The sequence below is a fragment of the Daktulosphaira vitifoliae genome, unplaced genomic scaffold (assembly GCF_025091365.1).
Source record: "Daktulosphaira vitifoliae isolate Bord-2020 unplaced genomic scaffold, ASM2509136v1 Scaffold_3, whole genome shotgun sequence".
In the NCBI taxonomy this organism is placed as follows: domain Eukaryota; kingdom Metazoa; phylum Arthropoda; class Insecta; order Hemiptera; family Phylloxeridae; genus Daktulosphaira; species Daktulosphaira vitifoliae.
Genome location: NW_026099574.1, coordinates 20,580,164 through 20,724,342, shown reverse-complemented (window position 1 = coordinate 20,724,342; position 144,179 = coordinate 20,580,164). Strand labels below are relative to the sequence as shown.

General features: G+C 25.2%; 9 protein-coding genes and 1 long non-coding RNA gene across 14 annotated transcripts in view; 5 read left to right on the top strand and 5 right to left on the bottom strand.

The window, feature by feature from the left end:
- LOC126902268 (ATP-dependent DNA helicase PIF1) overlaps window positions 1-6,584 on the top strand; it is a 7,022-nt gene extending 438 nt beyond the window's left edge. Inside the window, exons 1-7 of the mRNA XM_050679357.1 lie at window positions 1-262; window positions 337-595; window positions 3,612-3,880; window positions 5,315-5,553; window positions 5,642-5,964; window positions 6,034-6,179; window positions 6,244-6,584. The exon at window positions 1-262 is cut by the window's left edge and continues 438 nt beyond it. Of these exons, the coding sequence (XP_050535314.1) occupies window positions 1-262; window positions 337-595; window positions 3,612-3,880; window positions 5,315-5,553; window positions 5,642-5,964; window positions 6,034-6,179; window positions 6,244-6,468 (1,723 nt within the window). The 3' untranslated portion in view covers window positions 6,469-6,584. The remainder of the gene's footprint in view (window positions 263-336; window positions 596-3,611; window positions 3,881-5,314; window positions 5,554-5,641; window positions 5,965-6,033; window positions 6,180-6,243) is intronic.
- On the bottom strand, window positions 2,415-3,224 carry LOC126902271 (39S ribosomal protein L43, mitochondrial). Its single transcript, XM_050679361.1, has one exon. It carries the CDS (start codon window positions 3,100-3,102, stop codon window positions 2,530-2,532), a length of 573 nt encoding a protein of 190 aa, XP_050535318.1. The 5' UTR covers window positions 3,103-3,224; the 3' UTR covers window positions 2,415-2,529.
- LOC126902273 (uncharacterized) lies at window positions 3,772-9,344 on the bottom strand. The gene is made up of 3 exons (XR_007703182.1): window positions 9,285-9,344; window positions 8,793-9,070; window positions 3,772-3,902 (listed from the first exon to the last, which is right to left on the bottom strand). It is a non-coding gene; the product is annotated as an uncharacterized LOC126902273 (long non-coding RNA).
- Window positions 9,345-16,359: 7,015 nt separating this feature from the next.
- Window positions 16,360-18,636, top strand: LOC126902269 (uncharacterized). Its single transcript, XM_050679358.1, has 2 exons — window positions 16,360-17,966; window positions 18,030-18,636. The coding sequence occupies exons 1-2, from the start codon at window positions 16,938-16,940 to the stop codon at window positions 18,306-18,308; spliced, it is 1,308 nt and encodes a 435-aa protein (XP_050535315.1). The 5' UTR covers window positions 16,360-16,937; the 3' UTR covers window positions 18,309-18,636.
- Window positions 18,637-23,066: 4,430 nt separating this feature from the next.
- On the top strand, window positions 23,067-40,460 carry LOC126900463 (acyl-CoA Delta(11) desaturase-like). 2 transcript variants are annotated; one of them, XM_050676181.1, is made up of 6 exons: window positions 23,067-23,307; window positions 38,545-38,833; window positions 39,098-39,228; window positions 39,336-39,541; window positions 39,748-39,933; window positions 39,998-40,460. In XM_050676181.1, the coding sequence occupies exons 2-6, from the start codon at window positions 38,608-38,610 to the stop codon at window positions 40,269-40,271; spliced, it is 1,023 nt and encodes a 340-aa protein (XP_050532138.1). In that variant the 5' UTR covers window positions 23,067-23,307; window positions 38,545-38,607; the 3' UTR covers window positions 40,272-40,460. The 2 variants fall into 2 exon arrangements, with proteins under 2 accessions (XP_050532138.1, XP_050532139.1); XM_050676182.1 differs by lacking the exon at window positions 23,067-23,307 and adding an exon at window positions 37,914-38,061.
- An 18,496-nt stretch (window positions 40,461-58,956) lies between these two features.
- LOC126900905 (acyl-CoA Delta-9 desaturase-like) lies at window positions 58,957-65,242 on the top strand. Of its 3 annotated transcripts, none has more exons than XM_050676936.1 (7): window positions 58,957-59,136; window positions 60,439-60,712; window positions 61,007-61,137; window positions 61,336-61,541; window positions 61,603-61,788; window positions 61,849-62,149; window positions 64,443-65,242. In XM_050676936.1, the coding sequence occupies exons 2-6, from the start codon at window positions 60,463-60,465 to the stop codon at window positions 62,126-62,128; spliced, it is 1,053 nt and encodes a 350-aa protein (XP_050532893.1). In that variant the 5' UTR covers window positions 58,957-59,136; window positions 60,439-60,462; the 3' UTR covers window positions 62,129-62,149; window positions 64,443-65,242. The 3 variants fall into 3 exon arrangements, with proteins under 3 accessions (XP_050532893.1, XP_050532894.1, XP_050532895.1); XM_050676937.1 differs by lacking the exon at window positions 58,957-59,136 and adding an exon at window positions 59,674-59,797; XM_050676938.1 differs by lacking the exon at window positions 58,957-59,136 and adding an exon at window positions 59,841-60,378.
- A 2,831-nt stretch (window positions 65,243-68,073) lies between these two features.
- LOC126900442 (acyl-CoA Delta-9 desaturase-like) lies at window positions 68,074-75,895 on the bottom strand. The gene is made up of 5 exons (XM_050676154.1): window positions 75,730-75,895; window positions 71,162-71,439; window positions 69,643-69,979; window positions 68,814-68,999; window positions 68,074-68,616 (listed from the first exon to the last, which is right to left on the bottom strand). Exons 2-5 carry the CDS (start codon window positions 71,415-71,417, stop codon window positions 68,289-68,291), a joined length of 1,107 nt encoding a protein of 368 aa, XP_050532111.1. The 5' UTR covers window positions 71,418-71,439; window positions 75,730-75,895; the 3' UTR covers window positions 68,074-68,288.
- Window positions 75,896-77,447: 1,552 nt separating this feature from the next.
- Window positions 77,448-84,206, bottom strand: LOC126900443 (acyl-CoA Delta-9 desaturase-like). Of its 2 annotated transcripts, none has more exons than XM_050676155.1 (5): window positions 84,056-84,206; window positions 82,979-83,255; window positions 82,033-82,369; window positions 79,651-79,836; window positions 77,448-78,014 (listed from the first exon to the last, which is right to left on the bottom strand). In XM_050676155.1, exons 2-5 carry the CDS (start codon window positions 83,232-83,234, stop codon window positions 77,696-77,698), a joined length of 1,098 nt encoding a protein of 365 aa, XP_050532112.1. In that variant the 5' UTR covers window positions 83,235-83,255; window positions 84,056-84,206; the 3' UTR covers window positions 77,448-77,695. The 2 variants fall into 2 exon arrangements, with proteins under 2 accessions (XP_050532112.1, XP_050532113.1); XM_050676156.1 differs by lacking the exon at window positions 79,651-79,836 and adding an exon at window positions 78,708-78,893.
- A 21,445-nt stretch (window positions 84,207-105,651) lies between these two features.
- Window positions 105,652-142,630, top strand: LOC126900668 (neuropeptide SIFamide receptor-like). Its single transcript, XM_050676555.1, has 3 exons — window positions 105,652-106,294; window positions 129,370-129,469; window positions 138,223-142,630. Exons 1-3 carry the CDS (start codon window positions 105,841-105,843, stop codon window positions 138,971-138,973), a joined length of 1,305 nt encoding a protein of 434 aa, XP_050532512.1. The 5' UTR covers window positions 105,652-105,840; the 3' UTR covers window positions 138,974-142,630.
- LOC126900669 (splicing factor 3A subunit 2) lies at window positions 130,943-133,645 on the bottom strand. Its single transcript, XM_050676556.1, has 2 exons — window positions 133,540-133,645; window positions 130,943-131,510 (listed from the first exon to the last, which is right to left on the bottom strand). The coding sequence occupies exons 1-2, from the start codon at window positions 133,552-133,554 to the stop codon at window positions 131,238-131,240; spliced, it is 288 nt and encodes a 95-aa protein (XP_050532513.1). The 5' UTR covers window positions 133,555-133,645; the 3' UTR covers window positions 130,943-131,237.
- Window positions 142,631-144,179: the final 1,549 nt, after the last annotated feature.

Genomic DNA, 144,179 nt, shown 5'->3' with positions numbered 1-144,179 from the left:
GTCAACTTCGGCAAAGTTAGCATTAACACGCAACGACTTTAGAGATATATATTTAGATGTATCAGCTGACAAAAATGTTGGACAGCGATTTCTACTTAAAGATATTTCTGTCCATAAACGATTTTTATGTGATGGTAAAGCATCAATACATTTTAAGAATGAAAAAGTCATGATGATGCTGTCTAATGCTCCAGTAACACAATTAACAGAATTTCTCAAATTGTTATTTGTCAAAGTTACTGGACGCAAAGATTCACCTCAGGTACTTAATTTGTTTGCATTGAAGTTTATTTACCTACCAGCAATAATTTTTTAAATACATTTATTACTTTTAAGATTAAAACTAGAGAGAGGTTGCTAGCAGTAAAAAGAAGTGTTACTCAAGAAATTAGTCCAATTAATGCTAAAGATGTTAGCCGTATATCTGTTTCTGATAAAACAGAAAATATAAGCACAAATAAAAGAAAACTAGATGATGATCTCAAAAAAGAAGTTATTAAAAAGAATTATTTGATGTCTCACAAAGATAAATTATCAAAAGAACAACTAGATGTAGTCAATGCAGTTAATTCTAAACACAACATATTTTTTACAGGTAAAATATTTATTTATCTTCTATACCTTTCCTTTAATGTATTATTAAAATTACTATAATAATATTAGTATTACTAAAGATTCTTGATATATCGTAAATACTAAATCAAAGATCTCATTGCTAATACTAGTTGTCTAATTGGTGAACATGTAAAAAACAGTGGTGGTAGATTGGCTCCTAATGTAGAAAGTAACAGGAAACCACTGTACTCAACTCTTATCCAGAATACAACAGTTTAAAAATCAAAATTGGTTGATGTTAACTAAATTAACAGTTATTTAATAATTGTGTAATATTAAATAAAAGATTCTACATGTTATAAAAAACAATTATTTCTAATAATGAATTGGCTTTTATAGAAATTTAAGGATAATTTTAAGAATACTTTAATAGTTATCAAAGTAACTTTTTCATTTATTTAGTAAATAGAAGACTATCATTAGTTAGGGCATAGATTAGTGATGAGCAATTTCTAAAAGTGTATTGATTTTTTAAATAGATTTATATCAAATAAAAAATATTGAACTATACATTAAATCAACAAAAAATATAGATTTTTCAAAAAATCAATTTTCTTTATGAAGAGACTTATTTTTAATAGACTAGAAAGTTTAAATTGTTTACAAATAATAGTAGATTTAGGAGACATCAACATTTTTACATTATATAATTTGTGGAGTACGACTGATAAAAATGATAATAGAAGTATTTAACTCCATTGTGTTATTATAAAAAATATTTATGAACAAATAAATATTGATTTAGCAATAAAATTAAAATGACTATTAATATATTGAAGTGAAAAAATCTATGTTATTATAAATCGATATATATCACCTATCACTGGTGTATGTATGCTTTATTCATGCAAAAGGTTTTGAATGTCTAATGCCTACTATTATTTTGTTATATGATTTGATTATTTATAAAAAAATTTTGTATTGGAAGTGTTTAAATCTTCCAAACTCCTTTAATCATCATTATTACTATCATCTCCTTAGCCTTTATCTTTTCTATTTAGAGTCCGCACTACCTTATTATTTGACAGGTTTTTCATATTGACTATCAACCTGACGGAACCTTATTATGACTGAGTTGGCCATATCTGCTTTTCTGTTTATCAATAAGCTATTATTGAAATAAAAAGTTATCATTATTATGTAGTGTAAAATTCTCCAGAGTTTATTTAACAACTTAATTTTTTACTGATGGTAAAAAAATTATAAAAATATTTATTATAGAAATTTTTAAAAAAAAAGTACTAAAAACATACCTATTAAGTAGCTTCATTGGTCTATATTAGCTAATTTTTATATTTTATGAAATGAGAAATTCTAGTGATTTATAATGAATTATATTTAATATTTATACAAATTAAAAAAAAAAAATTTATAAGTTTTCATGCATTATTTGTTAAAAAATGGTTTACAATTTTAAAAAAATACATATATATTTTAATTAGTAACTAAAGGAGTAATTCTTTAAATTAACATGGGATTATTTTTTTTTTTAGCTTTGCATAAATAATTCAGAAATATGAAAAAAAAATGTTACTAAAATCAGCTCAATTGTATATTTTCCTTAAGTTCTAGGCTCAGCCCAGAACAACAATTTACATAAATATATAAAGCCCATTGATAAGTTAACAAACTTTGTCCAATTATACCCATGATAATGGACTTCAATTGAAGTTCTGTATAGTCTAATGGGAATATATAGAGTTTTAGTGTACACTAAAATTTTGTTAAAATAAATTGATAAAGAAAACACTAGTTCTTTAGTAATTACTAAAACTATAGTGTCAATAGAATCAATGAAGTCTAAGCATAAATTAATCTATATTAAAAATAAAAATATTAGTATTTTAGATAAATTTCTACACACATTTATTTTAAAAAACTAATATATAACAATTGGTTTTACATCATTGTAACTTAACCTTGAACTACTATTTGTTTTATATTTTCTTCTTCAGTTTCATTTTTTAGATTTTGCTTTTTAATCATGTTTAATAACTCATCTGTAGCTGATTGTTCTTCATTTGATGGGCATGATAATTCTTTTGATGGAAAATCTGTAACATTTAAAACAGGATCTCTATTTGTAAATGGATTCCAAACACCTTGTATGGATGGGCAATCTGTATGCCACATCTTAAGATGTCTTTGTAATGGTATGCCTGACCGAGTAGTGTACAAGTTAAGCCATTTTAAAGTTTGTTCTGCTGTAAAATTGTGACAACTAACCACTTCTCTTTCACCATTTAGATATTCAGCAACAAATGATGGAGATTTATGTCTTCGTGGTTTTAAATATACTGCTGTTCCGGAGTGATCTTCAGCAAATCTTAATAGATTTGATTCAATAAAGTCACGTACTCCTCGACTAGAACCACTACTTTTACAAAATCTTAATGTAACTCTTTTTAGTTGACAAATGTAACGTCCTATACCATTTTGAAGTGGTACTCTAGGATAGCCTTTGGGCGTAAATCGATTGCTAGCCATTTAATGATTTTGTACTAAATGTAAATTTGTTTAATTAAAAAAAAAAATTCATAAATGACGAATTAGTAATTCCATTAGACCGGTTTGTGTGTTTTTCTATTAACTTAAGTATCGACTTATTATCAACAAATTATTTTCATAATGCAGTGTGACCAATTAATCATTCTTTAATTTCAATTTATTGCTCTTTCTTAAATTATTTTTTTTAAATTGTATCTTCAACAACGGTTTTTAGTCTAGTTTTGTGACTTATAACATTTAATTATTATTTAATATAAACATATGTTTATACGAAGAAAAAAATATAGACCTACCAAATAGTTTAATACAGAATCAAAATGGTGCCCATCAAGTTTTCACCATTATAACTTAAAATATACATTTTTAATTTATGCACTTTTTCAATTTAAGTGTAATAGTATTAGTTCCTATTAATATAAATAATATTTAGACAAATTATTAAGTAGTACATTAAAATATTTGTACAAATTTATAATATTTTTTTTTAGGTAGTGCAGGAACTGGTAAATCTTTTTTATTGCGTTATATTGTAAGTACTTTACCACCAGACGTGACAATGGTTACAGCAAGTACAGGTGCTTCCGCTTGTCTCATTGGTGGTGTAACATTACATTCATTTGCTGGAATTGGTACTGGTGAATGCACAATTGAAAAAGGAATTCAAATGGCTTCTAAGTCACCATATGTTCAAACTTGGCGCAAATGTAAAACATTGATTATTGACGAAATTTCCATGGTAGATGGTGAATATTTTGAAGTATGAATAATGTTATTTTTATCTATATATATAATTATTTTACTTGATAATGAGTCTACAGTTATATAAATATTTAGCCTACTTTACAATATCAATATTTTAGCTTCGATGCGAAGCTGAGAAGGTATTGGTTTTAATATGATGTGTTTTTTTTTTATCTGTTACCACTATATCTCAGCTTTCACCAAACCGATTTCTTTCAACGATACGTCAAAAGATCACAAATCGTATCTAGTCGAAGACAATTGAAAAAATTACCCTCGTTCCCCATAAATGGGGGAAACCTCCAAAATAATTACAAATTTTAAAATCCCTAATTTTCAATTTTTTTTACTTAAAACTGCCATAACTTTCTTAAAAATGAACAAATCAATATCATTTTTTTTTTTTAGATGCTTGATCTCTTTACCTATCATTTGGTAAATTTTTTTTATAAATCTGACCCTTTACCTGCCCACAGGAGAGGATTCAAAATGACAACTTTTTCACAAAAAATTAATTTTTCAACATAACTTTTGAAATTGTCCCGGAAAGTCTGACACTTTTATATATATCTTAAATTAAAGCAAATATAATATACTTTATCATGGAAAAAAAAAATTTCGGAATTTATTTTATCTTCATGGTGAAAATGGCTACCAAATGCTATTTTTGTGTCAAAATTCTCGATTTTATTTTTTACATTTTTAACTTTATAATGCTATAACTTTTTGAAAAATGTATGGATCAACACAATTTTTTTATAAGAATTAATATTTATATCCCTTTTTCATTCGACATACTTTATCTTAATCAGGATATAAATAAGGAAATAGCAGATTATGTAGCTTTTGGAATAATCCACCAATTTTTTAAAATTAAACACTATCCAAAGATTTGGATTGAAGCATTTTTTATGATAGTGATTTTAATCACTGTCAGATATCATTATATTTGATCCAAATATGCCACGTCACCACTGTGACGCGACATCCATGCTGGGTTTTTTTTTATATTAATTCTAAACTAGTTTTTAATTTACAATTTATCAGTTATTGACTTTATTTATATATAAAATTTATCACAACACAGTTTAATCAATCTTTATGTATATAGTTCAAAGTTAATAAAACTTTATAAAAAAAAGTTCAAATATGATGACTTACTTTATTTGTAATTGACTGTTATTTAGTTTACTCTACTAGTCTACTGAGTTCACATTAAATTAATAAAAAATGTAATAATAATAATGATACATAAATCTATTAACTTATACATTTATAACAAAAAAAAAAAATAAAATGAATATTAGTAATTAGACAATATGTGACAGGTTTCAACTGGCACCCATTGAGACTGTGTTATGTATTCTCCATGGCCATAGCACATTGGTCAGCTATTTCCCTCCATGTGTATTACATTAATGATTAGAAATTATTAATTCAATTTTTAAAGAAACTAGATAAAGTTGCTAAAGCTGTCCGAGGATGTGATAACCAACCTTTTGGAGGTATAAAGCTTGTCTTATGTGGTGATTTTTTACAACTACCACCTGTTAAACAAACAAAATATAGGTTCTGTTTTCAAACAATCACTTGGGTAAATTGTAGATTTCAATGTTTCAATTTAAAAACAGTTCATAGACAGACTGATGATAGTTTTATACAAATTTTAAATGATTTACGAATAGGAAAGTAAGAATTAATTAATTGGTTAAATTATTACTTTAATATACTTTGTTAAAATAATGAACCCCTAAATATATCTTATTAATTCATTTAGAATATCACCAGATACTGCTTCAATATTAAAATCTACTGCAACCAATTCTTTAGAACAAAATGGTATTGTACCTACAAGACTGTGTTGTCGAACACTTGATGCTCAAATGATAAATAAAAAAAAATTAACAGATCTTCCTGGAGTAGAATCCAAGTTTGAATCTTTTGACAGTGGATCTTCTAAGATATTGGACGATTTAACACCAGTAGAAAAAACTATTATTCTTAAACCAGGTGCTCAAGTAATGTTATTAAAAAATATTAGTGTAAACAGTGGTTTAGTAAACGGTGCTCGAGGGATTGTTAAACAATTTGACAAAAATGGTTTGTGAAAGAATTTGTTTCTTTTAAAATTAAAAATTATATTATTTAATAGTTTTATTACATTTTTAGGATCACCAATCGTGCAATTCAAGAATGGTTTTAAGGTTGCCATTAAATCTGAAAAATGGATTATTAAAACTCCCACTGGACAATTTTTATCTAGACAGCAATTACCATTGAAGTTAGCTTGGGCATTTTCCATTCACAAATCACAGGTTTTATCATAATTATTTATGATATTAGTAATTTTAATGATGTTATAATAAGTATAATTTTTAGGGATTGACTTTGGACTGTGTTGAAATATCTTTGGGTCGAGTGTTTGAAGCTGGTCAAGCTTATGTTGCATTATCTAGAGCTAAAAGTTTAAAATCATTAAAAATCATAGATTTTGACACCAAGTATGTTTGGGCTAATCCAGATGTGTTAACTTTTTATGAAAAATTGGATAAGATAATAAATTATTCAACTGTTTATGCTTTAGGGAAAAAAATTGATACTTAAAATTTTTTTTTAGATTTATGCAGTAGATTTTTATAAATTGTACATTTTGTTAAAAATATTTTATATAGTGATTCAAATGAAAAAATAAAGGATTTATTTTAGATAATTTTTATTAACTGTTGTTGCTGCATGAATATATTCATTTAATTACACCAAATATTAAGAAATAAAGTTATTTAGCTTGTTCGTTTTTTGTGGAAGTAACTATGGAAACTATAACTTTAACTCTAGCAAGGTTAAGGTTGTGTTGCATACATTGATTATAGTAAACTACTAAGGTTACAGTTAGAAAATAAATAGAAATAATTTCAATTTATTATTTAAAATTGTTGCTTTGGTGAGAGTTAGAAGGTTTAAATTACTAAATAAGCGTTTAAAAATAAGAGAATCTATTAATATTTTGAAATGCTTAAATACTAGTATTCTTATTACTTTTAAATACTTTAAGAAAACTATTCTTGATTTTATTGAGTAGTACTTGTGTTTGGAATGCAAAATACTTTTCAATTTTGCATACATTAGTGTTTTTGTACTTTTTCAAAATTATTAAGAACAAGAAAATTAATACAAAAAAATGTCCCAAATTATTCTATTATTCAATTAATTTCATTTAAATTTCTGTATTATATAAATGTGTTTTATTTTTAAGATAACTGACAAATTCTAAATTTTGACTATTTGTGTAGAATGGATGAGACTTATTTATAAACATGTACTATAGACTTATCATTTACATTTCTTATTTACTATTAAAGTGTTGAATATATTATTACAAAAATTAAGCAAAAAAAATCACAGTGGGACGTAGCTTAGTTGAGTCAAGTAAAATGATATCTGATAGTGATTGAAATCTCTATCATAAAATATGCTTCGATGCAAATCTGTAGATGGTGTTTAATTTTAAAAAATTGATGGACTATTCCAAAAGCTATATGATCTCCTACTTCCTTATTTATATCCTGATTACTAGTTTTATGATTTATAAGTGTAATATATGAATAAATATATTTATAATATATAAATATTTAAAGGGAAATGGTTTTATTTAAGAAAAAAAGTATGTTGAATGAAAGAGTTATATAAATAGTATTTATCATAAAAAAAATTGTATTGATCCATTCATTTTTTAAAAAGTTATAGCATTATAAAGTTAAAAATGTAAAATATAAAATTGAGAATTTTAACACAAAAATAGAATACGGGTGCCATTTTTACCATAGAGACAAAGTAAAGTCTGAATTTTTTTTTTCCATAATTAAGTATTTTACATATGCTTTACTTAAAGGTATGTATAAAAGTGTCAGTATTTCTGGAACACTTTCAAATTTAAGTTAAAAAAGTTGTCATTTAGAATCCCCCCTGTGGGCAGGTAAAGGGTCAGATTTATAAAAAAAAAAAATATACCAAATGATAGGTAGAGATCAAGCATCTAAAAAAAAAAAAATGATATTGATTTGTTCATTTTTAAGAAAGTTATGGCAGTTTCAAGTAAAAAAAATTGAAAATTAGGGATTTTAAAATTTGTAATTATTTTGGAGGTTTCCCCCATTTACAGGGAACGAGGGTAATTTTTTCAATTGTCTTCGACTAGATACGATTTGTGATCTATTGACGTATCGTTGAAAGAAATCGGTTTGGTGAAAGCTGAGAAAAAGTGGTAACAGACAAAAAAAAAACAGTAAAATTAATACCTTCTCAGGTTCGTATCGAATCTAAAAATGTACAACTTTAATTTCAACTTTTTTTGAAAAATGATTAACAAAATCAACCTTTTATGGGGGTTAAACTTGTAGTATCTGTATACATTTTTACACGAATTATTTCGTTTATCTCTAAAGCTAGAACCAATCTTAATACTCTGATGCCACCTTCGGAATCAGTAATTAAATTCTATAAAGTCTACTATCAGTCAGTATTGTGCAAAAAATTGTACATTGTAATTATTGTTACTTCAATACATTATGGGGGATAAAAAAAAACTTTATTTAAAAATAAATTTCATGGAACTATTTAAATTTTAAAAGAACCAAATTTAAAAAGAACCATACTAAGCTTCTGATTTATGCCAGCTTTTTTAAAAATAGTTCAAATATATGATTATTAAAAATATTTGGAATACATTTACAATACACGACTGATAAAACGATAAATATTTAGATACTCAATCTACTTTATCCGAATTGGATATGTAATATTCATAGGCGAAAAAGAGGAGAGGGTTCCTTGGCTATTTAGTACCATCAAAACCATTGAAAAATTACATTACAAGCGAAATTATACTTTAAATCTTCAAATTTTTTTTAACACGCTTATATTAGTTTCACCTGTATGTATGTATGTATCAGTGTTGGGAAAGTTCCTTTTTAAATGGAATTCGTTCCGTTCCCCGTTCATTTTCTAAAATATGAACTCGTTCCAGATCCTAATTCTTTATATTAAGAAGGAACTTGTTCCAGATCCAGTTCTTCCAAAATAAGAACTCGTTCCACTCTTCGTTCCTTTTATAAGTTATTTAAAAAATTGTGGCAATGAGATCATGATAACGGTCATCAATGATTTTCATCAGCAGTCGAATACAAAACAAATTTGTAGTATTCCTTATCTAAAAGTATTCGAAAATTATATTTATAACCAGGTAGTAAATGCTAACGACTTGTGTCAACGCGACCAATGTCTATTGTCTACATATAAGTTAGAAATAATAAATCAGAAAACCCAAAACCTTTAACATAAATTAGTTAACAAGAAACGACGATAATATTCGGTGCATTATTTAATATATGTACACATATATTAAATATTTACTGTATACCTACATGTGATAATAACTCTATCTATAATCAATTGATTCATTTAAACAGCCTACGATCTCGGCTGGATATATAGGGGACTTCCATTGTCAAAAGTCAACTAAAAATACCATAATATTTTAATGTCTAGATACGAAGAAAACTACACTAAAACATGTTTATAAAAAATTTTAGGAACTGTAATTTCCGTTCACGTTCCTTAAAAAATGGAATTTGTTCATTTTCCTCGTTCCTTTATTTTAAAAGGAAGCAGTTCCTAGCATCGTTCTTTCAAAAAGAACTCGTTCCAGGAATCCGTTCCTTTTGGAACTAGTTCCTTCTCAACACTGGTATGTATGTATGTATGCATCTCTCCAAACGCCACGCGTTATCGCGTATCCCGTCGTCTATGGCCTTGAGACTAGACTGTCGTAACGCATTCACCCCTCCCCACGCCTCACTCACCACACGACGGCACACTATTCCTATAAAAATTTATTTTTAAAATAAAAATTTGTTGCATGCTTNAGTTATCGTACCCGTACACGCATGCTTGTCATCAATATTATATAAATATAAACAAATTTTTATTTTGACTGACCAATACCATCCGCGTGTCATACAGCTTACGTATATATTCCTACCGCCGTTTATACCTCAGGTATAATGTTAGTCTGACCCGCCCGCCCGCAAAACACAGTTATACCTAGTGCATGATACGTTTACGTACTTATGTCGCATTATTTTTATATATATATATGAAGAGTGAATGTGTCAAACGTTCTATGTGCCAAAAAAATATTTGTTCAGAAAACAAAAAACATCACAAATTAAATTTTCTTATAATTTTGTATAAAAATATGTTATGCTATTTTTAAACTATATTAATAGCCTCGTAAATTTCTATTATTTTATTTTGTCATTTCATATTAGTATAAATTAAACATTTGCTAATGAGAGTTCCAAGTGCCAAGTATTATAATATTAAAGTTCCGAGTTCCAAATAATGTGATAATATTATCGTTCCAAGTACCAATATTTTATTATAGATAACAGAAAATCATTCTTTATTTTATTAAGACTTCATATATATTTTTTAAAATATGTAAAAAAATCAATACTTTTTTTGAGTATCACAAATTGAAAAATAAATCTACAAACTTAAATAAAAAATACTCTTAATCTAACATGACATTGTCAGTAAATCTCAAAACGTAAAATAAAATTTTTTCTTCATATAAAAATGTAACAAGAATAGAAAACAGTAGCTTTCTTGAGTATCACAAATTGAAAAATAAATTAACAAACCTAATAATAATTAAAAAAAAACTCTAGTTTAAACATAATTAGAACATAGCAACATCATAATAAATAGCAAAAAAAATTAATTCATGACGTTATATTTTTATAGAAGTTTCTGTGTTTATCAGGTAAAAAAGGAATCATGGCCAACAAATCTTTTTTCTTCTCTGACGACAATGTGGGTTTCGGTATAGGTATAAATGTCTGATTTTTAAGTTGGTCTATAGTAGCATTTCTTTTAAAAACGTTAAAATCTTTCCAAAGTTCTTCATCTGAAAATGTTTTTTTATTATAGATTTTTTTGGGAGTTAGAGATGAAACTTTAATCATCGAATATATAGAAATTGGAAACTTGGTTGTGTTAAGAAAATTGTTAGCAATGTCTTTAAATGAGAAAAAGTTGTTTTCATCCATCGGAATAACTCGAAATGGATTTGTCAACTTCGCTGCTCTAACCATTTCTTGTAAATCAGAAGGAGTGAAATTTTGAAAAACTCTACGTCTCTTTTCGATAATAGCAAAATCACGATCACAATCCAAGAGAGAGTGGCCACTTATCAAAAATTTTTGTATAATCTCATCAAATATCCCCATATTTATTAAATATAACATCAAAACTACTAACGTTTTATTTTTATTTTGGCCAGCACAGTTGTCTGACCATATAATTAGTTTTTTGCGATTTATCGTATTTTCGTTTTTGTTAATAACTTGAAAAAGACAAGAAGCGATTTCTGAGCTTCCACGAGAAGCAATACTTTCATCCCACATATACATAAAGGCTGTATTGCTGTCACCGAGATGTATTCCAAAGTTATAACAACTAAGTTGACGCTTTCCTGAATTGTATTATTGCTTTTCCTGGTCGCATACGATTTTCCACTAATTCTTTTTTTAGTCTGATCATTTCTTCTTTTTTTACCACTTCGTAAAATATGTATACTTTCAGTATCCATAATAACACAATTAAGCAAATAAAAAAAAAACTTAACGAATACAATAACACCAGTATTAGTTATTTTGAAATATAACGGACTATATCATAATATTGTTATCATCAAACTATTATATTCGCCCAAGGCACTTAGAACGTACAGGTAACAATGGTCATGTCTCACAAAACAAATACAATCTATGAACCCAATTTTGTACAAGTAAAAAATTTAATTGACACTTGAAACACATACAAGATTGTGACCTTTGGCACATAGAACATAAATCAGAAATAAAACAATTTTTCACTTTTTTGGCACATAGAACGTTTGACACATTCACTCTTCATTTATTCTAATTACTATTAAAATTAATATATTAACACGATTTATTCTAATTAAGAGATATAAAGTATTCATTCCGATTACGAGGATAAATAATTATTATTTATTAACTACTATTGTAAAATGCAATGTAATATTGCTATCAATAATTTTTTATTCATTATTTGTTTATATATATTGGAATTAAATTAAAGCGCGATAGAAATGAGAATCAAATTCAAATTGTATGTACATTATGGAAAAAGTAGTTGGTTATTACTAATTAATAATTTTATGAGATAATGGGCCTCAAACCCTGATTTTTACCTATAAGATGGTTGAGCTAATTTTTAGTTAAAACTTTTAATGATTCAATAGTTTGATTCCTTTTTTCTTCTGTTAAAACTTTAGATTCTCAATACATACCCACAATAGTTATTCAAAAAGTAATTTATTTGGTTATTTGATGTTTATAAAATATTTTTCTATTAAATTGTTTAATATTTTTACTAATTATATTTAAATTTGTTAATTATTATTGAAATAAAGATTAAATTTAAAATCTAAAAAAATTATTTTTTTATTATTAACATCAACACATAGATTTATTTATGTGTTAAATTAGGTATATAAATACAATGTAGGTATTATCAATGTGTTAATGTTTAGTGCATGCAGTGAGAAAAATAGGTCTCTTCTCTCGTATATTTCAAAATTTTCTTGTATGCAATTACAGGTCTATTCTTGAATGAATATTGTTCTAAAAACTGACATATTATGTATAATCTAGTCTCATTTATTTAAAATTTTACTCATTGTGTCAACGCTGTTTCCTGTGATTACAATAAATCTTGTGCACAAAATCGAAAATTGTGAAACACTTTATTTAATTTATGAAGGTATTTTATTTCATTTTAAAATGAATAAATCAAGTGTTATTTGGGATTTTTTTCAACTTGAAGCAGTTAATATTCATGTAAAGTGTGGACTTTGTCGTATAAAATTAAAAAATAATCATTCTTCGACTTCAAATTTAATTAGACATATTAAATCTAAGCATCCATTAGTAAATTTATTAAATAGACTGATGTAATAAAAGAGACGATTGATGACCCAAATATTACTCCATCAATTTCTACTTCTGTAAGTTAAATCTATATATCACAATTCGCATGATTCAGAATTTTACTATTAAAATATATATTAACACGCTTTACTATCATTAAGAGATATAGAGTGTATTCATTCAGATTATAAAGGATGATTCCCATATCGTCATTTTTCGTCGCTACCTCCATGTTCCGGGAGTGGGTAATTTACGCGCCAGCTGCTTTCCTTGGATGTGGTAGCCGTTTCTCAGACTCCCTCCCCGGAATCGAACCCTGATTTCCCGTTACCCGTTACAACCATGATATTGATAGTGACTACTATCATAACCTGAAACTAAAAAGTAAAAAATAAATATAGTTTAAAAAAACACGCTTTTAAAGCACATCGAACTAAAAAGTTAAAAATAATTTTTAAAATAAGCTTAAAACAATAATGAACAAAAAATACTAGTATTATTGTGATAAAAGCGTGGGTACTTTGTGTCATATTTTTCGTATATTAAGGGCCCGACGCTTTTATCACAATAATACTAGTATTTTTCGTTCATTATTGTTTTAAGCTTATTTTAAAAATTATTTTTAACTTTTTAGTTCGATGTGCTTTAAAAGCGTGTTTTTTTANAAGCTTATTTTAAAAATTATTTTTAACTTTTTAGTTCGATGTGCTTTCAAAGTGTGTTTTTTTAGTTTTTTTAAACTATATTTATTGTTCCACTAACATGTGTAAAATGGGTTCCGGAGATTGCCACGAACTGATGATGCCCCGACATTCATTTACTCCGACACTGTAAAAAAATCCTCCGAATAATACATTTACTCCGACAACAATTACTACGAATACCTGGTTACAAAAATTTGGATGTTACTACGACGACGAATACTCCGAATAGGACTATTAATTGATTGCTCCGAATATCGATTATTCGCGAAATCGATTAAAAAAATATCAAATTTCGGAGTAGATGAATATCGTAGCAATATATTATCTGATGGAAAAATATAACCCTTATCACTAATTAATATAATAAAATAGCGTTATAATTGATTACTGTCTATTAACGAATAATTATTACAATAAAGATCCCCGAAATGTATCCGACTTTTGATAAAATAGGTACATAAAGGTAACATAACTGGTGTGAGCCCTTACATTTTTTTTTGGAGGGGAAAGAAGAGCGATTCCAATTTTCAGACGTAAAATATTTTTTACCTCTCCTTATTAGTGCTTATTATAACATTGTAAGCACATTAATATTATAACATTCAATTAGATTAGTTAAAAAATATAGAGGTACGTTTTTATGATGATAGTATCGTTATTAAACAGATGCGTTTATAAAGATATTCGGTATCCCATTCTATAAAACTGTCATTAAAATTAGTTTCATATGAAATCAAACAAAAATATGATTTAATATCATTTCATTGTTCAAAGGTGGGTAACGAAATTAATTCAGTCCAGTTTGGATTTGACCGCAATCTGGAGAGACTTGAGGGGGCTTTGTCTCCTAAAATTCTGCCATAGACTATACCGAAAATGAATTAATTTGTATTTCTTGTTGTATAGAAATATTTTTTTAGATTAGGTAAAAAATTATGTAATTAGAGTTCCCAAATATTTTGTTGCAATACTCCTACGCTCTAGTCAAATTAAGTAAACACAAGGCAGTTATAAGTTAACAGTGGACAATAGTTTATGATTTATCATAAACTTACAAAAATCTTCTGCTAAGTAAATTGGTTTTAAACTTAACTAACTCGATTAAAAATATGCAGTCAATTCATTAAATAATGGTTCAGTTTTTTTTCATTTGCATTATGATTATTTGAAGTTTTGTCAAATATACGTATAGAGTTAAATATTTTAATTTATAATCATGATTGATAATCACACAATTATTCATTTTTTCTTATTAAATGGAAATCAAATATAATAATGTAATATTGAAACTGTACAACTTTTTTATAGGACATATATATATATATAATTACATTTTTACAAAACATAATACATTACATTACGTGATTTTATTTTGAAAATTAATTTTTATTTTTTTTGGAATATGCTTTCATATTCTAAAAAGTACATATAAAATTAATTCAAATTTTTAAAAAAACTTCATTTTGTATTTATAAAACAATACATTTGTATTTGCAGGATACGCGTTAAGCTAACGAGATGAAAACATTGGCAAAATAATCATCTTTTCGCAGTGTCGGCCTGGCTCAGAAGGCCCTCATTAAATTTAAGATTTTTTTTCTCACTGGACCACTGAGAAAATTGTCCAACAAATTTAATTATTATTAAAAAAAGGAAAGGCTATTCAGATATTTTTTTCAAGGAAATATTAAACTGATTTCAATAAATGTATATTAGATTTTAAACAAAAAGAACTTTAAATAAATAATTTTTTACTCCTTAATATTTTTAACTTTTTTTTGAGCACCACTGGAGATTATAATGGTTTTACTTATAATTTAACATTGATTATAAAACTCATGTCACAAAATTAAATTTTTTTAACGATGAGTTAATATATTTTTAATTTTAGATGACACACAGAATTTTTAAATAAGAAAAAATTAATTCTACTTATATATAACCAAAACTTACTAATTCTTAGCATAACTCATATTAGACTTGTAGCAAAACTTACACAGTTTAATACTATTTTAATTTTTTTTAATATAAGTTAAAAATAATTTTAGTAATTAATTTTCAATTAAAATTGCTGAAAGAAAAATTAATCATACTCTTCTGAGTCTATAAAAACCTATTGGAAGAAACTTCCAGAAAGTAATAAGACTAAAAAAAATGCGTTCAACAATTACTGCATTGAAGTTGGATATACTGTGTTATTTTATACTTAGATATCCTAATGCAGCACAGGAAAAAATCCAGACATCCCCAAGAATGATTTTATATTGTACAAACAATTTTATGTGTTATATTAGTTATTATTTTTTAATATTACACACTTAGGAATTAATCACTAATAAAATTGCACAAGACAATTTTTACAGCACATATTTGTTATAGAAAAATTAGTTTTCAAATGGATCTCTTAGATGTTAAAAAATAAGTTACTGTTAGATAAAATTTTGTGGATCGACTGAAAAAACAGTTAACTAACAGTTTTTTGATTTGATGAAAATATTTTGTAATTATTGGATAATTAAAAAATAAAATTCTCAAAGATAAATATATATTCTAACAATAGAGAAAACTTTTTCAAAAATGTACATTTGTATTAAACACTATTAATTTTATGTTACTTAATAAATGACTATTATCATTCGAGTATTAATAACATATATCAAATGTGAGAAATTGTACCAGAAAATAATAAGCAAAATGTATATTATTGTATAATAACTATAGTAGCAAATAAATGCTAATTGAATAGAACATTTTAATTTAAATTTTACAATATTATTAATAATAATATAATTAATTTAATAATGTAGTGTTTCTGTAGCCACGTGACCCTGACGTTGCAACATATACGATCAATGCGCCCTATTACTAACAATGCAATCGAAATATAATATAACTTTCGATGCATAATCAAACTATCGATAATGTCGGAGTTTTTACTATCTCATTTTTTAAATTTAATGTCGGAGTAAAATCCGTCATAATTTTGGTAACCTATGAATCAGATGGTCGGAGTACCAGATGTTCGTAACAATTACTACTTTGTCAAATGTCGAAGTATGTAAATGTCGGAGCATCATCAGTTCGTGGCAAAGGTGCTCTCCCGTGTAAAATCACAGTAGTGTTATCATATCTTGTGAATCCGAATCTGCTGTGATATTCTATATAATAGTGCTCTATAACGGCTTATCAATTTAAGTAGACTATTTAATTTATTATCTGTTAACCATTTGTGTATCATAGTATGAATCAAAATATTAATTTAGTAGTACTTTATTAAATAAAAACAAATACTATTTTTTTTACATAAAAATGTTTTAATGATTCTATTCAAGTTATTTTAAGTTCTCTAGTTATGTACACATTAAGGAAATCAGTGACATCTGTTGTAAAACATCTTTACAGTAGACGATCATTTTTATCTAATGCTTACAAATGTGAAGAGGTATGGCAGGAACGTTTGAATTGTTCTATTCTAAAAAAAGTTGAACCTGAAGCTTTGTATTACAAGTTATCAAGCCTATTAGAAAACGATGTTAAACAAATAAATGCTATAGATCTAGATATTTTTGCTAATGCATTAAATGACTCAACATATTTAGATGAATTAGATGATCTTACTCATAAATTTCGTTTATCAGCTCAATCAGGCACTTTACTACAATCTACACATCATGCTGTCATTCGGTTATTTTTAAAATTTAATAAAAATGAATTAATTAGAATCCTTAAAGATAAATTAAATTATGGCATCTTTCCTGATGACTATTTGAACAATTTATTAATGGATTCTTTTTTAAAAGAAAATGATTTTCGGAATGCAGCAAAAATTGCATCTAATCAAATGTTACAAGAAGAATTTAATAATGATATTATGAAGAGCATGTCACTCTATTCTTGTTTAAAATATATCACTAATCCTACTGAATGGGAAGAAGTTAAAGTTACAAAAAATGAAGAAATACAAAATTCTGACGATGAAGAAGAAACTAGAATACGTGTTGATTTTATAAGGAATCCTTATTTTGATGATCATTTTGATTTAAATGAAGCTGACCATTTAATAGGAAAAACTCTGTTAGCACTTAGCAAAAATAATAATTCTGTCATGAAAAATAGTATTAAAACTATTGGATTAGCATATTACAATAAATGGAATACATTAAGTGATTTCCTGAAAAAAATTGAGGGCCCTGTTTATTCTGAAACTGTAGAACTAGGGCTAGCTTCTATTGACAAACGCAAACCACAAAATGCTGAAGAATTGAGTAATTTATTAAAAAAATTAAGACTAAACAATAGAAGTATCATTGATGAAGCTGAAAATGCTGTGAAAGAGTCTGTGAAACAAAACGAAGAAAAGGAAATTCAACTTCAAAAAAAAGTAATTATTAAAATTTTACATTAGTATGTTTATTTATTTACATATTGTTACATTTTATTTAAGATTTATAAAGATTGGGAAGTTTTTAGACCTGAAGAATTAAATAGGCAACTAGAGCATATAAATAAAATAAAACGTTTACAAAAAGTTCAAAGCATTAAAGAAGAGCTTAGAAATAAAGAACAGGTTTTATTCTTTTTTGATAAAGAATCTAAGTATGATCTTATAAAAGAGGAAAAAATGAAGAGAATGAAAAATAATGTTACCAAAACAAAGAATCTGAGAGAAGACTTAACTTATATACCTCCAGAAATCCGCCAACCAGGATTTAAAAGAGAATAGTTGAATATAAATGTAATTGTGAATATTCTGTAAAAATATAATTACAATAAAAAAAATTGAATTTGAATAAATTAGTTAAAATTTTTAATTAATAAAACATTTTCGCTTGATAGTAAAGCTTTCCCATGTAAAAAAAATTAATAGTTAAAACTTTAATATCTTTTAATTCAGAAAAAACATACAGTGTAAGTTTATGTAATACGTTTTTAATTTTTTGTACATATGAGGTGTTATTGTGTCAAGTAGTAGTTTAGGATAAGGGTAACCGACCCAAAGTAATTGGGATAAAGGCAATAAACAAGAAGAAAGAAATCTTATTCAAATAAAATATTAATATTTTTAGAAAATTGTTTGAAGTTCAGTAGTACATATGTTTACTAAATATTAAATACTGAAAATATATATTTTTTTATAATTTATATTTAAAATAAAAATGTAAACTACAAATAGATTAAAAGATAAGATAATAAAAATTTAGTTTTGCGTCAAGCCTTAAATGAATGTCATAATATTTTTTATCTTAAAAACGCTCACAATATATAAGGAAATTAAAAAATATATAAGTTAATAACAATTGATTCCTGATTTTTAAATTAAAAACAAATTAGTTTTAGAGGTTTTATTTTGATATTTTATAAAAATGTATTTGAAAAATATATAAATCACTATTTTTTGGAATTGTGTACTTTTAAAAAATAAACTTGTCAAGAAAAATGTTGCATAGTAAAAAAATTTATTTTACAATTATTATTCTGATATTAGTAAAAGTTTATCAGAGATCATAGTATGACTTGTTATCTGAAAAAAGATTGATAGCAAAGTCTACCTTTTATAATACTATTTTAGCTTTTTCAATTAAAAATAAAAAGTACTTCAATAAACTTACAATTATTTAGTTAACAATTCAATTGTACAGTGAATTTGTAAACAAATTCTCATTGAGCATCAAAAATATTTTTTTCAAAATAAATTGCTAGTTATAGTATAAGTCTTTTTTAGATAAATGTGTCGTCCAGTTAATAAGAAACGGGTAAAAATACAACCAATTGAACTAGCGATTTTCAACTTATGATAAAAATTGACACCACTAGTCATGCATGGACAGCTCATAACTAGTAATTGAAATGGTACATAAAATAGTCAAATTGTGTAGGTGGTACTAGGATATAAAAAGGATTAGAACCGTTGAATAAGACAACATAAGAGTTACATGAAATCTTGTTATATGGTTTAACAGTTTAAAAAATACACTGCAATTGTATATTTAATATATTTTTATTAATTCACTTTTATTTAAATACAACTGTTATAAAAGCCATAGTCGTAATATTAACAAATTTTTTAGATGTGATTTCTGGGCTACATTATAATATAAAATAATCATTATACAAGGTTTACATTATACATTGTAAAAGTACAAGATTGTTAGAAAGCAACTGACCATTCATGTAATTTTTTTTTTTCATTTTAATTATTGAAAATGTTACAGATTGTTTACATTCTTTAAATGTATACCAAATTAAAGATCTTATAACACACTTAATGATAAAAAAATTGTTCCAACGACCTTCTTTATGAAAAAAAAACAAAAAAAAACACAATTTTATAAAAAAAATCTTTATTTTTAATTTTAGAGTGCTCCGGTACATCTGTCTTTCTCGTAATAACTTCAACCACACATTTTTTTCTTGGATGTTTCATCTTCAACAAATTTGTGTACTTATTTTTGCTTAATGTGTGATAAGATAGAGATTAATACCAATTGAAAAAAGTGAAAATTTTTTTGGTTATCGATAATAACATGTATTTATCTAATGATAGTTAATATAGTTGCTTGTGGAGCGAAATTCAACCTCCCGTAGAATGTCATCAAAATATTATCATTTATTAATAAAAAATATGTTGTATTTAATTTTTTTGAAATGTTTATTGCGTATAAATATAATATTACTATTATCACTAATATTTTACGTTAATTATTAGATTATTGTTTTTTATAAAAAAAAAAAACTATTCAAAAAAAATAAAATAACTGATTTTTTGAATTCCACAAATTGTATTTTTTAGTTATGTTTTATTACATTGTTTTTATATATGCTTGTTTATGACCATTTTATTGCTTTTTTAAATTTTGTTTTACTGAAAACAGGAACTTCTCAATACCTGTTTCAAGTCTATACAAGTCATATTTGTACATAAGGTCTAAACCTTATTTTAGGCTAACCTAAAATTTAAAATAATTATATGAATTTTTATGCAAAAAAATAAAGTAAGATGGGGAATAAATTTGGCCTTCCAATTTTTTTCATAAAATAACGTATACGAAAATAATTTTTTTTAATGCTAGCCTCTCGATATTTCTTAAAATAATAATTGAATAGTCATTTGTTAAAAAAGCTTGTGTCTTCATTTCTCAATTTTTCAAAAGAGACAAAAAAATGTATTTTTTTTATAATTTATTTATGTGCATATTAAATTTTACATTAAATTACATATTTAAATCACAAAATTAATAATATAACATAAAACTTGTTTGGTAAAAATGTGTCAGAGATACGTTTTAATAAAAGACTTTTCAGTTATGTTAAAAAAATTATTTTGGTATTTTTTATTTTTATATATTCCTCTATTTATTAATTATTAATTAAATTTTTAATAATTTCTTTCACGTAAATTTGAGGCTCTTATAATAAATAAATAAAAAAAGGAATTAATAACTGATAAATCGAGAAATAAATGAAAAAAATGAAAAAAATTACTAAAATAATTTTCTTAACATAATTATTATTTTAAGAAAAAAAAAATCATCTTGTATATTACTTATATTATTCATAAAATGTATGTATACTCGAAATAGGAACACAAAAATGCCACATATATATAATGTATAACACTTATATGGTATTTTTTGTGCTACTTTTTTAAATTTTAAATTAAAATCACTATCATAAAAACATTTCGATGCAAATCTGTAGATAGTGTTTAATTAAAAAAAAAAATTTGACAAAAAAGTAGGTCAAGTAAGAGCTGAGAAAATAATGATAGCTACAAAAAAAAAACCACATATTAAAATAATATTAATATGAATTTCTTCTCACGAGAGTAGACTACAATAATGGGATCCTTGATATTTATTGAAGTTATTGAATCTAAATGAGTTAAACATTTTTTTCTAACTCAAAAAGAATTAAAAAAAAATTTAGTGCCACAGGCGTGAAAGACCCAAGTGTTACCGTCTCAGAAACCGTACGTCGCATTCGCCACTAAATAAAAATGGAAATTTAGCTAGTTTAAATTTTAAAATTATTTTTCTCGACTTCAAAGAAACAAACAAATTTAAATATGTTTAACTTTTTATACTATGTCAATTATTTTGATATAATATTTATGAAAATCAGTGTAATCCCTTTATAATAAAATAAAATACAAAACCAAGAATTTAACACAAAAATAGCATATTTTATGCTAAATTGATATAATTTTTATATTTTACATTGTTATTTCCAAAGTAATTTTTATTCGTGATGACCATTATTATTTTAGTCATAACTTTAATTTGACCATGTTTTAGGGTATATAGAATTAATTTTAAATACTAAGAAAAATTATAAAACTTTAAGAAAATTATAATTTTAAACTTAACTTAATTTCCAGAGGGGGATGTGTCCCTTTATCAAATGAGCTCTCCTAAGCTCAGGCACTGCCAGAACTTCTCTTAAATAAAACGTATGGTATAGACCCACATACATTTTTTTTAAATTAGATTATGGGTATTAATATTTATTACATAGAGACAGTATCATAATTGCTAATATCATGCACGTGTTTAAAGGAGGGTTTTGACCAACTTAATTTACATCAATCGATAAAATGGAATTTTTAAATGAAATAGTTCGCTATTTCTCTATGCAGTACCTAATACCGGTGTAAGGTATAACGACGACGTTATGTTAGGTATATTTTTATTTTGAACAAGTATTAATTTTACTTTTTAGCATCTTGGAAATTGGCATTTTTGGCGAGGTTACTCTATCATCACAGTATCAATTCATCAGCACATTAAATTAATTTAACGAGCAAAATATAAAGCGTATGGTAAAACACAAATACAAGATTATGAACTACAAACAGAAAATATTTTTTATGAAATATACAAAAGTCATTTTAACAAAATATAAAACGTCTAAGTTTAAATGACTAATTAAACCAAGACTTCATTTAACATGTTTTACTTTTTGCCCAGTTGTTTTTGGTTATGGATTGTAGGTGAGTTCAATTTTACTATTTTATAATTTTATTATACATATAACACTAGTATATAATAAATAATTAGCAAATTCTACAATTTTGGTTTAGCTTCTTAGGCCTTCATAAATTCAAATTTTCAATCATTCTATTAAAAAATTTTAATCAAGATGGTCGAACTTTTTATCAATGAGCTACAAATTATTATTTGCAGCCATCTTCAAATAACTTTTTAAATCTTGTGATGCAGCAACGATATGTGATTTTTATCTATATGAACATTACACATCGTGTATATATTCTGTAAATTAAACCATTCGGTTTGTGGTTCATGGTAAAAACCGCTACACGTTGATGATAGGTGGACGATCGTCGGTATCCAGAGGCAACGTCGTTTAAGTATGGTACTGTTGTCTACTTGTGTGCAGAAAAAATAATTTGTCAGCCAATCGGGAGACGAATAGCGATGTGGTGCCAACTGCTAGCGGTACGTTGCGTGCGCTTGTGCTGCTGCAGTTGCCGGTTACACATTTAACACATATTGTATTAGAGCTCTGAACGAAGTATTGTCTCCGTTGAGTGTTGGTCGTTTATAAAGTGATAACTGCTAACGATTCTTTCTAGTCAGCGGTCGTTAGTCGGTGCACGTCGTGTTGTCTCGGTTCTGTATTATATTCATTGTGAACAATTCGATTTTAAGTTTTTCTTGTGTGGCGTTAATCGCCGAAAGGATTTACACGTTCTACTTTTTGAAGTGAGTATAAAACGAAATTTCAGTATTTAGCCAAACTTAATTAATAGCATAGTTAAACACGTTTATAGATTTTAAATTAATTTTAGGTTAAAATTTTATAATTTATTTTTAGGTTAAAATGTCATTAATTATGGTTAGGTTCGATTCTCTAAGAAAAACCGCTTTCGCTACAAGTCTTGTCCCTCCCAACCGAACGTCTTTTTAAAAATCAATAGTGACACCGCCCTCCCTACTGATCTGTTATATACAGCAAACGTTAGGTATATAGCCACGCGTCAAATATCAAAAATGAAAAAATTAATCATGCCTTCCCCTCTATCCTTTTGTTATTTAATTTAATTAAAAGTTCTGTTTTATACCTAGATTTCCATATTAATGACGATAAGTTATATTGGTATTATATTGTAGTACTTTTTGATCTCAATTTCCATTGATCATTTTTATTTTTACATTAATTCTTAATTTTGAATTGCGTCGTCTTACAGACTTTAATTTATTTGTCCTTACACTCTAAGGTATAGACCTCACGGTGGTACAGAAATTTTAGTACCATTGACCTCGCCGTTATTTTCTGTTGGACATATTCATTCGAGCAAAAACGAACTAGTAAAAAGTATCAACTGCAAATTCCGAGTTTTTTCGATGTCGTATTTCCCTTTTTTTTTCTATTAGATTCAATTTTCCGTAGTTCTTGTTGAAAAAATGGTGTTATCATTTAATTAATGAAGTAACCGATTAAAAACTCGTTTATTCTGGAAATCTCCTTTTGGATATTTTATGTAGAATATGCACACGACCATTTGTGTCTTTTAACTTTCGTTGTAACTGATATTAATTAGCAACAATAAACTTAAATAGTTTTTAAAAAAAGTAATTTACCTTAATCGGACTTTTTAATTAATAACTTTTAGGAACCTTTAATTCGAATAAGTGTGTCTAAAATTGAATAATATTTAAAATTATGTGGATCTTAATACTTTAATCAATTTGCAGAGCAACAAAATTATTTACATAAAGTTTTTAAAGCGTGTAGTTGTTGAGGGGCAGTTTGCAGTTGACAGATTAATTTTTTAAGATATAATTAAGATTTGACTATAAAATTTTTTAGCAGGTTTTAGATGACTAAATTCTTTTTAATGACAAAAATAGCTTATTTATCACATGTTTAAAATGCGATATTCAACGCTTTTCAATATTTATTATTATATTGTAACAAGAAAATCATCTTTATAAATATTTCTTTTAAAAAATGGTATTAAATTATATTTATTTCATATCTAAAACGTTATCTTCAGGTATATTATACTGTATAATGACCTTCGACTTTTGATAAGGTTATTAAAATAATCCTGTCGTTCTTATAATATCAAATGATAACAATGCAAATACTAACTTAGTTTTAAATTATCCGACGAACTCTCATATATACTCATTTCGTTAGTGTTTTATATGATTGATTTAGTTGATCGTTATTTTATAATTGATCCATACATTAATTCATATGTTTATTATTTATTTATTTATTATTATTTGATTGCTACTAAGCTAATATTATTAAAAGAAAAAAACTATACGTTATGAATATTTTATAATATATTAGAATAAATTTCAGTATTTTTAATAAGACTGTCCATTACTTACTATTAGTTGAATGTAATAAGTAGAATTTTTGCTCAATTAGGCCAATTTTAATACATTTTATCTGGAATAAAATGTATCTATAAATCTATAAATTACATACATTTTTTTATTATACTATTTGATGTTTTAAAAATATTTAAAAGACATATATTTAAAATTTTTATCATAAATAAGATTTATTTTAAACCGGCTAATGAATATTTATTATCAAAACTTTTTTATTTGGTTAAACATTTCTATCACCCTATAAAAATATAAAATTTGTTTAATTAAGCTGATGTTTTTTGTAATTTAAGAAGCAATAGTAAAACTAAATTATTAAAAAGTATGTCAATTCCCCTATTTGAATATTGTTCAAGTTTTTCTGTATTTTAATCATCTCAATTTTTTTTTTGCAATATTGAAAGTAAGTATTATAACTAAGATTTATCGAGGTCACGATATAGCTATTACTTTGTAAGATTGTCCATAGGTCGTTGACATTTTTCTTTTATACTCTTATTAATTTTTTACCATTTGTTCTTCGTCAGAGTCAACTATTTTTCTTTAATCTTTTTAGGTTAATTAACTTAATTTACGCTAATCAAATTTTTTATTAGTTTAATTTTTTTAGTGGTGTACAACAATTAATTATGAATGTATATTAAATTATATATGTAATTTAATTAATTTCAAATCGTTAGTTATAAATGTATCCGAAGCCTTAAAAGGTATACTAAGAAAAGAATATTTTGCTGAGTGGCCATATAAATTCCCTGATCGGATTTATACTCGAGAGATAGCTGGTTAATAAGATAGTTAATATATATCATATATATATATGATATATATGATATATATGATATATATATATATATGCAAAATTGCTCTATATAATTAGACTGTTATTTAAACTAAACTGTTAATATATAATTAAACTGTTTAAATTTAAGAATTAGTTAATAGAGTAATTATTTTAATGCTAACCACTCAATTTTTTTTAAAATAATAAATATTTTTGATTTTTTTTAGTGTTATATAATTCTTGATTTATCAGTTAAATTATCAGTTAGATTAATTTTTTGATTCATCCCGTTTAACTTATAATAAGGGTGTTAATTTTTTATTTTTTATTTTTTATAATGGTAACATACATATTTGACTAGCTTATAAAATAGAAAATGATCTGATTAAGAAAATGACTGGACGATAACAACTTTTGGACTAGTATTTCGAAAGTTATTAACATTTTTATGTCTAGATAAAAGATAGGTTCGGCCGAAATATGTTTAATGATAAATATTATTATACTTTCGCATCACAACCAGTCTATATTTTAAAATGGTTATAACAATGTAAAAAATAGATAATATTTGTTTTCAACCTGTTACTTTTTTCATTAGATCATTTTTTATTTTATAATCCAATTAAATATGTCTGTTGCCATTTAAAAAAATTAAGTTGACACCCTTATGAAGTATAAAGGATGAATTAAAAAGTTATAAATAACTGGTAAATCGAAAAATATATGAAACTAAAAAGTACCAATAAATTGTTTTATCATAATTAATATTTTAAGAGAAATCGAGTGAATAGAGTTAAAATAATCACATTGTATGTATTATTTATAATGTAAATATTCATCATTATACGGTTTTTAGAAGTACAAAAATGTAAATAATCATATAATAGATAAATTTTCTATATATTCAAAATTCAACTCGTGTCACAATAATTTTAATTATCGATATCTCTAAAATTGCTTTCTATGTAATAGTTAAATACGAGCGGATTTACGTGTGTCAGGGTGTCGGCCCTCCCAAACACCGATATTTTTTATTATTTAATATGTAAGGCAAGACTCTGATACGTATTCCAATTAAATTTTATTCATTAGGTTTCCCCACAAGAAAAATGTTAAAAATCCGCCGCTAAGGTTAAATATTAATTATTTTCATACTTAATAATCATGTATTGTATTTGTGTATATAAAAATGAATCGTATAATCAAAAAATTATAATTATCAATAAGTTGTGATAAAATTCTGATAACCTAAAATCATTTGATGCTTACTGAATAATATATAGTGTGAAACAGATCTCTTATAATTTTTTACCGATAATCATTTTGATGAAACATTTTATAAATAATTTTTGCATTATTAAACTACATCAATAACAGATATTTTATTATTCATTTTTAATATAAAATTATTTTTATTTTTTCAAAATTCTTTTGATTAATTTAATAAGCTATTAATTAATAGCTGATTTTAGAGTATTGCTTATGCAAAATTTTAATGGGATAACAAAAATTTTTTGGTGAGCAATTATTTAGTTGCATTTTAATACATTGAGTGGTTAAGAAAGGCAAGTGGATACAGCTCGTTATGGTGTATATGTAAAATGCATATTTGCGTGCTGCATATACACTTAATGTAATAAAATGTTTGTAACTCAATAACTTTTTAACATAAAATCAGTGGCGTCAATTCAGTTTATATTTAGAGGGTGCGATTTTTTAGTTTTTCACTTTGTTCTAATATTGGACTATTTTACGATTATATTAGTTTTTAAACAAAACAAAATGTCATCAAAAAATTTGTTCAACTCTTATGTTTCATGTAAAAGGAAATTTAAATGAAACTAATGAAGATTATTTAATATATTTATATTCAAAAAAACTAATATTAAGCTAATAATTCATAGTTATATAGTAAAAAAAAAATTGTTATTAATAATCACAAATCTTATGTATAACATATAATTGTAATTAATTATAAAAAAATAATAATATACATAAGTAAACACTAAAAATATAGTTAATAAAACATTATAATTAAAGAGTATTTACGATTTTTTATTTTAAGGAACACATTCACAGCTTTTATGAAATAAATATTATTTGTCATATGTTTTTACATTGTTTAATTCACCTAAATTTTTTAGTTATCAAAAAAATTATTGTTTATAATTTAAAATTTATAATTTATTTAATAGCTTACATTTATTTATTATTATTAGTTAATTTATCAATATTATTTTTTATTTTTGTCTTTAAGCAAGGCAGTGCTTCTTCGTTTATTATTTATCAATATTTTGTATTTTTTTACTATAGTTAAACTAATTTATTACCATGTAATCCTTGTTTTAAAAATTTTATTAATTTAATAGCTTAAATTCATCAAATTTTAATTCAATGATTAAATACTTCCATTAATATGGAAATACATTAGTGTTAAAATCATAGACTGATTAGATGACAAGACTTGATATGATATGGATTATTCTAAAATAACAGGTACAACTTTTCTTTGTGATCATTTCGTGTCCAGGTTTTTTCATAATTTAGAATCTAAATTTTAGATAGTAAACATGGAGCATAAACCATTCTATTAAAAATATGTCTGTTTAAAAACATATTTTGTGTGCTATAATTGGTAACACAATATAAAAAAATGTTGGTAATTCATAAAAGATAAGGATTTTATCAACAAAATATAAAAACATTTATGACGTGCTACTGAGTACACCGCCCAAATATTTTTGGCTTGTTGCTTTATTTTCGTGTGTCACTAAAATAATCAGGGGGTGCGATTGCTCATTCTAAAATCTCTTATACATATTTCCTGATTTTATAGTAAATTTTTTGTGGTAATTGATTTAAATATTTTTTATATTTTAAATATATTTTGAAATTTAATTAATATTAGTCATAAATTATCAAAATTTTTATGTCATTTTTTTTATTTTTAGTAATAAATTATTATAATTTTCAGCGAAATGTTAATTGTATCAAAAGTTATAAGAGTAGTCAATTATATCTGTTCCACTCTGTATAATAAAGTTAAATATCTTAAATCTATTTAACAAAAACTTCTTTGTGTGGTTTGATAAGTTAAATAAATCATTAATCTGTTACATAATATTCATAAAGTATATTATTAGATATTCTTCTATAAACTTAAATTAAGCGTAGGTTTTCTTTTTAGAAGGTCACGTTTTGCTATTTTGTTAGAAATTGTGCACGTTGCAACATTTTTTTTACAGTTAAATGCAATATCTGTGTTAAATAAATTTTATTACAGTGATTTGAATATTTTAAATAGTCTACGGACTTGATTCAATGTTCTAAGTTCGACCATACATTAGATAACGAACATTAACATATATATATATATATATATGTTAATATATATATAATTTATTTAGTATCGTAGATAAAACTCGACGTTTATATGAAATCATTTAAGCTTTTATGATTAATTATTGTAATATGTATTTACATAAAATAATAGATGAGATCATCTATTTTGAATTTTTAGTTAAAATCTCACTATTAATTTTTTTAATGCACCTAAATAATTGCGAATGAGAATTTATTCACAATGGTTGTAAATCCTCAACAAATGTTGTTAGGATATTTTTGTTGAACATGTAATACTATTTTTATGTGGAACCATTTGAGAGTATTAATAGTGCAATTATATTCTAAGTTACACGTGTAACTATATTTTAAGTTAAATGAGTTATTTAATATGACTAATATTAAATGTTAAAACTAATATTTTGGCTATTTTTTTTCGTGTTAAATTTGAAAACTTGTTATTAGTTAACAGAAATTAAAATATTTTATAAATCATTAGCATAAAAATTATTCATTTCGGAATTATATATTTAACAGTTACGTAATGTTTTTGTTATTCTATAATAGAACTCAATTTTTTAAATAGAAATATTAATTCTATGTGTACAGCTCATTGAATATTCAACTATTTTAAGCTGCCTTCAATTTCTACTTTTTTTTACTCGCATTTATAAAATTTTCAAGAATATTTTCAATAAATATTTTACTTTCTAATTAATAAAAAGTTAGATTTAAAATAAAATATTAGTTTTGTATTTATTAACTACGCGATAGGTAGCTGAGAAGGTATTGGATTTACTATGTTTTGTTTTTTCTTGTGACTGTCCATAAAATAATCCGCTCCTACTAAACTAATCTTGATTAACATTATGTTTAAAAATTACAAATCGTAAAAGGACAATGGTCCAAAAAATTAAAATTGAAACAACTTTTTGAATACTAAATATATTATTACAAAATTTATATTAACAATATTTTTAACACTAACTTTAATGACGATATACTTTTCTTCAAAGGTAAAACATTAAACTAAGTACTGAGGGGGTATAATTATATTATATATATATATCATCAATTTTTTTGTCTAATTTTTTATAATCAAAAAAACATGGGACTTTTAATCTATGTCAAACTAAAGTTAATACAACGTACTTTAATATATAAAAAAAAAACTCTAAAAACTCAAGTTAACGACAAATATCCATATATGAAGGGTACAGGGAAAAAACCGACTAAGTCACTTTTTTTTTAAACAGAGTTAATGCAACTTTTATTTTTAAAACGCAATTACAATTAAACAATCAACTGAAATTAAGTACTGCAGTGACTTAAATGTCGATCAAAAATACGCCAAAACAGGGCAAAACATATTTTTTGCTTATAATTTGTTGAGGCACTGTAAATGATAAAATTGCGAACAAAACCCCATTTGTTCCGGGAAAAAACGAACTAAGTCATCTAAAACAGACAAGAACCAACTAAGTCATCTAAAACTAACAATAACTAAGTATGGCATTTTCATAACAGTTATCTTAGTTTGTAATTTATAGTATTATCATTGTTGTTAATATAATAATGAAATATTATTACCTTGTATAGTAAACAAAATTATTATTATTCTTTGAGCATATATAGATATAAAAAAAAAATTAACAAATGATGCATGGATCACTATTCATGTGCCATGTTACGGTAAAATTTCTGAGCATTTGAGCTACAAAATTTCATAAGACTCATGAGATCAGCGTATTTGGCTTTCTTGATCAATATGGGCGCTGAAAGAGAAAGTCCGGATTGTAATTTGGGTATTTTAATATCATGAAGTTGGTTTTTTATTACAAAAATAGCTAGAGGTACAGCTTNAGAGAAACTTCCATAAAAATTATCAATTTTAAAGAGTTTTAAATAGTAACGGAAAATTTATATTATTCAAAATTAAATCAAATGAAATTTTTTTCAGTTACTTTATTATAGTACATGAAATTTTTTTTGTCTTTTAATCATAAGATTAAAAGATATAAAATGTACTAACAATATTTTTTCTATGAAAATTGGCTGTTAAAGTAAAAAAGTACAAAATTTCTTTTAAATTTCGCTAAATTTTTCTATAATATTTTTATAGTTAACATGTTTCAATGAAATTTTTATCAATAATACTAGAAACAATTATTTTTAATTTAGTATACATTTTATAAAAATTTAATCAAAACCCGAAGTACAGAAAATGTTTGAACGCAACAACATACACACAAACTAATTAAATTTTTTATTCAAGTTTTGATAATATTCTATGGCGTCTGCGTAATGTTAACCAAATTAAATATATACAAAATTAATAAATAATTAAAATGAGAAAAACGTCTATTAAAAATTAAAATTTGTAAAATCCCTGTTCAAATTTTTACTTTTTTATTATGTTAGTAAAAGTGTTTCTTTTTTGTATCGTTGTGCTTTATTTGAAAGATCTATTTTTTGAGATAACAGAAGGAAATTATTTTTCCATTTTGTAATTTTAAGTATGACTTCATATTCAAAAATGAAAACTTTCTCATAAATCACAAGACCTTTTGAAAATAGATAAAGAACGTATTCTATGTAATTAATATTCAAGTGAATTTATTATTAACCTACTCAATTGACATCCCATAAACGCGTACTTATGTAGTTAGTATATAATGAATTATATTTTACATTTAAGATAACACTTAAAATAATATTGACTTGTGGTTTTTTTTTATATATAACATTTTAAGTCAATTAACGTGGCATTTATTTTTTTTTAAGTTTATTTTGAATCTTTAAAAATTATGTGTATAGTGCACTGTTAAATAAATATATTATAAACATATTTTTCAATATTCTACCTAGAATAGTTTTAATTAAAAATTTGTAATATGTAAATTCTAAACATAATTTTTTATTTGCATATTTCTGTAATAATTACTAGAAATCGCATAATTTTATATTATTGTATAAAAGTTTCTTTTTTAGCTTTATTGAAAATATTTTATTAAATTTTTGGTTAAGCTATAAAATTAAAAAAATATATATATTTTGAATTTTTACGTGTATCATTTGATAAAATAAATAAAAAAGCTTACATCTATCATATTTTTTTGTATAAAAAACTCTTTTTGGCAGCATCATAACTTTGAGTTTAGATTATGTTCATTTTTATAATTAAAATATAGAAAACGAAGTAATTTATTTTAATGTTAGGTAATTGTTTTAAGATATTTTTTTTTTTTTAAAGCACAGTGTATTTTTTCATAATTTTGATATTTTACATGCTATTTATTTGCATATTTTACAATATTTTTTTGCATAATAATCCGGACCTTAATTATGAGAAATTTTCTACTTTGTTAGTTAGTGATATAAATAATAGATACTTGAAATACTTTTTTTTTTTTTAAATGACCTTAAATTTTTTTTTTTAATCAGTTTGCTGCGATTTATTTAAAAAACATTAATTATATTAATATGTCCTTTCAATATCTTGGTTATTTTAGTTAAGTTGGTAAAATGAACATGATACTTACAACAGGATACATCTTATTCATGTTATTAAGATAATATAAAAATGAAATGTTCAGTTCTATAATTGAAATTTACTAGCAGAGCTGGTGCTAGTAGACATGGTGGGGTCAAATGTAAAAACATTTATGCGGAGCCTTTTTAACACGCTTATATTAGTTTCACCTGTATGTATGTATGTATGTATGTATGTATGTGTGTGTGTGTGTATGTATGTATGTACAGGGTGTTCAGTAAGTCAGGAAACGGGTTTCTATTGTTCTCATTGTTACAAACAATGAGAACAATAGAAACCCGTTTCCTGACTTATTGAACACTCTGTATATTTATACTGATTACTATAAAAAATATATATCAACACGCTTTACTATCATTAAGAGATATAGAGTGTATTCATTCAGATTATAAAGGATGATTCCCATATCGTCATTTTTCGTCGCTACCTCCATGTTCCGGGAGTGGGTAATTTACGCGCCAGCTGCTTTCCTTGGATGTGGTAGCCGTTTCTCAGACTCCCTCCCCGGAATCGAACCCTGATTTCCCGTTACCCGTTACAACCATGATATTGATAGTGACTACTATCATAACCTGAAACTAAAAAGTAAAAAATAAATATTGTTTAAAAAAACACGCTTTTAAAGCACATCGAACTAAAAAGTTAAAAATAATTTTTAAAATAATTATGAATAAAAAATACTAGTATTATTGTGATAAAAGCGTGGGTGCTTTGTGCCATATTTTTCGTATATTGAGCGCCTGACGCTTTTATCACAATAATACTAGTATTTTTTGTTCATAATTATTTTAAAAATTATTTTTAACTTTTTAGTTCGATGTGCTTTAAAAGCATGTTTTTTTAGTTCTTTTAAACTAGATTTATTAATCTATGCTTATGAGGTCAATTGAAGCACGAAACCCTAGGCAAGCGTCTTTGCCCTTTCATAGGTCCTGTTTACAAATAATTTTTTTTAATGAAAAATAAGTTTATGCATTTATATTTCTTTTTATATGTTAATTTATTTTTTTATTCATACAGTAATTAGTGATATTCATTTTGGAATATTTTAAACTATCGAATAGTATTCGATAGTTTTAAAAAACTATTCGAATTGTTTTTATACAACCGAATAGTGTGTTTTTAGCATAAACTATCGAATAGTTTTTAAAAATATTTGAATGGGCTAGCGAATGGTTTCAAAAAATATTCGATTAGTTCTATCTAAAATTTGTATAAAGTACACTTAATTATAATAAGAAGATAATTAACGAATACTTAAAATAAATTATTATACAATTAATAACGGTAAATAGATCTCCATACCCGCTAATTTTGTTTTTTATCATATGAAAGGTATTTGTGTAAAATTTGGTTTTAAAAACTTTCCCCGTTCAGGTACGAATCAGGGTTGAAAATTCTCTCAAAAAGGTAATTTTTCAGTTTTTGATTATTATTTAAAACTACCACCCCTAGCGTAACAATGTATAGAATATAAATTATAGATTTTAATATTTTCTTCTAAAATGGTATTCACAAAAATTTTCTAAAATTATTTTTACTTGCTCTAAAAAATAAAATAAAAAAATAATTTTCAAAATAATCATTTTACAACAAAATGTTTCGTAAAGAAAAATGTGTCAAGTTAAATTTTTTAAAACGTTGGTCTTATGTAAAATTATAATTTTGCTGTTTTAATAACACTAACGACTAAATAGGATTGTTTAAAACTGTTTATTGAGGGTACTACGATTATAAATAGGATACAATTAATAATAAAAAAAATTAGTGATGGTCATTTTCAAATATTTTAAACTATCGATTAACTATTCGAATTGTGTTTATACCACCGAATATTTTATTTTTATCATAAACTATCAAATATTTTAAAAACTATTCGAATATATGTGTAACTATCGAATATTTTTACTATTCGAATAGTTTTTGAATGACTATCGAATAGTTCGATGGTTTTTATTCGATATTTCCCATCACTAGTAATTAGTACTACTTATGTTGAACATAATTAAAATATTTAAAATAATGTTTGAATGTTGTGTTAAATTTTGTATTATTATTTATTAAATACATTATTAATTTACTAATTGAAATAATTTTTAATATTTTTCAACCTTGATAAAGAATGATATACAAAATTCTTTTCTTTAAGTGATAACTAATGATAATTCTTAATTTATGAAGCTCAATAAAAAGAAACGACCAGATTTCATGAAATTTTATATGTTAGTTATGATGAAGTCCCTTTGGATTGTTTAACGGATACGTGTGTTCTCCCTTTAATAAAAAAGAACTTCAGCATTATATATAAAAATAAAAATAACGAATGTATAAATAAAATATATGGATACTTTGGTTTAATTAATTACTTCAATGAGCAATAGTGTAGTTTTATTAGTTACATCGTATTAACACAAATAATAAAAATTATATAATAATCGGTTATAAAAATATGATTTTAAACTAATCTTTTGGAATCTTGTTATATCATTGTACGCCATTATAATATTTTGTTAAACATGATTTACGATGAACAACGAAATTTGTACCGTATGATTAGCTATGAAATAATAGTTAATTGAATTGACGAATTTATAGTGAATCTCATTGTGTGTATGATATTTTATAATTAGATAGTTGTTTTATGAGCTGGAAAGCAAATGTGTTAGCGTTTCTGGTCACCTTTAAGAATCTAAAATTATGTCGTCTATCCGACACTACTATAAGTGTAACGATTGTATTTTTAGTCTCTGGACTATAGTCAACATCATAGACTAATACAAATATATCTCGGACTATGAACTATTGTAGTGTTGTTGTTTTATGGTATGCGGCAATTACAACCTGTCCCAGTCAGGGTTGTTAAAAAACATGTTGTTTTAAAAAAAAATCCGTTTAAAACATTAATAAACAATTTTAAACGTCCCACAAAACCAATGTAAATTTTGACATTTTTGGTGTTTTAAACAAGCAGAGTTTAAAACGTAACAACCCTGGTCCCAGTTGATAAAGTAACCCATCATATATGTTATGATGAAAAGTTTATTTTAAAGTGTTCTACAATGAGAAAATTTTAGCGCCTTTGTATACAGTGATTCTTTTAAAATTTATCTAAAACTCTAAAGGTCACCTTTCAAAAAAAAAATCCTCGAAATATAATTGTCGATCCATTGATTATATTTTGCATAAATGCTTTTATGTTAAACGTGTATTCATAGATTATATTAAGTTGTATTAGATAAGAATTACCAACAATTAATAATTAAAAAAAAAATTATTATTAGATGTAGTTTATAAATTAATTTTAACAAGATCACATTCATAATAATTATTATAAATTGACCTAGTACTTCAACAGGTTACAATATGTTTTAAATTGCTCAATATATTTCATCATGATTATTATCATACTTGTGTTTTTACTTTTACTTATGATAATTATTTTCACTATATTATTTTATCGAAAAATAAGAATGCTATCACAATGTGAAAAATAGTCGAAATAGTTTTTTATTACATTAATTTTTTAGGTTCGATGCGAAGCTGAGAAGGTATTAGTTTTACTATGATGTGTGTGTTTTTATTTTTATTTTTTTTGTGTGTCTGTTACCACTTTTTCTCAGCTTTCATCAAACCGATTTCTTTCAACAATACGTCAAAAGATCACAAATCGTATCTAGTCGAAGACATTACCCTCAAAATTTGAAAAAAATTTTCTCTTAAATAGGTTACAAACTATGCCACGATAGATAATCTAGTTATCTTTCCCCGTAAATGGAGGAAACCTCCAAAAAAAATACCAAATTTAAAAATCGCTTATTTTTTCAATTTTTTTTACTTAAAATTGCCATAACTTTTTCAAAAATGAACAAATCAATATCATTTTTTTTTTTAGATGCTTGATCTCTTTACCTATCATTTGGTGAATTTTTTTTATAAATCTGACCCTTTACCTGCCCACAGGAGAGGATTCAAAATGACAACTTTTTCACAAAAAATTAATTTTTCAACATAACTTTTGAAATTGTCCCGGAAAGTCTGACACTTTTATATATATCTTAAATTAAAGCTAATGTAATATAGTTTATTATAGAAAAAAAAATTTTCGGATTTTATTTTGTCTTCACGTCGAAAATGGCTACCAAATGCTATTTTTGTGTGAAAATTCTTGATTTTATTTTTTAGATTTTTTAACTTTATAATGTTATAACTTATTGAAAAGTTTATGGATCAACACAATTTTTTATGAGAAATAATATTTATATCCCTTTTTTATTCGACATACTTTATCTTAATCAGGATATTAATAAGGAAATAGCAGATCGTGTAGCTTTTGGAATAATCCACTAATTTTTTAAAAGTAAACACTATCTAAAGATTTGCATCGAAGCGTTTTTTATGATTGTGATTTTAATCACTGACAGATATCATTATACTTGATCCAACTATGCCACGTCACCACTGTGCCGCGACCCCTCTGTGCTTGATTTTTAGTTTTTATTAAGTTTTGTATTATTTTACAATAATAAATATTTTTAATTAATATTAAATTGACTATATTTTGACATGTCAAATGATCAAATTCGAAAAAAAATATTATTAATCAAACCTTTTTTTCAAATTTAGGCTAGATTAGATAATCATTTTCCAATCTGTTTAATTCATTGCAAAAATCGAAGCTAAAAGTTAATTTATAATATTAAACTCATTTAAATTACTAGTTGCTTCAAATAGTAGTAATTACTTTTTAACCTAAGTTAAGTTAGCTAATATATTAGCTAACTTAATAGCTAAAATTTCTATAGATTTTTAATTTTTTTTTTTTACCAGTTTATGATTAGTTTAAATCTATTTGGACAGTTTTTTCGGATCAAATTTTAACCAGACAATTGACTAGTCAATTGACATCATGTCAATCTAGTTTGAAATTGTTAATAAATTATAAAGTAATTTCTGATAAACTGAAAATCAAAATTTTTGCGTATAAAAAGTTACATTATATCGATCCTCCTTTTCAAATGTATGATACGCGTGGTAATGTTTGCTATTTAGTAAAGTAGACGAACTTTATTTCTCCAATTATTATTAATAATGATGCTCACGTTTATTTGCAATTGATTTTTTTATACATTCTTTCACACACAACATACGAGTAATGATCCGATAAGCGTTAATATAAAGAGGGGAATCGTTGATTAATAAACCTGTAGCAAAGATATACCATACCTTGTTTAAAAATGGTTCCGATAAATCCACATAGCAAGTATAAAAAAATTAAATCTCTATGTTTATAGTATCTAAATTCATATCAGTACTAGTTGTATGTTACTTTAGTTACTTGAATGTATTGATTAAGTCAATTTACGTGTAAAAATCGTGTTTCAATAAACTGTTCAAAATTTAATTTTTAAGTTGTTATTTTACATTTAATTTGCTGGTATGTGTTTTTATAAGTATTTAATGTTTTCTTGAAAACAACGTTTTTGTTTAAGAATTTATTAACTTTTCAATTATTATACGTCAAAATTTTTGTGTTTAATACTTAGAATATGACGTTTTTTTTTGAATTTCAAGTTCAGTAATATTGTCATTAAAACGAAACTAAATTAAGTGTCTTAAATTTCAGCAATTGTATTTCTATTGATTTTATTGCTCTATGAGTGAAATTTAAAACGTGGAAAATATGTCATACACTAATCTGTTTATTGATTTTTTTGTTCAAATATTTTTTTTTTTAATAATTTGTTTTTGCCAATATCAATCATATTGAGCTAGAAATTTAAATTATTTACTTAAGTTATTACTTGTAGTATAACCAATGTGTAATATACTATAGTATATCATTGTTCTGTAAAATATCAAACAACAATTTTGTTATAATGTTGTATCTATTGCTAAAACGTTTTGGTTTTATTCACAGGTATTGTGTGAATCATTGTATGTAGTAGAAGGTATATCGACATAGTTGATAAACTTCAACCAGATGGGAGTTCAAGCAAGAAGTAAGACCGATACAGCGGCCAGGCTGCCTGTTGAAAATGACATAAAGGAAGTTGACCTATATGATGAGCCCCTTAAACCTCAGGGCACAGCTCAAAAAAGGGAAATTATATGGCCAACAACTATATATTTTATTGTGTTTCACACATTAGCTGCTATAGCTGTGATTTTCTTCTTGAAAAATGTCAAATTCTTGACTATTATTTGGTGTAAGCTATAAATTAAATTAAAAAACATGAAGAACCGTTCTTATATTATATATTTATAATGAATTTTAAAATAAATAAATACATTTTTTTATATAAAATGTTTTGATTCTCAAGTTACACAGAATCATGAACTTAAAGTTTTTAAAATCTTAAAGCTCATTTCATTTTTATTTGATTGTTCTAAGTATATATTATTGGGCGGCTAGAATTTTTAGTAATTTCTTTAGAGAAAGAAAACAAATTTCATTAGTTTCCATTTTACAGCTCTCCTAGTTGGATTCATTGGACAATTTGGTGTAACAGCTGGAGTACATAGATACTATACACACAAATCTTATAAAGCCAAAATACCTCTTCAAATAATACTTTTGGCTTGTTACTCAGTTGCTGGACAGGTAAGAATATAAGATATTTTTAATACTATTAACATATTATTAATTTAAACTTAGTACTATGTCTCTAAAATTTAAATATTTTGATAATTTTTTTAAAAATTTTATAGTACAGAGTTGTAGATTGGGTTCATGATCATAGATTACATCATAAGTTTAGCGATACTGATGGTGATCCACACAATGCTAGTCGAGGTCTATTTTTTTCCCATATTGGATGGTTAATGCAAAGGGGACATCCTGAAGTTGAACGCCGTAGCAAGACTATTGATATGTCCGACATTGATAATGATCCTTTAGTACAATTTCATACAAAGTATGATGTTATTTATTTAAACACATTTTTTGGTGCACTGTCTTAAGAACTTCATTATTTTTATATTATGAAATATAGAATTTTGAAATCTGAATTTAATGATCTCAATAGTAAGAAATTGCAATTTTTGTACCTTGCATCAAAAAAAAAAAAAAAATTAATAGTTTTAAATACTAGAAATTTATTAATAATTTTTATTATTTTAGGTTTTATTGGTTCTTCAAGATAACCATGTGTTTTATAATCCCAATTATTGTACCAGTATACTTGTGGAATGAAAATTGGATCGAGTCAATATTTGTTGCTGGAGCTTTAAGATTTGTTATTTTTACCAATATGACTTTCTCTATTAATAGTATTGCTCATTTTTTCGGAACCAAACCTTACGACAAGTAAATTTTTATTTTTTTGTGTATATAATATATGTTTTATGACTATATATATATATATTTATAGACGTATCAAGTCTGCACAAAATATGGCTTTGTCTTTTTTGACCACTGGTGAAGGTTGGCATAACTATCATCATGCATTCCCATGGGATTACAGAGCTGAAGAATATGGGGGTAACATGACTAATGCTACAACAATAGTTTTGGATTGGTTTGCTAAAATTGGATGGGCATATGATCGTAAGACCCCATCATCAGATCTCATTAGAAGAGTAGCTACCACTCATGGAGATGGCAGTTGGCAAGAAGTGCCAGTTACAGAAGCTAAATGCAATTAGATTACTATCATTACTAATGCATTTTTTTCTAATTAAAAAGACTTTAAAAACTTATAAATGCCTTCATAGAATGTTATTTATTATCAATTGATAATTACAAAGACTATAGATTCATTTTTTTACATCTATTAATGATGCGATTTGCTATTAGTATCTAATATGTCGGTAGTTTTGAGTTAATTTTTAATTGGTATTAAAATTTAACTTCTTTTCAATCCTTGAATAATAATGTGGTTGGGAAATTAGCTCTGTATTAATAAATATTTTATTATATACTTTCATAGTAAACACATTTTTACCATTGTAAATTGCTGATAACTTTTGAGGTATTAATGTAATGTATGATTAAATGTGAATATATTATGTTAGTCGTGCTCAAATATAAATGTTTTATTTTTTTAGTTTTTAAAAAACATCACTTATTTTCTTACCTTGTGCATTTTTGTGCTAAAAATTTTAATTTTGTGAATTATTTAATTTTTTTAAATAATATAATTATCAAGTTTTGTTATGTGAAGTTTATACATTGATCAAAGTATTTAGTTTATAGTCTTAACTAGTTAAAATTTATGGAATTTATAGTGATTAAAGTTGACTGAAGAAAGTATTGTACAGTGAAGGATTTAGTAGAATTAGGTGTAGAGTTGTTGTTACATGAAGAGTGAATGTGTCAAACGTTCTATGTGCCAAAAATATATTTGTTCAGAAAACACAAAAAACGATGGTAACATGGGCATGTCTCACATAATGAACACCATCTATGAATGCAATTTTGTACAAGTAAAAAATTTAATTGACATTTGATTGTGGCCTTTGGTACATAGAACATAAATCAGAAATAAAACAATTTTTCACTTTTTTGGTACATAGAACGTTTGACACATTCACTCTTCACATATTATGGAGTCATATAAAAAAATCTGTTGTGGGGTTATTATTATTAATTTTTTTGTTAAAAAAGTGTTAAGTGTGTGCAATAAGGTATCCTATACTAACAATTAACTAAATGAAACCTTAGGTCAATCATAAAAAAATAGCAAGAAGTGACAAGTTATAGAGTCTTTAAAATTATAGTAAGTAAGACAGAATATTCAGAAAGAATTTTAATAACTATGGTAAGTATTCTGAAATATAAAACTAATAATTAATTTTAAATGTTATTGAGCTCATTAATATAAAAAAGTTATTAATCATACAAATTAGAGAATTTATATTTTGAGTCTTGGTTATTTTTTATACATAGGTAAATTTAACAAGGTACTGTTCTAAAATAGATTAAATTAAGGTGAAGAAATAACAACAATTCAAATTTTCCATTGTACAATATTAAGAAGATAATTGGATATTAAAGTTAATTTTTAAACTAATGTTAAAATTGATATTAGAAACTTAAAAACATAAAAACGTTAACTAAATTTTTTTTAATTAGTAACAATATTCTAATTTAAAAAATATTAATGTATAAATTAATATGTTAGATAAAAGAAATAATTTTGATTTGTAATTGCTGTCTACTAACTCGAACTAAGGCACTAGGTTGTACATTCTACTGATTTGAAAACATCAAAATTTCATTTAATGTTAGCTTCAGTAGGAAGTTGAGCATTTATTAGATTGTGTTATTTAAATTGTCTACCATTATTAAACTTAGTTTTTTTCTACCTACTTAACCTCTTAAAATTATTAATTATAATTTTTTTTAATATTTGCAAGCGTCTACCGAACATTTAACGCACAGATAACAGATATATATTAAATATGCAATTAACATCCAACTCGATGGAAAAAGTTAATCGTTGACAATTTACGATAATTAAATATAAAAGAGTAGTAGTGCACTAACTCCCCTAGAGGAGTTACGTTCCTTAGCTTTCAACTTTTATTATCATACAAATTGTTTAAAATTAAATTTAAAATTAAAATTTTTGGCCGACCCCAAATAGTTGGTATTAAGGCGAGGAAAAAGAAGATACAAAATGTTTAAAAGTACTTATATAACACATTTAAATATTTATTTAAAACCTTAGGAAATTTTTTCTAGTCTTGGCTAGTCATGGTTGTGTATTAATAAATAAATATTTACTATAATAAAAATAATTTTATTGGTATAAGAAAATTTTCGTAATAATATGATACCAAATTTATTATGCTAATTCAGTCTCCACCAAAACAAAATTGATTTCTGTATCATAATTAGGTATATTTTATTTCCCATAAAATTACAGAATATACGTTCTTCAATTTTAAAATTGTATTCTTGCCTAAATTATTTTAATTATATTATAAGCTCAAAGTACTACTTAAAGTAACTTTTTGATGTAATTTACACACTTATATATGCAGATATCCAATCATTACTTATTTGAATTATACTTATGAATTGTTTTATTGATTTAAGACAGCATTTATAATATTGTTATTGGCGATAAATCACCTTAAACTGTCATTCGTATTAATATCCATTAGGATATTCAAAGTAGTAAATTGTTAAGTTAAAAAAATTTATTGTGATTATAATTTTGCTTTAAATTTTGTTATTAAAGTTGAGTAATTATTACAATTATTACTTTATAATGCTTGCTAATTTATAAATGAATTAGGAGGAATTATTATTGATTTAATTGTAATTTTATACATTTAATGCGGTATTAATATAATGTAATATATTATTATAAACCATTTTTCATATATTTATATGAAAAAATTGCTTTAAAAATTTAATCCTTTAAAAATAATTTATATTACAAAAACTGTAACATAGTATAAATTTTAGTTTGCAATTACAAAATGATAGTAAAAAAATGTGTTGGTTTTCCCTTTACAATAGAGTCAATCCATGCCAAATTTAAATGACACTGTTCAAGTTAATCCCTTTAAGTAATATTAACAAATAAAGTTATAGTGTGATTTCCATAGAGCTCACCAGTTTTCTATCGCAATGGAAAAGTATAATGGCCTCAGCTATGAGTTTAGACATTACACGACAATTACCTTCCAATTATTTAGCATTTGTTTTAATTGTTCAATAAAACTATAACAGTTGAAACGTTAACAACTGCTAAATATTACTTTCAAAAAGCATAATTATTGAAGAAAACTGTATATTTAAGTTATTCCTTTATTTACAAATTTTGATCAAAATAAACCACCTTCGTTAAAATTCAACCTTCACATTTAAGAAAATACTATTGTTCAAATTTGAACGTATTTGCTTATAACCAGAAGATCAACGTTCTTTAAATTAAGTATATTATTCGTTATTTGTATTTATAAATCAATTATAAGTAAGCCCTATAAATTGAACATTGACCTCATAATGGTCGTAAACGTTGGAAAATCATTTAAATGACACTGTTCAAGTTAATCCCTTTAAGTAATATTAACAAATAAAGTTATAGTTTTAAATAAATTTCTAGTTTAAAACTGAAAAAAACGCTATTTATATTAAACTACTAAATATTGCTTAGACTAATAAATTTCAAGTAATGAAATTTATTTAACATTATTATCATTCTGTCATTTTGTCTATATTTCATATGTGTATAATTTAACAATTTATTTTATTAATAAAAATAAACCTTTTAATAATCGATAATAACGAGTTTAACATGTTTAATGTATAATAAATTGAAAACTTTAATTATTTATTTTTGATACAAGTAAATCGATCGCTTTTTATTTACGGATTTAGAGGGTTTAATGATTTTAAGGTCAATAATTGTTTTGAGAATTACACGTGTTTTGAGAAATTAAAAAATAAATATGCAAACTAGCAACTGGCATTATAATTCCATTATATTTTCCTCTGATTTATTCATCATTATAATTGAATTTTATAAAATTTGAATTTGGGGTATTTTAGATACAATTTTTATAACTAAAGATGTTGAAATTGTTATACTATCGACAGAGATTTAGTTATAAATTTATTTATAAGGAATAGTTTCAGTATATAACCCCTTTGGAATTATTCGTATGAAGGTTTTGAATCCTCACACGCTCTTACTTACTCCGATAACGATCAAAACATTCAGAGTTTCAAACATTTAAAAAAAAAAAAAACTTTAAAAATGATAGGATTTAATTATTATTATTATTATTATTATTATTATTATTATTATTATCATCATTATTATTATTATTATTATTATCATTATCATCATTATCATTATTATATTATTATTATTACTATTATTAGAATTATCATTATCTTTATCATTATCATTATTATTATTATTATTATTATTATTACTATTATTAAAATTATCATTATCTTTATCATTATCATTATCATTATCATTATTATTATTATAACTATTATCAGCTTTATCATTATTATACTTACTATTATATAAATATCATATTTTTTTTTTTTCTATGATCTTCCCATTTTTATGGCTATTTTAATGTAAAAAAAGTTAAAAATAGCTAGATCGTTAAAAAACACACAGATTATTCAATTTCAACTCAATCGAAGTAATTTGATTATATAAAATTTTATAAAACGGTTTGTTATATAAAATATAAAATTAGTGATTACATGGAAAATAATAATGTTTCTGTTTAAGAAAAGTAACAAAATGTATCAAAATTAAAAAGATAAAATACCCACCTCAGAAGTACAACAAAACACCTAATATGGGATTTAAATTGTATAAAAGTATTCCCGGGAATAGGGAAAATCACAGATTTTTATCAATTAATAACAATAACATAAGAAGTCTTAAGATATCATTAACTGACATTTATAAAGACACAATATTCTAACTTCTAGAAAAACCATGATTATTTATTAAAATATTTTACAAAATTATCATAATAATTTTATTTATTTATTTTTTATTTTCCAACTAAAATAATGAATTGAATATTTATAACCGTGTCTAATAATTATATTGAATTATAATATATTACATTTACAAAAAATGTGGTTTGAAAACAACAAAAAACTATCATTAAATTATTTGATTTTTACTGATTTTCTAATGCTAAATTTTACATGTTACACATTTTTCTAAAACTTCAAATTTTTATGGTGTATAAAACAGATATATATCTACAAAATTAAAAATTTTTTTGGAAATTAGGTCCCCCATCACAGATATTGCACTTAGAATACACGTATTTTTATAAAATTTCTAACTTTGTCGTAAATCCTGTCGTAACTCAAAAATATAAAAAAATATTAAATGAAAAAGAGGTCAGAATAATAATAGTTGTTGGAATTAAAAAAAATGTGAGTGAGAGTTACTTTTGATTCAGGGTGTATTTCGAGGGTCATAAAATAACAATGTAAATTTTCTTATGGATTTAAAAAGTCTTACCTGGTAAATTCTCTGGTTCTTATAATATCCTTAATTATGATATTGGTGAAAATGATAAATAAAATACACAAGTTCAGATTTTTAGTTCACAAATTGACACATAAAATTTCGACAATGACGATCACGACGTTCGCACAACTTAATATGGAGCACGATAAAAACAGCGTAATGCGGACCACAAAAAGAACAGCCCAATACGGAGCACGAAATGAACAGCCAGGAGCAAGGGTTTGTTCTGGCTTTTTATAATACTTTTTTACCCCCAAAAATCGTCACTGTCGAATTTTTAGTTTAATTGTTTATTGATAAATAAGCATAAAACACAGAGATCAATACAGTTGAATAGAACATGAATTATTTTGACATTTACATATGTAACATTAACATGTTTTTTTATAAGTAAGACGAAAATTAATACAATGCATTTAACTATTAATAGTAAAATAACAAAGATGACAAAAATAATATATAGATTTTCTTTTGGTGAGTGAGGATTTTAAAAGTAATTATTAAATGATTTATGACCGAACCGCATACACTACAATGTAGCCAAACAGTGTGAATTTTTTGACTATTTCTCTTAAATGTTTATCTAAGTTTTGTTCGAAAAAGATCATGTCTTTGTAAGAATATAATGTATAATGAAACAAGTTAAAATGTACCATTTCTATGGATAGAAGTGGTGACTATTTGAAATGAAAAAAGAATATTATAATAAATACTAAAAAAATAGCATTGTTGAGTACATGAACAGGGTATTTTAGTGTTGTCCCGTATAAATAATAGTGACGATTATATTACGACATCCGCCCTGATTTTTTTAAATGCTGTGTCCTCACAACTGAAATACAATAGCGGATTAGAAAGGTGAGATGAAAGTTAATGTTATATGGTAAAAATTGTTATAAGGAACATGTCTAAATATTATAAATGTATTTCTGTTTGAAATGATATGTCAGAGAGCATAGTATGTACTCGTTATGATCGAAGGAAAAAAATAAATGAATATTATGCTTAAATATAAATAGNGGAAAAAAATAAATGAATATTATGCTTAAATATAAATAGTAGTAAATATTGAATAAGTAAAAATTTAAATCATGAGTAAAATGATAATAATAATGTGTGAATATAGTATAATATAATAGTGATTCTTTGATAATAATAATGTGATTATGATATTATATAATAGTAAGTATAATAATGAAAATGCTGATAATAATAATAATAATAATGATTATCATTATCATTATCATTAATATTATTATTATCATTATTACTATTATTAGAATTATCATTATCTTTATCATTATCATTATCATTATTATTATTATAACTATTAACAGCATTATCATTATCATTATTATTATTATTATTATTACTATTATCAGCATTATCATTTTCATTATTATTATTATTACTATTATCAGCATTATCATTATCATTATTATTATTATTACCATTATCAGCAATATCATTATTATACTTATTATTATATAATATCATAATCACATTATTATTATCAAAGAATCACTATTATATTATACTATGATAATGATAATGAATATATAAGAGATATAGTTAATAATTAATTAATAATGAGTAATTTGGATAAATATCCATTTTTAATTATTGTTATAAAAATGACAAATATGAGTAAATATTTTATATTAGTGAATAATAATGCATAGTATATTAATAAATGATACAAAATACATATAATAAATAGTGTTATAATCTAATATTCAATATGATATTTATTTGTTCAGTGATTATTATGATAAAGTATGTGTGTAAGTACAAAAATTATTGTAGTGTTTTGAGTTGTGTGATTTGATAGTAGTTTATAATGTTATTAGTAGTGTCGTATTTTTACAACACGTTATTAATTCTTATCTTTTTAGTTTCGATGCGAAGCTGAGAAGGTAATAATTTTACCATGATGTGTTTTTTGTTTTTTTTAATGTCTTTTGCCACTTTTTCTCAGCTCTCACTGGACCGATTTCTTTCAACAATACGTCAAAAGATCACAAATCGTATTTAGTTGAAGACATTACCCTTTTTTTTTTTTCCCATACATCCGGCATAATGTGGACCACCCTGGAACTACCGCGAGGTATTGCTTCAGGGCAGCCCACGCCGTCTATAATTCACACCACCACGTTGTGAATCAGCCCGAAATTAATCAAGAGCTGATTCACAACGTGGTGTGGCCTCCCGCGTTAGACGGATCCCAAAAGGTGGGATCCGTTGTCCGGGTTGTACCCCGTGGAGTTGGGGTCAGGACATGATCTTTTTCGAACAAAACTTAGATAAACATTTAAGAGAAATAGTCAAAAAATTCACACTGTTTGGCTACATTGTAGTGTATGCGGTTCGGTCATAAATCATTTAATAATTACTTTTAAAATCCTCACTCACCAAAAGAAAATCTATATATTATTTTTGTCATCTTTGTTATTTTACTATTAATAGTTAAATGCATTGTATTAATTTTCGTCTTACTTATAAAAAAACATGTTAATGTTACATATGTAAATGTCAAAATAATTCATGTTCTATTCAACTGTATTGATCTCTGTGTTTTATGCTTATTTATCAATAAACAATTATACTAAAAATTCGACAGTGACGATTTTTGGGGGTAAAAAAGTATTATAAAAAGCCAGAACAAACCCTTGCTCCTGGCTGTTCATTTCGTGCTCCGTATTGGGCTGTTCTTTTTGTGGTCCGCATTACGCTGTTTTTATCGTGCTCCATATTAAGTTGTGCGAACGTCGTGATCGTCATTGTCGAAATTTTATGTGTCAATTTGTGAACTAAAAATCTGAACTTGTGTATTTTATTTATCATTTTCACCAATATCATAATTAAGGATATTATAAGAACCAGAGAATTTACCAGGTAAGACTTTTTAAATCCATAAGAAAATTTACATTGTTATTTTATGACCCTCGAAATACACCCTGAATCAAAAGTAACTCTCACTCACATTTTTTTTAATTCCAACAACTATTATTATTCTGACCTCTTTTTCATTTAATATTTTTTTATATTTTTGAGTTACGACAGGATTTACGACAAAGTTAGAAATTTTATAAAAATACGTGTATTCTAAGTGCAATATCTGTGATGGGGGACCTAATTTCCAAAAAAATTTTTAATTTTGTAGATATATATCTGTTTTATACACCATAAAAATTTGAAGTTTTAGAAAAATGTGTAACATGTAAAATTTAGCATTAGAAAATCAGTAAAAATCAAATAATTTAATGATAGTTTTTTGTTGTTTTCAAACCACATTTTTTGTAAATGTAATATATTATAATTCAATATAATTATTAGACACGGTTATAAATATTCAATTCATTATTTTAGTTGGAAAATAAAAAATAAATAAATAAAATTATTATGATAATTTTGTAAAATATTTTAATAAATAATCATGGTTTTTCTAGAAGTTAGAATATTGTGTCTTTATAAATGTCAGTTAATGATATCTTAAGACTTCTTATGTTATTGTTATTAATTGATAAAAATCTGTGATTTTCCCTATTCCCGGGAATACTTTTATACAATTTAAATCCCATATTAGGTGTTTTGTTGTACTTCTGAGGTGGGTATTTTATCTTTTTAATTTTGATACATTTTGTTACTTTTCTTAAACAGAAACATTATTATTTTCCATGTAATCACTAATTTTATATTTTATATAACAAACCGTTTTATAAAATTTTATATAATCAAATTACTTCGATTGAGTTGAAATTGAATAATCTGTGTGTTTTTTAACGATCTAGCTATTTTTAACTTTTTTTACATTAAAATAGCCATAAAAATGGGAAGATCATAGAAAAAAAAAAAATATGATATTTATATAATAGTAAGTATAATAATGATAAAGCTGATAATAGTTATAATAATAATAATGATAATGATAATGATAATGATAAAGATAATGATAATTTTAATAATAGTAATAATAATAATAATAATAATAATGATAATGATAAAGATAATGATAATTCTAATAATAGTAATAATAATAATATAATAATGATAATGATGATAATGATAATAATAATAATAATAATAATGATGATAATAATAATAATAATAATAATAATAATAATAATAATAATTAAATCCTATCATTTTTAAAGTTTTTTTTTTTTTTAAATGTTTGAAACTCTGAATGTTTTGATCGTTATCGGAGTAAGTAAGAGCGTGTGAGGATTCAAAACCTTCATACGAATAATTCCAAAGGGGTTATATACTGAAACTATTCCTTATAAATAAATTTATAACTAAATCTCTGTCGATAGTATAACAATTTCAACATCTTTAGTTATAAAAATTGTATCTAAAATACCCCAAATTCAAATTTTATAAAATTCAATTATAATGATGAATAAATCAGAGGAAAATATAATGGAATTATAATGCCAGTTGCTAGTTTGCATATTTATTTTTTAATTTCTCAAAACACGTGTAATTCTCAAAACAATTATTGACCTTAAAATCATTAAACCCTCTAAATCCGTAAATAAAAAGCGATCGATTTACTTGTATCAAAAATAAATAATTAAAGTTTTCAATTTATTATACATTAAACATGTTAAACTCGTTATTATCGATTATTAAAAGGTTTATTTTTATTAATAAAATAAATTGTTAAATTATACACATATGAAATATAGACAAAATGACAGAATGATAATAATGTTAAATAAATTTCATTACTTGAAATTTATTAGTCTAAGCAATATTTAGTAGTTTAATATAAATAGCGTTTTTTTCAGTTTTAAACTAGAAATTTATTTAAAACTATAACTTTATTTGTTAATATTACTTAAAGGGATTAACTTGAACAGTGTCATTTAAATGATTTTCCAACGTTTACGACCATTATGAGGTCAATGTTCAATTTATAGGGCTTACTTATAATTGATTTATAAATACAAATAACGAATAATATACTTAATTTAAAGAACGTTGATCTTCTGGTTATAAGCAAATACGTTCAAATTTGAACAATAGTATTTTCTTAAATGTGAAGGTTGAATTTTAACGAAGGTGGTTTATTTTGATCAAAATTTGTAAATAAAGGAATAACTTAAATATACAGTTTTCTTCAATAATTATGCTTTTTGAAAGTAATATTTAGCAGTTGTTAACGTTTCAACTGTTATAGTTTTATTGAACAATTAAAACAAATGCTAAATAATTGGAAGGTAATTGTCGTGTAATGTCTAAACTCATAGCTGAGGCCATTATACTTTTCCATTGCGATAGAAAACTGGTGAGCTCTATGGAAATCACACTTTCAAAAATAATATCTTTTGTTCGCCAATTTCATTGCTATAAAACTATTGTAAGCATCACGTGCAGTGTAACATCATGGATTTTTACTACTTATTTACATATTAAAAATGTAAATAGTTCCAAATAAAAGTAGATGTGCACTCACGCACGAAAATGCGTATATACATGAAATGAACTCTCACTATATAATTGGTTAGCCTTGAAGAGCTTTTTGTTGCCTCTGGTCTATCAAATATTGANGAAGAGCTTTTTGTTGCCTCTGGTCTATCAAATATTGACAGACACGGTGACCAATAAAACGACGAGTGTGGCAATATTATTGTTTGTTCTCATACCTATTGTGTATTACATAAATACCGTTACAGAGTTTTTGTTCATTCAAGATCTTAGACCTGGACATTTGTGTTACCTGTTTGAGCCCGTTATTGGGTTAACGTATCATGGTGAATTCATAGTATTGCCTATAGATGACATTATTGTTGTTAATTATTCAATCAACACTATTTGGATGTATGGAAATCATCATCAAATTAATAACATCACAAGATAAACAAATCTAAATTAAATTGTTTAACATTTGATTGTGTATTTATATTAGACAATTATATGGCATAGTAGCAATTGTTAAGTAACAACTATCTATTAACAATCGATAGAATTTAATTAATTAGTAATTTAATAATAGACCTGTTCAAATTTTAGTTTACTTCTCTCATAGATCTTTATCAAGGAACTACCGTATTCATTTTTAGCACTATCCTTTATAACTTATAGGGGTGTCAGTGTTTTAACTTAAATATTTAATTATGATATAATTAAGAAAATGACGGGTTCATAACAACTTTTAAACAAATACTTCAAATGTTATTGACATTATTATACTTAGACACGAGGAGCAGTGCGACCGAGAAATTTTTAATGATATAAAATAGTTTTACCTGGACCTCTCCTCTAGTTTATATTTTAATATCGTCATAACTTTTGAAATACTGGTCCAAAAGTTGTAATTGACCCGTCATTTACTTAATTAGACAGTATTCTATTTTATAAACTGATTAGATAATATTTAACATGCATACTATGTATTTAAAAAAGTAAAGTGGATACCGCTATAAGATATAAGGGACTGTGCTTAAAAATGTATAATTTAATAATTAAAATTATATATGTAATTAAAAAAAAAACAAATTATTTTTTCAATATTGTATTTTTTTTTTGCAAGTAACTGACTAGTTTATTAACGTCGTACTCCCCGTTGATAGCACATTTTATTTCTAAAATGAAATGACAAAAGGTCTAAAATATAGACTTTTGTATACTTTAGCTTCGATGCGAAGCTAAGAAGGCATTAGTGTTACTATGATGTTTTTTTTTTTTTTTGTGTCTGTTACCACTTTTTCTTAGCTCTCATCAAACCGATTTCTTTCAACGATACATCAAAAGATCACAAATCGTATCTAGTCGAAGACATTACCCCCAAAAATTTAAAAAATTTCCCTCGTTCTCCGTAAAAGGTGGAAACCTCCAATAAAATTACAAATTTAAAATGCGCTAATTATCGACATTTTTTTATCTGCCATAACTTTTTCAAAAATGAACAAATCAATATCATTTTTTTTATAGAGGCTTGATGTCTTTATCTATTATTTGGTATATTTTTATTTATAAATTTGACTTTTTACCTGCCCACAGGGAGGGATTCAAAATGACAACTTTTTCACAAAAAATTAACTTTTGAAAGTGTTTTGGAAACTCTGACACTTTTATATATATATTAAATTAAAGCTAATGTAATGCACTTTATTATGGAAAAAAAAAATTTCGGACTTTATTTTGTCTTCACGGCGAAAATGGCTATTGAATGCTATTTTTGTGTGAAAATTCTCGATTTTATTTTTTACATTTTTTTAACTTTATAATGCTATAACTTATTGAAAAGAGTATAGATCAACACATTTTTTTCATGAGAAATAATATTTCTATCCCTTTTTCATTCAACATACTTTATCTTAATCAGGATATAAATAAGAAAATAGCAGATTATGTAGCTTTTGGAATAATCCACTAATTTTTTAAAAGTAAACACTATCTAAAGATTTGCATCGAAGCGTTTTTTATGATTGTGATTTTAATCATTGACAGATATCATTATACTTGATCCAACTATGCCACGTCACCACTGTGACGCGACCCCCCTTTGCTCTATTAAGAAATGTAGGCTATGCTAATGTTAGAGTATAAAATTTAATTTAAAGTTTAATTCGATATTATACATAATATAAATTAAAATTTTTAATTATCAAACATTAGTTAGTAAAATGTACATTTTTAATAAAAACCTATTAATTTTTGACTTAAAATTAACACTAAAATAAAAATAAATTTTATTGTTAAAATTATCAAAATTTTTTGATTAGATTTTGATGATAAATTCTTTACTTATTTTTGAAATGAAAAGCTTAAAAATGGGATTGTTGTTGGGTAATTAAAATATTGTACTATGAGTGTGATAACCTAACTTTTAATAGGTGGTTAAGCTTATTTTATCATTTAAAAATGATAAATTCAGTTTCTTAATTTTTTGGTATGGGTTAAATTCTTTAATATTGACGGAGTACTCGCGTAAGTGTCTTCTTAGCAATGTTAACAAACATTGAGATTTAAGGCATCAGTGTCCTAATTTTATGGTTCAACACATGTGATATTATTACAATATAGACTATTGCACAGACAATTTATTGTACACTGCAATAGTGCAAAATTATTTTTTATATTATTATTTACACAATGATTAAAATGATAAAACATGTACAGTTTTATAATTCATTGGTAATAAATAAATATTTTTATTAAACTGAACATTTGAATAATATTTTCAAAATATTAATTTTGTAATTATTGTAATAAAAATTTAATATAGAAATTGATATTTTAATAAAAACTGCATTAAGAGGCATAAAGCTACTCGCATTTATTCTATGACATCTATGTATACTTAAAATAACATGCTTAAGGCTCATAATGTAATTATAATTTACGTCAATGGTTACTTCCAATAAACAATAATAGTTAATTTACATTGGTGAATTCTGAAAAAGTGTACAGAGTTAATATTTCTTAAAATTTCTAAATTTATTAAGGTGTATGGAAAGTGATGAAAATGAGAAAAGGGTGTCATGGTTGCTGAGCTTATCTTAATTAAAAAACAGAGCTTAGTCCTTTATAAATATCAAGCTAACTAGTAAATTTATTAAAATATTAGTGCGTTATACAAATATATAATTTTTGTATAAATTTTCTTCGGAATTTTTAAATTATTCATATTTTTAAAATGTCTAAATCACTAAAAAATACTAAGTCAATCCTTGTTTATTTTTTAAAAAATATCACTAAGTTTTAATAAAATATACGTATATTATAGGGGAAGCCCGGGCAAGTAAACATCTTGAGCAAAATGATAATATCTCAAAATCTAAATGTCATATATAAAATCTGATAAGATAACCTGAAAGTACAGTGTGATTACTACGCTGGATTACCATTTGGTTAACGGTCGCGTGAGAAAATAATAGACAAGAGTCATTTTTCGAAAATTTAACTTTTTATTGTTAAAACACTAATGATTTTTTTTATTAAAATAAAACTTCTGTGGTGCTTCTTTCTAAAACTAGTTTTATACAAAAAAATTGAAATTAATGTTATGATTTTAAATTTTTAAAATAAAGTTTTTATTTTACCTCGAAATAAATTATTTATTTATTTAGTAAGATTATAAGATTTATAATTATTATAAATCTTATAATCTTACTAAAAATATATTTCAAATGTTGCTTTATTTTAAAAATCATCAATTTTTATCAGATTCTGTGAGCAATATACAGTTTATCTCAGGTCTAACTTACAACTCTTATATACGTTTTTATTTTTTTGATATAGTTATCATTTTGTTGAAATTTTTTTTTTTATAATTATGTTTTCTTAAACTTCGTATTAAGTACATTTTTTATTTTTATTCTCTTATAGAAACTTTATTTATTATATGTTTTTATTTCAAATCTTGATTATTAATTAAAAGGTTCATGATAAATTAATTATACTGTATTATGTTTAAAATCAAATAGGTTAGTGGGTCTAGAATGATATTTTTACTATTAAAAAACGTTAAACTATCTTGTATTACTATATTCTTGATAGTACAATATTTGAAGTTTATACAAAATGAAAATGTCAAATTACTCATTTTAAAAAATTTGGTATTACATTAGTAACATAACATTAATAATTTAAGAGATTTTTTTGGTGTCCCTATAGATAAAATAGAAAAGAGCTAAATCGGGCATTTAAATATATAATTTTAATGTTGTAATAAATTTTACGTAGGACTAATATAAATAAACATAGGGTTCAGGTTTAAAGAATATTTAAAACTAAATTAATTTTGTGTTAATTGGCAATGCATGACATACTAATAGGTGATAACATCAATTAGTGATAGCGTTACTAGGTGTTAATATCAATTAGTGATAAAGTAACTAGATGATAAGGTATTTAAACTAAGGGTATTTAAAGGTAAGTTTTTCAGTCTGGGGTCACTATGTGTTTAGCATTGATTATTGTTTATTATTCCCGAAATACGTATCTGCGATACTTTTTAGTAATTTTTTTGGATTTTGAGTCAAATATTTTATTTTAATTAATATATTTTAAATTTTAAATAATAATTTGTAGGGTTATATACAAATTAAGCTCATATTGATGTTCTTATTCAGTATTTACTTTAAAAACTTTGTATTTGGCTTCAAGTAAAAAGATTTTAACGCAAAATTATCAATTTCTTGAAAGAAAAGCATTCATAAAATCATTAAGTTAAAAATTATTTTTCTTGCGATCAGCATTTTAGAATTTCTTTTTAATTAGTATTTAGAAACTCGAAAAAATGTAGAAATTAATAATTTTTGAAGTCATAGAAATGCTCAAAAATTTAAGAAGCCGTATTATCTAATAACAATTAAGAAACCAAGAAATTAGAATATAAAAATATATGTTCTTGGACTTTGAATTTCATAATAATTTGAAGCCATATAAGCTATAAAATAATGATAATATTAAATATGAGTAACTTTGATTAATCTGAGGTTTATAATTTCATCTTTATTTTCTAAACACCAAATCATAAGTTGCCATGAGTAAATATAATGGGATTGATTTTAAATTTTGCCACCTTTTTTATTTGTAACTAGTTATAAAAAAAATAATGGTAAATTATTGAATAAATTTAAAATGTATAAATAACTGACATCCTAATACACTTAATCATTTCATATTATTATTTTATTTTATGAAAAATCTCATTGTTATTAATTTGTTGAGGAAATAAATTTTTATTAATTATAATGAATAATTATGTAAAAAACATCAACATAAATATTTAACGAAGTTGCGAACTTATGAAAATATTTTCCTGGAACTTTCATTATAACATATATTAACAGTATATTATTGGCTTCTTTTGATTACATATATTACTTAATTAATTTATCAGTTATGAAGTATTTTTTTGTTTATAAATTATAGTTATAACATTGTCAACTTAAATTTTTCAAATGGGAACATATATAATTAACTAGCATATTTATTATATAATGATCTAATTAAGATTTGGAAATCAGAACCTCTTCATATAAAAGTAACATTAATTTTAATTATTAAGGCTCAAAAAACCTTTTCAAGTCCAATAATTAACTTGAAAGTGGTAGGTGATAATGAAAAAACAAGAATATCTATTTACAGTTATTACAAAGATCATATTTGTGGCTGATCGGTATCGTAATTATAAATATTATTATCATTATCGTAATTGAGATTGATGTTTATCATTGTTAAGGTAATTAAATGATAAGCAAAAAATGTTGCGCAAAAAAAAATTTTGCACAAAAAGTTATCTTTGAAAATTTTGGAAATAAATAAAATAATATATACCGAATATGTGACGAAATCGGGATAAATATATAAATAATAGAACTAATTTCGTCTTTATGATTGGTTTAATGAAGTCCAAATTAACCTAATTGACTAGCCTGTTGTTTCAAATACAGCCATCCTAAGAATAGTGTGATAATAATAATAAAGTATGTAAACTATCTCTGTAACAAAATATCTAGAACTAAGTTAAATACAAAAATAAATAATTTTTCAAATATTTATTAATATGAACATAATTTAATGGAAATACGACGGATTAACGTAACACAGACACGAACATATTATATAGAGTGTTAAAAATAAGGGAACAGGTCAATTTTACAAACAATGAGAACAATAGAAACTCATTTTCTTATTTTCTAAAAACCCTATATAACAAAAATCAAATCAAGAATATAATATTATTTTACGAGACTAACTTAAAACACACACAATAAAATCACATTAAACACTATAATGGATATTTTAAACATTTTAGAAATTCAGATAGAACAAGTGCAGGAGTAATCCTATTTTAGCAAAAACTTTATAAAGTTAAAGGACTATATTTACAAAAGCGCCTAGAATATGTTAAAAAAAACCCTGTTATCTTTATTAGTTAACAATGAAATTCAGTTATGTATTTAAAAATATAAATGGTGAAGGTTTCGTGTGTATCATTAGAAATGTACATAAACTTTTTATATGTCTCCACGAAGCTGGGGCTATTACACAGCTGAAATCAATGCTATCAAAAAATAGTATTCTATGCAAAAAAACTGTCCACAAAATACTTATAAACCATTCTAAAATTACTACAATCAATTCTGAATATCATAGTCAAATCACGAACAATGATTGAATTTATATAAGTTCTATCTCACACCGGTATTATTGGTAATAAAATGATAGACAAACTAGCCAATGGAGCGATCTCCCCTTAGACTATACTCATCAACACACTCCTGTATAAAAAAAATTATATTGCCATCATTTAAGATTGACAGCCTAAATGGAACAGTTCATCGCTTTTCGGTAAGTAAAAGAAAATTAAAGAAACTGTGAAAGCTAATGATACAAATCATACACGGAAAATTGATTTATTTAATTGACTTATTATTAAATTGTAAGTTATATTAAGATAAAAAAGTTGTATATATCATATGTAAAAAATTCTTATTAACTTTTAAGTATAAATATATTGTATAATGCAGGCTGATAACCTTACTTGTCGAAGATTTTATTTTTTAACAAAAAAAATTAACATGACGATTATGTCTCCCTCAGTACTTGATTATTGATAAGATTTTTCAATAGACATATGTTGAAAGTAAAGTTATTCTTAAATATTGCCACTGAAATTTTTATTTTAATCCAAGCATTATTTAATTAGTGATAGCAGTTTATCATGTCCATCAAAAATTACGCCGGAAATAATTTTTTTCATCATAAAAATAAAAACATTCCCTTTTTAAAATTTTTCAAATATAATACCTTCTTTTTCATATATCAACAGACCATGAGGACCTGTCTCACTGGCCACTGTAAGACAGACCTAGTCTCATAATTGAGATCAATATGAAACATTCTTACTCACATTGCATTTAATTAATGTATTTTAGCATTGGTTGTTAAAATGGAATACAATCACTTGAAGCCTTTTTCTCAAAATGATTCCACAAACCAGATTGATTAGTGAAAAAAAGAAGTTTTATCTTAATGCAAAATTTAAAAGTAGTCACAATAAAATATTTTTACTTCAGATTCTCTAAAAGCTGGTCTTGGTTATAAATCAAAGATGTATGTATTTCTAAACATTACAAAAATGGTCTAAATTAACAATGGTTTGTAATAATGAATACATTTTTTAAAAATAAAACTCGAAAATATTAATAAAAAATGTACATATGTGTGAATCGATGAAACAATAAAAATATATCACATACGCATTTTAATATTTGAAGTAAAATTGTGATGTTTACATAAATAAAAACTAGACATAAAGTGTTTGTCCAACAAATGATCGTACACCATTTCTTCGTCAAACAATAAGTGTTGAAGTGGGGCCTCGAGCTATCTGAAACCCGAATGACTAAAAAATTATAAAGGAAAAGCTAAATATACACGTCACGGAAGACGTTAAGAAAGCAACTATGCTGTTCGAATCCATCAGTATTCCCTGTTTCATAGTGCAACACGGTTCTTGAGACCGAACAATTCAATTTTTTATGCTTACTTCATTAATCATATAACAGGTAAGTGAACGTCGTTCTTCAGCTGCAGCACTGCGCGTTTTATTTTTTAGTGGCGTGATTTATTACGAAAAACTTCTTGAACCTCTATCAATGGGTGTGTAAATTAAAAGATAAATTTTAGTAATCAGAAGCTAAATTAAGCCATAGAGGCAAGAAACTCGTTATAAATTATCATTGATGTGTATCATTTAAACATTATAAAACTTAAATAAATTAATGCGAAAAGTGTAACATTTTCTAAATTAATTTATACAATCATTACTTAGTGATTATTTTATAGGGTATAAATTAAATATTAAAAAGACTTTTTAATATTTTTATGTTATATCTATTTGTAGAAACATTTGAATAATTTTTGCTGAACTCACTATTATTAAATATAAACAAAATACATGAGGAAATCAATTGTAGCGGTTAGGAATGGTATTTTTTTTATAACACAGCGATATAATTTTGTATAGTGTGCATATTTTAAAACATTTTTTAGTAACGTTCAATAACATTTTTCAACGTAGGGCTTGAAAAAAAATCGATAGTTAAACATTTAAAGTAGGTGAAGTTTGAATATACAGCGTTGAGTATCAGTTGAAGAAATATATCGATAATTATTATTTAGTAACAAATCATTTGTATGAAATTTTGTTTGAACATTTTCTTCTTAGTAAGGACATTGTTGTATCATTTTAATTCTTAAAGACTCTATTCATTAAAATATTTTACTTTTAAACTGTTGCATCGCGTAAGAAGTTTAAATATTGCCAGTTTATGTAAAATGTTTGACAAACAACTGCATCGATTGCGCAAGGAAATGAAATTTCTCCATAACAAATAATTTTTCTTATTTCTTTTTCACTTAAAATTTTTAATGCGTTTACGAGATTTTCCGATGGTTAATTTCTTTCTTTCCGCTGGAAAACTTAATTCGATTAGATTTGGTATAATTTGAATTGCTTTCTGTTTTTATTTTCGATTGTTACACTTAAATTATAAACACAAAAATTGCCTACTCAAAATGTTAACTCCACGTGTTAAAGGTGTTATTCAATATGGCCAAGTGTAGATGTTATGTTATAACGTTTTTTCTTTTTTTATTTTCACTAATGCGCTGTCACACATTCAATAACAGTACTATAAAATTGTAGTTTCGAAACTGATTCTCGACGTTTTTCTAGACTATTGTCGTTATGTTCTAGTAACACAGTTAAAATACAATGACGTGAACAGCACAACAGCGGTCTATTTGTATCTGCAGCCTCCGTGTTACTTCTCAATAGTGAAATAATTTAATGTACTTCTGTATAGGTATAAAGAATACATTATTACATCATGGTGCTCATGCGCTCAGAAACGACTACTGTCACCGAAGTAAACTTGCCTTTGTCAAAAAATGCGAAAAAATTTGACGGAATCGTCGAAGAGAGTAATTTGGAAGTTGAACAACCTTCAAAGTCACCATTAAATAGCAAACAAGAAATCATATGGCATAACGTAGTTCTTATTACTCTAGTTCATGTATTGTCAGTAGTTGGAATGTACCACATAAGACATACAATCAAATATCCTACGATATTATGGGGTGAGTACAAAAAAAAACTTATCTTAAATATTTTCTTTAACATTCATTTGATCCAGTGTTCCGTGTCATAAAACACACGCATATTTATGAAATTGTCATTGGCCTTAAATTTAATGCACGTTTATTACACAAGTGTGTAACATTGGCTTTCGCTATGCGTTCCATTATTGACCCTCTAAATCGTTGCATACCCTACTACTTATTACGTAAAAAACCTAATACGAAAATGGTACAGTTTTTGTGCTCATTTTCACAAAAAAAAAAAATCTAATTTTCTAATCATTATTTTCTCAGGGTTCATCGTCGGAGGTATCGGAGGATTCGGCGTAACTGGCGGAGCTCACAGATATTACACTCATAGATCGTATAAAGCAAAATTACCTCTACAAATAATACTCTTAGCGTGTTACGCGGTTTCTGGGCAGGTATGCTAATGAAAATGTTGTAATATTTATTGAACGCATTTATACATTATGATTAAAACTGAAATTTTGATTTGTAATAACTGCGGCAATTCAAATTATCACAAATAGATTATTGGTTTAGTCGGTGCCTAAAAAATATGAGTTAAAAAAATTTCTAGTTCACAATGTGTGTTTAGATTTTGTTTTTATTTTTCACAGAACTCTATACCCGATTGGGTTCGAGACCATCGTGTTCACCATAAGTTTAGCGAAACCGATGCTGACCCACATAATGCTAACAGGGGTTTCTTTTTTTCCCATGTCGGCTGGCTAATGCAACGCAAACACCCAGAAGTCTATCGTCGAGGCAAAGTAGTCGATATGTCTGACATAAACAACGACCCCCTTGTACAATTCCACACAAAGTAAGAACAAATAGCTAATAATGGTCATCAAGATTGACCTAGAAAAGTGCAATTTATTTAGGTATTTTATACTGTTGAAATTGTTGCTCTGTTTCTACTTGCCTGCCGCATTACCTGTTTACGCGTGGAATGAAAATTGGATGGATGCATTTGTTGCCATTGGCTTGGTCAGATACGTATTTAATTTGAACTTCACGTGGTCAGTGAACAGTGTAGCTCATATTTGGGGAAATAAACCTTATGACAAGTACGAAGAAAGATTTAACATTTTTTATGATTATCTATCAAATCATTTTGTTTATTACAGACGTATACAACCGGTTCAAAATTTAGCGGTATCTTTGGTCGCTATGGGTGAGGGATGGCATAACTATCACCACGTGTTTCCATGGGATTACCGAGCTGCCGAAATAGGAGGATATGTATTCAACTTGACGACCATGTTTCTAGACTTTTTTGCTTGGATTGGTTGGGTGTATGATCGTAAGGCACCGTCTGCACAGCTAGTTCAACAAGTTGCTTTAAATCATGGCGATGGAAGTTGGAAAGAAGTATCGGAAAAAAATGTTTGTGATAAGACTTTATGAAAAAAAATTAATGAAGAACCCGTAAGTAAATTTTTTTTTATTATTTATTTTTATTCATAGTTATTGTCGTGTTTTTGCACTAGGAAACTATTACGACAATACAATAGAAATTAACGAAAACAAACTATAATATAAACAAATAAATCTTAAGCTCAGAAAGTTTTGAGTTGGATTTTAATTAGATATATTTTACCTATATCTAGTCAATCGAGTGCTGGTTATCAGTAGGATATTTTTTATTATACCAAAATGTTTTTGACTCGTTTCCGGTTACCGGTTGTTTCTAATAAAAGTTCACATGTATAGGAATAACTTGATAAATTTCAGGTAGCCTAAATAATATATTAAGTTCCTTGCATTTTAAACTTAAAAATCTCATAGGACATAATTTTTTTTAGAAAACTAATATAATGACAAAATTTTAAAGTGTGTTATGTATTAACATTACCCTAAAATCTAGAAGTATTTAGTAACTGAACTTGAATAAAAGCATAAATGTAACGCTCTATGACAAAATAAAAAAAATTTTATATCTATATGACAGAATTAGATTTAAATTCTTCGAGTCAACGTGTAAATAACCCAAGTGACGCAACTTTAAAGAAACCAAGTACAATTAGTAATTATAAAAGAGTTATGTAAATATTACCAGTTGATTTATTGCTAAAATATAACTTTGCAAAATATATTTAAAGTAATGTGTTTATGATACACGTTAATAAATTTTAAAATGTATTCAATCATAGCTAAAGAACATTTCTTTTTTAATTACTATTTATTTATTTATTTTTATTAAATATGTTACACCAATTTTATTTTATTTGAACATATATTTACATTTAAATTTTTTTTTGCTATAATAGATTAGATTTAAATTATTGTATATAAAATAATAAGAATATCGTCAAGTTAAAATATTTTTAAAACATTTTTCCGACAAAACTTATTTAGTTATTGAAATTTCAATAATACGAAAGCTTCATTTATTTTTTCAATCATAACAAATAAAGAAGTCATTTTTATTTTTTATTACCCTAAACATTTTTAGTAAACAACCAAAAAGAATGACTAAGTGATAAATAAAAAACTAAACTAAATGTGATTCTACTGTTTTGTAAATTATAACAAAGACGCTTTTATTACTGGCCATCTTTAAATTCAAAGACATTAAAAGCTTTGATTAAACTTTATATACAAATGCCATAAATGTAATAACGCATACATATATAAATGTTACGTAAAAAGATTGAATGTCGAAATTATAAAGATATAATTGAGCTGAATCGGTTGAATTTCAGACAAAATTTAAAGCATATATTAGAAATATATTAAAAAAATATTAAGTATAACATTTAAAATTCTAAAAAATACAGCTTTTTAAAAATTACGATAGATAATAAATAAATACAGTGTTGAAATTTTTATTTTTATCATTAACGAATTAATATTTTAAAAAGATAATATACAATTATTTTTTTTAATATCAATGTATTATTTGTATTCAAACAAGATTTTAAAATAGAGAAACCATTTTAAATATCATTGTACTATGACAGATACATTGAATAGGAGAATAATAAAAAATTATATTATATGCTTGATCAAATAAAAAAATAAGAAACATTTGGTAAATAAATCTTTTAAATTATCCTTTAATGTCAACAGTAACAGTAATTAAAATAAAATTTGAAATCCTTTATTCTACTGGTATCTAAATTTACACTTGATAACTAGTAACCCATTGTAATTTGTATAAAACTTCCATCTATAGGCAATATCATGCTTTTGTTTTGAAACATTTAAAATATTCAGGAAACAATATGTAACTAAATTGACCTAGTTAACGAGTAAGCTTCTAATTTGTCTTAAATTAAATATAAGCAATCAAATAATGGGAATTATATGCAATTATATCAAGAAATGTGCTGTTAAAACAGTTATTGGACATCAAATATATCAATATTTGATTTATGTTTTAACTATTACAATTCACTGCAATTTCTAACCTAAATAATATAAACATTATTAAAATTAAAGTTTTATTTGAAATTTAAAATTTTAAATCCAACTTAACTTTTGTTTAAACATTCGTATTACTTAATTTTTGTTAAAATTATTTAAATATTAAGGGTGAAGATTGTATTATTTACTGTTAATATATATATTAAGAATTGATCTCTCGTGACTAATATTTTTTTAGATTAGATTAGTATTTTAAATATATTTTTAGTCAAGGTTATCTATAAATAAAAATAAATTTTTCAGTATATTCATACTAAACAATTATAACAAATTTTTAAATTTTATATTTCAGGATGATTACCTACTTTATGTTCTTTATATTTAATCAAGTTATCTCAAGAAACAAACTCTTCAAGGAATTGATTTTTGATCAAACGAAAGAACAATGTCTCTTGATTTTTTTTTTATCATTTACACTATTTAGTTAGTAATCAATTTTTTGTTATAATGTAAAAAGTATTCATTTGTGTATATTTTTCAATCTAGAATTTGATCAAAATGTGACAAGTTTATAGTATATTAAATATACATTTAAATATTTTTTATATTTTGAAATTTTAGCCCTAAAAAAATTAGGGAGTACAAATTTAAATAAATGATGGTTAATTTTTATTTATTTTGTATTAAAAATTAATTTACAAACAATATGAAATACTTGTCACATTATCTTCATAGTTACAATTTAGGACTTTTCAGTTATGAAATTTCAAGCATAATTAGATTTTAGATATTGTAATTTGTCGGCAATTGCAAATTAATTTTTGTTTACAAATTTTCTATTTTAATTTGTATATGTGGAATCTGTTTGTATTGATATATGTATTTATCTGCACAAATTACAAAAGGCAGAGGAGTCATTTGTGTTATTTTGTGTAATAAGTGTCTTAACTATTTATTTTGGGTTAATAATAAGTAAATGTTTGTATCCTATTACAAAATATCATTATATTGTCAATTGAATTACTTAAGTTAAATTTTCATTGTAAATTTTGCAAATTGTATTATTTTATTAGAATTTTTACGTATGTTAACCACGTTCACTTAAGATTCAACTAAATAGTTAGAATAAAAATGTAATGTAATTATATTCAATTATAATTTTCTATATTTATTTATACATTTATGTATATTGAAATTGCAACACAATTAAAATTAAATTTATTAGCTTCGATGCGAAGCTGAGAAGGTATTGGTTTTACTAAGATGTGTTTATTTTTTTTTTTTTTTTTTTTGTGTCTGTTACCACTTTTTCTCAGCTCTCACCGAACGGATTTCTTTCAACGATACGTCAAAAGATCACAAATCGTATCTAGTCGAAGACATTACCCTTAAAAATTGAAAAAAATTCCCTCGTTCCCCGTAAAAGGGGGAAACCTCCAAAAAAATTACAAATTTAAAAATCGCTAATTTTCGAAATTTTTTCAATTTTTTTTACTTAAAAGTGCCATAACTTTTTCAAAAATAAACATATCAATATAATTCTTTTTTATATAGATGCATAATATCATTACCTTTCATTTGGTATATTTTTTTCATAAATTTAACCCTTAACCTGCCCACAAGGGGGGATTTAAAATGACAACTTTTTCACAAAAAATTAATTTTTTTAACTTAAATTTTGAAAATGTTCCGGAAGGTCTGACACTTTTATATATATCTTAAATTAAAGCTAATGTAATATGCTTTATTATGAAAAAAAAAAATTTCGGACTTTATCTTATCTTCATGGTGAAAATGGCTACCGAATGCTATTTTTGTGTGAAAATTTTCGATTTTGTATTTTCCATTTTTAACTTTATTATGCTATAACTTTTTGAAAAATGTATGAATCATTACAATTTTTTTATGAGAAGTAGTATTTATATAGATCTTTCATTCGACATACTGTTTTTTTAAATCGGACCATTTCCCTAAATACAGGGGGGATTCAAAACATAAAAATGCATATAGAAAGTAGAACTTTTTCAACTTAACTTTTGAAAGTGTTCCGGAAGGTCTGACACTTTTATATATATCTTAAATTAAAGCTAATGTAATATACTTTATTATGGTAAAAAAAAATTTCGGACTTTATCTTATCTTCATGGTGAAAATGGCTACCGAATGCTATTTTTGTGTGAAAATTTTCGATTTTGTATTTTCCATTTTTAACTTTATTATGCTATAACATTTTGAAAAGAGTATAGATCAACACATTTTTTTTATGAGAAGTAGTATTTATATAGATCTTTCATTCGACATACTGTTTTTTTAAATCGGACCATTTCCCTAAATACAGGGGGGATTCAAAACATAAAAATGCATATAGAAAGTAGAACTTTTTCAACGTAACTTTTGAAAGTGTTCCGGAAGGTCTGACACTTTTATATATATCTTAAATTAAAGCTAATGTAATATACTTTATAATGGTAAAAAAAAATTTCGGACTTTATTTTATCTTCATGGTGAAAACAGACATTAAACTTAATAAAAAAAATACGATTTTTGTAAAAAAATTCTTTTTTATATTTTTAACTTTATAATGCTATAACTTCTCGAAAGATGTATGGATCAATATAATTCTTTTTTTTGTAGATGCATGATGTCTTTACCTATCATTTGGTATATTTTTTTTATAAATCTGACTTTTTACCTGCCTACAGGGGGGGATTCAAAATGACAACTTTTTCACAAAAAATTGACTTTTTCAACTTAAATTTTGAAAGTGTTCCGGAAAGTCTGACACTTTTATATATATCTTAAATTAAAGCTAATGTAATCTACTTTATTATGAAAAAAAAAAATTTCGGACTTTATTTTGTCTTCACGGTGAAAATGGCTACCAAATGCTATTATTGTGTGAAAATTCTCAATTTTATTTTTTACATTTTTAACTTTATAATGCTATAACTTATTGAAAAGTGTATTGATCAATATAATTTTTTTATGGGAAATACTATTTTTTAATAATCCCTTTTTCATTCGACATACTTTATCTTAATCAGGATATTAATAAGGAACTAGCAGTTTATGAATCTTTTGGAATAATCCACCAATTTTTTAAAATAAAACAGTATCTAAAGATTTGCATCGAAGCGTTTATTATGATAGTGATTTTAATCACTGTCAGATATCATTATACTTGATCCATCTATACCACGTCACCACTGTGCCGCGACCCCCCTGTGCTGGGTTTTTTTTAACTTGTAACTAATTACATCATTATTAGCTAAATGAAAAATAAATTGTATTGCACTTCAGCTTTGTTGACTTAACTATTTATTTTCAATAATGTAATTTATTTATGTGATTCAAATACATCACACTAGTGAAGGGCACATTTCCATCTTTATTACTATTAGTTGCCATGTAAGAGATAACTTTTCTAGTTAAAGTTTCAAATATTATTCTTAATTTATCCATTAAAAGAACTTTAGCTACATGACTAATGTACACGTTATAACATAAATCTATTTGATTTTACATGAACTTAAAATTTTTCCCAAAAAGAAATTTATATATAAATATTATATTTATAATTCAGTTGGTTTTCTAGGACCCATTCAATCCAACCAGCATTTTCAGAAAATTTTTTTTGATTTCTCATTATTAAGTAAAGTTTTAATTTGAATTAATTTCAGTATTATATTCAATAATATAATTTCCATGAACATTTTTTTAAATGAACCTTTAAGATTTCATTTGTAACTTAGAAATCATAAAAAAAATAGTTTTTTTTTTATTAGCAAACAATAATTCAGTATTTAAATCCGAGTTGATAGCTAAATCTTATAGGTTTATAAAATTAACTTTAATATGATTTAGACTGAAGTAATTTGGCAATATACATATATTACTACTTTAATTATCTAAAATAATTTAATATCTAGTATACTTTGAAGAAAACTGTATAAATAGTTAGTTATACAAATAAATAACGAAAGTTCATTAAATATAACCATTTATTTTTACAAATACTTAAAGTTAAAAGTTATATAAATAAAAAAATTTATAATCAGTCCTCAATATAATTAAACATTTTAATAATGATAGTTAAAAATTCATAAAAATATTGGATGTTAAAATTTTATGAGATTAATAGGTGTCTCATAAAATTTGTTTATATCTATAATCTTTTCTTCAAATATAAGTACATTGATTACTTTACTTTACTTATTTCAGCTATTTTTTTGTCAGATTCAGTCATATCTGTATCTCCCCAACCCCATACTTCAACACTTTTTTCTTTATTTGAGCTCTCACCAGTTCTTTGTGAACGTTTATTCACTAATGACGCATTTGCTGTCTTCAAGTTGTAAGCCAATCCAAGCCAAGCACAGATGTCAATAAATCCTGTACTGAAGTTAAGTCTGTAGTTTCCCAATTCAGCAGCTTTGTAGTCCCATGGAAAGGTATGATGATAGTTATGCCATCCTTCTCCAAAAGCCAAAAATGCTACAGTTTTATTCTCCGTTGGCGATATATTCCTAAAAAAATATAACTAAGTATATTATTAAATGAATAGTTTATAATAACAGGATAAATATTAACAAAATGTTTAATTGATTCACGTTAAAAAAATGTTATTGAATAACAAAAACAAAAAAAAGATTTATTTTAATAAATTTACTATATTTAAACAAAATAAAAGAATAATTTAAAAAAGACCATATAATAAACTGACTTATCATATGGTTTAGTTCCCCAAATATGTGCAGCGCTATTGACGAGCCATGTAACATGTAACGATAACATATAACGTGCCAAACCGACATATAAGAAAGCGTACCAAAATCGTTCATTCCATAACAAATATGGCACCAAGGAAGGTAATATAAATGCCACAATTGGCACTAGCAATAAGTAGTATCTGAAAAATAATTAATAAAAAATGTATCATACTTTAATTTTTAAATAATACAATTTTTACAAATATCATTAAGCATATAAAGTTTGTTTTATTATGTGTTAGAGATGTAAGTTTTAAGTATAATTATTAATTTTAATTTGGCGAAGGTTAGTTTGGAACAATGATAAAAAATCGGTAATGTTTTCAAAGTAGTTACTCAGTTTAGTGTTCTACTTTAAATTTTCATTATTTTTTGAATTTTATTAATGTAAATTTTACTATTATTAAAAGAAAAGAAATAGAATTTACACAGAATTTATTGATAAAAACTTATGATAAACTGTTTTGTTTTTGAGATTGAAACAAAACGCAAATATTCCTTAATCGATCAATTTCAGTAAATCCTTTAAAAATGTGGGAATTTTTATGTATATTTTATGCAAATTTAACACAAAAAATCAATGATAAAATTTACGCTCTGAGCTGTCGCACTCGTTAATATTACGTGATGCCATTACTATATATGTTACATATTTTTTTTTACATACGAATTTTCGAGATTATTTTTTCATCATTCAACTGCTTGTGAAAATAACTTGAATAATAAAAATACTATTTAAATACACAACTGTGTAATTGATAATTAAGATAGAAATGTTCTTACTTTTTTTGCCACATCACGACAGGATCGCTTTCTAAATCTTGCATATCAACCGTTTTTCCTTTGTTAAATACGTCTCTATGCTTTCGAACCAAAAGCCATCCCATGTGCGAAAAAAAGAAACCTCTGACTGAATTATGTGGGTCAGCATCTGTGTCCGTAAACTTATGATGTACTCGATGATCACGTACCCATTCATAGATGTGATTTTGGAATGCAAGAGTCTGAAAAGTTGCTAAAAGTATACGCAAAGGCAAACGGGCGTTAAAACATCGGTGTGACCAAAGTCTATGTGCTCCCACAGTTATACCCAACGCACTACACGAAACAACTAAATAACCTAAATAAATAATTATAAAATACTATTAAGTAAAAAATGTCAATATAATGTATACTATATTGAATTTACTATACTAAAATGGTTTTGTTCTCAAAATAAAACATACAAGATAAAAAAAAAAATTTGTTTGTTGTAGGTTAACGTTATAATTAGGGCTACATTTAAATGTATTTATATATTTTCTTTGATGAATCTCAAGTTTGTTTAACTTTTTTGTAGGAATATATAGTAGCGTAGAAATATTTTATTATTTTAGAGGCATTAACTCTTTTAAAAATCTCCCAAAATTAGTAACAACTCATTAATAAGTTATCAGACTAATTAATAAAAATTTGTAGTTGCTCATTGTATAATCAGAATAATTTAGTAAAATCTATAAATGCATTTAAATCTGGGCCCTATTTATAACGAATATAATATTAATATAAACAGAGAGTATAGTGTATTCGGTATACAAATTCAAATTGCTATAAATTTCGAAAAGGATGAAGTAAAGAATATTAATTTAACCGAATCGAAAAATATATAAATTTAGATTTGTATTTAATAATTAGTAATATTAGTTCTTTTTGGTTTAGAAAAGTACTTCATTAGTGACAATGATTATTATAACTTTTACTATTCATTTAAATTATAAAGCATAGCAATTTGCTTAACTAGATATTTGTTTAAATTAAAATTAATAAGTTAACAAAAATGGATAATTGTGTTCATTGCTTATATGCTTCGTTTTGTTTAAGGATCATTTGATTTCTCTAATTGTTAAATATATTTTAGTTTTTATTAAATTTAAGCAGAGCAAAATCAAATATGATTTAAAAATAATAAAAAATATATACAGTGTCCCGCCGAAATATACTAATTATAATATTAGTTTAAAACACACTGTATATATATTAAAAATTTTATTTATTTTATTTTGCTATTATTGTTAATTAATTGGATCAATTTTTGATCTTACAATTATTTTTTTATTTATTAAATTTATTTATAGCTATGTTTTAAAAATTTGATATGACAGAAAGCTTAGTTGAAATTTAGTTAAAATATTTTGATTTCACCAGATATATTTAAATAAGAATCAAAGCAGATTTAAGAACCTTTGTTTAGTTTTATATGTATTTTGATAAATATTTTAAATATTAATTAAGATATTTTTTTATTGTAAGTATAATAACTTACCAAATACAATTGTTTTTGCGTATAAATAACCGGCAATAGCTAAATAAAGTCCATAAACTGCTCCTATATGCAAAATAATAAATGCAATCACATTTCGCCATACGATTTGCCATTTGTAATTATTTTTATTAGTCTTAAGAGGAGTTGTCGGTGGATGATGTTGGATGACTTTTTGGGTAGACCCGACAATTTTGTTATCATCATAATCAACATTAACACCAGACCATATTTGAGTAAAAGTCGATGACGCGGCCATCTAATTTTCTTTACTGGATTATCTGAAAAAAAAAAACTAACGTAAACAAGTTAAAAATAAATAATTGAATTATTATTTCAACTTTTTTTTTGCTAGGTAAAAATTATAATTCAATACTCATTACGATAAATATTAAAATGATATTACGGATAAAAGTTAAAAATATGTTATATGGTTAGTTAAAAGACAAAAATTTTTCTAATAATCATGTTTTCAATAAAATTAAAAAAAGAATCATTTTTTATAAAATACTATAATAGTAATATAACCCATCATACTTATGATGTTTATTATTACTTTTGTTTTTACAATATTTAATTAAAATGATCAAAATAATGAAATGTTAAAACTTCTTTATTTCAGTTATGATGTAATGCATTTAGCGGAAAAAATTAATATTAATTTTAATTTATATGAATAACATATTGCTAACGTAACTTAATAATGCTCCTATAAATGTGCATTTTGTACATATTAATTTAATTTTTGTTGAAAATTCAATTATTAAAACTTTTTACTTCTATCAAATAACTTTGAAGCAATTTTTCCTGTTAGGTTTGTATAAGATAAAGTATCTGTATAATTAAAAATTTAAAAGCTCCTTTTTTTTCATGTAAATATGGTAGTTTAATAATTTACAACATTACTTTATAATAGTAAAATATAAGATGGAATTATATCACTTGACCACATGTGTCAGACGATTTCATAAGCATGTAAAAAGCCTTTAACGGTCATAACTAATTGCTCTAATTAAACTAATTTTAAAATGTTAGTTAAGAAATGATCGACATAATATCATTCATATTATCGAACAGTATTATTGATTGAGTAACTAACGTTCAAATTACATTATATTGATTGTGAAGTTATTTAAGTATTGTAAAAACTTTTTTAACATTTTTTTGCAAATTTAATAATAATAATTTTTTTTTATTTTACACTCTAAAACAACAAACTTAGTACGTTTTTATACTATTTAAAATATATATATATATATTTAAAAATATATATACCTTTATTTTAATATTTTTGTTAAAATCAAAAAGTTCTATTTAATACTCAGTTATTAAGTTTATACATTATAGTTCTGTTTATTAGATTTTGATTTAATTATTCTAAGCTTATTTTAGGTTTGAAAATTTATTTGTTAAACTCGATACGTTTTGAATTTACAAAATGGAGCTCGTTCTATCATTACCTATTAATTAATCTTTAATTAGGTATTATATCTCTAAACAAACGAATACACGAAAGTGAATGTTTAGCATGAAATTCAAAGTTAAATATTTGATACATCTACTAGAGACTCATTAAAATTATACTTTAGTTTGGTGTACACATATTTATGTGTAAATTAAATGCAAATGGTAGTACTAACTAGTAGGTCACAATACGAATCGATAAACGAAAAAACAGAATATTTCAAAATATTTCACACATACTTATTGTTAATGAGTTTAAATTATGTGTTACATAAATAAATAAGTAATGCTTAAAATCCTCACGATTTAATAATTTAATTATGTTTTGAATATTTTTTGCCACATTCTCGTGATTGATCGCTAAATGAACATTTAACTTTGTTTTCACTTTTACTTAATTATTTTACGATACAGACATGCTCAATATTAGCAATGTTTTTGTCTATAACAATAGTAATTGCTTGAAAATTCTGCGTCAGAATTTCGTTAAACACTTTTATTTCCATACATGTGTCCCATCATTTGTTGTTTCACATAAATTTAAAATGACACCATTATTACAAGACAATACGAAAAAGGTCTGATTTAAACTGTGTGATGAATAGATTTTTATTTAATTTTGTTTAAAATTATATTCAAATTGATATGCCTATAGTTTAGAACTTTTTTTTATTAAAATAATATAATTATTTATTAAATTTATTATAATACAAAACAAAAAACCAACACAGTGTGGTCACAGGTCAGAGGGTATGCGGCAATGTTGAGACGTATAAGTGATATCTTACAGTGATTAACATCACTATTAAATGCTTATATTTAAATCTTTTTAATTAAATAATTTTTATGTATTTAATTTTAAAACTTATATGATATAAAATTTCATTTGAATTATTAAATTTTGGTTAATTAGTTTATTTAATTGAAAATAACGTTATTTTATTGCTTTGACAGTGGTTTGACCTAGCAAAATATACTTTGTGATATTTATTTTAATAATGAAGTACATTTCAAATGCTCTAAAATAATATAGATTAGAAGGTGTCAAACTACCGGTCATTTTCAAAAATCAAGTTAAAAAAAAATTGACGTACGTGAGTGATGTCTTTCAAACCTATACTGTACTTAGGTTTTTCAACAGATTTTTAGAAGAAGTATGCCAAAAGAAAACTAATTGTCTCTAAGAGACTAATTGAAATCTCATTTAAAATAGTATTAAAAAAAAATTTACATAAGTTTTATAATGCTAAAAAATTTTATGAACATGCATTTTTTTTTTTGGTAGCGTGATTTTGAGATACTTTTTTCAATATATAAAAATAATATGGATTTTCAAATTTAGCTTAAAAGATAAATAATTGTGTGAATGAACTGTTTTTAAGTGGATATTCATGCATAGTATATTGGTTTAATATTCTAAAATCTAAGTAAAAAATTGATAATAAAATAAATCTTAAAGAAAAGCACATTTAGTTAAGCTAACAAGATTTACGCCAATGATTTAAGTTCATTATTAGTCTTAAAAAACTTAAAAAGACTATTTAAAAAATGTTTATACAGAGTGCTTAACTTTTAGTATAATGTTTATAATTTTTGAACCAATTATCATTTTGTGGTAAGAGTCAATAATTAGAGTAAATTTGTTTCAGAATGTTTTAAAATGTTTATCCTATTTATAAATCGAGGTACTGATTAATATTATTGTAAGGACTATAAAAAATTGAATAAGACAAAACCATAATAAAGTTTTTTAATATATTTGGGAATTTAAAAAATATTTAAATCAAAGAAATACTTAATATGACGATAAAAATTGAAATTGATTATAAGAAATGTATAAATTGTAGCGAATCAATGTTTTAGATAAATTATAATAATGTAAAGAGCTATAATTTTGGAAAGGTAAAAATTGTTGAAAAATGTTACAAGATAAATTGTAAAATATGAAATTGCAAGTTTAAACCCATCTGAAATATTTAGTTTAGAATCAATTTTTTACTTGTTTTGGTTAAGTCGTACATTAGTTGTTATTTTTCTATATTCCAATCGAACGGAATCGAACTACTACAAGTTACTTATAACATTAGTAAATAATATAAATCACGAGTGAAATTTTTACATTTTTACTTGAAGATGAAACTAGTAAACGATACCTTCCAATGGATTTATGAGCTGTGATGGATAACAATAATTAACACTATTATTTAAATACTGAACAAGAAATAAATATAATTTCAACGACCACTGTTAGATTTTTGAAAAAATTATGTCAAGAGAAACTAAGATATTTTGTTTGATCAAAGACTAATAAATGACTGGTAGGGTCAGTTTTATTTTTTATGTATTTGAAGGGAATTGCAGGTAAAAGTGATATATTATCAATTAGTGGGGTAAATACTTACTGTGAAATTATTATCATTGGTTTATTAAATCTTTAATGGTTTGAAATTTTTGTGATTTAATAGTTAATAATAGATATTGAGTACTTACATATTTATGCGAAGTAATTAATATGTATGTAATAGGTATTAATATTGGGGCCGTGACGCTTGTAAACATAACGGGATTAGCATGGGTTTTATAAAACGATTGAAAGCCGTTTATATAAACATAAGCAATCAATATGATTTAGTTTTCCCAATGTGGTTTATTAGACACTAATATTCGTGAAAATTGTGCAATGTATGCGCAAAAATGAGTAATGATATACGTCCTGGTATATTTTTTATAGGTTATAAATGTTGTCTGTAAGTGCACGTTTACTTTATTCACAATAGTTAGGAATATGAAAATGACGAAAGAGAGAAAATGTGTATGTAATTGAAAAAGAGACAGTAATTACGATTCGGTCATTGTCTGATTTTTATAAGCTAGCAAAAATAATACATCTATAGAAGTACGATAGTTAATTGTTTGAATTTAGAAGTAATTACAATTAACCCAAAAAAAGTTGCTGAAAGTAATATTTTAATAATGGGGGAAGCACTTCATAATGGAGAAATTCCTTAGTTATCAGAATAAACTACATTAAATCGTAATGTATTGAGTTAAAAACAACTAAGAAGTATTTAATTAATTACATGCATTTGAAAGACTTTTATACTTACATAAATCGCAGAGGAATTATAGTCAATACTCTGCATTAACGACAGTGGAATTAATATAAAGGACACTCTGTTGTTGTGCTATAACAGAAATTGAGAGTACAAATAATAGCAAAGGAAAACGTTTGTGTTAATATACTCCTCCTTAAAACTGCAATTCATGTAATATGCGAAATAATACAATATATATGTTCCATCCTACCTTACAGTGCAATTGTTTTTCTTGTTAAATTTGACCTGCTTGATTAAATTATGACGTCTTAATGAGTAATTTCTAAACGAGTCTAAATTAAGATATTATTTTGAAAAGAAATACGTAAAATTATATTCACTACTTCTCCAAACGAAAAAAAAATTTTTTTCATCATGTAATTATTTTTATTGTATGAGTTTTTTTCTCTATTACACTCAAATTATACTAAACATTTTATTATGAAATAGAAATGTGTTTACGTAAAGTTCAAAAAATTCTTAGTCGATATTCTAAAATATCTCGAGTCATTTGTAATTAATTTAGCTAATACATTTTCTAGCTGCCAAGTATTTATTAAGTGTTTGCTTTTTTTTGCTCATTTAAAAATGTTTAATAAAAAAATGTATAGAGGCGATTTGTATGAAAAAATAATTGACTTCTTTAATTTTAATTAAAATCTTGTACTTAAATATATATATACCTAACCTAATACCTTCTAAATATCACATTGTGAAAATCAATAATAGACTATAGTATTAAGCTACAATATCAATACCGTTTCTTAGTAACAAGAAGGACCGTTAGACAGATTTGCAGATTAAAGTTCAATTAAAAAGAAAATATAGTTATATGAATTTGATAAAGTCAATAAATATATTTGTAAATTTTTTTTTAATTTATCAGTCAAATCAGGAACATGCAAATTAATAAATAATAAAAAACATTAAGAACAAAAAATGAACTATTAAACAATTTGAGGACCCGTATTAAGTTCAAAACAACAAATATAAAGTATACCTCAACTACCATCATATCCTATTATTACTTTTTTAGTTATCTATTTGTTTGCAATAATTACTTTACCTTCTAGTTTGGTAATATTTTAATCAACGCATTATTGGGCACATTTTCTTTTATTAATTTATTCCTAATCTTATAGATTTAATATAAAACATTTTCAGTGGTGATCAAGACTTTATTTTTATTATTCTTTTAATCCTTTACGTCGGTTTGCTCGTAATGGGTTTAGTTTATATCGCCAATAAATGTATAATATGCATATATCATTAGCATTTATATTTGTAAAAAGAACTATTATACTTAAGAATTATCATTTATTTATTAATGTTATTAATTTTTAACAATCTTTTGGACTTGAAAAACTTATAAGTTAAAAATTATAACAAAAAGATGAGTGATTATCTTAGTAAAATAACCTGAGGCAATATCAAGGTTATTAAATGAAATCCTATCATCTAATAACTTTGGAGGCAAGATGTTCGCATGGGGTAAGATGAACTATTATATAAATAGATTATTTAGATCTTAAGATATGGTCAAACTGTTTCGTGTATATGAATTTACTATCCATTTAGTAAATTGATAAATTTATTATTTTCTATTCTACCTTAAATATAATTATTTTTACTTTCATGAATTATCATGCAGTTTTAAGCTAAACAAATTATAAAGTATTCAAGTTAATATCATATGTTAACATGTATTTTTTCATGAAAAAGTTAAATAAATTTTTTAAATTACTAAGTAGATCTAATACAAAACACATTCTTATACTAATAAATCACAGTTCATAAATAATGTAAATATACTAACAAGGAAAAAAATAAGACAACTTAAAAATATACATTAGTAATATAATAATAAAAATAAAAATATTCTTAGAAAATGAAACACATGATTTTTGTATAAAGTAAGAATGTTATGTTGGCTGTGTTTAATTAAATTACTAATATTTTTCAACTTTTAGCCATTTTGTTAACTTATTTGTGCAATTTGTTTATCAGATTCAGTCATATCTGTATCTCCCCAACCCCATACTTCAACTCTTTTTTCTTTATTTGAGCTCTCACCAGTTCTTTGTAAACGTTTATTCACTAATGACGCATTTGCTGTCTTCAAGTTGTAAGCCAATCCAAGCCAAGCACAGATGTCAATAAATGCTGTACTAAAGTTAAGTCGGTAGTTTCCCAATTCAGCAGCTTTGTAGTCCCATGGAAAAGTATGATGATAGTTATGCCATCCTTCTCCAAAAGCCAAAAATGCTACAGTTTTATTATCCGTTGGCGATATATTTCTAAGAAAATATAACTAAAAATATTACTAAATGAATAGTTTATAATTACAGGATAAATATTAATAAAAAGTTTAATAAATTTGAGTTTAAAAATGAATACTAAAAGAGATTTATTTTAATAAATTTACTATATTTAAACAAAATAAAAAAATAATTTAAAAAAGACCATATAATAAACTGACTTATCATATGGTTTAGTTCCCCAAATATGTGCAGTGCCATACAATTATTTTTTAAAAATTTTTCGTCGTTTAACAGTGTAACATAACACTTTTTTGTTTAACATTAATTGGGTTCGAAACGTAATTAACTATCATGGACAGTTTTTAATATAGGCAAATGACAACTTTTTTTACATAGATTAATTTTAAATATAACGTTTGAAAACAATTTTAATAAGGACAGCTTTATGTTAAAAGTTGTATTATGTTTAATAATAATTTATGGTAATATATATCATGTATTTTAGGTGTTTTGTTTTTCGTATTTGATCACGTTTTATCAAAAATATTTAATAAATATTTTAATTATTAATACATTTCATCGTTTTCTTGTCCTGTTTATGAGTTAATATTAAAATATTATCTAAAATTAAAATAATTTGCTTCTACTGAAATCGTTTAAATAATTTAATATTATAAACAAATTAAGTTCAAAATATTTTATTGTACGTTGATAACAAATTATACATACTTGTCGTATGGTCTGACTCCCCAAATGTGTGCAGCGCTATTTACAAGCCAAGTAGAGTGTAACGCAAACATATAACGCGACAAACCAACAAATAAAAGGGAGTACCAAAATTGCTCATTCCATAACAAATATGGCACCAAGGAAGGTAATATAAATGCCACAATTGGCACTAGCAATAAGTAGTATCTGAAAAATAATTAATAAAAAATGTATCATACTTTAATTTTTAAATAATACAATTATTATATTTCTAAGAAAATATAACTAAAAATATTACTAAATGAATAGTTTATAATTACAGGATAAATATTAATAAAAAGTTTAATAAATTTGAGTTTAAAAATGAATACTAAAAGAGATTTATTTTAATAAATTTACTATATTTAAACAAAATAAAAAAATAATTTAAAAAAGACCATATAATAAACTGACTTATCATATGGTTTAGTTCCCCAAATATGTGCAGTGCCATACAATTATTTTTTAAAAATTTTTCGTCGTTTAACAGTGTAACATAACACTTTTTTGTTTAACATTAATTGGGTTCGAAACGTAATTAACTATCATGGACAGTTTTTAATATAGGCAAATGACAACTTTTTTTACATAGATTAATTTTAAATATAACGTTTGAAAACAATTTTAATAAGGACAGCTTTATGTTAAAAGTTGTATTATGTTTAATAATAATTTATGGTAATATATATCATGTATTTTAGGTGTTTTGTTTTTCGTATTTGATCACGTTTTATCAAAAATATTTAATAAATATTTTAATTATTAATACATTTCATCGTTTTCTTGTCCTGTTTATGAGTTAATATTAAAATATTATCTAAAATTAAAATAATTTGCTTCTACTGAAATCGTTTAAATAATTTAATATTATAAACAAATTAAGTTCAAAATATTTTATTGTACGTTGATAACAAATTATACATACTTGTCGTATGGTCTGACTCCCCAAATGTGTGCAGCGCTATTTACAAGCCAAGTAGAGTGTAACGCAAACATATAACGCGACAAACCAACAAATAAAAGGGAGTACCAAAATTGCTCATTCCATAACAAATATGGCACCAAGGAAGGTAATATAAATGCCACAATTGGCACTAGCAATAAGTAGTATCTGAAAAATAATTAATAAAAAATGTATCATACTTTAATTTTTAAATAATACAATTTTTACAAATATCATTAAGCATATAAAGTTTGTTTTATTATGACTAGTGTTAGAGATGTAAGTTTTAAGTATAATTATTAATTTTAATTTGGCGAAGGTTGGTTTGGAACAATGATAAAAAATCGGTAATATTTTCAAAGTAGTTACTCAGTTTAATGTTCTACTTTAAATTTTCATTATTTTTTGAATGTTATAAATGTAAATTTTACTAAGTAAGTAAGGGATTAAAGAAGCTAAAAATGATATAATTGGTACCAACCATATGTAGTACCTGAAAAGTAATTAAGAAATATAATAATTAAGATTTAATTAAAAAAAATAAACAATTTCTGTTATATAATAGTAGGGTTTTAAAATTATATAGAACATATATTTCATAAAAATTTTACGAAATACTATTATTTATCAAGAAATATTTTTTTTAATATGTTTATATTAACTAATGAACGTATAGAGTTTGAGTATATGGAAAGGTATGTATAAAAATTCTTGTAACTCAATAAGTATTTATCCTAAAGTTGTTATAAATCCATCAAAGTTTTTACAATAAAAGGGCTAAAAAATGATTATTTTTAAATTTCAAAGAAAAATAAATAAATTTTTTCTTATTAGAGGTCAAATAATAAAAAATAAGTTTTTAACGTAGTTTAAAAACTGTAAAAAATATTTTTAAAAGAACCCATCAGAGTTGGGAAAAGTGAATGTTATCTGATAGTGATCAACATCACTATAATAAAAAAACCCTTCAATGTAAATCTGTTAATTTTTTGTTAAGTATATTGCATTTTAATCTATTATTTATGAAATTATTTATTTAGCCCTCTTTTTGCATAATAATTTTTTAATTTAAAGGTAAGCACGCACATTTAGGTACATTTCAAACTACAGCTGACAACAAAAAATGACAGCTTTCAATAGTATAGTTATCAGGTTTATTAATATTCCGATAAATAACTATGGGTTGTAAAAGAAATAGTTATATGTAAAGGGTATGATGAAAATGTAAGTTCAAAATGAGTCCGTACACAAATATGGAATAAAAAAAGGAGGTCCGCTAGTACGCTTTCTAGTGAGGGGGAGTAAAAAGTAATTTGGTTGTCCATATTATATTATTTGGGCATTTTGATCAGGTTAACTAGACTTTGTAAGAATTTTGGTATTACTTTAGTAACTTATAAGACTTATAATTTCAAAGATTTATTAGATAACTCTACAGATAAAGTAGAAAAAAAGGGGAATTCATTAATAAAATACAATGTGATAGTTGTGATAAATATTACGTAGTCCAAACAAAAAGAAACATTGGGGTTATGTTTAAATAATATTTAAGAAACATTAAAATAAAGAATTTAACAAATTTTCTGTGAGTCAATATTTATTAACATAATAACTCCATTGAAACTATAAAACTATTTAGAAACATTAATATTTACAAAAAACTTTATATATGGAGACATTAAAATTAGTAAGTATTTAGTGCTGATAATGGTAACATTCTTCCAAATCAAAGAAATCTAGAAATCTTAGAAGAGAAACGTCCAAAAATTACAATTGTTTTAAAACCGTCGATATTGATATTTTTAGTTTTCACTTTTTATTGAAGTATCTTTCTGAAAACTAAACCGGATTATTATGACACTTTTTTGGCTAATATTATAGGCATTTAATTGTTGATTTGTTTTTTTATAAAAATTCAAATACTAATCAGAGAACTTAACGTTTTTTTTTTACCCGAAAACCTAATTTGTAAGAGTTTGAAACACATACAATTTTCAGTAAAAATAAATTAAAGTGTTTGGCATAACAACGGAATATTTACATTATTCAAAACTAAATCAAATCGAATTTTTTTTAGTTATGCTATAAGATTAAACAAATTAAGATTTCTAGAAATTTTTCTTTTATGTGCATTAGGCGACAAAAATCAATATATGTAAACTTTTTATTATAATTTTTCAATTTTTATTTCTTTATTTTCTTTATCAACAATCGTATCAAAGTGTCCGTATGCTTTTGATGTTTTTTTACTTATTAAATTTAATGGCTAAAATTTCATGGGTTTGAGATGTAAAAGCATAAAATTAATTTTAGAATTATATACGCTATAAAAAGACCTAGTAATGATAATTATTTTGTTTTTACTTTTTTTGCCACATCACTACAGGATCATCTTCCAAGTCTCGCATATCGATTGTTTTGCCTTTGCCATAAACGTCTTTGTGCTTTCGAACCAAAAGCCATCCTATATGAGAAAAAAAGAACCCACGGGCTGAGTTATATGGGTCAGCATCTGTGTCGGTAAACTTATGATGTACTCGATGATCGCGTACCCATTCATAGATGTGATTTTGGAATGCAAGAGTCTGAAAAGTTGCTAAAAGTATACGCAAAGGCAAACGGGCGTTAAAACATCGGTGTGACCAAAGTCTATGTGCACCTACAGTTATTCCCATTCCACTAAACATTAATACTAGGTAAGCTAGAAACAAAAATTTATTAACATGAGATACAAATAAATTTGTAGCTATTTTAAATACTGTGAAAACATAATAATATTCGTATATAACGAGTGAAGAATTTCGAAATCTGCAAAAGTACATTAATTTTTGTACCTATTGTAGATATATTTGAAAAAAATCGAAGAAATCGATATCATTACACATCTATAAATTGGTTAAGCATAAATCACTTGCGCAACTTAATCTTAATAGGCCATAGGTCAAGCAGGACCCTTTTAAATTGAACTTGCTTTTTAATATTTTTTATTATACAAAAATTCTAAATAATATTGTAATTATTCTTCAAAAAAATAAAAATAGTACTTATACAAAATCATAAGAGATGAACCTAAATTTTAGGGGTCTATAATTATCATTTTTCCAACATTCTTGCTAGTTGGTTGGGTTATTTGCGCCACTACTATAAATATGTATATTAACTTAAATATAAAACTTCATAAATAATATAATATATAAATTCCCAGGTTTTTTTTAGTTTATTATTATATTATATATTATACATTTATTTTATTTTAAGGATATATAATAATACTAAGTTATTATTTATTAGTTTAATAATATTTATTAACCATATATAATTGTTTTTCCATAAAGATGACCGGTAAAGACCAAATAAAATCCATAAACTGCTCCTATATGCAAAATGATAGATGCAATCACATTTTGCCACACAATAATCAACTTGTTATTGTTTTTACTAGGCTTCAAAGAGGTCATCGTGAGGTGATGTTGATCGACTTTTTGGGCAGATTCGACACGATTATTTGTATCATAATAAACATGAACACTAGACCATATCCAAGTAAAAATTGAAAACGTAGTCATCGAATTTTTTCGACGTAAAATCTAAAAAGAAGTGATATATCATTTTTTTTACTTTTGACATATAAGTCGAAAATCAGTTGTTTTTAAAAATGTTTTTGTATTTACGATGTTAATATTTGAAGTGATCTTTAAGTATAAAGTTGATGATTATTTATGTATTTTTATGACTATTTATTTAATAAATAAAATATCTTTTATGACATCAAAATTAATTCAATAAAAAAATATTTATCCTTTTATTTTTGTCATAAAGTAAAAATAAAAAAAAATGATAAAAAATATAATTGATAAAATAATAAAAATATTTTAAAAACTATTAAGAATAATTCACGATTATAATAGATTAATAAACGATTAACAAATGCAAAAAAGTAACTAAAAACTATTTACCACAAGAAAATAATTTAATATCAAAGATCATGCGACTCAGAAAATATTTTTACTATTCGAATGGTATCAATACTACTCAATAATTTATGTACTACAGACATAAATGTTTTTCTCTTTTCTAGTTTATCCATCGTACATGATTTGGCTGGGTTAAATAAAAATGCACGTGTATTCTTATTTATTGTTATTACTTACAAGAGGTTTTTTTTAAATATAATATAATTAAATTAAATTTATCATGATTAATTTCTATTTCTTCATGTAAAATATTTATTATATATACTTTATAAGACTATATTGCATTTTTCAGCATAAAATTTTAATTTTATAATAATAATTAGAGAATTTATAAGAGAGGTATTTTCATAACTAAAAACAATAAAATATTAATCAGTTATAAGCTAGTAAAATAAACAGACTAAGTAACTCACCCTGATTATTAACACGCTTATATTAGTTTCATCTGTATGTATGTTTTTAAGTAAGTTTGTAAGTATGTTTGTTTGTAACTCTCCACGCGCAACTTGTTATTATTTTTGCGTATCCCGTCGTCTATAGCTTTGAGACTAGACTGTCGTAACGCATTCATCCCACCCACTCACCATTTGAAAACAATACTTTCCTGTATAATTTTATTTTTGGTTTTCGTATCCGTGAAGCGTGCGCATCATCAATATTATATATTTAAATAAATTTTGATTGTTTATTATTAGATATAAACATTTAAAGATTCGATTTTTTTTGAGTTCATTTACATGTATAATATATAAGGGATTACAAATACAGGTAGCTAATTGGTTTTTTAGGACGATATTCGCAGGTATACAGGGTGATTTTTTTATCATAACCCACTCAATTACTTGCAGAATAATAATAATTTAAACATTTTTTTTTTTTATTATCTTTAGTTACACATTATTCTTGAATTTTTAACTATGTAATACTTTTTAAGTTCATCCCTTATGCCTTGGAGGGGGGTCAACTTTGTTTTTTTAAATGGTAACACATATTTTTAATTTAATAAAATGTTTGAGTTTTTAATTTAATAGTAAATGGCATTTGAATTTTTAATATAACTTTATTAGCTTATTAGATATAAACATTTAAAGTTTCAAAATTTTGAGTTAATATACATGTATAATACACATGGGATTGTAAATACAGGTAGCTAATTGGATTTTTATGACATTGCTGTCTCAGTCACGGATTGTTTATTATCAATTATGATTATCAATAGATATACTTTCTGTATTGTCTGTTAGTGTATCTATAAACTAATAACAATGTGCCTTACTACAATTGATAATAACAATGATGTGTACCTGCTAATATCGATGTTATAAAAAACCAATTAGCTACCTATATTTGTAATCCCTTCTGTATTATACCTGTATATTAATTCAAAAATTTGAAACTTTAAATGATTATATCTAATAAGCTAATAAAGTTATATTAAAAATTCAAATGCCATTTACTATTAAATTAAAAACTCAAACATTTTATTAAATTAAAAATATGTATTACCATTTAAAAAAACAAAGTTGACCCCCCTCCAAGGCATAAGGGATGAACTTAAAAAGTATTACATAGTTAAAAAATCGAGAATAATGTGTAACTAAAGATAATAATAAAAAAAAATGTTTAAATTATTATTATTCTGCAAGTAATTGAGTGGGTTATGATAAAAAAATCATTCTGTATAGTTTTTATTATCAACGGTAATAAGACACATTGTTGTGAGTTTATAAACACACTAACTGGCAATACAGAAATTATATCTATTGATATTGATAATTGGCAATAAACACTCCGTGACTGTAATCATCAAAAACTAAAAACTGAAAAACACGATTTAAAAACGGGCGTTCATCGTTTCCGCCAAACCGATAGTTTATATCTGTCTATAAATAGAAGCTTGAGAACCACTGGTTAAAATATATGCCAAAATAACCCAATAATAATTACCTACTTTTCATTTAATCGAAATTTTTACTATTTTTTTATTGTTATTACATAGCAGTGCATTGATAATTGTGAATCATTTCATTCACATTTTAATAACACAATTTTTTAAGGCGCATCCTTCTATTAATAATTTTTTTAAAATTTGAATGAAAAATATTTAGTCTTATAATTTATTAAAATATATAGTTTTGATAATGCAGTCTCAAAAAGCGTACGGAATAAAATTGAAATCCGTTTCAGAAAAACAAAAGAGACAAGTGATAAATTTAATAACAATGAAATTAGCCAATTCGAATTTGTGAAATTAGTTTTCAACAACTATCGAAAATAGTATAGATCATAGATCTACTTTTTATTATATTATTACAGGTATCAGATATTTTTTAAGCTTATTGTCAATGTTTGAATTTTATTTTAATGTTTTGATGACTTTTTATTTTCTTATAAACTATATTTTTATTATTCATTACAATTAAATATATACATACTTAAGATAATTATCTATTAGAATTTATTTACCTTAGGTAAAATGTCATATTTTCTTTATAAAGTTATGCCTGTGTGATAAAATAAATAATTATTCAAAACGACGTGACCATATTTAGAGGTGGCTAAGGGGGTCAAAAATTCTTGGGAGCAAATATCATTTGATAGTGATAGGACAAAAAATTACTCTATTTTGCTCATTAATATTAATACCTCACGCAAAAATCTTAAATACAGGCCTGAACGTAACATTCAATAAAAGCCAAACAATTTGGTACTAGCAACTATCTAACTTGCCCGTATGCTAAAACCGATACTGGTATGTCGTGGTGACCCATGGATAAAACTAAATGGTTCTCAAATTTTTTAGTAGATAGATAGACAGGTAGAAGATTAGTTTGGCGGAAAAGTAAAAGCGACCTTATTCAGGTTTGCCGGAAACGATACTTGGTGGAAACGATACGGTCAATTTTGGCAGAAACGATAATCTCCCTTAAAAACAAAAGCGTAGGTGCTTTATGCTATATTTTTCGTATATTGACGATTTTTTTCACAATAATACTAGTATTTTTCGTTCATTATTGTTCTAAGCTAATTTTAAAAATTATTTTTAACTTTTTAGTTCGATATGCTTTAAAAGCGTGTTTTTCAATTTTTTTTAACTATATTTATTTTGCTAACTTTGATAAATTGAAAACATATGACATACAATTTGTAAAGGGTTTAACGAATTAAAAAAGTGATAAAAATTGTTTATACCTACTACAACTTTTAGCTTCGAGGCGTAGCTGAGAAGGTATTGGTTTTACTATGATGTGTTTTTAAAATTTTTTTTTTATTTTTGTGTCTGTTACCACTTTTTCTCAGCTCTCATCAAACCGATTTCTTTCAACGATACGTCAAAAGATCACAAATCGTATCTAATCGAAGACATTACCCTAAAAACTTAAAAAAATTTCCCTCGTTTCCCCTAAATGGGGGAAATCTCCAAAAAAATTTAAAAATTTAAAAATCGCTAATTTTCTATATTTTTAATTATTTTTCCTTAAAACTTCCATAACTTTTTCAAAAATGACCAAATCAATATAATTTTTTTTATAGATGCTTGACATCTATAAAGTTTAAAGCCTGACACTTTTATATATATCTTAAATTAAAACTAATGTAATGTACTTTATTATGGAAAATAAAAATTTCAGACTTTATTTTGTCTTCACGGCGAAAATAGCTACCGAATGCTATTTTTGTGTGATAATTCTCGATTTTATTTTTTACATTTTTTTAACTTTATAATACTATAACTTATTGAAAAGTGTATGGATAAACACAATTTTTTTATGAGAAATAATATTTATATCCAATTTTCATTTAGCATACTTTATTTTAATTAGGATATAAATAAGGAATTAGCAAATCATGTAGCTATTGGAATAATCCACCAACTTTTTAAAATTAAACACTATTTAAAGATTTGCATCAAAACGTCTTTTATGATAGTGATTTTAATCACTGTCAAATATCATTATACTTGATCCAACTATCCCACGCCACCACTGTGTCAAGACCTCTTGTGCTGGTTTTTTTTTTCACTGAAATTACACGTGTTGATATTATAATTTTAAAAATTATGATAATTTTTAATATTTGTTTATTTATGAAGGTAATTCAATTTTAAAAAGGAGATCATGAGGTAGGTGAAATGAGGAGGTCAGTGACAATAGGCGAGGACGTAATTGGAGAGGTGGAGAGTTTTAAGTATTTAGGGTCAGTTGTGCAAAAGAGTGGTGGTATTGACGAGGATGTAAGACACAGAATTAAGTGCGGGTAGTCGAAGTGGAGAGAAGCGTCTTATGCGATAAAAGAATTCCAATGAGGCTACAAGGTTAATTCTACAAGACTGTAGTGAGGCCAGCTGTGGTGTATGGTTCAGAGTGCTGGACGGTTGATAAAAAAGTAGAGCAAAGAATGAGTGTAGCAGAGATGAGAATGGTTAGATGGATGTGTGGAGTGACTAGAAAATATAGAATACGAGCATATAAGAGGGAGTATAGGTGTAGCGTCAATCGTGGATAAGATAAGAGAAAATAGACTTGGATGGTTTGGTCATGTTATGAGGAGAGAAGAATCGGAAGCTGTAAGAACAGTTATAGAAATGAATGTTGAAGGAAGAAGAGGTAGAGGAAGACCAAAAAAGAGATGCTATTGAATGCGATTTGAGGACAGCTGATGTGAGCGTAGATGATGTGGGAGATCATGTCAAGTGGAAGTTTAGGATAAGGGTGGCCGACCCCAAGTAGTTGGGATTAAGGCGAGGAAGAGGAAGAAAATGAAGGTAATTCAACCTTACAGTAAGATAACGAATTTTAAATTTGTGTGTATAGTTAGTAGTATTTGCTATTTCATAACAGCAATTGATGAAAAAATTAAAATTTTATGTCCTTACATATGATATATTTAAAGACATTTTTTCATTTAAGTGAATTTTCATTAGATGCGAAACTATATCATCGTTGTATGTAACGGGGTATCATTGTTCAAGGCGTTTCACCTAAAAATATAGCCATTTTTATCATTAAATTTGCAAATACAATGTTTAGTTATTTTTTATTATTAATAGTAATCATCGCTATACATAAATTAAATAATTATCATCTAAGTTATTCACAACGACATAAACACAAATTGTTGTAAATAAACAATTTTTTAGTTTCTAGATTTTTTTATTCAAGCATTAATAAAAGAAAAGAGATGAGTGAAAAATTGTTTACTACGAAAGTGGATTTATAGAATCGGAATCAAACCCAACTATATGGCCTCACTCCAATTAGCTGAAATTATTTTCGTATCAAAATCAAAAAAAAATGTTTAAGCCAAAGTACTCGATAATTTTAAAATATTTGTATTTAGTGCGAGTTATATTTACGTAAAGTTTGGTTTAGATGTGATGACAATTCATTTTCGCAATAAAAGCAATTAAATTGTATATTGGGTGTCAATATTGATACTAAATAAACGAGTGGAATATTTTCAACTTTTGAGAGTAATGTCTTTAATTATATACAATATGTAATCTTTTGACACAAATCGGTCTAATAGGAGCTGATAACTTGTGATAACAGATATAATTAAAATAAAACCTATTACAGTAAAAATAATACCTTCTCAGTTTTGTGTCGAAGTTAAAATTATACTTAAGTTCATTGTTTAAGAATTAATAAAATTAGTAAAATATAATAAATATAATATTAATATTTTCTAATAGAAAGTTTTAAATTAAATAGTTATTAATTTTTAAAATAATTGAGTACGTATTGTATACTAAAATAATATAATACATAATAATAGTATTATATTACAATTATTATATTATATTAATAACATTATGTTAATACTAATTATCAACAGACTAGTTAGGAATTTGAATGTGGAATGGTCTAAACACCAAAATATACTATGAGTAAATTTTTTAGTGATTTCTACTTAAAATGTAGGTTTAACAGGATCAATAGACTAACTCGGTCCTTGTACTCTCTAAATATACTAATGCATATTATATATATATATGTATACAATGTGATCCGTTTATCATAATCCACTCAATCAAAAATAATTAATATTTTTTTGCCATACTTCTTTTTTAATTTATCAAACTACTATTTTCTAAATTATGGAATCTATAGTCTTCATGTTAAATATAATTCTAATTTTTGAAGTTGTCCTTTTCTTGTATTTGCATCTGATTGCGTCAGCATATAAAATTAGTATTTAAATTAAAATATTGAATTTTTTGAATTTGAAAAAATGTTAAAATAAATTGTATTTAATGGCCTTGACATTGTCTATTGTTTTCTAATGGGTTCATGTATTATAACACATTATATTTGATAGTTAACGGAAATCGTATTGTACTATTGTTCTACATTATTTTTAGAACATTAAAAATTGCTAATGTCATTCATTATAAAGAATTCATTACAACTTTTACAGTAATTTTAAGTGCATAATACTCTTTTAATGGTAAAGTAAATTCAGCACCTGAAGTTTACTGTCATTTTAAAATAAGCAAAAAATAAAAATTATTTTATTATAAATATTTAATAATAATTAATGAGTTATAACGAGAAAAAGTTAGCAACTATAAGATTTAAAAATTCTTTTAAACAAAGTATTTGTCAAAAATATATTTGAAATTGATAATACTACTCTTTCATATTTTATAAGAAATTGGTAATTAGCTCATGTATTAATAATATATAAATATTAGGGTATTTAAAAAAAAGTCAATCTTCGAAATTTGAATGAATACCATTTTAACTTTATTTTTTACATTAAAATAGGCATTTGGTGAAGATTTTTAAACAAATATATAATGGTCGCTTAGCGTGTTTTTAGTATATTGACCAAATATACCCAAAAAAAAAACAAAAAACTGCATTTGTTATTCAATATTTGGTCAAACATTATGATTAATATATCAAAATAGTTTGATTTTTACTGAAAAATATAAATTTTTAGTTTTAAAATTTTAAGTCAAAAATTAATAGCGTCAATTTAATTGACGTCATTATATGGTATATTTCTTGCAGGTCTCAAGTAAGCTTAGAATTAAAAACGAAATTTTTATTTATCCAGTCTGGCTGATATTTATGTATATTAAAACTAGAAAAAAATTATTTACTTATCTTAAAAACTTCAATCTAATTTTAATAATAAAGTGTTAGCTAATATATATGATATTCTGGAAAATATTTATAATTGACAGTTGATCATAAAATACTTTTCAATTATTTTTATTTTATCATTTATACTAAATATAATAAATAACATAAGAATACAATTTTATGTTATGATAAAATTATACATCAGTTGAAATTTAATAAAAAATTATGAAAAATCCGAAAACCTATGTGAAGTAACAGGTTTACTTGCTTTTAATAGTAAAATTTTGAATGTTTTAGTTTTATTTAGATAATTTTTTTATCATAATTTAATTTCTCGCAGTCATTATAATACTAGTAAGAAAATATAAATTACATATACTTTTATTAAAATTAATTTTTGATATGAATATAATTATATTATAATATAATTATTTTAAAACTAATATGACGATGAGATGTGGTTTTTGTGTTATATAATTATATTATAATATAATTATTTTAAAACTAATATGACGATGAGATGTGGTTTTTGTGTTATATAATTATATTATAATATAATTATTTTAAAACTAATATGACGATGAGATGTGGTTTTTGTGTTATATAATTATATTATAATATAATTATTTTAAAACTAATATGACGATGAGATGTGGTTTTTGTGTTATATAATTATATTATAATATAATTATTTTAAAACTAATATGACGATGAGATGTGGTTTTTGTGTTATATAATTATATTATAATATAATTATTTTAAAACTAATATGACGATGAGATGTGGTTTTTGTGTTATATAATTATATTTATATGAAAAATTAACTTTATTAAAACTACATGCAATTTATTTTCTCTTACCTAGTATTATAATGACCGCGAGAAATTAAATCATGATAAAAAAATTATCTAAATAAAACTAAAAATATTTAAAAGTTTACTATTAAAATTCAGTAAACCTGTTACTTTACTTAGGTTTTCTGAATAGAGACAGTTTTTTGTTTCTTGGGGTATTTTTGGTCAAAATACTAAAAACACGCTGAGCAACCAATAAAATTTTTTTTAAAAATCTCAAATTTTCACAAAATGCCTATTTTAATATATAAAATAAAGTTAAAATGGTTTTCATTAAAATTTCGAAGATCGACTTTTTAAATATACATCAATGTTATAACAAATAATATAAATTATTATTATAAAGCTCATTCAAGTATAAAAATATTGTCTAGTTACGCATAAAGGTTATCAGATGTCGTTGTAATATTTTTAAGTTTATATTTATAATTTATTTGTATTAAGCAATGTATCAATTATTATATTGTTTTAATTAGGGGTTTAATTTATCATCTATACTTCTTTGAATCAAAAATTTCAATTGTATACTAATGAGCTTTAAAGGAAAGTAATAATATTTACATCATAAAAATTATATTTTATTTATAATTAATATTTAGTGTTTTTTTATTAAAAAAAATAAATTAACTACACAAATGTACACTTATAAATTGTTTACCCACAACAGTGATATTTGAGTGTCTGAGTTTATCAGCATTCTGTTGAATATATTAAAATTAGTAGTTTTCTAGGAAATTTCCAGTTGTGGTCATATCTGTAGTCTTGTATATTTTTATTTAAAATACGATAGGCAACAGAAGTATTTATTAACGACAGCTTATTTTAGGGATGATATTGTTATGTTTTTGACATAACATTTTATTACCAGTTATATACTTTCACAAACGCATCATTTATTTCATTTTAATTATTTGTTTAGACTGTATAAATAATGAATGCATGTTAAACTAATAGTAACATGTTTTCTTTAAATGCCCTCAAATGAAGTAGAATTAGATTTAAGCACATCAGTTTATTCCACCATTGAAAAACTAATACCAAGTTTGAAATTAATTTCTTATAAAATATATAAATTGATATATCGAACAAAAAATTAACTAAAATCAAAATTTGACATACTGATCCTCCTTTGTAAATTAAAAAAATAAAATTTGGATTCAGCGGCCTTGAAAACTTATCCTCGGAACTTTTTTATTTTTAAGATTAAATTTTAGTCACCATTAATTTTGTCTAGGTTACTTTGATCTTGGAACTCAGTAAGATATACTCAAAAGTGTATTATTTTACTAATATTACTGACAATTTTGCATAAGCGAAGAACTAAAATATATATTGGACTTCTTTGCATAATAACCGATTTTGTATACATATTCATGTCATAATAGTTAGATTACTGTGCCTATGATATTTATACATAAAATAGACATATATATATATATATATATATTAATATTGCTAATAACACAACTTAAAAAACGGATATTCTTTATTTTTTATTTTTAACAACTTGTTTTGAAGTCCCTGCAAGTAGGCGATGTACTTATATGAAAACACTGAAGAATAACATTGGTATTGTTCAAATAATAATATTGTTTAAATGACATAATCTAAGTTTAAAAAGTTAATAACAATGAGGATCTAGTGTAAGTGAGGTCAATGCATTTTTTTAGATTAGTATTGTTTAACATCTGAAAGTGATTAAAATCATTGTTGTAAAAACGCTTTGATGTGTATATGTACAGTTTAATTAAAAAAAAATCATTATATTTATCAAAAATTATAGAATTTATTACTTAAATATTCATAAAGGACGAGTCGTCGAAACTTTTTTCTTCTATCAATCGTTAAGTATACAAAAGAAATTTAATTTAATTTAAACTGATGTTACGTTGTTATTCAAAATACATAAAAATCAGCCATTTTTATTGAATAATGCATGATTTTGTCCGATAACTCTTTTTCTCGAATTTCTCTTATTAAAAATTCTTAGGATAGTTATTTTTATTTTGAATGCCAATTTCATATAATCAAGAGATTATTTATAAATATTTTATGCATTTTTAAATTTTCAATTCGATGTGGTCAGACATTTCGGAACATTTCCAAAAATTGAGTTGAAAATATTGTTTTGTATGCATTGATGATGAAATTCAAACCCTCCCTGATTTTTAATTCGATCTTCATAAAAATTATATCAATAATTGTTGTTTGTAAAATAACCGATAAAAATTTCATTTGGACCAGTGTTTAAAAAAAAGTTATAGCAGTTTTAAAATGCAGAAATAGAATGTTAACCATTTTTTTTTTTACAAGTATCGTAATTTTAAAATATTTTAGTAAATTTCTACAATTGATGAGGTATTTTTGGAACCAAGTTTAACTAAAATAAAATTGGGTTCTATTGAGACATAGATTAACAATATCGTCCAATGAGAGTTGAGAACTGTCACGGACAGCCGCAAAAAAATAAGCACATTATGGTAATAATAATACCTTCTTAGATACTCATCGAAGCTACAAATATGATTTTAACGTAGTCTAAGAACACATAAAATATTTATAAAAATCCAATGTGAATTCTATCAAAAGTTATTAATTAAACACTCTGTATATTATAACAAAAACAGATATTATAAAAGGTATTTCATAAATACGATTTTTATTTTGTTGACGAAAAAGGTCATTTTAAGAAATATTTATGCCGTTTTATTGAACCAACGAGCTAACGCCCTCTTTCGATAATAAATATTGTTAACAACGTTAAATTGTTTTGCTCTAACAAAAAATACAAAATATTTATTTCATTTATGTTTATTAATAATAATTAATTTACCTATATCTTTTCGACTTTTGGCAAAACACAAACATTAATATTTTCAAATTAAATGTTCGTCTTAATTTGAGTTCTAAGTATGTATAGACATGAATTTGTATTAGCAGTCGATTAAATATTTCTTTAATAAATCATTTCATCATTGTACTCAATTTTAAATAATAAAAACATAATCATTTTATAACAAGTCTCAGAGTGTTTGAATTTAATAGACTACATGGACTCGTATTGAAGAGAAAACGAGAGTTTTTAATGTTTTTATACCCTGAGAGTTACTTGTTTGCTATACTGTCATTCTTAGAAACAGAATTCTGCTTTTACATAATTAATATGTTGCCTTTGAATTGACATATTTAACTGATCCATTAAATGTGGACATTTATTGTACTGTCATTTTAGATAAATACGTGAAGCCACATCGATTCCTAAAATATAAATCAATCAATGATCACAACCTTCTATAGTTTTACAAAAATGTTTCATTTAAACATGTGTTTGTACAACACACAGATTTTTAAAATGTGCTGTTTTCTTTCTACGAGTACAGTGAGCAATCGGACATGGATGTCGGGGAGCACACGTGGCGCGATGGATCGAAGTGGATGGCGGTTGATCGTGCGAGGGGATGGCGTTCAGCTGGAATTTACGACGACCAGACACTCGGAGTTGTATAGTATAACGTGAGCGTACGTGTGTAGTAGGTCAGGCCGGGTGCCGAATACCTGGCAGACCGCGCACCTGAAAACAGCCGTGCCACCCCCGCAACACCAGTAAACACGCCGCCGCCGTTACGGTTACGTTGCACCCGCGGCCGCACCGAGGTCAGCGAGTGTGTAGTATAGTATGCGTCGACGGCATAGTAAGCGAATCGATCGGCTGCCGTCGGAACGTGGGAGAGCTCACCATGGCCGCCGTAGGCCTGCTTTCGATCGGTGTACCTGGACGCAGACTGGGTCACCCGGTCATCGTTGCAAGCAGTGCGCCTTCTCCATGATAATAATTGTTTTCTTCCGGTTTATCACTATTTTTTATCCATCGCTTTTCATTTCTTATTCAAACCGTTATCGACATTCGCACAACAACGTTATTGTTATTACAACACAATTCTGTGTGGTACATCGTTTTAATTACTTTCAAAATGAAACTAGGCAACACGTCGTTTCAGACCTATTAACACTGTCATTAGGTTTTATTTTATGATATCTGCTTCCGTGGTTTTTACACTAACTCGTATTCACTAGTTATGCCTCTATTCAGGTGGTTACAACTGTTTAGGTCGTTAATATTCATTTACATTCCCCACAACTGCTACGGAGAGTACGTCACCTTTTTTGTTGTTGTTTATATTTTCCATAATAATAATACTTTTTATTAATAATATCTAAACATTTCAATGAGAACACTTTCAAATAAAAAGGTTATTTGTATGGGGAGAGAATTGACAAATGTGTTTTAGGGGTTAAGAGAGCTCATACACCCAAGAAAATATTTTGAAAATTTAAATATTATGCGTAGAATAATAATTTATAAATCAATAGGTTGTTCCAATTTTTAGGTTACATTATTATAGCCTATTTGTGGCAGATGTTTTTTGCTCGCAATGGTAATGGAAAATATCACACATAAATATATAAGTTGCATCATTTGATGCTAAGTTAAGTTTGCGGTAGATTAGTTACCTAATAAATGAATAATATATTACTTTGATTTGGTTTTTCTCAATTTGAGAAACGTAGATTTCGATAAGAATAAATAAAATGAAATGGCACGAAAAACATTAATCCGTAAATACTGTTTATATTCATGTCGTATAAAGTACCTTAGTAGATCATATTACCATAAAATTCACACACAATAAGTATATTATTGATATGTATTTTTGGAATTTTTGAATATTTTTTTAAGTAATAATAAAAATTGTACAAGAATTAAAAAGTTTTGAGTTAAAAAGTTCACGAACAAATATTTAACGATAAAAAACATGAAATTATTACATCCATATAAACCCGCCCTCGTTGGCCTGAGCCAGAAACTGAGGTGTCATTTTGGTAATTGATGGACGTTTGTTGAATTATCAAAGTCGTGAACAACGAACAACAACAATATGAACAAATAATTGGTAATTATTAATCGCAATATTTCTGTTGTCACGCCCAACTAAAACAGTGCAATGTTTTTTTCCTCCTTCAAAGTCTGCCAACAATAACGTGCCGGCCGAACGACAGTAGTAAAAGTAAACTATGAACTGATGCGTACCAGGGTCGACATTTATTTTTTACCTTACAAAGCGAATGCTGCACTGCACGCGAATCCATTAATGTAATGGCACCTAATCAAAATAGTGACGGGCCGATAATTTAAAAACGAAAATTTACCTAACGACTGGCATGCCTAAGTACGCGTCGAATGGCCTAAATTCCATTTGAGGTCGATTCATTTCGATAAGTGACCAAATCGATTATTCTTGAAAACAATTTTTCAATTGAATCCACATTCCGACCCGAACTCATTGCACATGAATGTTAAGTTATCTCGATGATATTAATAGTAATGCAAGTTTTGAAATTGGGTTAATAACATAATAAAAGTATGAATAAGAAATCACCGTTTTTCGGTCTCGAATAACTAACGGAAAGTTTTTTTTTATGAAGTCACTAGCAATGATATAGTCACGGAATATGTATTGGTTATACTTAAACTATAAGTTTCATTTTTAACAATGTAAAGTATATTTCAAAATTCAGAAAAACCCCGTAGGGGTAAAATGCTCATTAAATTGAAAATTACGTTATTGCGAATTTTATTCAGTACACATATTATTTTAAGATATCATGTATTAACATTTTTAGCTATTATAAAAAAGCTTTAATTTAATGTAGCTTTATTGTTTAGATTTTTCCATGAAGAGTTATTTTTGTTTTTCATTATTATTTCGAGTAATTGGACAGTGTAGGCTAAAGAATTCAAGTTCAATGTAGTTATTTTTTTCTACTGAACATTTTTAGAAAAATCTATAAAACGCACCGAATAACGAAAGACAATGTTTGACTTAAATATTTTTTTGTTCTAAAATGTAAAATACCACGAGGCAACAAAGAAATAATGCTTTTCTTTCTTAAAATGTTGACGTTTATGATTTGTGCCCCTTTTTCCGTAAAACGTCCAATGTAATTGAAAATGCTGTATTACTGAATTGAATATTTCAGACTATTTTTTTTAATTAAATTTTTAAATAGATATAATTAATAAATTTTTACATAATTTCCCGAGCGCTTAAGTTCTGTAAGTCGGTCACGATGAGCTTATAATTTAAACTATTTTTAAACTATAATAAGGGTAAAGGCTTCGAGAATTATTAGATTGTGAAATCTTCCCAAGTACAGTCAACAAATTCTCATAATATAAACTCTCCAATAGTTTAGCGTGACAACGAAAAATAGTTACCACCATCATTATTTGATACGCTGCTATTATTTACTTACTAGTTATTACTAAAAAGAGGTTAAAAGTTTAAAAGGTAAAAAATATTGATTTTAGACTAAAATATTGCTTATTTATACGTATGTTACAACTTAATAAAAACGTCCTACACACCTGTGATTTTTACTTTATAAATAAAAGAAACTTCTATTCAATATTATTTTTATAAAATTATAATTAACAGACTAAAAATGATAATTTTGAAAGTTCAATAATAATTTTTTAAACGTTCGTATACGAAAAAAATGATTATTATCAAGTGACACCATAAGAAGTGTATAGAAACCATAGCCCCACCAGACTCATCCCAAACTATGATCATTTTTAAAGGAGAAATGTATAAATTGTTTAGATGTTAAAGTCAATTTTTTGACAATTTTATTATTAGTATGAATTTTTTATTTTGAATGTCGACGACAGTTCAAATTGGTGTCCCCTTGTGCTCTCCTCTGGATCAGTTACTGCACCAGATAGAAAAAATACACAAATTGAAAAATATGCCTATTTACACCCATCATAACAATTGGTGACTTTATTCTGTACAATACTTTAATTAATCATCTTCAGTTCCTATATATTAATTATTTAGAGTATTTTTAAATTGATATACTAGAATAATATTCAAAAATGTTATTAAAAAATCTTAGTTAAATATCTTACAAAGGGATTATTATTATATATATATATATATATATTTTAAATGACCTCTATAGTAATGTAATCGTATTTCAACTGTATCAGTTGCTGATAAAAATTGGTGGACGACACCTGTGATACGGTAGAAAAGGGGGACTCCGTAATATCATCCAAATAAGATTCATCTAAATATTATGAACCATAGTAATTGCATCATTATCATCTGTTGATACAATTTTTCTTCTATCGCTAATTGTCAGAAAATATAAGAGAAATGTGAGCGAAATCATTTTTTAAAGAATTTTTAATGAACAATGGCATTGATCTAAAGCTTTCACATTCTTAAATCCTTGATAAACATTTTGTCGGATCACATCTGTATTGAGTTTTGACTTCTTGAAATCTTTAATTCGTCAAGAAAACTCAATAATGATAAAATGTTGATAAAATATTTTTATTTTAGGATTGCGTAAAATTTAAGTAACATTTCATTTGTATTAAAAAATAAATAAACAATTAGATTTTATTTTTTATTTTCACATTATTTTAAAAAAAATATGTGTATAAAAATTATATAAAATAAAATTTATTTTATAATATATTTAATATATTATATTGATGAGTGAAACTAATTTATTTAGTTTATTGTATTATTGAAAATAATATACAATATCACTTAGCGTGAGAAACCTTCAATGTGAAAAAAACTTAAATTAAAAATATTGATGTCCTTACATTCAGAAAAAACATACATTAAATAATAATGGATATGAAAATCATATTTATACATAAGATGTTTTTCATGCTAAGCAACGCTAAATTCATTTCAATTATGCTTTATTAATAAAAACTAACAATGCAGACGGTTTTTTTTAATTATTTGTATTTGCATGCAATGGTAAATTATTTTCAATAATTATTATATTATAATATTTAACGTTCTAAAGTTTTTTTTATTAAAAATACTAAAATAAATTTGTTTATGATGACGTTAACTAACACCATCTGCAATACAGCTTTTAATATATTAAAGTAAAGTGTTTCCAGTCATAAAGGCTTGTTAATTCTTTTAATATTATTTTTTGATGACAAAATATTTATCGTTATTTTAGACAGAGACCGGGAAAGGTTAAGGAAAAAAGACAGATAAAACTTTTTTTGGATGTCAACTTAAAAGCACGCAAATAGCATATTTGCAATACCTTGTAAATATTATCACGATAAGACAAGTAAATATATAACATCATAGGGATTTTATTTTTCACTCTCTTTCTACGTTTACTAGAAGTTTTGATTAACAACTACGTGACTTGTTTTCATCATATTTTTAAAGAAAATTATCGAAATTAAAGCGAAACCAGTATAGTGAGCACTAATTCTATTTTTAATGCTACAACATTCTATGTAATGGAGTAATTTTAATTTGCTTTTAGACTATGTATTGTCTACTAGAAGTTTATTAAAGTTTAAAGTTGTATCGTTCATTGTTTAAATACGAACAAATTTTTTGATCAATACATATAACATATTTAAAGTGATATAAAAAACCATATTTTAGGTTTAAAATCACCTAAACATTTTTTTTTAGTTTTGGTCTACCCATTGAAATAATTGCATACGCTCGTGCTAAAATTGTTTGAAATTTTTCAAAAATTAAAGGAATGGTTTAAACTAGAAATAATTTGTATTATTTCAAAGGGCTAATTCTAACTTAAAAGTATGCATTTGGTAATGAAAAATTATTAAACATATTACAAACTAACATGAATAAAATATTTGATACGTTATTTTTATTTACCAGTTGTATAAATCAATTTAGTTATTTTAATTGATTCAATGATTACATAAGAAAAAGATAAAAAAAATTTCTGTAGTTAATAATATTTATATGAATGTAGTTTTCAAATTTGGTATCAGATTTGTTTATTTACATCTAGTTTTGAGATAATTACTACTTAGTAATTAAGGAATAATTACATATATCAATATTCATAAAAAATATAAAGTTTTTATATTTTTTTTGACACTCTTCAAATTTGTTTTAATCGTGTTATTAATAAATAACATTTTAGAAAATGTTTAACTTATTATTTTCGTATTAATGGATAATTAAAAACCGACATAATATGAAATGATAATTGAAAACATGCGTAAATCTTGAAATTTCGTAAAAATTGTTTTTGTTGTAATTACTTTTCCATCATAGTTTTAATTAAATTAAGTTAATATACACGATGTATGTTTCACGAATTGGCATAATACGCTGAACCAAGTGGTGTAATTAGATTTTATATGTCTTAATTATTTGTTCAATTATCTAATTAATTGCAAACAAAGGGTTATAAAATAAAAGTTAAAAATGTAATAATCATGATTACAATTTTGTGAAAAGTAAGTTAAAAAACTAGCCTATATAATATAAAATGATCTAATTAAGAAATATGATGTTCGATAACAACTTTTGGGCTAGTATTTGGAAATTATTAATATTTTAAAATATAAATTAATGATTTTTAATTACACAAAATAAAAAACGGATCGTGAAACATTTCAAGTACAAATTAAAATATAAACAATTGAAAATTTTTAATTTAAACTTAAATATGTTAATCACTTATTCCTGTAATTGTATACTGATATAACGAAACATTAAATATATGCGTATATTTATTTAAAATTATTTAATATTAAAATTATATTATTGGTATTCTTTATTATTTGGAATCTAACTCCACACGAAAATTATAATAATACAATAACTTTTGATTTTTAATTGAAAATAATTCCTTAAGTAAAACTATATAGAATTTCAATAACTAAATAATTAATTTAGGAAGCTTAATGTTATATTTTTTTAGAGCACTACTTTACCTTCAGCCAAATTAAAACTGGTTTTAAAAATAAACCTATTAAAATTATTTCAGTCCTAAAAATCTTTACATTACATTTTTATTTCAGTTACCAAATAATAAGAAACTTCTTCGTTAAAACATCTTGTTAGTTACAAAGATTAATGTACAACCATTTATTGTTGACTTATTAGCAATATAATATGTTCCTTATGTAGTTTTATTCAGACATGAATGATGCAATTGCTCTCAAAAAAAACTATAAAGGGAGAGCGGAGCAAATTGACTCTGGGAACAAAATGATCTCTTTATATTTAGTCACGTTTGCGAACTTATTTTATAAGTATTTGAAAATATAGTAACTATTACATCCTTGAAAATATTTCTAATTTTTTGTTTATAATTTTGGTTTTTCTGGATGAATTAGTTTATAACTAAATAGGAAAAAGCAAAATTCAAAATATATATACTTTTGGAAATAAGTCCTTTCGCACTTATACTTTTGCCCAACGCTTGGGCAAGTTTGACCTTTTTTCTTATTAATTAATAATTCTTAAAGTAATAAATATTAATTAATGAGCTTTTTACAATCAATCTCAATATATTAAGTATTATATATACTATGTTTTAAGTTAATATATTGAATACTTTCTTTAAGAGTTTCAATTGAATATTAAGGATTTAAATTTGCCTCATCCTCTTCTGATTATAATATTAAGGTTATAACTTTAATACTAATAGAATTTTAAGCAGTTATGATGTACCAATATTTCACAATTTTATGATATATTTCAACTTTATATATAGTATTTAGTATACTATATATTTATTATATATTTCAAAATTATTCTTTTAAAATAATTGAGACCTAAATCACTACTAGAGATAGAGAGTGTGTATGACTTTTTTCATCACTAGACATTTCTCTAACCGCAATCATCTTCCCAATTGGGATAATATCCGAAGTACTGGTTCATAATTAGTTTTCGATATCTAATTTTCTATTTTATAAGCTAGTTAAATATGTATGTTGCCATTTAAAGAAATAAAGTTGACATTTCATAAGTTATAAAGGACGGTACTAAAGCATTTTTCTTCGTGTCATAGAAAACACATTTTCTTTTAATTCCTACTAATAGGTTACATTTAAATTTATTGCTACTACCGAAAGACCAATGGTCGTATGGATTATTAATCTGTGTGAATCAATAAGATTTATTTGTGCCATAGGCATTTTGATCTTGTGAGAATGATGTATTGCAATGCAAACAACTATATTGACCCGTCTACCGGTAACACATTACTGATAACGCTAACATGGTTGGAGCATACTAACTTCTTATTCATAAATTAGTCCATTCAAAAATATATACATAATTATGAACATATTTTTACCATAGTAAGATATGTCCTCAGAAATCAGATGACTACAAGTATAGATAAGGTAGATATAAATTGACTAGTTTTTTTCATGAATAACAACAACGAAAAACATGATAAGACAAAAAGAATAACAACTAAAATGATAAAAACAACAAAATAATGCGATAAAGAAAAACAATAACATCAATAATAATGACAAAAACAAGCCAAGACGTCAGTATAGCTCCAACTTTGGATTAGTAAATGTCGTTCCATCACATAAACTCTAGGACAAATTATTTATTTATAAAATATATACCTGACAGTATTCTTAATAACTCATTAACATCATATTATCATATTAAATTATTATTATTTTATGATTAACCATATTAAACACTTGTTTTAATTATATTTTTTTCTTTTTAAATATATTTAAACTACTATAATTATTTTGATTTTTTCTTTTATGAATGTTAATAATTACTTTTACAATTAATTATTACAAATAATTATACAAAGTGATTATTATTATTATTATTTGTTTAAATAATTAGTTGAACTTATTGTCACCTTAGAATGAAAATTCTAACGAAATTTTAAATGAAATTATACGCACTAGCTATACCATAAAATGGGGCGCTTCAAAATGGGACTACAAGCTTCGTTACATCAAAAATTTTTGGTAAATATGATTTTTATCAGACAATATACAATACTAGTTTAAAAAAAAAATTCCTCAGTTCCATTACCCTGAATCCCAACTGTACCTTACTTTATAAAATTAGATTGTTATCTAAACTCTTATTGAGCTGGGAGACCTATCCAGCTCAGTTGGTGATGCGTTTTGCCTCGGAATGCAGGTACCGATTTCGTCGTGATGGGCTTTCTAGGTTTTCATGTATTTTCAGACACGTGCAATGACATTTAGAGAGAACGTTAAACACGATTAATTTGAAACAATGTAAGATAAAAAAATATTTGTTTTCTTATATTGTATTCTTAGCAGTTCTATTATTTATAGCTAACTATTTTGTGTAGAATTCTCATAGACATAATAATCCAGCTATTATGCAATTAATATGTATACCGAAAATCCTGAAATATATTTTTGGTTATCGCTTTATTCAAAATTGACAGTAATATGAAGTAAAATTATACACGTGTCAGTGTATTACCATATGACAGCATCCCTGAGGTTTATAATTTCATCATAGTGTGTTGTATAAAAGTGTATGAAGTATGATAGTAAAACAATTTTTGGAAAATATCATCAAACTCAAAGTACTGTAGAACATCTCTTTACTCGTAGATTAAAATATCTGATAATATATTAGATATATTTAATTATTAAAATATTAATAAAATATCTAGATAACAAAAAATGATTCTCAGATGACGATTAGATAATCATTTATATATTAGACAAAAGATAGTATTACTTTATACTTTAGGTACCTAGAGTTTCCCAACAGTGATCCATAATGTCTTATCCAATTACTACGAGACAACTTATTAATCTTACTATAGACTTTGGAATGACTGCTCCTTTAAAAAATGCTACTAGTATAAAAATAAATTGATCAGTGCACTTTCATTATTAATAAGGGTTATCAACAATTATTATAACTTGGAGCCTTTCAATTTAATATTTCAACAAAGATCGTGAAAGAGTCTATGAAATGTATAGTTATACATTTTCTTTAAAACAAACAAGTTTTCATCTTTTTTTTTAGTATTTAAAACACAACATAATTCCTAGTTTATTTTAATTAATTAATATTGATTACAAAATTATTGAAATGTATAAGAAAATATACAACGTCTTTGAAGTCTTGAGTTACTTTACTATTGATTCGTGAATCTTTCGTTATACGAATAGAAGGAAGATTATTAGCTCAATTACTGATCAGTATAGACAACTGTTTGATTTTAATATAACCAAAAAGACTGTTGTGTGGATTACATTAAAATCATTAGGGTTTACATGTTTAATGAATAACTATAAGATATTCCAGAAGAAAAGGCAAATTATAAAAAGTAAAATAAAATCAATAGATAATCAAGTTTTAAGTAAAAAATTTTGTCATTTCAAAAATTATGTTTTAAGACATAACAATTTTCTCTATAGATCGGTTATATAATCCTACATAAAAAAAAATATATTTTAAGAAATGTTAAAATTTAGGGAAGGAATACATCAAAACGAGTAACAAATAGGAGTCTGTATTTTGTAATCCATTATCGTACTTAATCAAACTCTGAATAAAAGTGAAAATATCCTGAAATAAATTCTAAAAGTAATTAATATATATTTGTAAAATTAAAATTATTTATTTATTTGATAAACGTGTATATTTATTTAAAAATATATTTGTTTTTATTTCGATATTGTGCACGAGAATTAAATAAAATTTAAAAGATAAAACCTCGAAAAGTAGTATGTAAAGATAAATAAATAAACATATCAATATTTGAATTTTAAATTTAAATAATTATTTTTATTTAGAACTTTAATTCCTACTAATTGAACATAGCTGATGACAATCTCAACGTATTCAAACCCTATCATACTTTTTTTTATTATTCGATACATTGTACTTTTATGTGTCATTCTTATCAAAGTCGATTTCTCCGAGTTTGTAGGAGAAATTTACGTATAGAATACAGCGAATAAGGTCAACTCGCATTAAAGACAATATTTTGATTGGAAGACCGTTTGGTTAGAGGGGAGGAAGCGGAGGGCGCTAAAAAAATGTTTAAAAATAAAATAGTGCGAAATGATGTCCGTTTACGAGGCTTATACACGAGCGGGTAAACGAGCGGCACGGAAGCAGCGTGGCAGCAGCATAGGGACGGAGCGAATAGACTGCAGGGTTGCCGTGCATAGTACCCGGGCGTTCGGCGCGCAAACAGTCATCGCGCGTCACGCCGTCCAGACGTGTCCCTTGCCGTCTCGTAACGGTATAGGCGGATCGTCGTCCTCCGCAACAGGTTACGCACCCTACTGTTTGGGTCACGAACCCCCCAAATCGAGTCCACTCGACTGTCACCATGGTCTAATCGTGGACGGAATTACCATTCAACACTATGATCACTGATAACAATACGACGTCCATCACCAGGATGGTCATCGAGCCTGGTCTAATGGATATGTTGGGCAACTCTCTATTTGATATGTTAGCCCCCGTGGTCAGTTCTACCGAAACGTATGCTTCGTCAGGTGGGGATGGTACTGGTGGTTTGGCTTCTGGCGACGCAGATGGCAGTGGAGGTGATGGTGGTGGTTCTAGTTCCGGAGGTGGATTAGGCCCTGGAGAACTTTGGTACAGGCACAGCCCCGCCATGACGGCCGTATACTGTTTTGCATACACCATGGTATTTTTAGTTGGTCTGTTCGGTAATTTGCTGGTTGTATCTGTCGTATGCCGATCACCTCGAATGCGAAACGTTACAAACTACTTTATTGTCAATTTGGCCGTGGCCGATATTCTCGTTCTGGTATTTTGTTTGCCCGCCACCTTATTGTCAAACATTTATGTCCGTAAGTGTCATAAATTTTTATACTATTTTTTCATCTAAGTAGTTTAAATAAACTTTAAAATTATCACGGTACAATGATAACCCTTTAACCATTTCAGACAAAATTAAACTTATTGTAGACAACTTTAATCGAAAATTGATATAACCCATTGAGTACATCTCGTTCTCAGCAATCTATTAAAATTTGATACTTCATAAAAAATGATAAAAACTATAAAAGTACGCTTTTTTCATACCATTAATTTGATTTGTTTTCATAATAAACTTTGGTGAACATATAAATAACGTTGATAACTAATGGTTTGTATTTAGTTTAAGTTAAAATACGCTGATTTTTATAGATATAAAATCGCACTAAAATTTAAAAAAACCGAAGAGAATTTTCTCATACAATGTTTACTCTTCTGAAAATGCCGAAAGTTTTACTCTTAAAAAGTTATTTTAATAAATAGTTTTGTGCTCATCAAGTACCAAACACATAAAATATAATCGTTTTTTTAGTTTTTTTTTTTCAGTTATTCGTACAGCCCGTTACTTAAAATACGTGATAACGTCTCTTTGGTATTTCCACAGAACAGAATGTATTTTGTGTGACATTTAACATTTTTTTAATGTTCATAAAAAACTTTATGCGAGTTCAAGTACATCTAGCGATAAAAACATAGTTTGTCTCGCGGTCCCAGACGGTTGTGAAATTTAAAAACTTATCTTTTGTCTTCCTTAAAGTTCTACTTTATCTAGTCCGTTTATGAGTTTTAAACCGAAAGCGAAAACACTATTCTAGTACAACAGACCTGTTATTTTGTATTAGTTTATCTTACATTTAATCCTTACTAGAAAACTCATAGGATTTTGTTCGCGAAAAACTAAAAAAGTGCATATTCAAACTAAAATACAACTGTACCTCGTCTATCAGCACACAACAATAAGTACTCCTATAAGATGCTTAAAACCAGTCGTATTTATTTATTTGCATGTGTTCTTTATATACTCTACAGCTCAAAATCAACCACTCAGACATTTTTGCAAGTGTTTCATTTCTGCCTCTGAAATGATTTATTACTAATAAATCAAACGATTTATTTTCGGATGCTAACAAGCTTTAAAAAGCATACGCGTGTTTTTCACCGAACAAAAACTGATGGTAGTCATTGGCAATTTAAATGGCAAAATGAAATGTTGCATAAAATTCGATTAGTTTTTAATATCTTTAGTTCCTTTCACACGGATACGAAATACAACACATTCGAGTGTTTGTACGAATCGAGGCGTTTATAAAACACATGTGTCCCATCCCGAGCTGTCTATTCGGCGAAATATTTACTGGCAAGTAGCAACTCAAAGCAAACGGAGGGCCAATTTAATCCGACCTATATATTCGTGACGCGTTCTAAATTAAAAAATAAAGATTTACTCGAATGACCGACATTTGGTACTTGACTTGAAGCTTATTGTCGTAATAAAACAAACGTTCGAGTTTCTTTTGTAATGCTAATACTCGTTTTTAGTTTTCAAAGTAATGCTTATATATTTTAAGCCAATTATTTTATAGCAGCTACTCATTTTAATTAATATCACGTTTAAAGAAAAAAAAAAAAATGCAACAAAGTTAGGTAAAATCAGATGTTTTAAATCGCATATTTTATGCGAATATAAAAATATAATAAGAATGCTTTAAAGTTGACCTGGTAATTTTAGCATAAAAAATTACTCTGAGCTAATACACGTAACAAAGTATCATTTTTAACTACTATTTTATAGTCATTTCTGAGCTATGATTTCCTCTATTTGTATTTTTATATCATACGACATGTTTGCTGGAATACAAGCAGTTGTGAGACAGACTGATTTTATGTTTAAAAGTCATTAAATAGGAATACACATATACTGACTTAAATACGAAGAATGTCAACGACTTCATGCCGTTTTAAATAACTTTTTATTAAGTTGGGTAAACGGACGTCATTATTGTTTTACTTAAATGGTTAACGTGTTATCATAATTTACGTTCTCGTTATATTTTTAACGGAAAATAAGCAATTTTGACTTGAACCTGTTCGAAATCGGAAGGAAATAATTCTTAGTTTTGCTATTACATTTATTGAGAATGATTCGACATTTTTTTCTTTATGTATTTTTTAAAAATATATATTTTCCCAAGTCATGCAAATAAAACATTTAATTCGAATAAAGATTTGTTTTTCATTGTGAGATAAAACACTATCATTAAAACATTTCACTTTTATTTACGAATGTAACGAATATAAACAAAATAAATAAAACAATTAGCAAAAAAAAGAGAAACACAATAAAAAGCCTTGCATGTTGTTGGGAAGTAAAGCGGCAAAATTTTGGGACGTATGCTCCTACAAAGGATATCAATTTCCGGATCTCTGCTTACTAGTATATATATACAAGTACATAATATTGATCTGCATAATGACCGAAACGTGTGTGTTTGGTGCAAAAACCCATTATTATTATTATGGTACCGAATAATAATAATAACAGTAGTAATATTCGTATACACATTGACCGTAGGTACATCACTAGGTGCAGTATAATTACACTCACACCACATTTGCCAATAATAACAATAATTACGCAAGTTAACGCTGCCATTTGTTTTTTAACATCGAGTCGTGTGCGCGTGCAGAGAGATCAATTTGTTACTACGACACTACAACGTAACGCGTCTGTGTGCACAAAATAAGTTTTCGATTAAATCTAGTAATTATTGTAAACCATCTTAAATTATATTCACAATAAGTTTTCCCGATCAATTTAAATGTCTAGAGTTCGAACGAAGCATTTTGTAAGTGGTGTAAATTGTACACTCAATTGTACGGTGTACAGCCCCGTTTCCGTTTCTACTTTTTTTCTTTAATTTTCCAAGTGTACATAACTGTTACTGTGAATGTAACGGAAGAAAAAAATACGCTTCATTTTAAATTTATCAAGACCCCGTTATTTGCTTTCAAATTTTACTAGAACCGTGTAAAAAAAATAAAATAATAAATGAGGTTCTTTTAATTTCAAAGTCGAGTCACTATTGCTTTTTAATGATGTATTTTGCTGTCTGTCAATTACGCCTTGTCACCACTTTCGGATTGCTTCGCATCGCACACAATAAAAGATATTAATTTCAACCCTAAAGGATACTTAAACCAGATAGTAACCTAAGTCTTTATCTATTACTGCCAACCATTGTCTAAAATTGTCAAGAATACTTGTTGGTCACAGTTAACTCGTCTAAATTATCGATAGTTTTGGAACGGTTGCACGTTTATAAATAAAAATATTTTTTGAAATATTTGTTTTTGACAAAAAACTTAAATTTAGAATCCAAAGCACAGATTTTTACAACATGAAGGATTGATAAATGACATAAACATCTAAAAAATTATTATTAAAATTAGGGTAAAATTGAACATTTGAATATTTTATGCATAAAATTAATTTTTTATAATTAGCTAATAACATTTATAAATGCTGTAAGTTGGAATATCAGATTATTAAATAAAATCATAGTGTATTTATTACTCTTGTTAGTAATTAAAATTTGGTTTTAAGTTTTTTAGAGAAATTGTGCTTTTACTATTATTTTTCATTTTTAATTTGTTTATTTATTTTGGTCATTTTGCTTTATTAGAAACATATAATTATAATATAAATATAATTGAAATAATTAAACCTAACTAAAAAAACCATTTTTAGTTTTTAAAACGCACTTATTTATTTGCTAGTTGGAATAATTTAATATTAACTAAATTACTTTTCGACCAGTGGTTAAAGTGACGGTGAACGGGGTGCAATTATTTGGAGTACAATCAAGTGTTACCTTTAAGTCGAATCCCAAAATGCCTGGGGGGACGCTTTAATTTGGAGCACTGAAGAGTGGGAAGCGTTAATGTGAGAAATTGGTTCAAATGGTCAAAATTCTTAAAAAAAAATAATTGTAGAACTTAAATTATGAAATAAAAATATTGTTAATATTTTTCCTCGACTTGTTTCTGTTATAGTAAAATTTTTACTTTTTATTATTTATCTCTAATAAGAAAAGAAATTAAATTAAATATTGTTTTATTTTTCAAAATTTCGAAATAGCTAGCTGATTTTTAGCTATATTATATAAAATGTTGGTGGATTGATCCTAAATACGTATCCGCGATTTTTTTTTAGTTATTTTTGTGGCTTTTGAGTTTAATATTCCTTAGATGAATATTTTTATTTTGAAATATTATATAAGCATCATAAAATTCTTTAGTTTTACATTTGTGTAAATAATCAAAATAAGATATGCAAACAAAAATAGTTATAAATATATTAAGATTATAATCGCAAAACTATATTGAACATTATTTAGATTTTCTTGTGCTTACAATTTGTTTACTTATTACTGAGTATTATTACACTACCAAACATGATAAACTTGATTTTTTTAATATATGTTTTCATGCATATGTATTGTGATGTTGATTGTTTTGGATGTATAACGCTGACACCAACGGTTTTTGACGAAAACATGGTAATATTTTACAACGATATTCTAAGTAACGAAGGGTGGGCGTTAATTGGAGAAAATCAATTCAATGATGGTAAAAATATAATATCTATTAAAAGTGATCTACTAAACAAGGTCGATATGTATGATACAAGTTTTATAGTTGATAATAATAATATTAATGTTAAATTGAAAAATGGATTCACAGTTTTAACTTTAATATATGCATATCTAATCAAAAATATTAATTTTTTACTCGGAGCTATGATAGAAGATTATAGTGAATCAATTAACCATGAGGAAAAGGGGACCCAAATGCAAAAAGTCAGAGATAGCATAAGTATGTTTGAGCCTTTATTTTCTTGTATGCTGAATGCCCTTAATTTTTTTCAAAAGAAAAATACAGTGAAAAGTCATCTCCAACAATTAAAAGTATTTTACAAAGCTCTTAATAACAAAAATATTAAAGTTTTAAAAAAAAACAAAATCAAATACAACACTATTAACAAACAATTACAGGATTTTAAAAATGAATATTGTAACAGAAATTGCCTTGAACAATTTATTATAAAACATGAAATGAATAATGAGATACAAGAAACACTTATAGATACATACATAACAACATTAACTGATCTTGATGATAACTTTATACCAAATAATACAAAAAAATTCAATCCTTACCATCCTGAAACAAATAATATAATACAAAATGGTATTCAAATTTTCTGCAGAAATTTTGGTTTTAGTGTATAAATTTTTTAATTTTTTTCCTCGATTAATAAGTTACATTTTATTCACTATTTAACTTTAAAAAATTTATTCTTCAAAATTATAAAATTAAAAATATGTTTTAAAAACATTTCATTTTGTAATAATGTTATGCTAGCAATGTTAACAATGTGACCATTATTAACGCTGAACACATACTATACATTATTATACAGTAATCCACGATTTTTTAGTAATTTTTTTGAGTTTAATAGAGTTTTAATTTTAAATAATATTAGCTACAAGTGATTAATTTTTACAAAAAAATATATATTTTGATGGGTTGACAACAATTTTAGGAAAAAACTTATCAAATTACAAATATTTTAATACATAGAGTAGAAATTAAATACGGGCGAAGTATAAGTACACCAGTATAGACTGCACATAACCGCTCTACATACCCACTTTTATAAAAAAACATGTAACTTAATGAGTATTTGTTCTACATTTTTTATAGAACTATCAAATTTTTAGTAAGAAATGTATACATAGCTTTTTGTATACTCAGTTATGCGTATAAAAAGTATGCATACATTGAAAATAAGTAAATACATATGATATTTTTTTAATTTAAAAACTAATAAAATTAATTTACTTATTATTTCTTTTAATATATATTTACTTAATTTTATAAAAATAAAAAAAATAATTATTTAATATTCAGAATAAACTATTTTTTAAACTATGAAAGTAACATAATATAAGAAATAAGCAGTTTAATTTATTTGTGTTGTATATTATTATTAAAACAAAAATATTCATTAAATTTTTAGAAATAATATATCAAAATATTCGTATTATTATATTATTATTTTTTTTGTATCTCGAATTTTCTGAAAAAATCGTTTGATAACCTCTAGTAATTTAACATTTACTGTGTGTCTCAACTATTATAACTCAATATTTTTCCAAATTATTTCAAATTTTCATATTATTTAATTTTTTTATACTGAAGAAGTATATGGAAGTGTGTCTCGAAAGAAATTTCATAGTTTGCAAAATAAGGACCACCCTAATTCAATTCTATATAATAAATTTTATTATATATTATTTAATGTCGTTTCCATGACTTAACTGCGTAAATCGATTTTTTAAATTATTTAGAAAGAAGAAAATAAAACACCTGTTACGAATAGCTAAATATATAAAAAGATTTTTAAATACTCATTTATTTTAAGAAATAATTTTAAAAACGTTTAATGAAGTTAACCTATACGTTAAAATAATTAAATTAACTTGATTAAAGAACATGAATTTTGCTATGTGTATAAAAATTTCTTATTAAAATGAAATAAAATGATTCGTTTAAAACATTAGAATTAATCATGAATAATTAAGATAACAGAGTACCAAGAAAATATTTTTAGATATAGCAAAATAATTTCAACTTTGTTAATTATAATAGATATAAACTTTTCCATAAAGACAATAATATAGATAAATAAATAATAATTGATCAATGAATTAAAAAGCAGCATATAACGTTTTATCTGAAAAAAGTGATTTAATCACTCAATTTAGTATCATGATTACTTTGGGCATATTTATGTATTTTACTGATTTTACTGATTACTGTTACACCAATCAACAAATAGATGCGATCAATTAGAACTTCGTACTATTGTAATGCAATATCTTATGTAGTTGTTTGTTGTAGTTCAAACTAAAACCTTTATTACAGATACAACATGACTTCTTTATCTCCAAAATAGAGTTTTACATGACTGGGTGAGAGTTCATCAATCAATATTTTTCTGCAGTATCTATGTTGTTTATTTCAGACCAGGAAACGTTAGATTTTTATTACATTTGCCGATCAATAGAGTAAAAGTAGAGATGAAATATAAAAGATAAAACAAAATAGATTATATTCTGAGAATCTTTAAAAAAAGTTTTAGAGCATTACCCCGACGGTATGCCTACGTGATAAGCATTCGAATCTTCCAGAACAAGCAACTTAAGCATTACACACCTTTTCAGGTCATTCTCCTATCAAGCTGCTGTCCTTTATCTTAAAGCAAACCTATATAATATATTTGTTTGCATTTATTTATAACTGGTAACATTATTATAAAGGTATGCAACTTCAAGGGGAAAGTGAAGGTATAAATCAAAAATATTTATTATTTGTTTTAGCACTTTACCTAAACTTGGTACTATAGTAATAGCTTGCACACGTCCCAAAAAACGTACACAGAGCAATGATCGCTTGAATACAAAACGAACAAGGTTATCACTTTTATTTGGTGGCCGTGAAACAAAACCTCTGAATTTGCGTAATAAATTATATTATTATAAAAAATCATAAGTACTACTTTTGCTACCTTACACGCATAAAGTTATACAAATATTTGCTTTTATTATAATGAAATATCAGTATTCTAAAATCGTTATTAAAACAGTAATCTAGTTGTAATAAGTTTAGTGTAGAAATTTATTATCATAAATTATACAACATTATTGCATCGAACATTTTTGTAGGAAATGATTAAGTTACTCTTATATGATTACATTTATTTTTTATTAATTGGATTTGGAATAGCATAGAAAATTCTGTGTTAGATTACAAATAAAACTTACTAAGATTAATGTAGGTACGGGAAACGCAAAATAAAACTATTAAAACGATGATGAAATCATAATTTATATCATTCCACGTTTAATTTATTTTAGTTACATTTCTTTTGTGGTATTTAGTCTTAGTTTTACTTGTAATTAAATATTAACGTTTTTTTATATTTTTAATGAGCGATATAAGAACATATTCATAAGCGTTTAACAGTGTGAGAAGACGCTTAAAGTTCACCTATAATTCAATTTATATTGTAAATCACCTAAAGGGTTATCTCTGACAATATCAATATCATTTTGAGTTACTGCTTAAAAGTTGTTATTTCTTTTCAAGCATATTCGTGAGATAACAACGCGAATTCTTTAGACACTCTAAGCGGATTTTTATCGTATTTGATTTTCTCTAATAATGAGTAGTTCTATTCGACTTAACAAAGACATCTTGAGGAATAAACACAACAGTATTCATTGATACTTAAACCAGCGTATGACATAAAATTGATTTCAATAAATCTCATTCGCATAAAACTAAATATTAATACAAGTATACTAGTAAGGTACATTAAATTCAAATATAATAAAACTTCATCCAGTTACTTTCTTTGATATATTAGATATTTTAATCAGCATTTTCTCTAATACTGTAGTTACAAACAGTGAAATTTTACTTCCTTAAATTTTCACTAAACTAAAAGATTTAATTACTATTTTATCTTCATTAAAGTTCTTGTCACGTTTGAAATTAATTGTACATAAGCATTTCACTTAATCTTTATTAAATCCAATAAAAATTATGTTATGTTCAATATTATTAATGCATTCATTAAACTCGTGTAATAAAATCTTTTTTAAATTTAAACAAAAGAAAAATGAAAAACACAAGTAAAAAAATACCATAAAAAGTTTAAAACAATATTTAAAAAATGTTTTTACTGTTATATAATTTTAAAGAATGATAATCATGTTTCTTAAACAAAACTAAAAATAATTAGCAATTTTAAAACTTTTTGTAAATTGTAAGTTTTTAATAGGATCTTATTCTAGAATATATAGAGATAAATTAAATACATTCATAGTAAAATGAAAATCTATTAATTTTTTTTTATTGTTTCATTCTTTAAATTTAGCTCTTGTTTGTCAAGGTATTGTTAGCAAAGTTGTTCCTTAAAAGTTTGAGCATTTTGTTAACATAAAAATAAGCTTTTCATAATTATAAAAGAAAAACTTATAAAAGACAGAAAAAATCTTTCATTTTTCCGAATATGTAATAAATAATATACATAATGTATATTCACCACTATATTAATATATATTAGTATATATATTTTTACTTTATATTAATAATATGTATTTGTTATATTATAATAAATCATAATTTTTAATATTTAAACTCATATACACAAAAGTGAACATAAAATCGGATAATTGAACATAATAAGAAAAAATAGACTTATTTTCTTTTTAATGACGTTTTCAACCATAAAATATTTTTCTTGATGGTAAAAAAATACACAGAGGATTATACGTTATTATAACCCACTTGATTGATATTGTTATCATTTAACTTTATAAAATGCATTTATCAGTTATAAGGATTGTACACTAATGGTTTATTTAAACCAATTGATATTTTATCCAATCCAGACCGCTACAAGAATAATGAACTGATTTCTAGAGAAATGAAATATTATTTTTACAACTAAAAAGTATTACTAATAAGCACTATTATTCTAAAAGTACCTGTAAATAGAAAAATAAAAATATCTTATTATAGACCCGATACTGTCCGTGCAATATTAATCACTGGATATTTATAAACTATTAAAATTATAAAGAATTAATTAATTTTTTTTTCATTAATTTAGTATTGTTAGCATGTAAATTTAAGTTGATTTTCAGTACAAAAATGTAATGCGAAAATCTCGTGAAGTTAAATATTTTGAAAATATACACTTATTACAATGTAGGTCATTGAATTTTTTTAATTTGAATCCAAACGGTTCGCAAATTAATAAACATTATTAACTAATTGAATTCAAGCTGTTGTCAAATTGACTGGAAGCTCGTTTAGTTGACTAATAAGGAGAGTAATGTAAATGATCATATATCCGTGTAATGTTCATGATAGTGCGTTTTATAATTTAACTACGTTGCTGTTTAAAAACTAGTAAAAAGCAATGTACGCTTACCATCTCATGCAAATGGCGAAACTTAATCCAGATTAAAAATTACTTGTGAAAAAGTATGAACAACGCCATTTCGCGTACAAACATAGTACTAAAAAGATACTCGTTAAGAATAAAAAACAAATTACGATGTAATCATGTGATATAAACACGAATTTCAACATTTTCTTCAACAGCCCATTAATTTTATTCACTAGCCACTGGAATTTCCACTTACTCGAAATTAACAAAAACTGGTAATGTATGATTAATGGAAACATCTGCGAACGACATCTTAAACGGTTCTTTTTGAACTTATCTACAGGCTATCATAATGTCAAAAACGTTATTTTTTATCTGCTCTATTTTTTTGCACAGACCGCAAATAAAAATGCACACGACACACTTAGGGACGAAAGCTCAACTTTAAAATTACCCAGTGCTATCAGTTGTTATTTTAAAATGATATAATGACAAATTTAATTGTGTATAATAATTTTTTCTCTTATAATCTAATTTCAACGCCTTAGAGGAGTATATAATACATACTTTTGTTATGCATAGCTACTTAAACTACTTTAAATCGTTGCCTAAAAACTCAAAATGTTGTTTAACAAATATGATCTGAATTTTTAAACCTTTGTGATCGTTATAAATCGTTTGATGCAAAAAACGAGATAGGTTTTATAATGCAGAGGTTGCGGTTCAAAACGTACACACTTACTAAGTATTACTTAAACTAGTAGTTTTTCACCATACCCCTTTTTGGGGGTCTCAAAATTTTTTTCCTTGCCTAGATTTAACGATTCCCTTTAGCCATTAAATCAACACGTCCAAAACGGTAAATGTTTTTTGGCGACGCACCACAAACTCTCGGTAATTTATAACATTTGTGTAATTTACTCAACATGCAACCTAAATTTCACATTGAATTCTTTTCATTTTTAATTAAAGTTCTTATCGGAATTATAGAATTTTTGTTGTGATCAATACCAACATTTACGCATTCTAAGATGATCAGAAAGTAAAATGTTGCTATCTGTTACCGGCACCATACCAAACACACAATTGATTTTCCTCTTTATTACGGTCTCTTAATAGAATTTACTTTGAATTATACAGAATGTTCAACAAATTATTACAAACAATGAAAATGATGTAAACCCGGTTTCTTTCTTGCTGAACGCAAATTTGATGATATAATAAAAATGATTTGATTGTTGTAAGAGTAGGTTGAGAGGAAAAAATAAAATTGATATTTTTTGAAAAATTAGAGAAAAAAAAATACTTTTTTAATGTATATACCTTTTTCGGAAAATGTATTACTGTTTATCAAATGTTAATTTATAACAATAGTAATAAATGCCATTATTGGCGGTTGAGAGTCTTGTTTGACTAACATTTGTTTCAGTAATAGCTGCTCAAATTCATTTCGTGTGATATAATTTTCATTCAGCATTTATGATTTTAACGTAAATTTTTAGGAAAAGAAAATATTTGACGTGAACACAATGTGTTATAAACGGCATAAGGGATCGGGTATGGAATATGCTGACAAGAAATATGATTAATTGCAGTACGGGTTTTCTCCTATGTTGCAAAGAGTTAAACTTTCATATAAATTACCATGTTATACATTGTTATAAATTCCAACGTGCTCTACATAGGTATGGAAAATGGTTTAGAAAATTGACAAAGCCGTAACAAAAATGAGAATATCGTAACTCAGTCTTTTCTGCTATTGTATTTTCATCCAATAAAAGGTCGGTGGAAAAATATTTAATAGTAACTTGTACATTAAATTGCAATATAAAAGTTTTAGATCATTTTTTTTATCGTATGACATTCAAAAGTTTCAACATGTTTTTAGTCGTAATATACATGGGAAACTACTAACTACTTTGTTTGTTTGAACTTGATCTTGATATAATCTGTTATTAAATTTTCCAAAGGAACTAACTGAACAATAATTGTGTGCTATTGAACAAATCATATGCCGTTCAAGCAAATATTTATGCTACAGATATTATTGATTTATTTTATTCAATAATAGAACTCCATAACTGTATTTACATTTTATCATATTGAGTTATAACTTTTAATGCAATAGTAAATTTATAGAACTAGAATATTTTATAAAATGTTAATTAGTCTTAAAACTTTAATGTAAATGAAAATCACTAACAATGTACAAATATTCCTGAAACTCAGAAAATGTAAATATAATAGTATGTTTACATTTGTTATTAACCAGGTAAATAAGCTGACCCTTCATACAAACAAATCATGAATTATTTTTATATAACCTTAGATTTGTACACGCGCGTTAGTTTGATGTTCTAGATATACTCGTATAAAAAAACTTAATAAAATTATTTATAATCAATTTTTGACTTAAAAAGTAATTGAATACCAAACAGAACATAACACCTTAAGTTAAAATTCAGTTTGAAAATCAACCTTAAGGTATAAAATATTAAACAAAATTATTAGGGTTAACAAAATAAATAGTGTATTTATTCTAATATACATCATTAATTAAAAATGTTATATTTTGCGTATAGATTTTTTTATTTTAATAGTACAGCTATTTTATCATGTATACAAAAGTTATTATTATTAAGTAAATTTGTATAGCTCTGTCTGAAACAGGTTGTGTCTCAGTGTACTGGTATCGAAGTTCATTTCCGTACAGNTTTTTTATTTTAATAGTACAGCTATTTTATCATGTATACAAAAGTTATTATTATTAAGTAAATTTGTATAGCTCTGTCTGAAATAGGTTGTGTCTCGGTGTACTGGTATCGAAGTTCATTTCCGTCCACAAAAAATTGCAGGTTTGCCAATCTTTTCTCATACGATAATTACATTTTTCAGTTTAGAGAACATTAAACATAAAAATAAGTTAAACAATTTAATCATGACATTTGCCTACTAAAAAGTATTCACGACATCCGTATCCACATTTCAAAACTGGTAACTACTAAAAGTATTTGGTTAGTAATTAAATTTATCTGAAATAACTATTTTTATATTTTATCTTTTGTACTAATTTTTCTCGTGGATTATATAAAAAAATTTTCACCAAACTTAAAGTTAAAGTAGTTGGGTATAATAAAAGTAGTTAAAGTAGTTATAACTTTATATAACTTTAATACTTTATAAGCCTACCTTTTTTTTCATTATTTTGAAATTTGACTTAAAAAGTCCCACGCATTTATTTTTACATCTACGGTATCAAGAGGAGTTATTTATGAAAGTTTTTTTGTATAATATATTAAATTTTTTTCAATTGACCAACTCCATTTGATAAGTTTGGAGCTTTCATTATTTAGATTCTAATTATAGGAATTAACCCAAATGATGTTTTAGGGATAAATATATCTGAATAGTGTGTATCAGTTTAAGAACCGCATTTAATCATAAGTTTTAAAGAAAGACTAATTTCTTAAAATGAGTGAAATTATTTTTACTGAAAATATTACTTAAGAGTTTAAAAGGTAAAATATCTAAAACAGAAATTGATACTTTTACGAGGATTATTTTGTACAATATAAGCTATCAATTTTACTTAGGCTAAAACTTTCAATTTTGTGCAACAGTTAAGATGATGGATATAACAGAACACAATATGTTTTTCAATCTTACTTCTGATATACACTAGGTACAAAATAGCTTATACATAAGTATAAAATTAATTAAACGCACCTCGTAGAAAATAAACGAAATGTAAAATAATAAATTAATCAACCGAGTTTTATTTGCGTTTGATGAACATTAACTACGAGTTTCTCTATGTGTTTGAATAATTTTTATACAATTGTTTTTCTTTAAATGCGCTCTTAAAACATGCTATTGTTTTGTTCTTTCTCATAAAATTGAACTTTAAGTTTTAAATACACTAAACAGCAGCGTTCGTCAATTAAATTCAGGCCAGCCTATACAATAGTTGTCAATTTAACCTTTGATATACACTAATTATTTTTTTTACACTTTCTGTTCTGCACACAATTTTTCAAAGCGACGGTTTGTCTGGATGTCGTCATTTCGAATTTTAACTGACTTGTTTTCAACGTAACTATTACTTCAAGAGACGTCAAATATTGCTATTATTTTAACCTTTTTGACTATATAAACTCATATAAGATACTGACACACTTTTTCACGATCTAGTGTACACAAGTAAAAATCACACTGTGTCCTCCACGGCGTGACATTTTAATTCTGTTTTCGACTAGATTTATCGTACTACCGTTGACCCTGTAGATTTATTGTAAGCTAGAACAATGTTATTGCGCGAAACGTTGTTTTTCATATCGTTACTGGATATCCAACTACTTCTCTTCTTATTTCTTTTCCTTCATCATTCACGAGACCCAGTAATCTTATCAGCCACGATTACTTCGACCAGGTCGGCTTGTCCACTGGCCTGTTGCTTGATCTGCAAAAAAATATAAATCTAAAGGGAAAATTTATTCTTTGTCAGGCGTATCCAAGTAATAAACTTAATAACTGAGTTCCACATATTATATTTTATTAGTTTCAAAGTTTACGGAATATACCCTTTATGCAATAAGTCATCACTTTCATATTTCATACATCTCAACAACATTGTAATATATTCGATTAATTTAATAAATTAACTCGAAATGAACTATTTTATGAATTTAAAGATGAGTTCATTGTCCGACAATTAAAGGTATGGAGCAATATTATTTAAACGTTGAACACATCTATTAATGAAAACTGAGCCATTAAAAATAGTATAATTGATAACAGTTAAAAATGAAGAGAACTATGAATTGACAGACGAAGTTTAATAAAATTCAATTTTTACAATTGTTATTATTATGTAATTAATTACATTTTGCATGTAGTATTTGGTTCTAAAAGTCAGGCCTATCATGAGAATACTTCATTAAATTAAAAAAGGTAAAAAAATCAATAAGTTCTTTATTTATCCCATTTAAATTCATATAAAATTAACTCACACTACTGTTAAAAAATTAATACTTAAAATGAAAAAACCTTGTAATCTTTTTTTCTGACATCTAATCAAACTTCATCATTTTTGTTATTTAAATGGTATGACAGGTTCCTTCATTCGTTGTTGCTTTTAAACTTCCAATCTATTACAATCATTGTAAAATATCTTTCGAAACGACTGAAATATGATTAACTTAACACTTATATTTTATTTTGAATGAAAAAACTATTGGCTTAAAATTAATCTAAATACATAAAATTGTTCAAAAATGTTGTTAGCATAATGTTTAGCACAAGTGCCAATTTTTTTCGGACCTTTTTTATCGTTTAAACCTGGCACACGTAAACATTAATATGCAATAAAAACTGTATAACACTGCTTTTAATATGTAAAAGTAATAGATGGAAAATGAGTGTGAATTGTATTCAATAATAGGCAAATAGGTCAATTGACTGCACGATTTGAAACGTGCAATGACTGAAAAGTAATTCGTAATGTTATTTGTTACTGAATAAATGGTAGTGAAATCTTTTTAATGTATAACGTGAGAGATGAATATTTTATTAAATTCTTTAATTTTACATTAACCATTTACTTACCTTTAACTTTTAAATTTTGATACGTTTTGTTATCTAAATAGTGACTGTAACAAAACGTATGAATGCAAACTGCTCATTGGGGTCGCAGTCGTATTGATACTTTTGCAATATTTGCAAAACTCAAAAGGGTCAATGACATCCATATAGTCGTTGTATGCTGCGCCTGCGGAAAAAACAGTATAAGAAAGTCTTAGAAAATTAAAAATGGGTAAAATGTTTTAAATGGATTTTTATATGGCCTACAGGATAGGATTCTGTTCTATACATGTTCCATATTATCTATTAGACAGGGAAATACGTGAAGAATTTCAAAGCATGTCCGGCTTAAAGAATTACCCGAATTAATAACGATTATTTAGTACGTGATATTATGTTTACAGTTTACATGTATTTTGNTCTATTAGACAGGGAAATACGTGAAGAATTTCAAAGCATGTCCGGCTTAAAGAATTACCCGAATTAATAACGATTATTTAGTATGTGATATTATGTTTACAGTTTACATGTATTTTGTATTCTGTTGTTTAAAACTTGTGCTAATTTAATGTATTTTCCTTTCCTCTTATTACAAATAAAACAATTAAATATTCAGATACGAGCTAACAAAAATAGCTAAAGATTTCATTAGATAATTAAAACAATTTGTTTAAGGATTTGTTTGTTTATTTTTCAATAAATTACTTAAAAAAAAAAATTTAGGACAGTCCTTTTATTTTTTGAATGTATTCAAATTTAGTAGCATATTTTTTTATCTCTGAGTAGACACTAGACGAGATATAACAAACGAAAAAATCTATTTCGGATTCAATGTAAAATCGTACTTCTATTCTATTCAACTTGATAATCAATTTTCATGAAAATACTTTTCTTTTATATTTTTTTTCAACAAAACAACAAACGTGGTAATCATTGCTTGATCGTTTTACTCATCGCTACCTAAAAGCGTCTCCTTATAATCAGATACTTGACACAACAATGAAGGTATCTTTTTCAATAATCTTTTTGGCACAATAATATTTTTGTTTATATAGTATTGGTAGAATACTAATGGTGAAAAAACCCTTAAAGTTAATATATTGCAGTTATTTCAATTTAATAAAAACATTTAGGAAGTTAATAATGCTTTTAAAAATAAATATTTGATATTTTTTATATAATTATATAATTTTATGACCAGTTAACAGTTTAATTAGAACATCCATATAGATAATTTTATAAATACAATTATAGAGTTCATAACACCTACGTATCAAAATTGCATACCTATTGCCCCGTGTATTTTTTTTTTAACGTCAACCTCTTGTTATACAAATGTATTTCACTCAGCTATTTATAGTTTATATTAAATTCATATTCTGTTTAGTAATATACACATACATCATAAAAGTTATAAGCTGATGTATGGAAATATATTAATAAATGACAAAAAGTATAAAAAAGCTCGGACCTTTAGCTCGTCTAAAAAGGTCAAAAGCCGGTTCACTCGACTTCTTGACATTTCATTTTAATTTATATGGTTTTAAAATTAGCACCATATTTCATTGTTCCGTGTTTTAATATAATGATTTACACATGATGATAACTATAGAAATAAAATCACATTTTAAATACAAATATCCTTTCAACCATTCGATCCGAATAAATCAAGTATCTAATGGCAGACTACACGATATGAGTATGATTGGAATCACGAGTAGGCTGCATCCTTGACATACTCAAACATCCTATATCTTATTGCTTTCCATGAAATCGTTTTATAGCACAATAAACATAATCAGTGTTTTAATATATTACAATGATAATAACGCAAAAATAAGGGAAAGTATAAGTGTCGGCTCCAAATATAACACGGCGCCACTACAATATGTAGTGTTTCTTTTACAAAGCATCGTCTTCATAAGATAGCGGCAGAATACGACAACTTCTAATATTCTATACACTCCTGTCAACAATAATTCGTCTCCATCACTGGGTTTCTATCCGGCCCTTAAAATCTACAAAGGCTTCACAGAGTTTATTGACCGAACATGCGCATGAAACACGTATACCTTAATAAAACAAAGAAAATCTCTGCACAGAAATTAATGTTATTACTATCAATCCATATCAATAGGACACTAAGGCACATAAAATAATTTAATTTAAGTTTGTCAACATAATAATATTATTAAAATGTATATTTTACTAATTACACTATGTTTCCAAAAGAAAACTATACGCATGTTTATGCGCAGCTCATTATAAAGTCGCATTTTAAACCTTTTCACTAGTAAACACATAGATTATTTAATTCTTCAATAAATTACAATCAATCTTTTCGAGACTTTTAATTTTAATATAACTGTAAATTTACGCTAAATAAGTTTTAGTCTCAAAGAAGTATACTAATAATCATTTTTTTATCGAGTTGTTTCATTTGTTTACCTTGACCTAGTAGGTTTGAATAAGACTTGGTAACCTCCTACAAACCTTTGAATAATTTCTGTAAACTTATAAAATCAATCGATCAAACAACTATTTATAAAAAAAAAGTAGCTCCAAAACTAATAATTATAATAATAAATCATTCAGTTTATATCGAATTACGTCAAAAGAGTACTAGTTTAAAAATCAAATAGTTTTTTGTAGTATCAACTTTTTTGATAATTATAAAAAACTAATAATTTTTTAAGTTATCAAAATAAATTGTTTAATTTAAAGTTAATAATTAGTTTATTTCTATGAGTTAAAGAGCTTATCTGACTCTTGATTCGCCTAACTCTATTCAGTCTTTTGTAATTCATGATACTTTTTTAATTATTGAGGGTTTTAATAATTATAAGAAAATTTTAAAAATGAAAAACACTAAACATTTTACCAAATAAATTTATGTCATATTTGTAATAACTGTAATTATCATACAATGATTAATTATTCAAGATCTTTGCATAATTGAAAATTAAATTGCACGAGATAATTATTCAATGAATATTAATAAGGTGTTATAAATTTACAATGTACTCTAGCAATGTCTAACATAAAATTGAATATGAAACAGATTAACATCTTAATATAATTGATTGCAATCTACATTTTAAATTTTAGTCAAATTAGTAAAATATATAAATAGATATATTTTGATTAGGGGAGGGTGAGGCAAGCTTTAGATATCCTTAAGCTCTCATTAGTTATATAAAATAATGTAATAATCATACAAACTTGAAATTAGGTATATAACTCCTAAACATATTAAAAATAGCAAAAAGCTTATTTCTTAGTTCTTATTAATTTAAATAAAATTAATTAATTATTAAAAGTGTCTTCGTGCATCACACTAGGAACACTGAAATAATTTTTCAGTAAATTAGTAAAACAAATTATAAATCATAACGATTTATGTTTATAAAATTAATTACAGTAATAATATCATTAAAAAACCTTTGTTTTCAACTATTATTTTTAAATTATTATATATACATAAATATCACATATATTTTGATTACAAGTTTTATACAATAGAAAACGATTGCAATTATATTATTAAATTATACTACATTAGTACATTAATTGTTATTATAATAATTATAATATTATATATATACAATAGAAAATGTTTGTTGGGGTTGACTCAATCTTTCATTTCGCCCATATTGTTTTTTAATAAAAAAACCGGTCAAAACTTTAAACTATTAGACTAACTTGAAAATTACAATTAAGTATTATTCATTACAGCTAACCCTAGCTAATAAAGTATAAACAATTGATTTACTTACTTTAACTGTAAATAAAAACTTTACGCTGACAACACAAATAACATTAAAAAGTTTAACATGAAAATAAAATCGTTGATGTTATTTAATTAGACTGGTTATCCATACATAATATTCATATAAAGTATTTACAATGTTAATATTTACATTCATAAACTATTCCTAGATATCAAATAGCATTTGTAAGGTTGAAAAGATCATTTTGATCCGTCTTCCCCTATAAAAAAACCAGAACTGTCATTCTTTTTATTTGGTTGTATAATTTATATATGAAGTAATTAATATAGAAGATTTCACGAAGTATAGTAAGGTAACATAAATAAATTTAATTTTTCAAAGAAATTGAGTTTTTGCTGTAATTAAATTTAGATTTTAATCATTCGTACGTTTAAACAATCCAATAAATAGTTGTAAATAAATAAATAAATATTTATATATTTTTTCTTTATGAGGTATATTTTAAATTAAAGGAACAATAGACGATTATTTAAAAAAAAAAAAGGTATTTTATACAACTCTAGAAATTTCTTTTATTTGCATTTTCAGATCTTAAATATAAATAATTTTATTTCTATGAATCCTTTTCTTTTATTGTATAATTTTTATTAAAAGTGGTTATTTATTTATATTCATCATATTAGTGCCAACAAAAATTGGATAGATTTAAAAAGTTTCAAAGGCATGGAAATAAATGTTTATAGTGTTGTTTTATTTTTTGTGTAACTTTTCAGTATTCTAATTTTAACTAACAAAAATTTTATAAATCAAAATGTAAAAAAAAATCAACAGAGTATGAAATTGGGTTCTATAGCAAAACTTTCAATTTCTCAATCAGAATTTAAATATTCACAACTGAAGTTTATACAGAAAAACTTTTTTAAAATTTATATTTTTTATTATTGTATGTATAAATATTTCACTAAAATTAGCTCTTCTGAAAATTCTAAAATAATGTATAAAAATCCGTATTTAGCACCACCTTTTAATTGAACCTAAAATAAGCAAAAAATTTAGTATTCAATTTTACCCTGTTCAACTTAGTGTATCCAATTATATATAATATATAAGAATGCTGAAAGTAGATATTTTATCGTCAGTTTTTAGTTCTTTGTATAAGAATCTTCATTTTTGAATTCTGCCTACAATTTTGTAATTTCCATTTAGTTGACATTGTTTATCATTTGCAACCATTATGTATTATTAACAATATAAGTTATTAATGCGTACGTTAAATATATACATCTAAGTAGCTGTGTTTGTAAATATTTATGCATCCGTTTTACTGTATAGTATGCGTGGAATATTGTAAATGGCCCTTATTTGTTATGCTCTTCACGATAATATAATGGTAAAAAAGCTATCAACATTTTATTGACGATGAAAACTTAATAAATGGGTTTATGACGGTTTTTAGCAAAGTTCCAGAGAATAGCCGCTGGAATCGACTAAAAGTTGTAGGCTTATATTCGGGTTAAGTTAACCCCACAGAGAAGGACGCATATCTCTCTTTCTTTCCACGTGTAGGACGTGGTTAGTCATGTGAACGAGGTCACCGGGTCAAACTCAACAATGCAACGACCCAAAATACCACCTCAAATTTCAGAGAGCTTCAATCGTTTGTTTACGACGTGTTTTGTTAAGTTCAAAAAAAAAAAAAGGCTGGCGAAAAGAATGTGTTTTACAATGGAGATTTGGCCATTTAAAATCTCGAATAAAATCAACAGATTGAAACCTTATTTCTCGCATTATTTTAACTTCTTTCTACTTATTTATGTTTTACCTTATGTCGAAAAATGTATTGTATTTCGTTTTACTCGTATAAACAACTCTGAATAAGTACTATATTTATTGTTTAACTTTATCAAATTGTTGCGTTTGCCTATTTTTTATTTTAGACAATTTATGGACCGTCAAATATTTTCTTTATCAAAAATAACTTCTGTTCTTTAAGTTTATGATTGCCGCCATAGTAGAAAATCTTCGACGTAATATTTTGTAAAATTATAATTAATTACTAATGCTATACTTTATGTTTGAACATAAAACATTATCCATGAAATATGACTAATTAACTTTTAAGTAAATTTATAAGTTTAATTAGATATATTGGCATTTAAAATTTTTCCAAATAATAAAGTGTGATGGAAAACTTTTATTTTGATAAAAACTATTTTTTTTAGCAATTGTAAAATGAAAATTCAATTAAGTATAAAAGAAGACCGAAATGAGAATAACACTTTTCTTCCAGTTTATTCTTCATAAAAATGGCTTTAAACTTTGCTGAATTACATTTTTTTTTTCAATATAAATAAATCTGGCAGCGAATCATATTATATCTATTGTTCCTTCAGTATTTTGCTAAAATTAAACATCGAGGCAAAAACAAAACAAAAGATTATTAACCCAATTTACATTATGGCCATGATACAAAAATAATTAATAAAAAAATAATTAATTTTAAATTTATTATCAAAGTAAAAATAGCCTTTAAATTAATAATTGTTAAATGTCTGCCTTCTCATTCTTTTTAAAATATATCGGAATAATAAAAATATCATTAATTAAAATAATATATTTTTGGATCGAGAAAACATTTTTACATGGGTCAATATTTAAAACAGTTTATTTTACTAAAAAAGTTTTACACTTTTTATTTTTACTTAACGGGTAGATGTCTTATGATTTGCTCTATAATATAAGAGACAAACATAATTTATATATCTGTACCTATATCTATTTAAAAATTCTTTTTAATAAATTAAAAAATGTTATACTTTATTAATGCAGTACAAAAGCGTAAAATTTATTTAAAAAAAAGTACTGCAAAATAATTACCAAATAAGAATTATAGAAATCGTAATTATATAATATAATTAATTATATATATAATTAAGCTAATAGTTAACAAAAAATTATATGTCATGTAATTAGATTTGCTTGCTATTTTAGCCGAAAAGATTGTAAGATTACTTTTTATTGAAATTGAATTTATAAATGTTGTAATATTATTTTAAAAAAACTTATTAAATTAAATTAAAATCTACCAACATATATTAAAAATAAATTTTATACCTAAACGTTTTGGATAAATAGCAAAAATTTCTGCAGAGTTTGTTCTAAAATAAAATTAAAGGGGTTTAAAATGTTGCTTTAACTATCCGAATTCACCGTCCTTCACTTATGGCAATGCTCAGAATGTTTTACATTCTTAAGTAAATATTAGTTTTATTATAAATATTGAGTTCTCAATCCTCAAATGGCTCTTCAAATTTTCTCTTTGAAAAGTTCCACCAAAAACGAAAATTTTCAATTTCGCCTACTTTGCATTAAAAAAATAAAAATACCTCCAACATCTGGTTTGTATTTCATCAAATTTGCTGCGGTAAAACTTTTGGATTGTAATAATTTGCATGCATTTTACGTTTGAAGAGTTTTTTTTCATCAACCATCAGCTTAAACTTTTTCAGTTTGATAAAAATCAATATCGTATAATGAAACTGTAGGTGATTATGGATAAGTAAATATTTGACTGTATTAAAACATTGTTCAAGTATACCTCTTAACTTGAAAACGAATGAGCTCAATGTCTTACCAGGAAATAATTTTTTATAATAATTCGTATTCATTTACCTTTTCACAGAACTTTCTTTTATACTTCTACATCATCGGTAAAACAACAAAATGACATGGTAAAATACACCTTTTAATTCACTTGTGTTTTTTACAGCTTGGATTCTTGGATCATGGATGTGTAAAATTGTACCGTACGTTCAAGGGGTTTCTGTGGCCGCTTCAGTGTACAGCCTCATTGCCGTATCAGTAGATAGGTGAGTTAAAACGTCATACTTTTCAGTATCTAGAAGACATTATACAAATTATCTACACAATACTTATTAGGATGTATTTCGCTAACTGCGATTGCAACGTTATATCACACAAAATGAATATACTTTAATTGACAATTTTTCGTGTAAATTAGTTATTTAAAAGTTTATTGGTGCACCATAAAAAAATCAATCATCAAAATGGGTTTGATTTTAAACATAATTTGGCATTATATTGATATTGAAATATCACATCAATAATACCACACATTATGTAAGTCGATTTATAGGAAAATAAACGTAATGCCATTAACAAAGAGCAAGATTTGAAATACAATTAGGTTTTCAACGTAAACTCGATGAATAGTATCAAGATGATGAAAATTTACGATTAATTGAAAATAAAAAACAGTCGAAATAGAAATATTTTTTTGGTGAAACGAAAATAGATTTACTAAAAGATTTACTTGTCACTATATAAACATTTATCGTTAGGCAGTTAAGTGGCAAAACTTCCAATGGGACGCGTCTTTAACGTTTATTATGTAGAAGTTTTTTTATTTTACTATAAACTGTATTTTGATTGCATTTGTCCTTAGAAAATTACTTTTTCAGAAGTAATTGATACTAAGTAAATGAATAAACTTTTGTTATTATTTAAATACACCACTTATTTAATATACAGTTAATTTAGTTCTAAAAATACCCTATTTTTCCTCTAATTAAATTGAATTGAATTTGATTTTTACATAAAAATAAATTTTCTTAAAATACTTTATATTTAATTAAAATCGGTATGCTTATTTGACTAATAGTGTTATGAAAAACTAATATATAGATTGTAAAAAATAATAAATAATTATAGTAATATATTTAATGTTTATTTAAAAGTCTTATGCCATTTTTGTTATCGAATTTATATCGATTTCATAAATATTATATGATATTCATTATGAATTTCACTAAAACCAGAACCATAAAATACAATATTAGAAAAATTAAAATAACGCTTAATATTAATCACCGAGCTGAGTTTTTTAATTAAAAATATTTTTTCGATCATTTTCGAAACCTTTTAGATGGTTTAAAATGTTTTGTCGAATTACTCGTGTGTACCAGTTTGTAAACCTGGATTAACTTTTCGTGGGATAGGTGTATTTTTTACTTAAATTTGTTTATTTTTATGATAGTAATAAGTAATAAAGTATAACATTTACTAATGTATCGTACGCTTTTTCAACGGCTTACATCAACGTAAAAAAGACCATTAGGATGAATTCAATTATTTTCAAAGGATTACTTTGTTCAATATAATGCTTTCTCTGAGTAATGTTTTTCAACACTTATCAACAAATCCCTTTGTTTTGAAAATATGTCGGTATTATTAGTAGTTATTAACTATTTCATATTCCCTCGTAATGATACTTAAATCATAGTTTGATAAATATTAATTTTTCAAAGTTTTAGACATTTTAATTAAACATTCACAATAAAAATTAACATGTGCATACACAGGTAAAACATACAATTTTTACCTTAAGACACAAGTAGTTCCATGTTTGTGTGAATATCACCAGTAAATATTTAAAGTTCAAAACGCGTTAAAATTTTACTTTGAATTTTCACTATTATAAATTGTGTAAAATAATATATGTGAGTATATAGGTAATAATTAAATTCAATTTTTAATGCCTTATCGATTCATTATTTCTAAGATATTGTGTTGAATAAATAATTTTTACAAAATAAATAAGTGGGTTTTAAAAAATCATTAATAATGGACCACGGGTACGACGGGGTGGACACCAGCCACAGGGTGAACAGAAGCTACAGGTACAGAAACAACAGGGTGAACAACTGGTTGTACGACTGGGTGGACTGATGCCGGGACAACAACGCGAACTGGAGCAGGTGGATGAGATTGTACAACAGCTGAAGAATGAACTACTGCGGTTGGTTGGTGAGCGACTACAGGTACGACAGGAACAACGGGAACGTATGGGGCAGCGGATGCAATGGCCACCAAGTATACAGCGAGAGCAATCTAAAAAATATTTACATTTAATTATTTGTCAGTTAAATTATAATCGACTGAAATTTTAATATTGATATCATTTCATAAAGTAACAATTGAAATCGGACCAAAACATTTCTTGTTACTTAGTAAAAATTAAAATAAATTGCTGTAAAGCATTAAGATTTATTAATGAGTGACATGAAAAAATAATGTATATGGAATCCTATGGCCAGAATGATTGAAAATTATGAGATTTTTTTTTTTTTTTTTGTACAAAAAATCCATCGTTGAAATAACTGTAGAAATAATAATTTTTATTTTAGAATTGTAAAATAAATATTGTAATATCAAATGCGCATCTAAATAACTCACGTGGCCTACATATATAACTGAGGTACAAAACTCTTAGTGAAATAACAATTCAATCAAACTTTTTTAATGAGAGATGAAAATGAGACATCACATTATTATACGTTTAACGTTTCTTGAACAGAAAGCCGTAACGTCGGGCCACATTGCATCTTTATTGATCCTTCTTCTCACTCCCATAATGCGCCACAGCTGCAACTTAATACATCTTCCAGTCTAGCATAATTTATTACTTCTGACTTAACTGAACTATTTAAATAGCAAGTTAATCAATCAACCGCATGTCCCATAATTAATTATTATAGATTATTATATAGGCGATAAACTGTCAATCAGTATATTTTTTGTATTTTACCACCAAAGTTATTATTAAATACCGTACAAGCTTTACGATTAAATAATATTTAGAAATTAATAAAAATTATTTATTTCTAGTAAACTTATCGACTTGGATGAAATTATATTTTTAATAATTTGTTGATATTACATTTTTTTTTATTTTTGATTAATCTATAAATATAACCGGGACATGCAAAGTTTATTTTTAAAAAATAATAACTTCTATTCATCTCGTATTAAAAATCCGCGTGGTTTTAGTTTGTTAAAATTTATTTATTGATTGATAATTAAGATTGTTAAAATATTTCGACCATTGGTATAAAATTATTAGGCCTAATATTCAAAATTGGCACAATATCTACTTTGGTAAATCTCTTAACCTCTAGACTACATGAAATGGCAACGATTCAAAATTACCTCGATATTCATGTTGATTTATAAGGAAGAATAGCTTTCTACCATTTTTATTTGGTTAATTTGAAAATTGTTAAATAGACTTAACACTATTGCGTGTGATTATTCGTTTAAATTTATATAAACGGTATATGGAGTTTTAACACGAAANTGTGATTATTCGTTTAAATTTATATAAACGGTATATGGAGTTTTAACACGAAAGTTTTTTTAAAACTTGCCTAATAAGTGCTTTTAGTTTGATTTGAGTTATTTATAGTTTTATATTTATAAAAGTATCTTAAATAATTATATAATTGATAAATTCAGTTACAATTTTAACTAATAAAATAAAATTTTTTATTTTTATTACATATAAGTAACACATAGTAATAATTACTTTGAGTTAGACTTTTGTGAGAATCATAATACGTTTTTATAAGTAAAAAATATTTATAAAATTATATAAATATAACAAAACATTTTTACTAAAATTACTTTTGTAATAAATAGACAATCAATAAATTTTGAAAGGTTTATTTTGTTTAAAAATAAAATGTAATTAATTTATTAAAAAAATTTTATTTGTCTCAATTATTAGTGTTAAAACATAAATTTCATGCATTGAATACCTTTGAAAAAAAATCATGGGTTCTTCATAATTATAGGGTGGCAATATTTGGTACCCCAAGTAGCACAATTTCTAATGCGATCCTGTCTAAAATAATAATTTTAGAGTGTTTGACATTTTTTTAAATACATAGGCGGTCATTTGGTAAAATTTTTAGGGGCATAGAATGATTAAAGAAAATTGACCAAAAGACTTACTTAAAGTAACAATAAAAATAACATTTTTACGGACTATTGACCGTCCACGATTATATTCCTTAAGTTTCAATGAATTTTCTAATATACATAAAATGTACTATATGAAAATAAATAATAATGCACTTACTGTAATTTTCATCATTTTGAAAATGGATTTTTACCGCAAGTTTTTCAGAATGTTTGAATGGATTCTTTGTAACTGGTAACATTCTATACGATGCTGGCTTCTTTTATATGTTTTATCAAAATCAAAGCAGGACATGCTGAATATGTCAAGTCAGTGTCAAGTTTACATAGAACTTTGTTGAACTTGTCCGCCATTTACGGTTAACCAGCCGAACTTGACACGCTTAAGCCTTTGTTGGAAACTTGCGGGGAATTCTATACGAAGACGTCCGAAACATACACTTAAATTGTGTACTTACGGACACAATTCGTCAAAGACCTTGAGAGCTGCAATTATGTCATATAATGGTCATAACAACATAAACACATTGTATTCACATGACAATGTATATCGATGGTCTTATAAAGAAGTACGGTCAGATCAATCAAGCATATCAAAACAGTACTTTTGCAATAAAAATCTGGATAGACTTAATGCTGAGGCCATTCAAATTGTAAACAATATCATAATATGTTAATATACAAGGCAGTTAAAACTGTTATGTAAACAATTCATGTTATCAAACAAATTTTTGAAGTTAATTATCTATATTACAATTTAAAAGTAAAATTAAAATTAAAATTGACAATTTCCCTGAAATAGAAGTTATATAGAACTATTTCTATTTCGGATTACTCCTACAATACATACAAGTTAGTTACTTGAGTATTGATTTTCATATCTTCAGATTAATTTGCATGATGACAATGACAATTAATTATTCGAAATCTCATCTAAATTAAAACTTGAAAATTGTTTCTCGAGTCATTTGTTATTCATCATTAAATGAATTGCGACCAAAAAATATCTCTAGATTTTCTGAAGTCCGATCATTAAAAAAGCGTACAATTTAAACAGATATTCCTCGTAAAATAAATTACTTGAAAAAACTGGATTAAGTTTATATTATTGTTTATTAATAACAATAGAATATAAAAATATATCCGAAATTGTGTGATAAGTATTAATCATATAAACATTGTGTAAAACAATGTTTATATTATAATTGCATTTGCATATATATTTATATATTCGTTTAGTACGACAAAATACAACACTAATAACATTAGTTACTTAAAAAAATGTATGGATAATATTCTAATTCAGCAATAACTGATAACATTTAGACCTATTATTTTTATAACAAACCGTAAAATGATATTTCTAGCTGTTTCTCAACACGTCAATTAGAATTTAAGAAATTATTAAAAATAATTTTGAACCATAATCAACTAATTTTCTAAATGTAATTATATATTTGTCTCGCGTATCAAATATATATCTACAAATTAGCACTTCTAGAAATATTTAAAGTTTAGTTGTATAGTTTCATTATAATAAAGCTGATGTATAAGTTTTAAGTTTGAAATAGTATTTTAATTTTGTTTTGAAACAAGCTATCGAGAAATCGAAAAATTATTTAAAAGCCATTGCACATACTCGTAAACAATGTGTATTAATTAAATTTTATCAATGCTAGTCCAATATAGATTTAATGTAGAAACAAATAAAATTAAACTCTGTGATTTGAAAAATTTTCAAAGACATATTTTATTTTTAAAAGTTATATTTTATTCCAAAAACACATTTTACATAGTTTTTAAATAAATGATATGTAAATTTTTTAAAGTGTTATGAAAAACATTATCTACTTCAATTAATGTTCAATTTAGTTTTATAATCTTAATAGTAAATATTGAAAATGATGTCAGGTATTGTAAAGACTGTCATCTGATCTACATAAATATTTAATTATTAGTATAACATCATTACGGTGTTGATAAATCTTCGACCGTCGAATAAAAAGACTCAAAGAAATGTACGATTTTAATAATTTATTTTCCCATTAAAAAATAGAGCCTTTCATTAGTGTTATTATTAATACTTGATAGCGGCAACGTGCCAAAACTACATGTTGGGCCTAGTTCGCCGAAATTTACTTAACGAGATGTAAATATATTTGTTTTGTAATTCTCATTTGTTAAGAAACGACCAACTATTTCAGCACATTATTCTGACGGTATATTTTGTATTGATTATTGACAGATTTAACTGTTTAACACATCACTTATCTCTCACTAAAGATCAATTTACTCGTCTTCACTGCAATGTTGTCGAAAGCGAAGTGATTATGTGTTATTTAAATATTGTATGTTAAACACTTGAAACATTTGAGAATTAACATAATGCGCTCATTTAAGGTAGTACATTTTTAGGTCTTCAAACATCCTATAATAAAATTGGCTGTATCTTTTTATGTTGTTTTTCACTTTAATAGAGAGCTAAAGAGTACCAAACACGCATCCTATATTAGTCATTTATTTAGCATACCGAAATAAACTGAATATATTTTTCAAATCAGATATACAATTTGAGATGTGCAAATCCTACATTACCGTCGAGAATCTGAATAAAAATATTACTCAAGTCTTTTCATACGCATTTATAAATTGAAAAAACATAAAAAAAAACTTCATTCCCCTTCGTTAATACTACCGCGGCCGTTTCGGGTCTCTGAAGGTCTTGTCCTACTTTTTAAAGCATTTTTATATTCGACCGTTTATAATATTTTATTGTTATTGCAAAAATGTAGATTTTCCACTGGACTTATCAGTAGAAAACAGTTATGCCCTGTAGGTGTTCTACTTTACCTCAGCACACGTGGTGTTATAGTTTTATTAATATACATGGCACATTAGCTTATCACAGCAAAATATCGATTAAATACATTGGCGCAACTAGCGAAGAGCTGGGGGCGTTGCAGCATCCCTAGTCCTATTTTATTAAAATTATGTGAAAATAACTTTTCTCGTTTTACGAAGGATTTCTTTTATCGGTAGTTGACAATAATTTGTCAATAAATAATATGATAATAAGGCGAACCGAAAAATAATACTAGTATAACGGTTAAAAAAATGTTGTTTTTTATCTTTGTTCGTTGTTTCTGGTAAGCAATAATTTAAGGAATGTTATTCGGGGGCGTTTGTGTCGGGAGGTTTATAAGCATAACATAATTTCAGTACCCCAACATTTTTGCTTTAGTTACGCGCCATGATTATACACATGAATGTTGACTTTTTTTAATAATAATAAAACAAATATAACGTTCAATATAAGTGCGCAGGATCGTTAAGTCAAATAAGAAATCACAATGCAAAAATTTCAATCGTGCAGACAATTCCAAATGATTTTAGTCAAAACAGTCCAGTCATAAATTACAAAAATCATTTCAGAATTTCAGACGGCCCACGTACTCTCGTGGGCTCAATTTACAAATCAACAGAGTGAACATAGTTTTGGAATTCCAAAGTACTAAATTTATTCACGTATTTTTTTCTTCGTTTTTATTTATGTTCAAGTCATACAAAATTTTACATTTCTGTGGATTAAGTCGATACAAAACCATGTAAAGGCATTTTATTACTCTTTTAATATTTTTACTATTATAATATCGGATATTTTCTCTTAAATCAATTTTTTCTAATGTTATTAGTTAACACACAATTAAATTTGCGAATATTTACAAGCTGAGAACATATTTCAACAAATTCAGATGTGTTTTATGACATAATTGTACATCAATTTATTTTACAGGCATTTTTAAAGAGAATAATTTGTTTATAATTTGAACTCTTCTACTGAAAAATGATAAAACACTTTATAATTGTGTTTATATTTTGTTGAAAAAAATTATGCTTCCTGGTTATTATCAAATCTATTATCAATTTAAAGAAGTTCTTTTTCAATTAGTCAATAATATTCAGTTTATAGTTATATATATATATATATATATATATTTTTTTTTTTATATTTTGAATAATTCATTTATTGTTGTTAAATAAAGTATGAATGAACAATAATTAAAATTTTAAATAAAAAATAAATAGGAACTGATAAAGTCTCAAGTTTAACTACTTACTACTCTATTGTCATTTGATCGACATCCTTTTACCTTTATTGGTTGTTAACAATATTTATTAAAACGTTATAACTTATCAAGTTTTCACGCCGAGTATCAGCGATAAAGTTAAAACATAATAATATATCTCATGTCAGTTATATAGAACAAGGCCGAACGGTTTTTGTAACAGAAATACCATAGGGTCCAATAAAAGATGTATGTTTCACATCTTTCAAGAAGGAGCTTAATTTTTTATCTTTATTTATTTTAAAAATCAAGTGCAAAAACATTTTTAGTGAAATACTTTCGAAAATCCCTTGAATAATATTACACTACAACAGAATGCGCTCAACAACGGAAAATTGTTTTGGAATAGCTTTCATAAAACATTGTAGTGCATAAAATAAAGAGATTAATCTTTAAAATATATTTTTATTTTGGTTATACGTCATTATTTTTACTAATATGATTAAAGATACGACTAATTTTCAACATTTTATTTAGCATTAACATAAAAACTAGACAAATTATACACAATTAAAATTTTATAAAAAATGAAGTTTTTTGAAATTTATTATTATTTTTTGACATATAAAAATGTCAAATATTATTACACATGTTTTTAGCTATTATTACCACGTGATAATTTTCCAGTTTTCTGTTTTACCAACAATAAAGTGCAAATATATTAATATTACGCATTCATTTGTTCAATAAATTACTAATCAATTTTTCTTTTACAGATTTTTGGCCATTTGGTATCCATTGAAGTGTCAGATCACCACACGTCGTGCCAGATACATAATTGGAATTATTTGGTTGGTGTCTACAACTATCACCATACCTTGGGCATTATTTTTTGACATGGTGGCTATATTTAAGGATGAACCTAATTTAGAGCTTTGTTTGGAAGTATGGCCCGACTATCTCGATGGTAATTTGTATTTCTTGTTGGGCAACTTGGGATTATGTTACGTTGTTCCAATGATAGCCATTTCGTTGTGCTACGCCATGATATGGATAAAAGTGTGGCGTAGAACTATACCTACTGACAATAAGGACGCGCAAATGGAGCGTATTCAACAGAAAAGCAAAGTGAAGGTAGTCAAAATGCTCGTTATGGTAGTCATTTTGTTTGTGGTGTCGTGGTTTCCGCTTTATGCGATTTTTGCCAGGATCAAGTTGGGTGGCCGTCTCAAGTCGTGGGAAGAAGACTTTTTACCCATAGCCACGCCAATCGCCCAATGGTTAGGTGCCAGTAACAGTTGTATAAACCCTATACTGTACGCTTTTTTCAATAAAAAGTTCCGTCGCGGCTTCACGGCCGTCTTGCAAAGTCGCAGCTGCTGGGGAACGCTCAGGTACAACGAAAACGTGACGTCGGCCAACTCGTGGTCGGCCAGTAAGGCGTCATACTACATCACCAACCATCACGCGTATACCAAGCGACAGTCCAGCCAGGAAACGAATGTATCATACATATTCAATGTCTGAGCGCAATTTGACAATACGTCGTCTGGAACGACTGGAGAATCCTCTTAATTTAACAGTCAGTTTCGTATAAAATTGTCACACGTGATAATAACTATACTTACTATGAACTGAAAATTAATATAATAATCATTACAAAAATAATATAAAACCTCCTTCAATGACGTTGGAAGTGTTTTCCGGTCCGGCGGCGGGAGATTTAGTCTCCCGCCGTCAACCATCCACCACTACATACTATACAACAATAGCTAATATTGTTATTTATAAATAATATTAACGTTGTTTTAAACTTTACGATACAAAAATATACATATAAGTATATTGATGATAATAATAACAATAATTGTAAACATCACCATCTTAGATGATACTGCCATTCGGTTCTTATATACGCATAATAATAATAATACAGTTGCATAACTTAAAATATTTATATAAAATATGTTAACTCTACGATAATACGGCCATCATAACTATGACAACCGTATGACCGCCCAATAAATGTATTTGTAATTACTGTCTAAGTCTATAAATATTATAATTGTAACGTTAAGCCGTATCTGACACAATCAATTTTTCACTGTATATACAACATAAAAAAATGATTAGTTAATAATAACCAAAATTCAATTAAGGTTTGTTAGTTGCACTGCTTATGTTGTCGTCATCGTTGAATTAGTGGCACGAAGGGGTTTGTGGCATATTCCGTCCATTTTAATGAAACATTTGCCCTTAACCAAACCCACCAACCCCTCATCATATACTAGGCCATCAACATTGTTATTTGTTCTCAAGACCATTTTTTCATGTTATACTGAGTGGACTTGACTTAACCATAATTCACCGTGAATTTGCATAACCTACCTTTATTCAAACTTTAGTAGACATATGTCTTTACCTATTGAACATGTCCCGAATACTTCTTGTATGTGACTCTTTTGCAACCTTATCCGTGAAAATAACTTGAAATGTGCACCCAAATATAAGCAAAATGTTAATTCGCATTCCAAAGACGGACGTCGTGATATAAAAAAGTGAGGAAAATATTATGTGCGGGCTTTATACTTATGTATTGTATCGTAAACGTAAAAGTGGCAAGTGTGAAATGAAAAAATTAAAAGGATATGATCAAATTTGAGAAAAAAGAATTTAAAGTGGCGACCGATAATAAAAGCAGATGTTATGTGGTCGTGTAAAGAGAGGTGGAATAGAAATGGAAAAAATACTCGAGAATGAGATAAGAGCATTGGACATAAAAGATAAACAACAGAAAAACTCATAACACAAAAAGAAAAAACAAAACATAATAATTTATCATTAAAAGTACTACGAAAGAATTCCGATATGTAATAACTGTAAAAGAATACACTGTATCGATTTATCAAAATCCATACATTAGATTGTTTTAGAAACGATAAAAAATACAATCATTCTTTGTGAGTAGAACTTCATGAGTTTCTAATGATATTTTTTACTGCTTCCGATTGACAAAATAAAATTGAGTACCTAGTAGTAAATACAGTTTGTTTCTAAAAAGCTAAGCGATCCATTCCCATACAACGTGTATGCTGTTGGAAACGACTAGCATAAGATATTGTACAATGTTTTCTCAGTTTAAATATTTACAAATTTCTTGAAGTTTATTTTTATTATTTTTTCCGTGGCTAATCGCTTTGTTCTATAAAACTTGGTAAGAAAAATTCGAGGATAGAATTTAGAACTAGTAGGTTATCAGTAAATGTAAAAAGTCATATGTCAAAAATTAATATCAAAATCGTAGTAGATATTATAAAACGCCTAAATAGTTGTAGGGTCTGAAAAGGACTATTCGATGGCTATATTTACGGTTACTATCATAGAAATCCATCAGATAAAATCCAAAGCCTTTTTTATAATCATCATACATTTTTTTAAAAGATACTTCAGAAAATTAAAAGTTCCTGTAATGTAAAATAATTAATAATATATATTTTAAAATTAAAAAAATTAAAGTATAATGATATTAGTTTTAATTTAGATAAAATAATTATAAACAAAATTTTTTTTTTAAAAACAACTTTTTCGAGGATCGCATATTTACTAAGGAGGAAACAAGTCACCGCCAATAGAAGCCTATAGTTACTATTATTATTAAAAATCTCAACAAAAATAGTAATAATAGTAATAGAAGTTAAAGTTAAATTGTTAATGAGGATAACTAATAGTTCGCATGGATTGTATAAGCGTGTATTTTTTTTTAATGTTGTACAGTTGTATAAATAAATTTACAAAACTTTGAACAACACCAAGTTGAATTGATATCACAAAGTCTGAAAGTCTTATTTGCATGGTATACTTAATAAAATATGGTTAAATTATAAATGTACTACTAATTATAAATCATTTTTTTTAATGTGCACGAGTTAATATCAACTTGCATAATGCTATAAGGCAAACTACCAGTAATTATATTTTATATACTATATTATAAATTAGGTCACTATTTAGCTACTGGATATATATATTATTATTATAAATATTGCTCTAATCATGTAAAGAAATAATTTTATAATAAATGAAAATTATGAAAATAATATGAAATCATAAAATTAATTAATTAGTATGGATGATATTTATTAAACTATTGAAGTTGTTGTATCTGCCATATTTGTAAAGCAAACAGTTTAGAGACTCACTATTTGATAATCTTAAGGAAGTATTTAGTATAAGTACAATCATTTACTGTGTGAATTATGTTTTTACATTAATATTGTATAAAACTATAATCATTATTATTTTACAAACTATAGAGAGATAAAAACAAAATTTTTAAGACTTTATATACTTTTTTATTGACACGAGTCAGAAATATAACTGGCATTGATCAATTATATATCAATTATGTTTATCTCATCTTTTATTAAATGTTATACTTTTATTTAACTCTTATTTTCGTTATCACAAAAATAATTTATTCGCATAGATGAGAAAACTTTAAGCAAAATACTTTAAAGAAATTTTTATTCTTCTGTTGTAAAAAAAGAGTAAAATAATTCAAATAGAAAAAATACAATTTTTGGAGATAACTCATTTTATCATATTATTATAAATTAAACACTATAAAATATGGTTAAATCAATCTAAGAAAATATTTTAAACAATGATGTAAATAACTTTCTTAAAAAAAATTAATAATGCTAAGCAGTTAGTTTTGCAGATGTATTGTCTACTGTTAAATTTTTTAAGTTTTAATATTGTGGATGGCAATATGCATTCCTTAGAAAACTAATGGCTTAACTTGTAGGTTTTATTACCATAACCTATTAAAGAAAGTTAAATTATTATAAATTTAAGTGTGGATAAGTTCTATGCAAGTCACGACTGTAACTTTAATGATAAGATTCTTAATTATTAATAATAAAACATAAAATGCATGTAATAATTCGTACAGTTAGCCAATAGATATAATAATTTATCTCCCCTACACTTAGTAATGAACTATGGTAATTACAGTATTATTGTAATATTGTTTTTTTATAAAAATACACTCATTAAAATACACAAAACAATTGATTTTTATTTTTTATCATCCTTTGTTAAAGTCTGTCATAAAGATTGTTTTATATGAAGAATATTACATTTTTATTATAAGTTAAATACATTTATGCTTGTTCATAGTTTTTAATACAGTAGTGTTTCATAAAGTTAAAGTGATATATTTTACAAAAAATAAAAGTAAAAACACATTATTTAAGTATCAATAATCATTGTTTAAATAAGAAAAAAAAATGTAAATAATATAATTATTGATGATCATAAAACAGTAATTTGAATTTAATTATTCACATATTAAGTAAAACGGGTAAAATGAAACATTTGTCATATTTATCTTTACACACTTCTAATTCAAAAATAATATTTTTGAATAATTATGAGAAAATGTTTTTTTAATTAATTTGTTTGAAACTATCTAATTTGATTAATTATTTCTAGAAATATCTAGTTTAATAAGCAACTTTGTAACTTTATAAATATTAAAATAAAAAAGTAATAATTAATTTTGTGGTTATAGTATCACTGTTAATTAAACTTGAAAACATATTTAGTAATAAATAATAAACATAGATAAATTATTAATAAACATCTATAGTTGATAAAAATATCAAATAATTATAATTGTCATAACTAGTGAAGTCAACAATACTTTTATAATTGTGTTTAAATAGAGATATAAATAGTCTTAATTATTTAGAATATACTTCAAATACTTTTGCAAAAATGTATTTAAGGATTAATATAAATATTTTTCATTTATTTAAAATTATTTTTATAAATACTTTTTTGTTATCTTAATTTGAGTTCACATTTAATATGAAAAGTAATAATTTCCCACCAATATAAAACAACACTTATTAATAACTACCAATAAGTTAGTACTTAATTAAATAATACACTTTTTTTCACTTTCAAAATAATAAGTTCTATCAACCATTAATTATGAATCAGTGAGTTTTAAAATTATAAACATATTTTTATTCAAATTTAAAATGCCTAGTACAAAAATTACAGAAAATAAAAATAAACCTTTTTAGTCTATTTTAACATTGTTTTTGTTGTAATATAACATCTTAGATAATATTATCAAATTGAAACTTAACAAATTTCAAAACATTTCATTGCACTTAAGAAGCATTGTTATTCAAAATAATCATCACTCATGTTCTCTTTTACTTAATTACTATAGCACTACCAACATTAAATATACATTCAATAGGAGCACTTGATGGAAACTGATTATTATCTGAATAAAACCATTTTTCATAATGGACATAATACTCATGTATTGAAATATAGTAGGTTATTGTTGTTATTTGTAGGTTTTAACTAAGTTTTGTGATTCCATCAGATAACATTCACTGTCCTCTAGCATTTAAAATTTAACAATTTGACTATCTTTCTAGAGTATTTAAATTTCAAGTAGAGGAAATATAAAATTATGTTAAACACTAAAATAGCTTAAATAAAAAGTATTTAAAATACTCTATTTGTATTTAGATCATTTACTCAAATACTTTAAAACTAGTAAATATCTTTACTAGTCTTGTAAAATCTTTTTAAGATCTGGTCATAATCAGATTTAATTAAATTTATTTATAAAAATTATTGTTTTAATAGTTTTAAAATTTTAAAACAAGTTTTACTGTCAATACTTATGTGTTATCTCATTTAA

Bases quoted from the DNA above. Each gene is read 5' to 3' on its own strand.
- LOC126900905 (XM_050676936.1), top strand. From the start codon at position 60,463: ATGGTGCTCATGCGCTCAGAAACGACTACTGTCACCGAAGTAAACTTG. The intron at 61,138-61,335 runs GTATGCTAATGA...TATTTTTCACAG, and splicing joins GTTACGCGGTTTCTGGGCAG to AACTCTATACCCGATTGGGT. The intron at 61,789-61,848 runs GTACGAAGAAAG...TGTTTATTACAG, and splicing joins GGAAATAAACCTTATGACAA to ACGTATACAACCGGTTCAAA.
- LOC126900668 (XM_050676555.1), top strand. From the start codon at position 105,841: ATGATCACTGATAACAATACGACGTCCATCACCAGGATGGTCATCGAG. The intron at 106,295-129,369 runs GTAAGTGTCATA...TGTTTTTTACAG, and splicing joins ATTGTCAAACATTTATGTCC to CTTGGATTCTTGGATCATGG. The intron at 129,470-138,222 runs GTGAGTTAAAAC...TTTCTTTTACAG, and splicing joins ATTGCCGTATCAGTAGATAG to ATTTTTGGCCATTTGGTATC.
- LOC126900443 (XM_050676155.1), bottom strand. From the start codon at position 83,234: ATGACTACGTTTTCAATTTTTACTTGGATATGGTCTAGTGTTCATGTT. The intron at 82,370-82,978 runs GTTAATAAATAT...TTTTGTTTCTAG, and splicing joins TGGAAAAACAATTATATATG to CTTACCTAGTATTAATGTTT. The intron at 78,015-79,650 runs GTATGTATAATT...ATATTTTCTTAG, and splicing joins GGAGTCAGACCATACGACAA to AAATATATCGCCAACGGATA.
- LOC126902271 (XM_050679361.1), bottom strand. From the start codon at position 3,102: ATGGCTAGCAATCGATTTACGCCCAAAGGCTATCCTAGAGTACCACTT.
- LOC126900463 (XM_050676181.1), top strand. From the start codon at position 38,608: ATGGGAGTTCAAGCAAGAAGTAAGACCGATACAGCGGCCAGGCTGCCT. The intron at 39,229-39,335 runs GTAAGAATATAA...AAAATTTTATAG, and splicing joins GTTACTCAGTTGCTGGACAG to TACAGAGTTGTAGATTGGGT. The intron at 39,934-39,997 runs GTAAATTTTTAT...ATATATTTATAG, and splicing joins GGAACCAAACCTTACGACAA to ACGTATCAAGTCTGCACAAA.
- LOC126900442 (XM_050676154.1), bottom strand. From the start codon at position 71,417: ATGGCCGCGTCATCGACTTTTACTCAAATATGGTCTGGTGTTAATGTT. The intron at 69,980-71,161 runs GTAAGTTATTAT...TTATTTATTTAG, and splicing joins CGCAAAAACAATTGTATTTG to GTTATTTAGTTGTTTCGTGT. The intron at 68,617-68,813 runs GTCAGTTTATTA...ATATTTTTTTAG, and splicing joins GGAACTAAACCATATGATAA to GAATATATCGCCAACGGAGA.
- LOC126902269 (XM_050679358.1), top strand. From the start codon at position 16,938: ATGTACACATTAAGGAAATCAGTGACATCTGTTGTAAAACATCTTTAC. The intron at 17,967-18,029 runs GTAATTATTAAA...ATTTTATTTAAG, and splicing joins AAATTCAACTTCAAAAAAAA to ATTTATAAAGATTGGGAAGT.